Source organism: Micromys minutus (genome assembly GCF_963924665.1).
Source record: "Micromys minutus genome assembly, chromosome: 4".
NCBI classification, from domain to species: domain Eukaryota; kingdom Metazoa; phylum Chordata; class Mammalia; order Rodentia; family Muridae; genus Micromys; species Micromys minutus.
In genome coordinates, this window is record NC_137973.1 from 10,647,016 (window position 1) to 10,791,194 (window position 144,179).

The 144,179-nt window shown below is 34.8% G+C and overlaps 1 protein-coding gene across 1 annotated transcript; it reads right to left on the reverse strand.

Moving 5' to 3' along the window:
- Positions 1–16,701: 16,701 nt before the first annotated feature.
- On the reverse strand, positions 16,702–88,982 carry SI (sucrase-isomaltase; the record flags this gene model as incomplete). Its single annotated transcript, XM_080915776.1, has 47 exons — positions 16,702–16,770; positions 18,749–18,916; positions 19,135–19,184; positions 21,690–21,778; positions 23,825–23,949; positions 24,562–24,618; positions 24,701–24,785; positions 31,448–31,596; positions 33,714–33,830; positions 33,917–33,951; positions 34,877–35,010; positions 36,500–36,638; positions 37,818–37,905; positions 39,190–39,306; positions 44,303–44,365; positions 45,623–45,733; positions 46,676–46,804; positions 47,670–47,795; positions 47,879–47,991; positions 48,096–48,192; positions 50,380–50,548; positions 52,387–52,541; positions 53,027–53,233; positions 55,694–55,849; positions 56,055–56,225; positions 56,783–56,832; positions 59,506–59,594; positions 60,918–61,042; positions 62,182–62,238; positions 62,862–62,946; positions 65,026–65,180; positions 66,786–66,902; positions 68,442–68,613; positions 69,841–69,958; positions 71,270–71,354; positions 71,992–72,105; positions 73,708–73,827; positions 73,914–74,045; positions 75,765–75,890; positions 76,613–76,725; positions 77,109–77,208; positions 79,408–79,579; positions 81,197–81,348; positions 82,135–82,244; positions 82,658–82,775; positions 87,632–87,738; positions 88,865–88,982. The coding sequence occupies 47 exons, from the start codon at positions 88,980–88,982 to the stop codon at positions 16,702–16,704; spliced, it is 5,454 nt and encodes a 1,817-aa protein (XP_080771902.1).
- Positions 88,983–144,179: the final 55,197 nt, after the last annotated feature.

Consider the following 144,179-nt stretch of genomic DNA (forward strand, 5'->3'; position numbering starts at 1 on the left):
TTTATGTACAAGTAGTTGCTACCTTCCTTAAATGACATGTTGACAGATCCTGCCTCCAAAATTTTAAAATATTTTCCACCAAGTGAGAAAGGGGATTTGTCTTCTTCTGAATCTGTAAAGACAGCATGATAACCCTTAAATAATTCAGAACAACTCCTTAAAATTCAAACCAGAAGGGAAAGTATAAATATCTAAAATGAAATGCCATTTAAGCTTTCATCTGTGTTCTTGGTTTAGATAACTCAACAATGACTAGGAGAGTCTCCGTCATGATAATTCTCCATTTTGCAGTGGCATAGTTCCCAATCCTACACTAACTTTTATAGAAGTACGAGGCACTTTTATTTCAGAAGAGAGGCTAACTTGCAGAGCAGTCTCAACTTCAAGTCTCTCCTGTGTCTCCATGTGAGCTGCTCTTTTGGTGATCTCAGTGTGGGTTTGAAGAATATGTTTTTATTATAATTTGCATATATGAAAATTTCAACCCTTGGAATAGATTTCCTGAAGTTTATTCACTATTTAAGGTAAAAGCTACATAAGCTCTTTTGAGCATTATCTGTGTATTGCAGTGATAGAAAAAGAGGTGTTTTTCTTGTTGTTGTTTGTTTTTTATTTGTTTGCTTTTGTCTTTTCATTTTCTAAGGAATATTGACACTAGAGGGGAGGATCACTGTATTCTTACTGGAGAGGAAGAAAAACAATGATAGCCTTTGTTTTTTGTTTTTGTTTGTTTTGTTTTTTTTTTTTTAAGTAGGACATCTGGTCTACAATGAGATCATTGTACATATTTACAGTTTGGTGTCTATGTGCCTGACAAATATCCACTCAGGACTAGCTTCAGTACTTCTCAATTGTGGCTTTTAGTCCATGCAAATGTAGAAGTGGATTGAGTTATGATACTTATATTGGAGATACTATAACAACCAAATAATCTACATTTCTAAAGCTATTTCTCGTTCACTGATGGTTGATGGTACTCTCTACATAATGGACATCGCAATGTTCGTATGAGACAGGCATTTGTATGAAATTGCCAAGTGTCTCTTGATAGGGACACAGATAGGGACTCCTGATAAAGAACTTCTCTTTCATATTGAAGAATAAGAGACTGTTTTTGTAATCTAAGGTGGTAACTGTGGATAAGTATCTGAATAACATTATGTAACCCAAGTCTTAGCCTACATCAAGTAAGCATAATCCTACTTAACTCCCTAGACAGGAATGTTATTTATTTTTTTCCCATGAAAAATATTATGGCAGGCACTGGCAGGTTGACCATCCATAATGGATGACTGATGCCATAACCCTTCACCTGTAGGCAGCAGTGTCATTTAAAACACAAGTACTGCTTCATTCCAATTCTCAACCTCTGGCTAATACTACTTTTCTTTCCCCTGTTTCACAATGGTCTCTGAACCTTGGTAGCAATGAGAAATGCAGATATCATATTTTCAGCAGATTCCTCCACTATCTTTTCTTCTTTGTATTTTAAACAGATGTGATTTCATTCATTAACTTGTGTCTACTGCATAATGAATTTCTCTGATGAGGTCAAAGAACTCCATTAATCTATACAGATAGCAATCTAGAGGCAGTTTGCAACTATGTCCACATAGGAGACTAATGGTAGGTTCCTTTCTTTAGTCCTTTGAATTTTCCAACCATATGTTCTTGTCCAGATTTGAAATACAAGGCATCTGTTATTTTTTTTCCCTATAGAGTGAGATCTAAATGCATTAAGAAAGCAGATAATTACCCCAATGACAGTCATGTTACTATTTTATCTATGGGCCTATCATGCCATGATGGTCATTATTACAGTTAATTATTAAGACTTCATTAACAATTATTAACAGCAGCCTGAACATCCTCTTTCTGTACTATAAAAGCTAGCCTGCAGACAACAGTTCCTGGTCAGTACCAACTGAATTTCACTATGACCTATGTCACCATACGGAATATCTTCAGCAATTCTGTCTCGTTAACTAGTTCTGCTGTGAAACGAAGAGCAAAGGAAACAGTCTATACTATTTTGAGGAGTGGAGGTTCTATGGGATAAATCTGACCAACAACCCGAGGGGAATTACACTAAATCCAGAACTTGGCATTTTACTTAGCAACCTATGGCATCTAAAGTAAGCATGATTCCCTGTGTTAGCAGATAAAATCTTTCTTCTAGATGTGGCACTCAGGAACTCAACAGAAGCTGAGGTTCACCTCACTAAGGACTTATGAGCAGTGTCTTTTCTTTGGGAAGAAGATCACCTTTTAAAAGCAGTATGGTTCCTGATAGATTGACTATAAAAGCATCTTTTATTAGCAAGATGTAATTGTCATCTCAGAGGCTCACTGCTGAATAAGCTCACCCTTTCTAGTTTTTCAGAACTATGGCTAGTCAGTTTAATTCAGCTTTTCTGGCCCAAACTGCTATCCAAGATGACTGTTTCAATCTCTAACTGAACTGCTCTGATTAGACTCAAACTTAAAGTGCTTAAACTAACTCTGGCAATTTGTTCTCATCTTCTGGCTCCTTCTCATTCTCTGTCTCCTTCTGTCTTCACCTGTGTCTAGCAGGTTCTCTGTGCAACTCATCTTTGTAAAACTGTCCCTATAAAATTTGCCTTGGAACTCTAGGAACTGAACTGTTACAAACTCCGTTGCCCCACCATGCCTCTCTACTCACCATTGCAAGTGAACCGAAAGCCCCAGAGATCTGCAGGTCTCGGCTGCTGGGATGAAAGGCATGTACCACCATGCCTCTTCTGCTTGCCCCTGTCTCCTGGTATTAAAGGTGTGTCTGGATTGCAGCAGATCACACATACCTAGAGGGACTTGGGTTATGATCCCTTGCCGAGTGGATTAAAATGTGTCTACAATGGATTAGTAGACACATGAGTAGATACCACCATTCTCATGAGTTTACTGATAGCAAAAATTAGAGTTAGTAAAAAGAACAAAAAAGCAATAAGTGATTTAGGTCTTAAAAGGTGCTCCTTACTCTAAAAGAGAAGGGGCAGGAGTAGAGGGTGAATATAATTAATAAGTTACTAAAATGAATTTAAATAAAAAATCAAATGGACTTGAATCTGAAAAGTTGAGATGTGAGAGAACAGTATAGATGGAATACAGAATAGATATACTAACTTACACAAGGCGCAGATATATATTTCAAAGAATAAATTGAAATATGTATTTGGATATGTCTGTAAACTAAAATGAGCATTGTGAAAATCAGTGTAATTGTTTCTCCATAAAGTAAAATATAGAATTCCTATATAAACTAGCTATATTACTTCCAGACAAATACCCCAAAAGGTTCTATAATCTATCACAGAGACACTGGCACATCCGTGTTAACTATTATTTTATTTGACAGTAGAGAAGTAAACAAATCAGCTTTGACATTTATGAAAAGATGAATAGATAATACAAACAGAGCAATATAAATTAGATAATTTTAATCAGCCATAAAGAAAAACTAAAATGTGAAAAATTCAGATGATTATATGGAACTGGAGAATATCATACTAGGTGAACTGAACCAAGTTTCACAAAGTGCAGTAGTGTATGACCCTTCTCACATGCCAAGGTTTAGCTTCTAATTATATATGTATGTTCATATAGAAGCAAATGTGGATAGAGATGGAAGGTAATTATAAGAGAGGATAGGGCTCTCTGGAGGCATAGAGTGTATTAGATGATGTAGATCAGGTATATGGAAAGAAGAATAAATGAATGGAAGGGAAGGACAAAATAGTTTAACGAGGGAGCAGGAGACAAGAATTAGGGAGAAAAATAGAAATAAGAAATATCACCCTAAATTATGTAAAAATTACGTGAAGAAATCTCTGATCCTGTGTGCTAATATATAAAGTTATATATTGAAAGTACACAAACACATATGTATTAGACAATGAATATAATACATCATCAAAAGTGAAATAGCAGCCATGTGTCATGTCATGTTAAATCTTTCAGCACGTAAATGTGTTTTCTATTGTTACTATGAAAGTACATAAAAGTAAGGTGGCTTTTAAGTAAAGACACAAAGGTCTTTTACAAGGACCAGTACAAATGATAAATGATAATTTACATCCATGAAGGTAAATTATAGCTCAGTGTACAATAGAGTGAAAGTAGGGGTGAGAGTAGGGGCTCTGTACATAGCAATGAGGCACACTTATGTTTTAAAAATATGAAAATACATCCAAGTAGCTCCATATCAAATATTTGAAGGATTTATATGTATGCAGAGGTTCTGTGCTGCAAACTTATCAAAATATGGTACTATGTTAGCATGCTTAATGGTGAGTATTTTCAAATTTTGAAAATAAAAATGCCATGTAAAAATATTAACTATATACATATATAATCCAATCAGTAATAGTATGCATAAACAGCACATGCTTTGGCTTCAAATGACAGAATTCTGAAATGAGTGTGAATAGTAAAACTCAAGAGTGTCAGAAGAACAGCATGTTCAGGGACTGCAGCAGGAAATTTATTTTTCTGATATTTTCTGTTCAACAAATTATTTAAGTGTGTGTGTGTGTGTGTGTGTGTGTGTGTGTGTGTGTGTGTGTGCCCATGCACATGCATATGTTATTTTTGGTCTCCAAAGGACTACTTTTATATTCGTGCTTCTATGACCCTAAAAATCTCTCTGATTATCTTCAAAAATTTCATCAATTAATATCTTGAGATCTTTTGGTGGAAACTCTTCGACTATGATGAATTTTTACATGCTCACAAGTTGTAGGATTTACACATGAATATAATTACAAGAACATTTTTTCTCTTTATCAAAATTAAGCATTATGATACAGCAAAAGTTAAGTCTTCAACACATAAAATTTCTAATTTATGTGTCTTTGTTTGCTGTGTCTTGAATTTGCCTAAATTTATGAAGCTATATATCAAAGCGTTAAAAACAAACATAAAACAAAAACTAAAACAACTGTGTAGTGCATGGATGTTGAGGGAATTTCATTCTTGAATATAAAGTTAGGTATGAGATGTGTCAGATTAAAGTTTCAATTTTTCTTAGTAAATAACAGCTTGTCATTTTAAGAAAATGTCTATTTTAATAATTAGCAGCATGAAAACAATGAAGTAAAAGTATAAATCTTATTTTTAATTCTTTATATAGATTAGCATATATTGAACCATTAACAAGCCACTTTATTTCCAATGTGTAAAATGTAAATGTTTTCCCAAATTCTAATAGTACAGGACTTAGAATTCTCATGTCAGCTGAACATCATATAACTGAGTGTAAGAACTTCACCAATGACAAGATAAATAAATACTTCTTCTTCTTCAATATTTATCATTTTATTTTATTTTTAATTAAATATTTTGAACATTCTCTCTACTTACATTTCAAACATCTACTTTTTTTAATCTACTTTTCCCTAACTCACATCCCCCCTCTGATCCACTTGCTTCCATGAAGATGTTCACTATCCCAACAAGCCTCTAACCTTAGTCCCTTGGAATTCCCCTACAATGGGAAAAAACACCTTTCATGGAACAAAGGCTTCTTCTCCCATTGATGCCAGATAATACTAGCCTCTGCTACATATGCAACTGGAGCCATGGGTCTCTACATTTGTGTTTATTGTTTGGTGCTTTAGTCCCTGGGAGTTCTGGAGGGTTTGGTTGGTTGATACTGTTGTTCTTCCCATGGGGTTGCAAACCCTTACAGCTGTTTCACTCCTTTCTCTAGCTCTTTCATTGGGATCCTGTTGCAGTAATTATTAAAAAATAATAAATAGATTATCTTTTTACCAGTCCTGAGGTCTCACTCCTTAGGCCCAGTTTTAATTTGGAGCCACATGCTCCTCTGGTGCCCGGTTTGAGACATCACTACGGTCCAACTTGTCAGCGCAACTCTCTTCCCTGGTGGTTTTCTACCATCTACTCCCTGCCTCTGTCCGGGGTGTTTCTCTACTCTAAAAATCCCACAAACACTACTCTACAGTCCAATAGTTTTTCATACTGGTTTATATATTCAACTCTCAATCCACAAACCCTCTACACAATAAGATTTCGACAAATAGACAAAGATACAAACTTCCCTTCTATATGAGATATTACATCTGTAAAATCCTTGATGTTTATAGCTTTTTAACACCAGTAAATCCCACCTGGGTCCCGCTGGCCCTGGGGAAGCTCCATATTGCCACGACCTCTAACCTCCTTCCTCTCACCCCTCCAACATCTCAGGCCTCTTTACTTCCCTTGCCCCACCCAGTCACTGGCTTTTCTTTCTTTTTTTTTTTTTTATTAACTAAAATGGGAAGTTTCAGTTGGAGTTATATGACTAGCCAGCCCTTCTTGGGGAAGTGCAATTAACATTAAAATACAAACAGCTTCAGGATACTCTACAGGGTCCCATGTTCAGTCTGATGGTTAGCTGCAAATATCCTCAAATGTATCCATATGACTCTCCAGAGCCTATGAAGTGGCATCCATATCTGGCTCCTGCCAGTAAGCACTTCTTGGCGATAGTGCTTGGGTATATTGGTTACATAGGTGGTGGGTTCCAGGGTGAGACAGTCTCTGAATGATCTTTTCTTCCATCCCTGCTCCTCTATTTGTCCCTGTTTTTCCTACCAAGAGTGTTTTGTTTTCCCTTCTAGAAAGACTGAGGCATCCACATTCTGACCTTCCATTGTTTTGAGCTTCATAAGATCTATGAATTGTTTCTTGGGTATTCAGAGCTATTGGGGGCTAGTATCTGTTTATTAGTGTGTGCATACCATGTCTGTTTTCTGTGACTGTGTTACACCACACAGGATGACAGCATCTAGTTCCATCCATTTGCCTAGGAATTTTATGAAGTCAGTGCTTATAATACCTGAGTAGTACTCCATTGTGTAAATGTACCACAATTTCTGTATTCATTTCTTTGTTGAAGGACGTCTAGGTTCTTTCCAGTTTCTGGCTCTTATACTAAGGATGTAATGAATATGGTAGAGCATGTGTCCTTGTTATATGAAATAGTGTGTTTTTGGTATAAGCATAGCTGGGTCTTTGGGTAATACTATGTCCAATTTTCTGAGGAACCATCAGACTGATTTTCAGAGTGGTTGTACTAACCTGCAATCCCACCAACAATGGAGAAGTGTTCCTCTTTCTTGACATCTTATTCAGCATCTGCTGTCACCTGAGTTTTTGATCTAAGCCATTCTGACTGGTGTAAGGTGGGTTTTGATTGGCATCTCCCTGATGACTAGGGATGTTGAGCATTTCTTTAGGTGTCTAAGCCATTCAGTGTTCCTCAGTTGAAAATCCTTTGTTTAGCTCTGTACCCCATTATTAATAGGATTATTTGTTTTTCTAGAGTTGAACTTGTTAAGTTCTTGGAATATATTGGATATTAGCTCTCTAACAGATATAGCGTTGGCAAAGATCTTTTCCCTGTGTTTTGGCTACCATTTATCTTCTTCAAAGTGTCCTTAGCCTTGCAGAAAAGTTGCAGTTTCATGAGGTCCCATTTGTGGATTTTTGATCTTAGAATATAAGCCACTGTGTTCTGTTCAGAAAAATTTCCCCTGTGCCTATGTGTTCTATGCTCTACCCCACTTTCTCTTCTGTTAACTTCAGTGTACCCGATTTTATGTGGTGATCTTTGATCTGCTTGGACTTGAACTTTGTACAATGAGATAAGAGTGGATCAAACCGCATTCTTCTGCATGCTGGCTGCCAGTTGATACGGCACCATTTGTTGAAAAGTCTGGGCCCAGAAAGGCTGTGCTCCCAGATCAGATGCCCAGGCGCTTGCTCTCCCACCTAGACCAACAGGCAACCTGGGGCAAAGACCTAGTGAGGTTGTTCACTGAGTACCCAGAACACAGGGAGTACTTGGTGGTGGTGCTTGTGGCAAAGGTTCCTTTCAGGCCCACAGTAAGGGAGTACCCAGGTCTGCTGGGAAAGGCTGTGCTCCTGGACCAGACGCCCAGGCACCCTGCCACTTGGGCCAGCAGATAACCTGGGGCACAGGCCTGGGGAGGCTATGGTGTGAGCACCCAGAACACAGACAGCACTTGGAGGCATTTAATGTGGCAAAAGTTTCTTTCCTGCCCACAGTAAGGGAGTATCCGGATCTACTTGCCCAGAAAGGCTTTGCTAGCGGAACCTGACTCCAAGGACCTCTTCCACCTAGACCAGCAGGTAACCTGAGGTACAGACCTAGTGAGGTTGTGCATTGAGTACCCAGAGCACTGAGAGTGCTTGGAGGCAGTGCCTGGGCCTATGTCAGAGAAAATCCTGATCTACCTGGTTATGGCAGTTCTGGAATATCAGCTCCATGTGTGCTTTTAAACCTGGACCAGAGGTGAACCTGACACAAAGGCCGAAGGAGGGCACACCGTAAGTTCTCAGTGAGCAGAGAGTGCTGTACTCACTATAAAAGGGCCCATTTTGGCCTGGAAAAAGAGCCAGATCTCCACCACTAGTATTCAGGACCAGTGGGCAAAGGGTTGAGCTCTCAGAGAAGCCTTACAAAAGTTCCCCCATATGAGCCCACAAAGACAACTGAGTACCTGCCACCAGAACTCACTGCTTACCCACAAAACGCCAAACATACAGAAACAATTCTCTTCCTGAGCCCACAGGCCCTCAAATCCACTGAAGAGACAGGAGCCAGACACTGACAACAAGACCGTATATAACCACAGACAACAAGATGGCAAGAGGAAAATGAAAGTAAACAATGGAAACCAAGACAACCTGGCAACATCAGAACCCAGTTCTCCCATCACAGCAAGCAGTGAATTGCCAAACACTCCAGAAAAAGAAGACTCAGACCTGAAATCATACCTCAAGATGATGATGGAGATCTTCGAAAAGAGCATGAATAACTCCCTTAAACAAGTACGGGAGGACAACCATAGACAAATAGAAGCTTATAAAGAGGAAACACAAAAATCTCTCAAAGAACACAAAGAACCACAGAAAAACACAACAATAGAGATGAAGGAATTGAAAATGGAAATAGAAACAATAAAGATAACACAAAAATAGACAACTGTGTAGACAGAAACCTAAAAAATAAATCAGGAGTCACAGATGCAAGCATCTTCAACACACTACAAGAGATGGAAGAGAGAATCTCAGGGGATAAAGACAACATAAAAAACGTAGACAAAATATTCAGAGAAGATACAAAAAACAAAAAGCTCCTAACCCAAAATGTCCAGTAGATCCAGGACACAATAAGAAGATCACACCTAAGGATAATAGGAATAGAAGAGGGCAAAGAATATCAACTAAAAGGCACAGTAAATATCTTCAACAAAATTGTAGAGGAAAATTTCCCTACCTTTATGAATAAGATGACCATGAGCATAAAAGAAGCCTTCAGAACTCCAAATAGGTTTGACCAGAAAAGAAATTCTTCCTGACACATAATAGTTAAAATGCCAAGTGTTCAAAACAAAGAAAGAATACTAAAAGCAGTAAAGAAAAAAGGTCATGTAACCTTTTTATAAAGGCAGACCAATCAGAATCACACCTGACTTCTCAACCAAGAATATGAAAGCTAGAAGATCCTAAAAAGACATGATACAGACCCTAAGAGAACACAGTGTCAGCCCAACTGCTAGACCCAGGAAAACTCTCAATCACCATAGATAGAGAGACCAAGATATTCCAGGACAAAACTAAATTTACACAATATCTGACCACAAATCCAGCCCTACTAGAATAGTAGATGGAATACCCAACACAAGAGGGAAACTACCTCCTCAAAAAGAAAGAAAATAACTAAGCAATAAAACCAAAAGAAGAAGGACACACAGACATTATTCTACCATTAAAAGCAAAAATAGCAGGAAACAGCAACCACTGTTCCTTAACATCTGTAACATGTGTTCAACTCCCCAATAAAGAGACATAGACTATCAAACTGGATACATTAACAGAATCCAGCATTTTGCTGCATATAGGAAACTCATCTCAGAGACAAAGACAGACACAGTCTCAGAGTAAAAAGCTAGGAAAAAAAACTTCCAAGCAAATGACCACAAGAAAAAAGCTAGAGTAGTTACTCTAATATCGAATAAAGTAGATTTTCAATGAAAAATTATCAAAAAAGATAAGGAAGGACACTTTTTACTCATTAGAGGGAAAATTTACTACAATGAATTCTAAATCCTTAATACATATGCTACAAATACAAGAGCATTTATATTCATAAAAGAAATCCTACTAAAGCTCAAAACAGACATTGCACCACACACAATAATAGTGGGAGACTTCAACACCCCACTATCACCAATGGACAGATCATGGAAGCAAAAACTGAACAAGAATACAATGAAACTAGCAGATGTTATAAACCAATTGGAATTAACAGACATCTACATAACTTTTCACCCTAAAACAATAGACCTTCTTCTCATCACCTCACGACACCTTCTTCAAAATTGACCATATAATCGGTCACAAACCAAGCCTCAATAGATATAAAAAGATTGAAATACTCCCATGCATCCTATCAGATCTCCATGGACTAAGGCTAATCTTTAAAAATAACAAAAACATCAATAAGCCCATAGACAGATGGAAGCTGAACAATGCTCTACTCAAAAATAGCATGGTCAAAAAGAAATAAAAAAGAAATTAGTGATTTTCTAGAATTTAATGAAAATGAAAGCATAACATACCCAAACCAGTGGGATGCAATGAAAGCAGTATTAAGAGGAAAACTCATAGCTCTGAGTATCTCTAAAAGAAAACTGGAGAAAGCATACACTAGCAACGTCACAGCACAGTTGAAAGCTCTAGAACAAAAAAATAAAAAATAAAAAAGAACCTAATCCACCCAAGAGGAGTAAACAGCAAGATATAATCAATCTCAAAGCAGAAATTAACAAAATAGAAACAAAAAGAACCATTCAAAGAATCAACAAAACCACGAGCTAGTTCTTTGAGAAAATTAACAAGATTGATAAACCCTTAGCCAGATTAACTAGAGGTCAAAGATAGACCAAATTAACAAAATCAGAAATGAAAGTGGAGACATTACTGAAACTGAGGAAATTCAAGAAATCATCAGATCCTACTACAAAAGCCTATACTCAACAAAACTGGAAAATCTGGAGGAAATGGATGAGTTCCTAGACAGATACCAGATATTAAAGTTAAGCCAGGACCAGGCAAACCAACTAAATAGTTCCAATAACACCTGAAGAAATAGAAGCAGTCATCAAAAGTCTCCCAACCAGAAAAAGCCCAGGACCAGACTGGTTCAGTGCAGTGTAGTGTTGAGAAGACGGTATATTCTTTTGTTTTAGGATGAAATGTTTTATAAATGCCTGTTAAACATATATGTTTCATAGCTTCTTTTAGTTTTACTGTGTCTCTGTTCAGTTTCTGCTTCTATGATCAGTCTATTGATGATAATGGGGTATAAAAGTCCCCCAGTCTTATTGTGTGTTGGGCAATATATGCTTTGAGCTTTAGTAGAGTTTCTTTTATGAATGTGGGTGCCCTTGTATTTTGAGAATAGAGGTTCAGGATTGATAGTTCATCTCAATAGGTTATTTTTCCTGTAATGAGTAAAAAAGTGTTCTTTCTTATGTTTTGATAACTTGTGGTTGAAAATCTATTTTATTCTATATTCGATTGACTACTCCAGCTTGTTTCTTGGGACCATATGCTTAGATTTTTTTTTCCTAGCCGTTTACTCTGAAATAGTGTCTTTTTGTCTCTGATATGAGTTTCCTATAAGCAACAACATGCTGGACTGTGTCTATGTATCTAGTCTGATAGTCTATGTGTTTTATTTTGTAATTGAGTCCATTGATGTTAAGAGATATTATGGAATAGTGATTGTTATTTCCTGTTATTTTTGTTTCTAGAGATAGAGTTATGTTTGTGTGGTTTTCTTCTTTTGGTTATGTGCAAGAAGAGTATTTTGTTACTATTCCTACAGTGTAGTTTCCTTTTTCATTTTGGAATTTTCTATCTATCATCCTTTATAGGGCTGGGTTTGTGAACAGATATTGTATAAATTTATTTAGAACTTCACCATTGATTAAATAAATAAACACTTCTGTTTCTTCAATATTTATCATTTTGATTTCTTTTATTTTTAATTTTAAAATGTATTAAAAAGTTGTTTATTTTCCTATTTTACCTGTATGTATGTATGTATGTATGTGTGTGTGTTTGTTCCAACAGCAGGGGCATATCAAAAGACAAAGTCTACAGTGATAACACAATTAATGCACAGCAAAATTTATTCTCTAGTATTGGTCTCTTTATCAAAATAGAATAATTTGATTGCTATATAGTTTTGAGGCTCATGAAAAATGCTGGAAGATGCTGAGGAGGATGGTGACCCCATAGAAAGACCAGATCTCTCCATTAACTCACAGTCATAAGGTCTTTCATTCTCTGAGCTGCCAACCAGCAGCATATAGTAGCTGGGCCAAGGCCTCAGACACACATACAGTGGAGGACTGCCCGGTCCTGCCTAGGTGCGAAAAAAGGAACCTAACCCTTGGAGACTTGAGGCCCCAGGGAAAGCAGAGGCCTGTCTGGGCATGAAGAGGGTAGGGGGTGTGTCTGGGAACTACCTCTTAGAGATGGGGGGAGGAAGAATAGAATGAGGAAAGGTAGGAGGGTGGACCAGGAGGTGAGTAAAGACTGGACTGTAAAAAAAAGTAAAAAGTAATGTGTGTATCATTTTGTACAAAACACTAAAAAATGTTAATATTTATTACCGTGGCAGGAAGAACAAGAGAAATAAGGTTATCATAACCTGGTCAATGACAGGATAATACTATGAAAAATAAAAGATAATATTATGGTGAGTGGGCCAAAATTATGTGACAAAAAAGCTGGTATTCTCAAATACTGGTTGGTATGTTATATCTCAATAAGATTCCTAAAGTAATACCCAAGTGTAATAGTTGGAATGAATTGTCAACTTGACAGGTTCTAGAAGAAAACAGAAGAAAATTCTCTACACGTGTGTGAACAAGGAGTTTGCATATTGCACTTATTTAACTGTGAAGGCTAGAAACTCCACATCACCTTATTTTCCCAGAAGATACTAGCTAGAAGTGGTTGGAACCAGAAATGCTTCAGATTATCTGCACATGACTTGTGACTCATTATAATGCGTAAATCCATGACTTTCATTAGAGATTAAGATTCTACTGGAACATGCACTGGAGAAAATTATAGGCAGATCTACACTTAACTAATAGAGCATCCATGAGAGAGCTCATCTTGTGCAAACGAGACAAGGGTTTTGACAGGTTGGATGGAGATATTAGGTTCCACAGGGTGTTTGAAAAAGACAATACAGAAATTCCATTTTCAACTATACCTCAAGTATTACTTGTCTATCTTCATATCTTGAGATGAGTACCTAGAAACTTTCACAATTTTATGAGTGAAATGGACAATGGGGAATTAAATCATGTCCTTTGTACTCTTTGCCTTGTTCCCTGTATATCATGCATTTGAATCTAATAGGATTTTACTAATTAATCGTGGCACACAAACTTGTTTTAAGTGACAAGTTCAGTATCATCATAGGGAACACACGAAGATGCTTAGCTTAGATCTCATGCTTTGTTATTGTAGTCCAATATGATGTTGGTGTTGGAAAGATGCACATTTTCCATTTAATTTGAGTTCATTGACTGTAAAGTTAGAAGAAACAAATGCTGACTCCGCAGTTCCTCTAAAAGCAGTTTTGGAGAGCCTCTGAAAAGTGGGGTTGTCCTATGAAATTGGAGGTGGTTAAGAAATCAAGGTTTCTTCTGGGTGGCAGGCATGTCTTAAGACTTCAACATACTTCCATTATTGGTTTTAATAACTAATTTTTTCAAGGTACAAAGTAGAATAAAAACCTACAATTAGACAAAAGGAACACTGGGAGAGACAGTAATTAGAAAAATCACACAGAAACACGCACACACACACACACACACACAATTGTTTTTAATGGGGGACAGATGGGTTGGAAGGAGAGTTAAAGGGAGGAAAGGCTGACATTGGGGGGCATTTGAGGGATGGTGTGGAAACCAGGTGCAATGGAAACATCCTGGAGTCTATGATGTTTCAAATTCCTGTTGTTTAAAAAAACAAACCTGTAACTGAAATTATGACTTGTTTTACCTAACATCCTAATGAGATATCCCAGTAGTGGGAGATAAGGAGCCTCAGCTGACCATCCCTAATAGCATGGTAAAGTTTCCATTGGAGGCAACATGGTATATTCAGCTGAATGGTTGGTCAAAGAAATCCTATGCAAATTCCCAAACAACCCAGGCTTTTGCTATAACAAACTGAGAGTTTTTGCTGAGGACAAAAACCACATAACTAAAGGAATATAAAGAAGATACTCTATATAGAGCCTTCAACTCTCAGTTCTAGTCTCCTTCAGACAGAGGTACTCTGAAGGCTACTGACAAAGAAATGTTCACACAAAATCAGTCATAAAGCCTTTGACTTACAATCTGTCCTGCTGGCAGCATATGCTAGGGAAATGAAGGCACATAACTTGTGGGAATAACCAACCAATGTCTAATTTGGTGTAGACCCATTCTATGAGATAGCAGTTCATACAGAACACTGATTGGATAATGAAGAACCAGAGACTAAACAGCCTGGAGAATGAGGGAAAATCCAACTAATCTCAAAAAAATAAAAAATAAAAAAATAAAAAAAGCAGTACAAATTGATTCTTAATGATATTCTGCTACACTCATAAATTAAAGTTTTATCCAGTTTTCATCAGAAAGGTTTCCTCTGGCATCAGATGTGAATATATGTAGAGAACCACAACCAGACATTATGCAAAGAAAAAGTCTAAATTACAGGTCTCTATCAATTTCTTTCTCAGAGCTAGATATTTGGCAGTGGGGAGGCAGAAAGAGTGTAAGAGCAGGAGGGGATGAAATTTACCAGAACAAGGCCCTTTGAAGAAACTAAGCAAGGCACTTAGAAACTTAGAGAGATTAGAGCAGCAGGCACAGGGCCTGCATGGGTCTACACCAGGTCCTCTTTGTTCGTAACATAGCTATTAGCTTAGATTTTTAATATGGCTCCTGTCGTTGAAAATGAGTGAGTCTCTGGTTTTGGGGGCTATACCTGGGACTTTGTTTCTCCTGTTAGCTTGACATGTACAATCAAAATATAACAGTGTTTGCTTCATATTATGTTATTTTATTTCATCATGTATCATTATCTCTTACAAGACTATTTTTTCCTAATGAGACAGGAAGAGAGAGAGAGACAGACAGACAGAGAGAGAGAGAGAGAGAGAGAGAGAGAGAGAGAGAGAGAGAAGAGAGAGAGAGAGAGAGAGAGAGAGAGAGAGAGAGAGAGAGAGAGAGAGAGAGAGAGAGAGAGAGAGAGAGAGAGAATGGATTGGTAGAGGAGGGATTGGGGGAGGGAATTGAAGGAGTAGAGAAGACCGTGGGAAACTATATTCAGGATAGATTACATGAGAAAACTATATTTTAAATAAAGGAAAAGTCAACCTTAAATTATTTTCAAGTTATAAAACAGTCCATTCCTTGATTCTGTTCCTAAGAAATAATGATTATGTAGGTAACATGTTAGACAAAATGAGTCATAATTTCAGCTACAGGTTTGTGTTTTAATCAACAGAAAATTGAAACATTATCTAACTTCCCTTTCTTCTGTTTGTAGATTTCTGTGAATTTTTTTGTATTTTGTTCACTGAGTAAAGTCTCGACTTCTTAAATTCCAGTTTTGGTGCTGATTACTACAGATATATTAAAATCTTTAAACTAAAATGAAACAAAAACAGCAACAACAGCAACATGGAGTTATATTTTAAGAATTAGTCTCTGTAGCCTGAATATTTAAGAATAGAAAACACTATGTTCTTCCCTTGTATGTGAAGTAAAACCAAACAAAGAAAATAATTTTCATTAAACATAGGAGTTATGAGAAGTGTATCCTAAGCACCATTATAATTACGTTTGAAAATAAATATTTGTGGGAGGAATTAGGTCATGAGGGTGGAGTTTTTGTATAAGTATTAATGCCCAGTAAAGAGAAGATACTAAAAAGATGCACCTGTCCTCCTTTTCTCTGCCATCTGTCAACAAAACTATATTGTCCACTGAAGGATCAGCAGGCACCTTGTACTTAGACTAAAGACCTGGGAGTATTTGGTGTTATTGATTAAAACACCATGTTATATTAACTCATTTTAGCATCTCAATCTGAATGTGAGAGCTTCTTCGAGAAATAAAGGGGAAAAAAAACACATCTTAATATGTTTATACAGCTTTTATTTTCTGTTTCATAATGAAATATACATAGTACAAAATGACTAAATATTGTGATTTGTTAAATAAGTTTAGTCTACACAATTGAATATATTATTATATATAATTTATAGTTACAAAAATTTTGCTAATTTACAAATCACTCCCATTAATCATATTCTAGTTACATGCATACAAGTTTACAGGTTCAGCTGTTGCTTGAATGGTATTTTAGTGAATCAAGTTCTGTTAAACCTGCTGAGCAGTTGCACCCAGGATGCATTCGTAGAGCAAGCTAGCACTTCTTTTGATGCAGAGAGTGGAGAAATATTTAGTCAAGGAGTATGATAATTCTGTATTAAGAAAGTAGGAAGTAGAACCATGGACCTGATATCAATTCCTCCTCAGGAACTTAAACTGATGTAGATCTTCATGACCAGGTGATTTGCATTGGTTTATCAAGAGTTACTTGCAGATTTTTCAGGTCAATTGTTAGTATCTAAAAACAGAAAGGGTTGAAATGAATCGCTTACATGTAACTATATTTTTCTTGTCATTCATTTTTAACAAACACTGTCTTCATTTCAGTTTATCTGTACTTAAGCACATGTAGCATCACCTTATTTTAATGTTGGTATTCATTCATGTTCTTTGTTTTATGTGTGATTAAGTGGGGTTAATTTAGCCTACAGTTTACACCTGTCAGAATGTATAATTTAAAAACTCAGGTGATAGCAGATGCTGACCAGGATGTGGACAGAGAGAAACACTCCTCCATTGTTGGTGGGATTGCAAGCTGGTACAACCACTGTGCAAATCAGTCTGGTGGTTCTTTAGAAAATTGGATATACTACTACCCGAGCCCCCAGCTATTCCACTCTTGGACATATACCCAAAGGATGCTCTAATATATAAAAAGGGCACTTGCCACACCATGTTCATGGAAGCCTTATTTATAATAGTCAGAAGCTGGAAAGAACCCAACTGTCCTTCAACAGAGGAATAGATACAGAAAATGAGGTAAATTTACATAATGTAGTACTATTCAGTTATTAAAAACAATGACTCATGAAATTTTCAGGGAAATGGACGGAGCTAGAAAATATCATCCCGAGTGAGGAAACCTAGTCATAAAAGAACACCTAGTATGCACTCACTGATAAGTGGATATTAGCCCAAAATACTCAGAATATCCAAGATACAATTTACAGACAAGTTGAAACTCAAGAAGAAGAAAGACCAAAATGTGGATGCTTCAGTTTCTTAGGATGAGTAGAAAATAATCACTGGAAAAATATGGAAACAAAGCATTGAACAGAGACTGAAGGAAAGGCCATCCACAAACTGATCCACCTGGGGATCCATCACATATGAGGCCACCAAACCCAGTCACTATTGCTGTTGCCAAGAAGTGCTTGCAGTCAGTAACCTGATATGAATGTCTCCTGAGAAATTCAGCCAGAGCCTTACTGAAACAGATGAGGATGCTTAATACCATCCCTTCACACACGGAGACCCCAGTGGAGGAGTTAGAATAAGGACTGAAGGACCTTAATGGGATTTCAACCCCGTAGGAAGAACAATAATATCAACCAACCAGAACCTGCAGACTCCCAGTGAGTAAACTACCAACCAAAGAGCACACATGGACAGACCCATGGCTCCAGTGCATATGTAGCAGAGGATGGCATTGTCTGGCATCAATAGGAGGAGAAGACCTTGTTCTTGTGACGGCTCCTTTTCCCAGTGTATGGGAATGCCATGGTATAGATGTGGGAGTGGGAGCATCCTCATAGAAGCAGGGCGAGGGGGGTGAATAGGGAGAACCCAGAAATGATATAACATTGAAAATGTAAAAACATAAAATAACCAACAAAAAAAGAGAGAAATGAAATTCTGATATCAGTATTAGTAGAGTTGAAAAAAAAAAGAGAAGGAACTTAAAGGTTTTATATGTGTACATATTTACCAAATTTGAGGAAAGATCTATAACTAAAGTTGAGAATTAAAAGCGATTATGGGTTGGTGTTGCTGTTCTGACCCAAGAATTCTGATGCCTGGCTCAGATTCTCTATTCTTTCTCATGACAAAATTCATTCTCCTAAACAGAGATACATTAATTTAGAAACAATTCCAGAGGCTTTCTGTATATGTATATGTGATGGTCACATGTAAATCCTATTATTAAAATATTATTTGAGGAACTGTTTCAGGTGATAGCAATTTGGAATTATAATCTAAATTAATATTGCTTATTTTGTATAAGAGAAATTGTAAAATGGCTGCTATTAAATTGTTTTATGAAAATTTACTAAGGATATTAACACATAAATATATGAACATAACAAAATTCAGTAACTGGCCAACACCAGAGTTTATTTGTAATACTGTTCCTTTAGTCCTGGCAAAGGCCATGAGAAATTATCTAGATGTTGTTCAGAGGAATGCTTGAGTAAACACATTTTTAAATCACTCACCTCCTTAGCTTCATCGTGATTAAATTTTGCCTGTTGTTCATTTCCGCCATAAATGAGATTTACGTTATTGATAGTGGACTTTCCTTTACCCCATACAACGATGGTTCCAAGATTCATCTCATTTTTGTTCTCATACCCATATTTTAATACAGTACTTGTTAATGTTGTCTATAAAGACAAAAAAAAATCCCGCAGAAAGCAAAAATCAAGTCTCCATTGAAAATACAAGTCAACAGTCATTAAATACCTAGCTGTGAACTAGCATGAATCTGATTGGATAGCAAAGAAATGTTTCACGTATAGTACATAGTGTACCTTATATAGGGAACTGGAAATAAAACTCCATACATTATCTAGTAAAATTTATTATAGAAAATATTACACACCTGATTTAAGTTGAATTGTATCAAGTTGTATAGATCATTTTCATAAGTGTCTGGAGAGAGAGGAAAAAAAGATGTTAGGTGATTTTCTTATCAAGGAACAATGTTAACTTGTAGCACACTTTTCTTCTCAGGCAAAAATGATATCATAGTCTATTAATGCACTTCACCATTAAGTCAAACAAATACACAAAACAAATAAAAATGCTATCCCCATGACTTTATCTAAAGCCCATCTTATCATAATGACAATTTGGTTTGCTAGTAATTGTAAGTGTATTTTATTTAAGTACAATAACAGAAATAATAAAGGAGACATCCATTGCCATTATCATAAGAATCATTATTATGGTTATTCTCATTGTACAGCTAGAAAATTTGTCAAAAGACAAAAAATGATCAAACTTTAAAAAATTATTTTTCTTGTATCTATAGGAAAACTAAGGATTGATAGGATAGTTAAAAAAAAAAAGTAAAGTCATATACGTGATGGAAACATGAACCAGCACAGTGTAGAAACCTGTTGTCTTCGAATTCCCCTTCCCACCACACATGGAAAACTGTGCAAGTTACGTTCTTCTTTCATCATTACTCGTACAAAAATTTACTTGCTGATAATTTTGCTGATTCCAAAACTGATAATATGTTATAAACATTTCTTGCTATGTTTTCACACAGACATTTTGATTTTCATTTAGGTATGCATACATGTATGTGTGCAAGCATGTATTTATGTTCATGTGTGTGTGAAAGGTGGGCAATTCCAACTGTTTGCTTTTTTGAGACTGCTTCTTGCACTCTCTCAGAATTTGTTACATAGACCACACACTACATCACTTACACCTCATGTGAGAATTTAAATTGCCTCTAATTTCCCAGTCTAGGATTACATGGGCACACTACCATTATTTGGTAAAAGGCAAAAACAAAACAAAACAAAAAGCAAAGAAAAATCCCCAAGGGGTACATTTTGTTGCCACAGATATCAGATTCTCCTGTTCTCAAGGCAAGAACCTGACTAGTTGAGTAATTTTCCCAACTCTCAGATTATGTTCTCTTAATAACACCTTTAGCAATACAATGGGGAGAAAAACATATATGGTGAGAGGCTTATCTATTTATGTTGAGATACCATCAACAAAGTAACAATCAATTTAGCATTAAGATAGTTTTTTCATAGTAAGATAAAAATAAAACAATAGCAACACATTGAATGTTAAAAGGATAAGCAAAATCAATAGTAAATAAAGATCATGAACTAATTTCTGATTTTAGAATATGCTTCTGTATTGATGATGACACATGGAATGTAGCATGCTTGGTTCACTGGCCTATCAGGTAAACATCACTTGGCTACCTTCTGCTGAAGGTAAGCTATGTCTAAATGTCTTCATAGTAAGGGAGGGAAATTGACTTTTACTTTTGAAACTTTTATGTGCAGTGTTTCCAGGAATTATTACACTATTTGAATATTAAATGATATGACTAGCCTCATGTTCAACTTTCAAAGTACAATAGAAGACACTGTGTAATTTAAGAATATTTGCATACTGTCTATCACTCACCTGGCTCAACCTGACTTACCAGCTTCCCAATGATAACCCAGGGACTTAGTATTATTTATTTTGCATAGGCCTTTAATGGCTCTCTCTCTCTGCTAACTGGTATTGCTTAAATTACCCTATTTCATTCCACATTCTGTACTAAGGCCCATTACCACTCTGACATAATCAGTGCCAGCACAGATTCATTCCACCTTCTTGTCCAGATGGAGAAACACACATACTCACTCATACACACTCACACACATGCTCTCTCACACACACATGCTCACATACTCACACACACTAACACACATGTTCCTACACACACACACACACACCTTCTCACACACACAAACATACACAATGCTCTCACACATACATATATATATATACACATTCACAAACACAAATAATCTCACACACATGTTCTCTCTCTCTCTCTCAGAGACACACACACACACTCACACACACACTCTCACACAGACACACATACACAATGCTCTCACACATACATATATTCACACACACATTCACAAACACACATACTCTTACATACATGCTATCTCTCTGTTTCTCTGTTTCTCTCTCTCTTTCCCTCTCTCACTCTTTCCCTCTCTCTCTGTTCCCCCCCCTCTCACACACACACACACAAACACAAACACACACACACATACACACACACACACACACACACACATTCATACACACAAACATCCACACCTGATTCTTTCCCAGAGAACCCAGCTGTGCCCAAAAGTCCTGCCTTTCCCTTCATGTCATGTCTGATGCAGTCTGATCGTTATTAAACCCTTCAGAAGATGGTGGTAAAGAATGTTTGCAAACTACACAGGCAGATGATGATGCATAAAAAATAACAACAGCAAGGTGCAGCCAGTACTCAGCTCTCTTGAAGGTAGGAATCAACATTTGAGTAACACACAAACAACCTTTACACAGTGCACAAACAGTTATCTCAACAGCTGTCAGTTACACTTATCTGAATGGAAGACTTACCGATAGAGTCTCCATCATCCCAGAACAGAGTTCCTTGTGCCATCTGATTGTCATCTGCAGCAACAATGAGCTTCATGTAATTCTGTCGACTACAAAAAAATGGAATTATATGTTTTCAGAGAAGGATATTTTATAGTGTGATAGTCACGGAAGAATATGAATTGTAATGGAAGTTAAACATCCAAACAGAGAAAATGAGGTTTACTTCTGTAAAATGAATGAATGACACACAGTAAGGAAAGTCAACATATTCAATGTAAAATATCTCAAATGTCATTTAGCTTTAAGAGTTCACCTGCCACCATTATTCAGAAGAGGACTCATTCATAGTAACTGAAAACATTAGGTTTACAGATACTCTTATTTTTATGCATCACGATTTTAATCAATTTCCCTCCTATCCTCCTACACTCCCTCTCCCTTCTATTCCTCTCTCATACACCAGCACCAGACACATGTATGTCCAATTTTCCACAATTGGTCTGTAGTCTCAGCCCGAGTAATACAATTGGTAATATCGTCAGTGTAAAATTTCTTCACATTTGACATGTAAAACATTCAATGATAATTACGTATTAATAGTAATGCAAAGAATAACCATATACTTCAAAGTTCATCCTTTCAATTTATAATGGCTCACAGTTCATGGTTACAGAAGTCTACTTATTAATCAAGCACAGCTCACTCTGTAACAGTGTGTGAGAAGTAACTTGGTTTGACAGCCTCAGTTTTTTTTTTTTTAAATGTTTCTTTAACAAAATATCTGTCTTGATATGACTATCACAGGTATTGAAATGCATCCTATTCTCAAGTTTCTTAACACATCCAGTATTTTACAGGTCAATTTTTCAGTAAGTTCATATTAACATTATAGGTGGAAGAACTACATACATGTAGTATTAAATGAAGGAAAATGGCACTGAAAAGGCTACATGCCCGGTAGTTCCGAAAACATGTCACTCTATGAGCTGCCAATGCTGAATGGCAAAGGCTCCATGATTGCTATAGGCTCCGTGGCATTAGTGGGATAGAAAACAAAGCTGTTCGAAATAATGGATGTGATCGATGGGATGTTATTCACTGCTAACCACAGATTAACAAAGAACAGTCATGAGCCCTGTTATAAACTACGGTGTGTCCATACAGTTCATCAAGTACGGTGCAGCTGCTTGTGATAGACTATGACAACGGCAAAGACATTGAAACCTCTGTACCATCCTCTTGCTTTTCTACGATTCACATCTCTGTGCCAGAGAGTCTTAAAAGATACTGTGTTCAGGTCTGGGGATGTAGCTCAGTTATACAGCTTTTCCAGCATGTTCTCATGGTGTGAGCCCTAAGACTGCATGTTCGAAACCAGGCAGAGAACTCCTGAAATCCCAGCAGCACCCAGGAAGCAGAGACAGGGAGACCAAAACTCAAGGCCATCTTTTACTACTTAAGAAGTTCAAAAGCTGTTTAAACTATTTGAGACCCTGCCTCAAAAAGAATATTTTTAATAAGTACCATTACTTCCATGTGACAGTTAAAAATACAAAAGAGATGATGGCCTCACTTAAGCCTCAGGAGACAAGAAATTCATTTGTGAATCCTTACGCACGATTCATGCAGAGTTCATGAAAGTTTAGTTTGCATTTAGAAAAGATGCTTCACTGAAAGACAATTTTCCCATGCATCCTCAACATTTATCCTGATTGCACTTGGAGAGACAATAGCAGCTTCTCCCTTTTGTGATTGCATTTTAAAAGAAAAGTTTAGGTAGGTGATGTTGGAAGACAGAATTAGTTACTATCATGATTACTATGTTTACTCTTCATGATAATATAGAGGAGAAAACGGCCCCTTTCTATTTTGTCACATCTCACAACAAAATATGCAACTCCCCTAGATCAGTGGATGCTCAGCTGACTCAAATCTTTGAGTGTGAAATCTACCAGGATGGCTTTCTGTGATCCTACACTAGGGTGCAAGGTAAACAGAAGTTTATCAATATCTCATTTTCTGCCATGCCTTTTGTTTATAACTAAATAGTACAGAATGATTGTGGGGAAAAAGCTCAGACATTTCTAACTACTGAATTTTAGAGGCAGATATCTTAGAAAATGTAATCACAGTTTTAGAAACAGTTTACCTACCTGAGATGTGTGTTCAGTGCGGGTTCTTTACATGGTAGAATGTAACCTCCACGGACATGTAGATTTATTGTATCAAAAGGAGCTGCAAACTTATGATGTCTTCCTCTAACCTTTATGTCTTCACCCTGGTAATGAGAAGATGGGGGAGGGTGAGAAATGACATAATCAGTAATGGAAGGTGTAAGAAAGCACACTTTTGAATTCAAATGGCACAGTTTTCTACTGAAAATTGAATAAAACACACATTTTTTTTTTAAAAAAATCTCATTTAAAGTGTATCTCATTTAAAGTGTATCTCATTTAAGGTGTATCTCATCTAAAGTCCTGGTTACACTTTCATTCTCACATGTCATTTGTTTTCGGTTTTCCTCTACATAGGAAGTGTGGATTTTACAAGGTCATGAAGAATGAAGACCTTCATTATTCTTAATGATCACTTTTGTATAGCCAAAGAGGCAACAGAACTTCGTCCTATAGTATACATTTCTATGCTTATTTGCCAAAACAAATCAATGACTGCATAACTCAGTAGAGCATGGTCAATTAATTGTACCATGGTATGTTAGTCTAATTCAAGTATAATTAACAGCACATAAATAATTCAGAATTTTTAGGTAAAAAATAAACAGATACATAAATTATATGAATAAATAATCAATGCATATGTGCACACACAAACATATATATGTGTGTGTGTGTGTGTTTAGTTAACTTTCCAAAATTCTTCTGAAACTTACTGTGTAGTAGTCAAACCACCGAGCATTAGGAACATAGCCATTTACATCAGTCCTGAACTGGAATTAAAAAAGAAAGTCATTAAAATAATATGAAATAAAAGTATATCATCTAGAGACCACAATCCAAGATTATACTTACAGCTTCAATGACAGGAGTCACCATGAAAGCTGGACCCCACAGGAACTGCTTGTATATTTCCCATGTTTCCTTATCATCAAAGAACCTTGACAAAAGTATCACAAAGTATTCGATTAGACCACAGGATTTAATTCTTTCTGAACAACATAAAATGTTTATTGAGATCCTAGTTTGCTGTCATTTTTTGATCTTATTATTGTTTAGATTTAACTGAAAACCATGATCAAAAATATCTACTATAAAAAGCCACAGTACAAACATAATGAGTAAAACCAAACCATGTTGAAATATTCTGATGAAAAAGATTGTGAAGAAATATTTGCAATATTTAATAACAAGTCACTGTGGAGGAGGGTTTACAGAGGAGAGTTGATACAGTTACTTAAATATTCACTTTGTCTAGAAAATAACAAAATTGAAAGCAGCAATAAGGGACAGAGTGTAAAAAAAAATCTGTAAGAAGTTCACTGCCTGGACTTTTTAAAATTTTTAATAGAAATGTTTTTAAATAGAGGCTGAGCAACTGGTGAGTGGGAGACCTAGGCTGCAGGGGAGCAGAGAGATCTCTGCGGAGTGCACATGAAAAGTGTACATGCTAACTTGCCCTGCCCTGCCTTGCCCAATCCAGCGATTGGGAACAGAAAATTAGAACTTCTGTTTCCACCCGGAGGCGACTTCAGGATGCAGAGAGGAGCCTGGCCCAGCTGCCAGCAGGAACGGCGCCTGGATCATAGAGGCTGAGCAACTGCGATTGGGAACAAAAAATTAGAACTTCTGTTTCCACCCAGAGGCGACTTCAGGACGCAGAGCTGAGCCTGGCCCAGCTGCCACCCGGAACCTGGGCTGCCGGGGAGAAGAGAGATCTCTGCGGAGTGCACATGGAAAGTGTACCAGGGACACAGACCAGATACAAGGGAAAGGCAAGAACATATCACTGACAACAAAATGGCAAGAGGAAAGAGAAAGAGTATATCCCAAGGAAACTAAGATAATCTAGCAACACCAGAACCCAGCTCTCCCATAATAGCAAACATCGGAATTCCAAACACTCCAAAAAAGAAGACACAGACCTGAAATCATACTTCAAGGTGCTGATAGAAATACTTAAACAAGAAAGGGAGGAAAAGCAAAAAGATTCAGAAGCTTTTAAAGAAGAAACAAGAAAAACACTCAAAGAACTCAAAGAACTAGAGGAAAACAGAACCAAAGAAATAAAGGAATGGAAGAGGGAAATTAAAACAGAAATTGACACAATAAAGAAAACACTAAAAGAGATAACCCTAAAGTCAGAACACCAAAAAAAGAAATCAGGAGTCACAGAAGCAAGCATTTCCAACAGATTATAAGAGATCGATGAGAGAATCTCGGGGGCAGAAGACAACATTGCAAACATAGACAAAACAGCCAGAGAAGATGCAAAAAACAAAAAGCTCCTAACCCAAAATGTCCATGAAATCCAAGACACAATGAGAAGACCGAACCTAAGGATAATAGGAATAGAAGAGGGAGAAGAGTATCAACTAAGAGGCACAGCAAATATCTTCAACAAAATCATAGAAGAAAACTTCCCTACCCTCAAGAATGAGATGACCATGAGCATAAAAGAAGCCTTCAGAATTCCAAATAGGTTGGACCAGAAAAGAAATACCTCCTGACACATAAGAGTAAAAACATCAAGTGACCAAAGTAAAGAAAGAATACTAAAAGCAGTAAGGGAAAAAGGTCAGGTAACATATAAAGGCAGACCAATCAGACTCACACCCGATTTCTCAACAGAGACTATGAAAGCTAGAAGAGCCTGGACAGACATCATGCACTCCTTAAGAGAGCACAAGTGCCAGCCCAAGCTGCTATACCCAGCAAAACTATCAATCACCATAGATGGAGAGACGAAGATATTTCAAGACAAATCAAAATTCACACAATATCTGACCACAAACACAGCACTACAACGAATTATAGGTGGAAAACCCAATACAAGGAGGGAAAATACAGCCTAGTAAAAACAAGAAAACTCCTAAACAAGAAAACTAAAAGAAGAAAATAACACAGACACAACTCAACCCAAAAAAGCAATAATGGCAGGAAACAGAAACAACTATTCCTTGATATCTATTAACATAAATGGTCTCAACTCCCCAATAAAGAGACATAGACTATCAGACTGGATAGAAAAACAAAATCCAGCCTTTTGCTGCATACAGGAAACTCATCTCAGAGTCAGAGAAAGACACTATCTCAGAGTAAAAGGGTGGGAAAAAAACTTCCAAGCAAACAGCCCCAAGAAGCAAGCTGGAGTGGCTATTCTAATATCGAATAAAGTAAATTTCCAACCAAAAGTTATCAAAAAAGTTAAGGAAGGACACTTTTTACTCATTACTGGAGAAATCTGTCAGGAGGAACTCTCAATCTTTAACATATATGCTCCAAATAAAAAATCACCTACATTCATAAAAGAAACCCTACTAAAGCTCAAAAAATACATTTCACCCCACACAATATTAGTGGGAGACTTTAATACCCCACTCTCACCAATGGACAGATCAGGGAAACAGAAACTGAACAAGGACACTGCAAAACTAGCAGAAACTTTGAACCAACTAGAATTAATAGATATATACAGAACATACTATCCCAAAGTAAAAGAATACAACTTCTTCTCACCACCGCATGGCACCTTCTCAAAAATTGACCACATAATTAGACACAGAACGAGCCTCCATCGATATAAGAAGATTGAAATACTCCCATGCATCCTCTCAGATCACCATGGTCTAAGGCTGGGCTTTAACAACAACAACGACAACAAAATGCCCACATACACATGGAAACTAAACAATGCTCTGTTAAAGGATAGCAGGGTCAAAGAAGAAATAAAGAAAGAAATTAAGGACTTTCTAGAATTCAATGAAAACGAAAACACAACATACCCAAACCTATGGGATGCAATGAAAGCAGTATTGAGAGGAAAACTCATAGCCCTAAGTGCTTCCAAAAAGAACCTGGAGAGAGCTAACATCAGCAACCTGACAGCACAGTTAAAAGCCCTAGAACAAAAGGAAGCAGATATACCCAAAAAGAGTAGACGGCAAGAAATAATCAAAATTAGGGCAGAAATAGACCAAATAGAAACAAAAAGAACAATTGAAAAAATCAGCAAAACAAAGAGTTGGTTCTTTGAGAAAATCAACAAGATTGATAAACCCCTAGCCAGACTAACTAGAGGGCAAAGAGAGAGTATCCAAATTAACAAAATCAGAAAGGAAAGTGGGGACATAACAACTGAAACTGAGGAAATTCAAGAAATCATCAGATCCTACTACAAAAACTTATACTCCACAAAATTGGAAAATCTGGAGGAAATGGATGAATTCCTAGACAGATACAAGGTCCCAAAGTTAAACCAGTACCAAGTAAACTATATAAATAACCCTATAACACATAAAGAAATAGAAGAAGTCATCAAAAGCCTCCCAACCAAAAAAAGCCCAGGTCCAGACGGGTTCAGTGCAGAATTTTATCAGACTTTTATTGAGGATATAACACCAATACTTGCCAAACTATTCCAAAAGATAGAATCAGATGGAATATTACACAACTCATTTTTTGAGGCTACAATAACCCTCGTACCTAAACCACAGAAAGACCCTACAAGGAAAGAGAACTTCAGACCAATCTCACTTATGAACATTGATGCAAAAATACTCAACAAAATCCTTGCAAACCGAATCCAAGAACACATCAAAACCATAATTCATCATGACTAAGTAGGCTTCATCCCTGGGATGCAGGGATGTTTTAACATAAGGAAATCTGTCAACGTAATCCACCATATAAACAAACTCAAAGACCAAAATCACATGGTCATATCACTAGACGCTGAGATAACATTCGACAAAATCCAACACCCCTTCATGTTAAATGTCCTGGAAAGAACATGAATCCAAGGCCCATACTTAAACATAATAAAAGCAATATACAGCAAACCAACAGCCAACATCAAACTTAATGGCGAGAAACTTGAAGCAATCCCACTAAAATCAGGGACTTGACAAGGCTGCCCACTCTCAGCCTACCTATTCAACATAGTACTGGAAGTCCTGGCTGAAGCAATTAGACAGCAAAAGGAGATCAAGGGGATACAAATCGGAAAGGAAGAGATAAAAACATCACTCTTTGCCGCTGACATGATAGTGTACTTGTGTGACCCCAAAAATTCCACCAGGGAACTCCTACAGCTGATAAACAAGTTCAGCAAAGTGGCTGGATACAAAATTAACTCATACAAATCAGTAGCCTTCCTATACTCAATGGACAAACATGTGGAGAAAGAAATTAGGGAAAAGGTGCCCTTCACAATCGTCACAAAAATTATTAAATACCTTGGTGTGACTCGAACTAAGCAAGTGAAGGACCTGTATGACAAGAACTTCAAACCTCTAAAGAAAGAAATTGAGGAGGATCTCAGAAAATGGAAAGATCTCCCATGCTAATGGATTGGAAAGATCAACATCTTAAAAATGGCCATTTTACCAAAAGCAATCTACAGATTCAATGCAATCCCCATCAAAATTCCAACCCAGTTCTTCATGGAATTTGAAAGATCAATGTGCAATTTCATATGGAATAACAAAAGACCTAGAATAGCGAAATCCATCCTCAACAACAAAAAAAAACATCTGTGGGAAACACTATCCCTTTCCTCAAGCTATATTACAAGGCAATTGTGCTGAAAACTGCATGGCACTGGTACAGAAATAGGCATGTGGATCAATGGAATAGAATAGAAGATCCAGAAATGAGCCCTCATGTATATGGTCACCTGATTTTTGACAAAGGAGCAGTAAACATTCAATGGAAAAAAAACAGCCTATTCAACAAATGGTGCTGGTCCAACTGGCACTCAGCATGCAAAAGAATGAAAATAGACCCTTTCTTATCTCCTTGTACAAAGCTCAAGTGTAAGATCAAAGATCTCCACATTAAATCAGATACACTGAAACTATTAGATGAGAAAGTAGGGAAAACCTTAGAACACATAGGCACAGGAGAAAATTTCCTGAACAAAACACCAATGGCTCAAGCTCTAAGGTCAAAGATTAACAAATGGGACTTAATGAGATTGCAAAGTTTCTGTAGGGCTAAGGACATCGTCAAGAAAACAAAACGGCAACCAACAGAATGGGAAAAGATCTTTACCAACACCACATCAGATAGAGGCCTATTATCCAAGGTGTACAAGGAACTCAAAAAACTAGACACCAGAGAATCAAATAACCCCATTAAAAAATGGGGTACAGAGCTAAACAAATCATTTTCAGTTTAGGAACACCGAATGGCCGAAAAACATCTGAGGAAGTGCTCGACATCCTTAGCCATCAGGGAAATGCAAATCAAAACATCCCTGAGATTCCACCTCACACCAGTCAGATTGGCCAAGATCCAAACCTCAGATGACAGCAGATGCTGGCGAGGCTGCAGAGAAATAGGAACACTTCTCCACTGTTGGTGGGGTTGCAAGCTAATACAACCTCTCTGGAAATCAGTCTGGTGATACCTCAGAAAATTGGATATAGTACTACCTGAAGACCCAGCTATTCCACTTCTGGGCATATACCCCAGAGACACTTCAATACACAACAAAGATACATGCACCACAATGTTCATAGCGGCTCTATTTATAATAGCCAGAAGCTGGAAGGAAACCAGATGTCCTTCAGAAGATGAATGGATACAAAAATTGTGGTACATATACACAATGGAATACTACTCAGCCACCAGAAACAATGACTTAACCAAATCTTAAGAAAATGGCTACATCTAGAGAACATCATCCTGAGTGAGATAACCCAGTCACAAAAGAACAGACATAATATGAAGTCACTGATAGTGGGATCCTAACCCCAGAGGCTTGCACTCCCCCAGCAATAACCCACAGACTGTTTGAAGTCCAAGAAATAAAGAAAACAAAACAAAACAAAAAAATATTTACAAAACAAGAAAACTTTAACTATTTCCATGTTTCATTTTGTTTTACATGTACTTTCGCTCATTATAACTATTAAGTTTTCAAGGCATACACTCAAACCTTGAAAAAAATCAAGTACTGACTAAAAAATATATTCATACAGTTTTATGTAAAAATTATGTTAAAATCTGAAAAAAAAGTACTGACAAAAAATTGTATAATTTTAAGCAAAAAATGTTTAAAATCTGTACATTTATCTTTGCTTTGTAAAATAAAGTTGTAAAAAAAAAAAGAAATGTTTTTAAGACAAGATTGTAGGTTTATGCCTATAATCTGAAGCAAGGTGATTTCCACAAGATGAAGAAAAATTTCAGGGGACATAGTAAATATTGTCTATCTTAAAGCTCTTCCTATTGGCTGACATGCCATTATGTCATTAAAGATTCTTCCATGTGTAAGTTGGTTTCTAATACTGAAATTAAATGACCATAGTAAAAAATGTTACATATTAGGAAACAGTCACTGGTCAATGTTATGCTAAATGAATTAAACATTTGGGGTTAGTTTTGCTTTTGTTTCATTAGCAACAAAACTCATTGGTGTAGTGGTCTCTGGGTTTAGCCCTCACTCATCTCCCTGAGGAACAAAAGCTGTAGCACTCTCAGCTCAACAAAGAAACTGTTCAGAATCCATAATCAAAGTCTCGAAGGTAAGAAATACAAACGGGCCGGAGGGATGGCTCAGACACAAGTTGAAGATAAAGTAAAATTCACACTTACTCATGCATTAAGGGTCTGATGACAGTTCCACCATGAACATGAGCTTCATGCATCTGTGTGTAGAAATAGGGCAGCAAAGTGTATCTGATTTCTAGAACGTTCTTTGACATTTGAGCAAAAGTTTCATTCCAGGAAACAGGATCTTGCCTCTGAAACAAAGTACAAATAAACACTCATTATTTTAATCTCAACATTCAAATACATTATTAGAGAGTAAAATAGCAAATTATTAATAATGCCACATTTTATATACTATGTTTGCAAATATCCCCCATGCTGTCCTAATTATATTTCATATAAAGAATGAAGGTCAAAGAATGTTAGTATTTTAATAAGATAATATAAGTTAAGCCCTAAGCCTGGTTTATTATAAGTTAACATATACAATGTATAGTTCATATTTTACAAGATGATAAATATGCTGTCAGCTATGGTAGTACTCAGTGTGGGCTTGTGAGTTCTAAAAGAATGGATATGGTTTGTTAGACAAATGTGACCTGATATATAAAGAGATAAGAAAATCTCGCACAGCACCATCCAGTCTCATGTGAAATGAAAGGATGAATATACTATTAGTAGCGGAGGAGAAATGTGCATGCTAGCATGGAGTGGATTTCAGTCTCCTTTAGAATATGCACTTCAAGTCAGAGGAGTAATGTTAATTGTATAATGTTAGGAATCTACAAAAAATGTTGTTGCTCATGGCAGGAAAACATAAGGGACAGTGAATCTTACACTTTTGAGTTTGTATCATGAATACAGACTATACTCGCTCATAATTACAAAACACACTTCTCTTGGGTTTGCTAATAGTAATCACCAAAAGGCCTTTTAGAATTACATCATATTTATGAGGAATATGACTCTACTAGACTTTGGAAGTAAGAAAGTTGATATGACAACCTGGTGTTCTTCCTGGAAGATGCACTATTAGACTAATCAAAGATTGAAATGACACTAGCCCAACACTTACTATGATATGCATGACCTATGTATACTATGTTAGCTCATATATAGTTTATTTTAGTGGTTTATAGTCTTTTGAGTAGAAAGAGAGCTAGTTATTATTGCCATATTACTTAATCTCAATATTTGTTCGGTTGATTCATGTGTGTGTGTGTGTGTGTGTGTGTGTGTGTGTGTATAAAGAATCTTATTTTTAGTCTTATTAATTCATATTTAAACAAGTGGATTATTTTTTCTGAAATTATTTATTTAAAGTGGTTTTTTTCATCTCTTCTTACTTCTCTATCCCATCTTTCTTCCAAAATTATTAGCATCTCAGGGACTTTTGAATCTAGAAATCTGCATCTGGAATTCTTCTACTCCAAATATTTAATTTTTCCTTACTGAGACCTCTGCTCACATGTCTCCTCATCCAAGCCATTACACAATTATCACTCTGGTGAAAAACTACCATACATACCCTCAACTATATTCTACACAACTCATACTTATTTAATTTTAACATATTTAAATATAAATGCGACATAGTAAATCACATAATAATATAATGAAACATTAAACTATAATTTAAATATTTAAGCATATATATTCACTCTCCATGAATGTTTCTTAAATCACTCCCTATCCAGACTTTATAAATACCTCTTTTTTTCAGTGTAGTAATATCCTAAATTAGTAACAAGTTTCTATTAGAATGTTCATAGTCCTTGAAAATATCTCTCCATAGGTTGCTTGTCTTTAAAACTTCTTCAAAATGTAGACCTAATTTGCTCTCTATTCCTATAATATGATTATAATATGATTGCCTCTTACTGTTCACAGTTTTCATTAAATTAATCCATGTCTTACATACCACTCAAAATCGTATGCAAATAGGAAAACTCTTAGTGCACAGAAATCTGCTCCTACGAATCATGCTATATATTCTTCTTTCTCAATTTCTGGACTTGCTGTTTCAATATTTGCTTTTAGACCTTCCTGTTTCATTGATAATTTCAAATGTGTCATACTTCTAATCAACTTAGTTTCAAGCTGAAATATTTTTTGTAACTCTTTCCCAGTTTGATATAAGTGCTTCCAAAGATCTCAATGACCAGCTGTAGCAAGGGTGTTCTGTAATCAAGCCATGCTGTCGAGGTACACTACAGGCCAGACTTACTACAACTTCATAATTGTGAGATTTGAAGTATTTGTGTGTAACATTGTCAAATAAAATATAATTAAAGCAACAACAAACAACATAAGGCTGCACAGGAGAAATAAATAAAATAAAATTGACATAAACGTGGTGATTACATACTCTCGTAAATTGAATGTTGTGGTTTCTTGAATACGGGTAAAAGGCTCCAACTTGCATCCAACGAGCACAGAGGTGGTACTCAGAATTGTTAAAAAAACCACAGATATCTGCTCCAATCTAAAAGATATTTATATTTAATGCATATCAAGTACTGTTTCTTAATAGGTATAGACTACAAATATAAGTTGAACAGATCTACTTACATATGGTATCCCAAAAAGATTAAATTCCAGCATACCTAAAAGTTAGAATAAAATTTTTCATTGATGTTTCCATTTATTTTAGTATTTTGCATTTATTTATGAAGTTGTTTTCTCTGTATGTCATTTCTAATTAAATGAAATATTTTGATATTCATAATAAATTATTTTCTTATAAAACATTGTTATTGTATTTATGAGTGTTAATGATATTCTCATTAATAAGAGATTATATAGGTTAACATCATAGCACTATAACATAATTTAAATACAAATAAGATATAAACATAACATAGTGGCATAAGCCTATGTGGTAGATATTATTTTTAATAAATTTTTTTGCTAATATGTAGCCATTTATTTTATCATGTAGAACAATCACAGTTACTTTTATTAAGTACTACAACAAATGAGAACTTCAACAAAATTGAATATATAGAATTTTCATCCCTTTGGTAAAGATATGTTAAGCATGGTTTGAAGGAATCTATCATGAGTCAATATTGTTTAAGTCCAGAATCCAAAGGGTAGTTGTCTATTCACGGTTCAAATCTATAGCCTTTTGCCATGTATTTACTGTCAAGAAATATTTTAGTAGGATGTTTACTTTTATTAACATCTCTCAATGTTTCTTATTATTAAGCAGATAATATATACTAATTTATTTCTTTGCTTTTGAATACCCTCTCTGCAATCTCTTGCTTTTTCAACCTGGAAACAATCCAAAATGAATAAAGATAATTCTATCCAAATGAACTAGCTGAGTCATCCTCAGTCATTGACCGTTCTGAAGCATCCTTTATTATGTCTGCCTGACTACTGACCATTTATTAATTTCCTGGTTCATAAAACCAATATTAATATTTTAATTATTGCAATTTAGTCATGGTATCTAGCACAAAACAAGGTAAACATTTTCTTGAAAATTATAAAAAGTTCTGATAAAAGATATTCATCACATACCAATGAGTGATTTCTCCAAATTTTCCCAGTTTGCATAATTGTCTCCGAGCCAGTGTCCCCCCCATCGACCAGCTGTGGGATATGTGGACCGAGAGATGACGATCCCTCTTAGACCAGTGGTCTTCTGTAATGCACTGTACAATGAAGAAACATGTTGCGTGTTTACATCATTCATGTTTCTTACGTATTTCTTTTTGTTCCTTTACTTGTTAAGAAAGAGTTTGTGCACTCTTTACTGCACTGGAACTTGCTTTATATGCCAGTCTGGGCTCAGACTCAGATACTTGCCTTGCAGATGCTAAAATGAGAAGCTTGTGTCACAAGGCCTGTCCTAGATATTTCTTCTGACACAACCTTATGGAAACATGTTATCTACTTTATGGTACAGGTTTGCACTCACAGCAAACACTTCACTCACTGTTTACAAAAACTCTTCCAAGCATGACAAATGCTTTTCTTCTGTTCTAGTATTTACTATAGTTTCATGCACAGATAACATGAAATTTTTCTCTCCTAACATCTCAACAAATGTAAATTATCTATAAATAACATTAACAGCGGCAGAAGAAAGGAGAATGGGATAGAGGGATTCCAGAGAGGAAACCGGGAGTGGAGGGAGCATTTAAAATGTAAGTAAATATACAATAAAAAATGAGCAGTAAAATAAATAAATAAGTAAATAAGTAACATTAAGTTATTAATCAAACATAGCATGTAAGTCTAAATATATAATTCACTCTAGCTCATACTCAGTTATAACTTATCCGTACTTTTGTAAATATAACTCTGAAGACTTTATTTGCTAAAGCACCCATTCTGTAACAGCATAGAAAAAATGGGAGACTTTAATGTATATTTGTTTTCTTAAAAAAGCAATCATTGTTCTTTAGTTCTGCAATTAATTGCTAGTCGAATCTCATCAAGGAAATGTATTTTACAAATGTGTTTATAATTACTCTTTCTTTTCTTGCCTCTCCTTAGAGAGTAGTGTTAATGACTTTGAGTATTAAAATATATTTCCGTTTAAAATATAATGCAAAGATACATTAATATGCACTATCTGCATCTTTTTCCACTTTTCATTTTTCATCTTTCATCATGCAAGTTCTTCCTTACCTATCTCACTCTTTGATAAGCATATATATGTATATATGACTTATATATACATGTGACATATACATATAGTAGCACATATGTATATATAATATACACATACAAGATACACACATATATAGCCTATATATATGGTGTATGTATGTACATATATATATATAGAGAGAGAGGGGGGGGAGACAGAGAGACAGAGAGAGAGACAGAGAGAGAGACAGAGAGAGAGACAGAGAAGGCTGACACATACATGTGACACTAAAATGACCTAAAATTCTTTGGACTAACGTGAAAAAACACAGTAATAACAATATAATAATAAATAGAGTGGATCACTGCTTTCTTGAATGAGAGAAATAATTTTTCCTAAGATTTATGAATGAAGAAGGACTTTACAAAGAACAACTGAAATATAAAGAAATTGAACAAGACTCTTGAAGTGTGGAAGCTTGAAGCTGATATTGTCAATATCAATTGCACCAAAAAAGCAGAGGAGAAAATTAGAACGTAACTTACTCCAGCGTGGGTTTTACTTGTGACCAGCCATATAAATTGTGCACATCGTAATGCAAAACTGATGATCCATCACTAAGGATATGTTCAGTTTCCATGCACATGGTTCGGAAATGTAGCCCCTCTCCTCTTTTTGTGAGTTCTGTGAAAATCAAAGAAAATACATTGAAGATCTTGACTTGAAACATGTAGCTCATCACTATATATGCATTTATTTGAATTTTCAGATTTGTTTTATTAATGACGGAGAAGATGCTTATGATGTACAAAATAATGTTTTAATTCATGAATTAACTAGATACTAATGAACTCAGGATTAGACCACAATAACAGCTCAAAGCTTGCAACAATTTGTTATGTATGGTGAGTATGTAAAAACCTGTTCTAACAAATATTCTGAAATACCATACACCTTAGTTAGCTACGTTTGCTTGAGGTGCTGTAGTCAATGCATATATTTTCTACTAAATGTTCATTCCATCTACTCATATGTTGTTAGGGTGAAAAAGGTATAAGATTTAATTAATGATTTTAGCCATTTGTGTACTTTGTGTATAATAATTTTAAATATGTGTAGTGGTCTATGGAAGAGTAAATTGATTTTTATAAATATCTAAGATATGAATACACTGTCAGTAGCATATACATTTTAAGATTTACTTTTTATTTCTTATGTCTGTGCACAAGTGCATGCAGATAAGTGCTCATGGAGGCCAGAGAGTAGTGCTGGGCCCTCTGGATGGTGAGTTACATAGATGGCACTGAGCTACTGAGGTGGGTGCTACGAGTCAAACCTTTGTTCTCTGAAGGAGCAGTAGACACTCTACTATTAACCCATCTCTCCATTGCTAAAATCTCCATTGCCTTTTAGTCATCTAAATAACAAATGTTGATTCAGTAATTGCCATTCAAATAATCCACTTAGAGTACAAATCTCAGAACCAAAGCTGCTCTTGTATTCAACCAACTTTGTGTGTGCTGTGTCTTTTCAGACACTAGCTGACACCAGACCACAAGTAGCAGAGAAAAATAAACTTTCTTCCATGGATTTCCCATAAATAATTGCTAAGCAACTATTAATGGTTAAAGTAATTAAGTACTTTAATTTAGAAAATTCTTAAAAATCCATAACAAAAGTTAAATTAAGTTAGAATGATGAGTGCAGAAAAAAAGTTTACTTTTATCTTCAAAAGAGTTGTTTGATATTGGACATGAGGTTGGACATACTGAACTGTATAACCTACCATTAAAATTTTAGGATAAACAAAAGAGCAACAATAATGATATAATATCATGAAAAATTATAGTCATCAAATTATACCTGGGAAATAAGGTGGATAATTTAGTGTATCATTTCTGCATTTATTAGTAACCGTTCCATTTACGAAACTGGAAGGCTCATTCATATCCTGAAAGAGAAAATAACAAGTTGAAAAGAATATTTTGGTAACATAAGTTTATAATTCCGTAATTCAGGATTCTGAATCAGTACTGTCATTTTCTTTAGGCCATGTGGGTTATCTGTGAAGTAGAGAGTACTATACTAATTAATTTGAAGTGTTGGAGTACAAATAGGTTAAAAGGTTTTGAATGTGCTTTGTTTACTTCATATTTAAAAGTTATAAAACATTTCATAAAATGGATCATTTAGCTCAGAATTTTTAAAGGGATTTTTGTAATTTCTAGAGAAACAGAAAATACTGTATTCCTCATGTAGATTTATGCAAATAAGACTGAATTAAATATTATACCCACATGATATAATTTATGATAGTATGTGTCTTAGAACCTCCACTCCCTCAACCCTACTTCAAACTGACATCAGTTGTTTTATGCTTGAAAATACAAGTTATAGTTTACAGTGCAAACAACTTCAAGAGGCATTTTTATTCGTGATCTCAGCCACAGGGCGGAGAAGCAGCAAGTAGCACTTCTACTGAGCACATGGATTAGCGTCTCCGTAATTGAGCATACGGACAGATACATGAATAACTCCCCAAAACGACTTCCTTCATTTGAGAAAAGGTATCTTTTTTGGATCCATGCTTAATTCTCAAGGACAGATTAATGAACTATTTCTTCCACTTCAAATATTTCAGTATTCATTTCAATAAATGTTGATTTGAATCATATATTATGCATCATGGATTTTTGCATCCTATAGGTATGTTTGTTAAATTTTATTTAAACACTGAGTCAATGAAATCTTTGTTCAAGGCATTGCAGAAATCAATCCCAATTTAAAAAAATGAATAAGAATTGTATTATCTTCATGCATTAAATATATACCAATAGAAAAGTAGATGATTTTTATACTCTCTCAAAACTATACTGATAAAATTTGTAACAAAATTGTAAAGTTTCTTCTAAGATAAGGAAGGCATTTGAAAGGCATTACCTTTGTTGATACATGAGTGTAACATTTTTTGCAGTAGGTAAAATAAAGTGAGTGCTTAATGTATTTTTCACAATTAAAAGCAGAGGCTGCTTTGGCTACTTTCTCAGAGAAAAAACCCAGGAAGTAGTAGTCACATATATGTATTTAAATTTAGAAGTCTATTCTAGCAGCCTTTTGTATGACAATGTTCAGCAAAAAGAGTGAGTTAAACTTCAAGGTTCTACCTGAATTGTTATATTTGCAAAACCACAACACAAAAAAACGATACGAAAATAGATCTTAAAGTCTCACATACAATCCACAAGCCATCAAACTTCATTTTTTCATTGTAGAAATCATAAATCTCTTTTGCCCACCACTCTGATGTGGAATTTCTGAAGAAGTCTGGAAATGCTACATGTGCTCTGGAAGCCTAAACAAAAGAAAATGGAGAAGCATGCTCTTATTGATAACGTCCTCAGAGATCATGTATATGTGACCAGAACTCCAGTTATACATGAGTAATAATAAATGCAGTTTCGATAACCTCCAACGGCAATGCATACAGAGATGAAAAAGTTGGAAAGAGAAAGAAAGTGTACCTCTTTATCTTAAGTGGTAATGAGACAAGAACTCAAGGATCTTGTGGAAAACCAACCACTTGATTCTAAGGTTCACAGGAGACAAAGGACTCCAAGAACCTTTTTGACAAAATTGAGCAGTGTTATATATGAATCACAGGAGTTATGCAAGCTCAAGCCAGATGGAATCCAAACATGGAGAAAGGAAGTGCGCACAAACTCCCAACCCACCAATTGGGGAGGTTTTAACAAATGACTTTTGCTGGAAGGAGATCCAGAAAAAAGTATGTTTTTTTTGTGACAAGGTGACATAAAACTTATTTTCTAGAAGATAAGCATGATACTACTTCTCTTTTATCAGCACAGAATCTAGGAGTAGTATGCTGAGTGGTGTAAGGCAAGCCAAGGAAAGAAAAGTATCGATAACATCTCATGATAAGTGAATTTAAAAAAAAAGTCAAAAGGAAAGAATATGGATTGATCCTAGGTATGGAAGAAGAGAAAGTTTATTGTAAATTACGTGAGAGCGTAACCAGAGGCAGGAACATTTAGGAGCGTCTGAAGGGGATATGACTATGAGGTATATGAGGAGAAGGATGGGATGATGGGAGATAGGGGAGGTTCAGGGAACAGCTGCAGCAGGTTACATAAAGAAGGGATGCTGGTCTAGTTTTTAATGTGCATATATATGTTTAGGCATGTGTATGAACATATGTAGGTGGGTTTTTACATATTGTGTACATATGCACATTTGGAAGTTCAGGCGGATATCAAGAATCATTTTAGGTTGCTACATTATTCACTGAGTTGGAGTCTCTCAATCAAGTAAGAGCTTGATAATGTGGCTGCTCTTTGCCAGGAAGGAGAGGTAGAAGAGCATAAGGGAGTGGGGGGGAGCACTCTCATAGAGGCAGGGGGAGGAAGGATGGAACAAGAGGATTCCACAGGGGGGAAACCAGGAAAGTGAATAACATTTGAAACATAAGTAAAGAAAAAAACCCAATTAAAATTGTTTTTTTAAAAATTGAAGGAAATCTAGGGAAAAGGCCATCCAGTCCCTTCTCTGGATAAGTACAGGGTGTATGTGGGTTATACCAGCCACAGTCCTATGACAAGTGGTGACTGAGAGATCCCAGCTAGAGCCTGATGAGCCACTCACTCTGTGTGTTAAATAGGCATCTCATGATGTTGACCTGAGTTTGACACCTAGCATTATTAGTAGGATCTGGTGATTCTTTGGGTTTCATAGGTTCCTGGTGTTATGTCTCTTTTCATTTCTGATGTCAATATTCTTTAAACTAGACTACAAAAGAGAAACAGAAGGAACACTATCCAAGTTGTTCTATGAAACCACAATTATGCTTATACCTAAGCCACACAAAGATCCAACAAAGAATGACAACTTCAGACCAATTCCTTTTATAAATATTGAAGCAAAATTACTCAATAAAATTTCTATAAACTGAATCAAAAACATATCAAAATGATCATCTATCATGATCAAGTAGGCTGCATCTCAGGTATGCAGAGATGTTTCAATGTATAAACATTCATCAATGTAATCCACTATATAAACAAACTCAAATAAAAAAACATGTCATTTCTTTAAATGATGAGAAAGCATTTGACAATTCAACACCCCTTCATGTTGAAAGTCTTGAAAATATCAGAAATTCAAGACCCATATCTAAACCTAATAAAAACATTATACAGCAAACCAGTAGCCAACTTCACAGTAAACAGAGAGAAACTTAAAGCAATCCCACTAAAATCAGGGACTAGACAAGGCTACCCACTCTCCCTGCCTATTTAATATAGTACTTGAAGTCTTAGTCAAAGCAATTAAACAACAAAGGGCGATGAAAACGATGCATATTGGAAAGGAAGAAGTCAAAATATCATTATTTGCAAATGATATTATAGTATATTTAAGTGAACACAAAAATTCCACCAGAGAATTCCTACAGCTCTTAAACAACTTCAGCAAAAGGTCTGAATATAAAATTAACTCAGACAAATCATTATCCTTCTTTTACTCAAAGGATAAAAAGGCTAAGATAGAAATTACAGGAACTAAATCTTTCACAATAATCACACATAATTTAAACTACTTTGATGTGACTCTAACCAGGCAAGTTAAAGATCTGTATGATAAGAATCAAGACTCTGAAGAAAGAAATTGAAAAAGATCTCAGAAGATGGAAAGATCTCCCATGCTCATGGATTGTAAGGATAAATAAAGTAAAAATGGCCATCTTGCCAAAAAGCAATCTATGGATTCATTGAATTCCTCATCAAAATTCTAACACAAATCTTCACAGAGACAGAAAGTGAGATTCTCAAATTCATTTGGAATAAAAACAATCCTTATACAGTGAAAAATATCCTCAATAATAAGAGAACTACCTGAAGAATCATTATTCCAGCTCTAAAGCTGTATTACAAAGCAATGGTGATAAAAACTGCATAGTCTTGGTATAGAGACAGACAGGTAAGTTAGTGAAATAGAACTGAAGACTAGAAGAAAACCCACACACCTTTGTTAACCTGATCTTTAACAAAAAGCCAAATTAATCCAGTGGGGAAAAACCAGTATATTCAACAAATGGTGCTTGCCCAAGTGATGTTGGCATATAGAAGAATACAAATTGGTCCATTCTTATATCTTATACAAAGCTCAAGTTCAAGTGGATAAGGACCTCTACATAAAACCAGATATACTGAATCTAACAGCAGAGAAAGTGGGAAAGTGTCTCAAACATTTTCACACTGGGGAAAACATCCAGAAAAGATCACCAATGACTAAGGCTCCACAATCAACTATAAACATATAGTATTTTATATAACTGAAAAGCTCCTGTAAAGCAGAGGACACTCTCAACAGGACAAAACAGCAGCCTACAGATAGGGAAAAGATCTTGACCAACCCTCCATCTGATAGAAGGCTAATATATAAAATATACAAAGAACTCAAAAAGTTAGACTCCTGAAAAGCAAAGAAAACTATTAAAATGGGTACAGAGGTAAACAAAAAATTTTCAAGTAAGGAATCTCACACATGACCAAGAAGTACCTAAAGAAACATTCAACATTCTTAGACATCAGGAAAATGCAAACCAAAACAACCCTGATTTCCTCCTTATTTCAGTCAGAGTGGCTACTACAAAAAATCAGGTGACAAAAGATGCTGGTGAGGATTTGGGGAAAGAGGATACTCTTCCATTGTGGTGGGTGGCATACAAGCTGGTACAAACCACTCTAAAAATTATTCTGGCAATTCTACCAAAATTTTACATAATACATCCTGAGGACTCAGCTATACTACTCCTTGTCATATACCCAAAAGATGCAAAACATCTAACAAGGACACATGCTCCACTATGTTTATAGCAGCCTTATTTATAATAGTCAGAAATTGGAAACAACTTACAGGTCCTTTGATGGAGGAATGGGTACTGAATATGTGGTACATTTATACATTGGAATACTCAGTGGTTAAAAACAATGACTTCATGGAATTCACAGGCAGATGGATGGAATTAGAAAATAGCATCCTGAGTGAGGTAATCCAGTAACGAAAGAACAAACATATCGCTTATAAGTAGGTATTAGGCAGAAAGCTCAGAATACCCATAATTCAAAGACCACATGAATCTCAAGAAGAAGACTAAAGTGTAGATATTCAGTCCTACTTAGAAGGGTGACCAAAATAATCATGGGAGGTAGAAGGAGAGAATATCATGGTTGGTACAGAAGATTGGGAGGGGAAAGGAGGTCAGGATCAAGTGTGAAAAGATATGAGGGAGAAGTACAGAGGGTCAGGACGTTGAACAGAGGTGTGTAGCAATGGGGGATGGAGAACTAGGAATAGCAACTGGAAAGTCCCAGATGACAGTAAAGCAAAAGGATCCCAGGACCCAACAGGGATGAGATTAGCTGAAATATTCAATGAAGGGGAGAGAGAACCTGTAGAGATCATATCCAGAGGTTAGACATGCCCCTGCTTTAAGGGTCTGACCACCAACACATCTCAAAAATATTAATGCAGAATTACTCCTGTGAAAGGAAATGCATGGACAAAAAGTGGAGCAGAGACTAAGGAAATGCTCTTCAGAGACTGTGGCACCTAGTTATCCATCCACCCGTATACAACAAAGCCAGACACTATTGATGATGCCAAGAAGTGCTTTCTGAAAGGACCCTATCTATGGCAGGCTCAGAGCCATCCACTGGGCTGAGAACAGGAACCCAGTGGAGGAATTAGAAGGACTGCAGAAGCTGAAGGAGTTTGCAACCCCATAGGAAAAAGAACAAAAATCAAACAGACCCTTCTCCACCAAGGGTACACATGGGGGACCCATGGTTTCAGCTACACATGTACCAGAGGATGGCCTTATCTGGTACCAGTGACAGGGGATGCCTCGGTCCTGTCGATACTAGATGCTCCAGAGTAGGGGAATTTTAGGGCCGTCAGGCAGGAGTGGGTGGTTACATGGGGGCACACTCTCATAGAAGCAGCAGGTAGGGAGGATGGAATAGGGCTTTATGAAGGGGAGACTGGGCAGGGGGATAGTATTTTAAATGCAAACAAATAAAGTAACCAATAAAAAGCAATGCTATATTGGACAAAAAAACATTATTGTGATATGATAAACACCTACATGTATTTTAAAATTCATAAATCTTCATATATTGAAAAGGTTAGAAAGGGTAATGAAAAATAATCCAGCAGAAAATATTTAAAATTAATCTACCCCTTTTTAAAGGAAAAGCTTCAAATTCAGGTATATAGTTATATAATATTTAATTTCAAAATCTGGTTTGGGAATTTAGCAATGCAAGACTTACATTAACGGCTTCATCTTCTGTTATAGTTTCATCTATTGTAACATTAGGTAAATCTGGCCACACCTGTCAAAAAGTAGTAATAGAATAATAGTTCAAGTAATAGGGTATGACTGTTCTATAAATTAGGAATATATTATTAGAGGCAAAAGCTAACTTTTATATTTCTATTCCAATAAACCCTATACTTACACCTTATCCATTTCATTTTATAATATTCTTAAATCTAGAGAAAAATGTCTAAGGTAGGTCTGATATCTTCATCCACATTTCCTAAATTTTAGCATGCACTATATCCACTAAAAATGTGATAAAATCGATTAACTAGTGTTCAGACTGAACTTGGAATCAATGATCTTATTACAAATATCATAACATTGATCCAACAACAATGACAATGACTAAAAAATAGAAAAAATTAAATATATATAACTAATTATGTCATCAATATAGGAATGTGTAAAATTTATTCCATTTTAAATGTTATTATTGATTTTTTTCTTGAATAATAAAGAAAAATCTTCCCAATCAAAGCACCTAAAAGAGGCCCAAGATTCTAGGAAGTTTACTTTTCACAGAAGTAAGAGAAAATAACTAATCCTGACTCCAAGCCTTAAATCTCAGGGGTGGCAAAAATGGGCACTTTGATTTATCTTTCTTTCAGCTCACACTTTGTGTAGAAAACCAGTTTCCATGTCTGGGAAACCTTTATCTCCCTCCTTCCTACCATAATCTTCAGTCTCTGACTCTTGGCAGCACTTTAACCACGCCCAGGATTGTCCTGCTGGTTCCACCCACACCAGAGAAGGTCAATTTCAGTTCTTATTCTTTTAACTTCCCCATTCTATTTAATCTTTAAAAATACTATATGGAACTCAAATCCAGATATTTTCATAATTCACTTGCATCTCATTATCACTGCTTGTATAAAGTACTCAGTGAATGACTTTTCTTACTCACTTTAGTCAGGTAAGTTTAGTCCTCACGCAAAGGAACAAGAAAATGCAAACTATTACTCTTTCTAAAGCAAGAATACATAAACATTGCATCATGAGCTGTCAGTCCACTATGGGAAATTTTATTATAAAACACAGAACGTATTTAAACACTCAATAAAACACAATATAATGATAAAATATTTGTTTTTATGATTTATGTGAATTCCTTATTTCTGTTTAATAATTCAGATAAAGATCAGAAGTACATATAATATTTTAATTATTAAAAATATGTTTTGATCTCTCACTCTGAATGGTTTGAAGTATTTAATGAAATGAAATATCTGGACTTTTCAAAATTATCCAGCTTAACAATACTGAGTACCTTTGCCCAGCAGATGTCATTTGTGTTAGGCCATTTGACGAAAACATCTTTCTGTATTCCTCGTTCAAAGGCAGGGTAAGGCTGTGTTTCATTTCCTGAGATTGCTGGATCCTAAGATTAAAGTAACAATAAAAATTAAAACAAATTACATTGTGAGCAAACCTCTAACAAGTTGGGTGTCCAATCAGCAACACTGTAGCTTTCTCCCTTTCGATTATCCTCACCCTCTGCTCCCATTTGAAGAAATGGCCAAACACCAGTGCCACTGCTATATTCCAAAGCATTCTCAAAACAGCTGGCTAAGAACTCAAGCAAGCAAGCTTATTGGGTGTTTTCCCCCGCTTTGGTTTCATTTTTACCTGATTATTTTTTTCATTTGTCAAGCTTGCTCCATAAAATACATTGATAACCTTACCTTTTCCCTGATTACTTTTACTCATCCCAGAGGAAACCAAATTTTAAATGAGTAAAACAGCAGAAGAAGTTCAGAAGAACATCTGAAATTTATTTGGAAACAAGTATATCTACGTTCTTTGGTCTAAGTTGAAGCCATTTACCACTAGAGTGTTAAGACAGCACATTTTCCTTTAATATCTGTCATGTGACTTTTTATTTACACATAGACCTTATTCTTGGGTAACTGGGAATAGCCCAAGCAAATATAATAATAGCATCTTAATAGGAAAAAAATCAATAGGTAGGAGTAGAGTTGAAAAATTCTTTTTATTATTTAAAATTTGTATTTAAGTGTGTGTATATGTGTGAGAGAAAGAGAGAAAGAAAGAGAGAACAAGAACGTGTGTGTGTGTGTGTGTGTGTGTGTTTGTATGTGTGTGTGTGTGTGTGTGTGTGTGTGTGTGTTTGGCATTGTGTCACAGATGTTGAAAGAGACCAAAACTTCACTTTTCCTTAAAAAGAGGAAGTTCTCTTAATTACTGTGTCATCATCAGAATCCAAGTCCAAAGATGCCTTTTTTTTTTTCTTTTTTCATACTCTCATTTTCGAAAAGTAAATAGAAGGAATAATAGAATTCACTTAAAAATTGATACTGACCAGTATAACAATATATTTCATTCCTTGTTCTCTTATTCGGTCAACAAACTGAGGAAGAGTCTTGAAACGTTCACCAATCGTGAAGTCTAGTTGCCTTTCCATATAATTGATGTCTGTATACTGAACATCCTAAAATAGAAAATAATAACAATTAGGAAGTTCTCTGGAGGTTGTGTCTTACATCAGCTGTATCATAAGACCTCTACTAAATAAGTTAAAAAATGATAAAGAATAAAAAATAGACTAAGAACAATTTTATATGCATGATTGGTTTGGTCCACAATAATTTTATCTGAGAAGTAAACATTTTAAACAACAACAACAACAACAAACTTCAATATTAGATTGCAAGAAAAACAGAAACAAAGAGATTTTAATGCTATGAATTATGGTAATATGGTCACTTAAAACTGAAATTTCAATGCATATATAAGAAATGCGTTTGTACTCATGTTAACCATAAATCACATCAAGATAAATAAATTAATTCTAACAATGACAAAAGAAACAAAATATTTAAAATTTTATCAATTATTATAAATGTTTTGGTCTTACATAATTTAAATTGATTTTTGAAATAAGTTAAATAATTCATTGTTTACATTTAAATATGTGAAAATATATTTAAGTCATAAGATTTGAAATTTACCATCAGAAATTTCAAATGAGTCTTAAACAACTAATTTGCCAACCATTGTCTTTCAATGGACACTTTTCTAACTTATTCCAGTTTATGTAAACTTACTAACTGTAGTAGTAGAATAATACTAGAAAATCTCAGTTCCAAATATTGATTTGTGTATGTGTAATTTTTTTCTGATAATTAATGCATTCAACAGTATTAGATTCTGATATAGAAGAATCTATATCCAATTCATAAGATACTACCAAAATGTGAGCACTATTTCCAAATGGTTAATATAATCCCAAAGAACATAGTGTTTAAATATTTTATTCTGTCTTTACAGAATCCATATGTTATTGATATACATACATAGGGGATTTTAGCAGCCACCATGTCGTTGTATAGCTGTTCAATCTCTGAAGTATTTCTGTATCCATAACGACATAATTGGAATCCGAGAGCCCAGTAAGGTGGCATGACTGGAAAGCCGATTACCTTTAAAAATATTGTAAGTTATATGAAAGATACTTTACACTACCACTAAACTTTCACATGTTTCAGTAAATATGCATCCGTACTTCATGGTATTGTCTTGTTGCCACTTCTGGAGTCGGTCCCAAGAACATGTAAAAATCCAGGATTCCGCCAATTGTGCGGTACGTTAGAGCAGGAGTTGGTTGGAATGTAACATCTGAAAAACCAAAATAAAAGTTGAGTGCTTATCTGCAAGAGATATTTGTTATTAGATCACATTTATCTATTTCATACGAGAGATTTAACAAATAATAGCTTTACCCATTCCATTGCTGTTCAGTAACAGAACTCCGTGCGCATAGCCCTCATCCTCCAAAGCCATATAATAAGGATGAACTCCATAGGAATTCAGTTTATACTGAAATATTGAAAAAAAACATTATGTATATTTAGAAAAAATAAAATATGAGCTAAATCAATGTTACTTTATTTCAATAACTTTAAGCTTGGAAATTGATGTATTTCTGATTAGCAAATTCAACCATTCTTGAATAAAATACATGTACTTCATTTAAATATCTTCTTTTACTTGGATGCATATTTCTATAGAGCCTGCTATTAAATTGGAAAAATATGCAACATCTATAAACTTAGTGACTGTAAATGACAAGCGACCCTGATTTTAGAGTAGTTGTTCATCCTGGAAGTTAGGTAACCCAGTTTATTTTGTAAGTTAACACTATTCCTAAAATAAAATGTCCTGAAAAAAAAAAGTGATGTAAGCAATCAAACTATTAAGAAAAAAAAAGTTTACAAAAATAGACTTCCATAGTAAGAATGCAATTTCTATTTTCAAACTCAAATTTAGTAGTATATTAGCATGTTAAATGAAGATCAAATTAATCAAGTAGCAACAGCTATATTAATATTAAAGAGTTCTTTGAAATAATTTTGACGTAACACTCTTTTGAATAGATGCAGATGCATTTTAAGCATAGCAAAGACACTGATTATATCATCACAAAAATAAATGCAATAATACTTTACTGTTACTGAATATATTTTTCATTAGCAATTGCAAGTATAGCTGATGGTGAGCTTGTTCTTAAAGCATTTTTATTAATGATATGTTTGGAATGTTGACAGTTGATATTATTTAGTTTTTAATATATTTATTATTAAAGAAATGTATTCTGATATCAAAACAGAACTTTAATGATGATCAGGTCACATGAAAATATTGTTAAGGATAGAAGTAGTAGTTGGAATACATAAAATCTACAGTTTTATCTGTGGTATATAAAGGTATGGCATCAAATCACTAATAGTGAAATATATAAACACAAGCAGTTATCTTTAGGAATACTATAAGTATGTTTGTTTCATGTGGTTGGAAAAGTTAAGAAACTAGTTAGGAATCAATTTTAGATCATATTAATCAAATAATAGCCATATTAGTACTGAATAGTTCTCTTTTGACATAATTTTGATTCAGCCTTTGTATGTATTCCTTTATCTGACACATACATGATACAGGGGTGCTATGCAGGTTGCTGGGGGTAGAAAAGACATCAATGGTCTCACTTGACCCATTCTGTCACCTACATGGTATAATGACTTATCTGCGTAGATACACACACTGAGCAATAGGGGTAAGATAGTTTATAGAAGTACCCAACTGCTGTAGCCAACGGCTGTCCTGGCTGGAATTGAAATGTGCCATCAGGAAGGCTTCAGACATAATGTTAGAAACCTAGCTAAAAATCATGGCTAGAGAGGTCATAGGCTCTAGCAGAGAATCTTTTGATGTTGCTTTTCTAAAAGGTCATGTTGTTAAATTGCTTTTCAAATTTATCTCCATAGATTTGAGCTGCTTCCAACCTCGGTCATAGAAGCTTGTTGTAGCATGTAGTTGTGTTTTAGGTGCAGAAGGACCACTATTCAAAGTGGTGATTAGAATCACCTTGTGACTACACTATCAACGTTAGGATATGTATACCTCTCTATGCATTTTCTGCACTCAAACGAGGAGGCATAAGGGAAGCAAGAGTTCTGTGAAATGTTATCCTCCCAGTTTACCATGATTGCTGCACACACAAAATCACAGCAGCTGCATTTACCTGCAAATGATCTGATTTCGGATTGGAAAGGAGAACCAGAGTGCCCCGCCTGTAACTAGGGGTAAGTTGCATTCAATGACTGCTAGAAAGAGAAATGTTCTTTACAAATGACCACTGGTAGGTTTCCCAGGCTCTGCTAGACACCCTCTGCCCATGTGTATATGAGAACTTATTGGACTCACTAGGTTAAAAAATGATAAATATATTTAAACTAAATATATTTCCAAAATTTAAAATAAAATATAAGAATTAAAATTTCAAAAATTGTTCAGCATCTTTTGGAAAATACTCACAAAATGTATATTTTCTAATTTTTCTGTAACGTCTGTTTATTTTGTTCGGAAAACTACCCCATTATCACTGCAAGCCTCTATTCCTCTTTATGATAAGTGTTTTAGGTTTGAGTAATCTGCCTGCAAAGAAGGGAACTAGGTCTTCACCACTATCTTAGCTGCTTCATTGAGTAGCCACTAATTGGTACCTACTCCAGGTGGTTGATCTCTTGTGAACATCCCCCAAGTATGCCAGTTCAAGTTTCGCTTGAATGTTGTGTGTTCCACTTCCCCAAAACCATATAAATACTGTGACGGCAGACGTGTAGATATCTGAATGAACTGATCATTAAAGGCAAATCCAGGCAGGCGAGAATCCCAGCTGAAAACAGAAGGAAACAAACCAGTCTATCTCTGTAAATATGTGTAAAATTAAAAAGTAATAACTATAATTACTTTTACTATTCCAAAAGCAAATAAATATATTTTCTGTATGCATATTCCCAGTAACATTGCAAATAATGATAGTAGTTTTTCTTTGTAATCTAAGGAGTTAATTTTTCTTATGTTCCTAATTATAGCTAGGTATCAAATGAATATAGGTAATTATTGCTATATTTTTTCTTTTGACATATTTAACGACTTAATAATTTAAAAATATTTATGTACTATTATTCAAGATACAAAATGAGAATATAATAATATTTTAGTCCAATATATTACAAAATATAACTGATCAAAATTATATTAATTTTTGATTCATATCTTAAAAATAAATTATCTATTTTTATTTATCTTGAGGAATAATGATTATTTCTAATTTAAACGTATGTAACTTTAAAAATGAATATTATCATGAGCTGTAAACACAATGGTAACTTCTTCTCAGTCACTACATTCAGCTGTTATATTACTGTATTTTGTATTTATAATACTGGCATATAGGAAAAACATGTATAAAGAGAGTGGATTGTTACTGTAACTTTTCGTGAGAAAATGGAAGAAAGGAGGAAAAGAAAGTGAGGTCACCAAGGAGAGATATTAATGTTATGAAAAATCTGAAATAGGCTCAAAGCTTCTGTGTAATTTTCTAAAATATTGCAAAGCAGGTGTAATTTACATGCCTCCAAGTGTTTGTTTCACAAATTATTTCATTTCTTAACCCTTCGAACTACACAAAAACTTTGTAATAAATTCTTATTAAGCCAGGGTAGTTAGGGCTTTTTAAAATTTGCTACAAGACTGCCCATAACAACCAGCACTTTCACATCGTTTAAAAGAATACATGGTGAGCATAAATAAAAATGTATTTAACTTGGTGCATTTGGTAAACATGAAAAACTGGTATTTTAATAAATCCATACATAATAAACTTAATACAGATTTTTCTCAATTTATTTTCATCGATATGTGTCAGGTTCCAAGTTTCACAATTGTATAGCTCATTTACATAGCAGAGTCCTAACTGCCTTCTGTACATAGCATGTATTTTAAGATGAATCTGCTGAGATTCTTTACATTATTATAACATATAACCTAATACTTATTAACAAAAGTTGTTGCCTGTAGTTTACCTCTGTCTTTCTTTGCTCTAGGTTGGGGGCTGTGGTACCCACCCTCTCCCAGCTTCCTGTGGATGTATAGATAAAAGACACACACAGTTGTTCTTTTTCAACTTGCCTTTGAACATTGTTGCTGGGTATTTCTGTCTCTCACCTAGAAAAGTGTGTCCACAATAATATTTTTATCTTTGCCTTTCCCACCTGCCTTAAACTTTCGTGGCTAAACTCTCCTGACCACCTGCCTATAGGAGCGGCCTGTGTGGCTACTCTGTTTTAAGACCTCACATGGCTGTCAGTTCTTCTCCCTCCAAAGCATGGTGAATTTGCCTCTCTTTTCCTTCCTTGCATCTCTCTGCGTGCCTCCATGTACCTGGAATTCCTGCCTGTCACTTCAGTTCAGTAATTAGCCCATTCATTTCATTACTGACAGATTAAGAACCAATTAGAGAACAGGATCTTAACATCAAAAACAACCCTTACAAAGAAAAAGGGTACCAATACAGTAAAATAAATTTTGGATTTCTTTTTTGTATGGTCCTATGAGTATGTTGTTTAAAAATGTTAAAATTGGGGAAATATTCATACAACCAACTGTTAGTAGAATGCTCTTTGAAGCTGAAAATTATTCCCTTTCTCATGAAATTATTTAATCACTTACATAAGCCTTCCACTGCTTCTCCTTCGAACCTGGATGCCAAAAGGATTTTCCTTGATTTCTACATCATACAGTCTGTTTTCGTAAGTACTTGTAGGGGTTTCTGGAATATTTAGCGGTACAGGAACTTCATATCTCTTATGATGTGCATCAGAAATCTGTTTCAAGGAAACCAGTGACAGTACACACGTGTTTATGCTTACTGCTAATGGAGCACATGTTTTATAATCTTTCCAAAAGGAGCATTTACAACTATGCATTTCTACATAGCTGCTTTGGATCTAGCATTAAATATGAAAAAAGTAACAAAACAAAACCCAAAGAAACAAACAAAAATGCAAAGAAAAGAATCCGATGAAATCAAGTAGAATATGAAATTCTCTAAAACTTTCCCCTAAGAAACTTTAGATTCTTATTTTTAATTGAACAACTTTATTTTAAAAAACAATGATAGATGTACAGATTTTAAGCATTTTTGCATGAAAGTATATGAACATTTTTGTCAGTACTTGATTTTTTTAAAGGTTCGATAGTGTGTATTAATAATATCTTACTAGTTACAATGAGCATAAAGTACATGTAAGACAAGATGTAACCTGGAAATAGTCAAAGTTTTCTTGGTGTGTAAAGAGATTCAATGTACCTTAAACTGTAGCATGTCGTTTTTGTGAAACTTTACTTCCACATGGAGAGTGGAAATGGGATTAGATGGAAGCTTAATTCTAGCATTGGCAGGATTCAACTGGAGTTCTGCTGTGATGCCCGTTGGCGAACGTTTAGTTGACGTTAACAAGTAAGGATTGTGATCCATAGGAAAGTAGCACGAAGGCACATTGTAGAGCTCGCTAACCTAAAAGCAATACAAGTTCAGTATCAAAAAGTGAAAATGTCAGAACCATAAACTTAAATCATGCAGAGTAACAATTTTTGTAACACATAATAAAAAAATTTATTATTTGTATGAGATATGTTCTAAATTTTTATATCACATATTGACATAATGAATCTAATCTTAGAACAGCAGAGACAAAATGTCAAATATTGTTAGTCAATGCAAAATGACACAAATTAATTGTGTTGCTTTGACAGAGATTTATGTAAATGAATTTTTCCTGTATTTTATTTTATGCTATAAAGTTTCACTGTTTTCTCTGTCTGAAAATGACTTTAAAATACATAATCGTAGTTTATCTTTCTCTATTTGTCATAGTATTAATATAGTCTTTTTTATGGCTCATATTAAAGCTGGTAGATTGCATTCCTACCAGGACTTAGTGTAGGAAATCTTAACAAAGATAATTTTGTCTGCTCTTTGATACAGTAAAAGATAGTACCCAAAGGTAAGTTGGTAACTTTGGCATTGAGCATGAGATAGTTTACCGAAGTCTTTTTCTATCAAATGTCTATAATTATTAATTGATTACAGACTTTTGAAGAGGCAATACATATTTCAGTCTATTTTTTAGATATAGTATAAACCCTAAATCTCGTAAAAGAAGGTACAAACTAATTACACCAAGATGGTGTTTTTCTATCATCTTTCTTGGAGTGAGTAGCCTGCAAATATAAAACCAATTATTATGGCAAACTATGAAAATAAAACAGTGTGGTAAAGGTGGAAGAATACAGATGCAGATAACATTAAAATGCTGGAAACCAGCCTAATGTTTCTGTTTAAAAGAAAAAAAAATCCACTTTTGCTTAATCTACTCACATTTAGGTGCTTACAGTCTCAGTTTAAAGAAATCCATCTCTAACATGAACACTGTGTTTTTCATTCAAAGCTCAGTTGGCAAAATGGTCATCTTTAGACACTTCTACTTCATGACTCTATCAAAACTGTTTTATTTAATTTCACTATATCTCTTTTGTTAATAGTTACCATCAGGATTAACTTTTTCCTTGATTAACTCTATTCTAGTACTAATAGTTTAGGCATGGAGAGCCATCTAACCAGTTGAGACTACTAGCTTCTCCTGGAACTCTTGGGTTTGATTCCCAGTAGCAACATGGCAGCTCGTCACAATTTTAAATTCCAGGTCTTGGAATTTAGGCAGCCAATACTTATTTTGGTCTTGACAAGCACTGCATATATGTGTTTCTCAGGTATACATACAGGCAAAATGCCCATTCATATAAAATTTTTAAAAAAGAAAATAATTCGGGTAAACAGCTTAAGACCCCATTAACTATTCAGGAGAAAAATTAATAAGTTGTGTTTCCCAAGAAATTTCTAACTGCCTAAATATAAATTATGCTATTTAAAAGGTTTGTTTTTTCAAAATACTACCTATGTCTCAATACAGCTATATATTTTAGTATTTTACATAGGCTGTTTTCAAATGACTTCAAATCATGTAGGATATTTAGGGTTCAAGAAAATTGATGTCAGCATGAGTATGATTATGAAGACGGCTAACTACCTGGAAGAATTAGAAGAATCACCAATACATCTCAAGTTCTAGGAAAGATCTTAGTTTTCTAATATCGGTGGTTTTTCTTTTTGCATTGCCTTCCAAAGATATATTTTATGTTTGCTTTCTTATCAGCAGTGTGACTTACATACAGTCTTAATACAGGGGAATAACCACACCATTCAGTGCTGTCCTGGTACTTTCTTTTTAGCCTTCCTTATTAAACTTGCATCTTTCTCCATCACTACAGTTCCTCTTTCTCACTTGACATTAATGCATGAGCCCTTATTAGCAATAACATTCTCTCAGTCCTGTTAAAAACAATTTGTGCTCTCTCTCAGCAGTGAAAATGTACATGACTCTGGTAATAGAGCAACATGCTCATTCTTCCTAATTCACAACAAACCCAATGTCGCAACCATAGCGACTCTTCCCTGTGGATCCTGTCACAAAATCAGCACAAAATATGCCTTCTTTGATGCTGTCCAAGGTAACTAAAGCATCCCTTAGTTACACATGTCCAGGTTTTTATAGTTTGGAAACTTGTTTTGGAAATACTGGTTACTACAGATATAAGACTTGCCGATTTAGCCAGTCACCAGTAATAATTGTAATGTATATGTAAAACAAAATGCTATTTTGTAAGGGAAAAATTATCATCCATTATGCCTGAAAAGTGATTTATCTGGTCACCCCGTCTGTCATCTGCTACACAACGTCTTTAAAGAATTAATTCATCTAAAGTTTGGTGTTCTATGGAATATATGCTTCAAATAACAAAAGATTCATAAATGGATATAATTTCTATATTATTGAACTAAAAATTTGGGTGTAAATGCCTCACTGATATGATTATACGAGAATCACATATTTATTCACAAGAAAAACTTGATTACCGGTCGCCACAAGCAGCCTCTCTGTACACAGGTTTCCTCAGTTGCTCTGCTGACATCTGGGTAACAAGCGAATCTCTCATTGTTAGAGAAGGTTTGGGTCCATCTAACTATAAAGCTTTTGCCAAGGTTGAAGCTGAGATCCGTAATTGAGAGAACCTATAAAAAAATGATTAATTGTTTAAGTTTATGATGCTTTGAACTTGATATAAAATTCTTAAATAATCTAGCAAACAGAATTTTCCAGAGTGTTTATTTCTTTGATATATTTCTTGAAGAACAGAAAAGTAAAGAAAAAAGAAGTATTTAGAACTTCAAAATGAGTGATAGCATAAAGAAGCATATGAGACATCTTTAAGTTTACCTTATTGGAAGCATCAAAGGTGAAACCAGAATGAGGAGCCATTTGCTGATCATTTTCACCCGTTGTGACCTCTGTGACAGTGTTATTTAGCCCAAGGACTTTGATAGTTTTAAATGCAAGGGCAGTTCCCTCTGGGTATGATGAATGTGTGCAGTTAACAACCAAGATATTCTGAGAAGGAACAGGATAAAATGTCAGATGTTAAGTCTTGGTAGTAACTATGTTGATGAGAGGAATAAGGGCAAAGTCACTGGTGAACCATCAGCTCCCCAACCCACTAGCTTTCCCAGTGAAAAACAACTCCCTTTGTTTGTAAGTAAGCTTACAATTTTATTTTTAGAATTTATGATGAAATCACATAAAAGATAAGTCATATGTAATATGACCATCGACAACACAGTATTGTTTAGAACAATAAAGAATTTAAATTCTCTGAAAAAAATTCCTATTTATTATTTAAAAAATTAAAACATTGGATATATAGAAATCAACTTCCTAGGGACATTGTTACTATGATGCACAAGTTTTATCATAAATTTAATCTAATTTAGTTAATATAATATAGTTTGCTCATAATAAAATAATTTAAATTTAAAAATTAATTCAATAAGTTATTCTTCTTAATATTATTAAAACCTAGAGGGAAATTTCAGTGATTCTAATAAATAGTTCATAATGAAAATTAAACTAGATACTTAAAAAATATATACTTTTTACAAAATGCTTACATTAGAAACTGAAAACGTGTACAATATATAGATTTTCTTTTCTATGGTATCTGAAATTGAAAAATAAATAGTTAGCAAATAAAAATTAATTAACTCTTCTTATTTTACAATTATATAATACTAGTTCTTTTAAAATTATTATAATAATGAAGAGCTAAAAACAATTTATATTTTTATATTTCTAATAAGTATTAAGAAAAAAAATCTAGGTAGAAATTACTGGATTAGCTCCAGGGGGATTTGAGAACAGGCAGTGTGTGAAAGATGGTATAGAGAAATTTTAATCCTGCAACATGGCTGGTCTTGCAAGAGACCACCAATGACCACCTAGCAGTATATGATCCAGTCAGAATGCAGACACTCCTTGGATTACAGTATGATCTGGCTGGAATACAGAAATGCATGTCGTATACATATTTAAACCACAGAAAATGAATATAAATTTAGTTTATAGAAGGAAGTAGCTATGTTTAAAAGTGAGACCTAATTGAAGGGGCAGACAAAATGAAGAATCAGAGGAAGATTTGACAGAATGAGTCAGAAATAAAATATACTCAGCTCACAAGAGCAGCATAGAAAACAGAGGCTACTTGAGAACAGTTATTTTGCTTTATGGTACTTTGGTTGGGGCAGTTTAACAGAGACAGGTTTGCAAAGATGACAAGTGAGATGCAGGTAAAGACATGAGACAGAAAAGGAGGAGCCAGCAAATAGAATCTATAGTCACAGTTAGAATGAGGCCAAGCAAAGCAACTCAGTCTGAAGCCCAAAGAAGCTGGAGTGCATAGGCAAGCTTGAAAGATTAGATGGAATGGAGCCAAGAAGTGTCCGGTCATGAACATAGACATAGTGAATACAGAGAAAGAAGTGTTCGGGCTGATCCCAAGATGTGGGATGCTGGGCTTGGATAAGACGTTCATCTCATCCCTTTCTCTGAGGGAATAAAAGCAATTATTCCAAGATACAACTAAAATATAATGTATAATATATAATGTATGTGAGGAAATGTTCCTGAAGCCTCAATCCTACATAAACAACCACAGTCAGCTAAGGAATGCTGAGAGTGGGAGAAAGCCATCTCCAGGGAAGAGCACAGTAACTGGCATCTTGTATGAAGCAATCAGCTCCGAAAACACAAATACACAGGTAACATTGTACATAATGAACAGAATATATGCGCACACACAAATATGTGAATGAACAAATGTACTAAAAATCTGTGAAAACAGGGTCATGAATTAGAAAAAGAACAAGACAGGATACATGGGAAGAAGGCAAAAGGAGAAGTAATAGGATTGTGATTATATGTTATGATTATAGTTATAATATCAAGAATAATATGGCTATGTATTTTTCACATAAGAATAATTTTGATGTTTTATTCCCTTGGTAACAGAGATATTAAATATATTTTCTGGTTTAATTTTTTCATGAGTAGAAAAATGGTCTAGAAATTCAGAAATAAACTCATAACTTATTCTAGTCAGGTGTTTTTGCCCAAGCATATAATCCTAGTTTTGTGGAGGCAGAAACAGAAAGTCAGAATTTCACCCTGTCTCCACTAATAAAGCATTCACACAAAACTAATACATTGTCTTAATTTACTATTTCTTGAAATATTTAACTATGAAATTATATATTTATACTATGATGAAATGACATAGTACAGTTATTTCATGTCTCTTGATTTATTATTTTTAATCATTCTGAAAAAGAAAAGGAATATAGAGATATACTAAAACTAAATTTAACCTGTAATAAAACTAATACTTAATGACAGAAATGAAACAAAGCAAAGTCTGTAACATACATGTACTAAAACATTCCTAGGTCATCTTAATAAGATAACCAAAAATTAGCACCAAATTTTGAAGAAAAAGTTAACATAATAAAATTTAGGAAATTTGAAAAAATATTAATTCAAAATACAAACTGTATAATTCCATTTGTACACAGATATAAAACAATTATTACTTAAGTGTACCATATTAAAATAAATAAACTAAACATGTTAAGAAAAAATGAATGATTAATTCAGTCAAAAACATAAAATTAATCGACATGATTTACATTGCATAATAAAATGGCTCATGACAATTTTACTAATAAATTAATTCTAAGTTGTCAAAGTATAAAGAAAAGGATTCTGAATAATAGAAAATGAATTTTTTAAGAAATTTATTTATGAATTAGGTACATAGTGTTTGTCCTCAACTCCAGAAGAGAGCAACAGATCTTTTTATAAATGACTGTGAGACACCATGCGGGTGGTCGGAATTGAACTCAGAACCTCTGGAAGAGCAGCCAGTGCTCTCGATTTTCGAGCCATCTCTCCAGCCCTAAAAGGAATTTCTTCTACTCAAATAATTTGCCACTGACATTGACTACATCTGAGAGTATTGATTTGGATTTTTGCCTTTATAAATAAAATTTCATGTGTAAATAATTCAATGAATTATCCAATACATTTAACACGTGATTCAATTCAGACATTTAAAAATTTTGACAGATTCTATCAAATTAAAATATTAATTTAAATAAAAATCACATGCATTTGTCAAAGATATTTTCAAACACTTTTGCTCACAGAGCTGTTATGTTAACCAAATACATAGTTAATATAAAAAAGTAATATAAAAATCGTTATCAATGTAACCTTAGGAATAAAACTAAAACACCGCTATCATAATGGATGATTAAACATACACTACACTGGAACTTACCTTTACTTTCACCGTCATCCCAGAAGAGCTCTCCTTTTGCTGCCTGATTTTCATCTAATGCAACAATAAGGCCAAGGGGATTCTTTCGGCTACAAAGTAACATGTGGATTGTATAGAATTAAAAAATTCTTTCCTAATCAATTTATAACGTATAACAAATACATTCAACCTAATTTTTTAGTTCTGTACTAACATATTTTTGTATTCATAATTTTCAATATAAGTACACTTCCATAAGTAACGACAAATTTTATACACTTTAAAACATAATATAAATATATGATGTTATTTAGTTGTTGAAGAATATGGCATCTGCAAAATTTAAATTATATAATATTCTCATTAAAACTAAAGAGTTAAATGTGTCTGAAATGCTCAGCCTGGGTGCTGTATATATTGATTAGTATTAAAAAAAACTGCAATTTGTGAGGATCCATTTTTGATTACCAGTACTGATATCTCATGAATCAAATCTGTACCGTAATAACCGGAACTATACAACGCCTGCTCTCTGTGGGCACTGCATACACAGTGTGTACATACAGACAAACAGGAATGGATACACACAAATAAAATTTAAAACTAACTAATTTAATAAATACGAGTGTTCTTTTTAACCATTATAGCCGTAAACTGAAACATATTAATCTCCAAGAGATAGGAAAATACAGATGTGCTGGCTAAGTTTATGTCAACTCGGCAGAGGTTAGGGTCGGGAGAAGAGGACCACTTTTGAGAAACTTCCGCCGTAGGATCTGCCTGTAGGCAAGGTTGTAGAGCATTTTATTAATTAGTGATTGATGGGGAAGGGCCCAGCCCTTTGTGGGTTCGTTCTATAAGAACCTGGGTTCTATAAGAAACCAGGCTGAGGAAGCCATGAGGAGCCAGCGAGGAAGCAGCACCACTCCGTTGTCTCTTTCATCAGCTCCTACCTCCTGGTTGGTACCCTGCTTTAATTCTTGCTCTGACTATCTTCAGGGATGCACTACCATGTGGATGTTTCTCTCTAACTTGCTTTTTCATGGTGTTTCATCATGGAAATAGAAACTATAACTAAAACAATGCTACTTTTAGATGTTAAGAGAAAGGTAAAAATAATTTAAAAATTTAGAGTTATTATAAAAACGATTCACAAGGTTAATTACACACTTTCATGCTGTATCAACCTAAGATAACAGGGTTCTATCAACTATTCTATGCAAAATACAGTACTTGCAAAACAATAAACCAAGTTTATTCCATTGTTCAGAGGGATTCTCAGAAAATAGAGCCAGGCGCTGTTACCTTGGGTTGTAAGTTTATAAAACTCTAAGTCCGTACATCCATGGAGATTTTACTCCAAGCATCAGGGATAGTTCATAGAAGACAGACTATTGTGAATGTGTACGAATAGCCATGATCTTTCATTTTACCTGGCTGTTGTTGTCACAGCAGGCTCTTGAGTCGGGATGATATAACCTCCTCTAAGATGCAATCCTATTTTATCTTTTGGAAGGTACATGTCAATCCTTTCTTTCCTCCATGGCCTTTTTTCACCCTATTAGTTAAAGAATAAATACGATTTTTATTGTTAACATATATTTTAAGTCTACTATATCATTACTGTAATTTCTATATTTTATACACTTGTTATGCATTAATTTGTTTATATTGGAAGAAAACAATTTTATTCAGTTTTCTACACATAGGAGAATAAGTTTATTTTCCTCTAAATTATAAAATACGATATAGATAAGTATTTTCTTCCTACAATAATTAGCAATTATAGCCATGTTGTATACTCTCTTTTATAATGCTTCTAATAATCTTGTTTCTTTATTAATTATGATATCTACATTTTAGAAAGGATGTGTAGTATTCATCTTCAGTGTGGCTCTTGTTCAATAGAATGTGCTCTACTCCAACCCACTGTACTACAGAAGACAGGACTTCACTATTGTAGTATGTTAGTAATGATGCATTGTATATAAACCAAATTTTTTTTTATATTCTTCAACTGCTGTGCATTCATCTATTTAATATATTACTGTAAAGATAGTACAGCTGGAAACATAAGAATATATAATTTTGAAACATTCCCACCACTGTCATGTGTGTATTCCAAAGTAACTTAATTGAGTCATAAGCCAAGTGTATCAATAAATATTGGCAAAATTTCTGTCTTATTTTACAAAAATTAAAATTAGGAGTGCTTCTGTAGGAGATACCAAAGCACAATTTGATGAACAAAGTAATAATTTGTACTATATTTTTATACCAGAGTAGTGTAACTATTGTTCTTAATTTAGGATCAAAATTATGAATTTCCCATTTTATAGCAAGAATTATTATTAATAGGGAAAACACAAAGGACATTTTAAATTTAAAAACATGTATACCTTTCTGACAAATGTTAAATATGAGAAATGTTAAATATGAGAAAAGAATTAAATGTTTCTATTTTATCTAAGATATTCCATTAATTTCATTTAAATACAATAACATGTTTGTATGTTAAAATATAACTTCATATTATAAATTTGGCTCATGTGTAACAAAGACTAATTGTACACCAGTTTTTAGAACGCTCTCTCACTGTGCAATATTTCTTACAATAATTTCAGAAGTTTCCAGCATCCATGCATTCTACGTACAGAAACACTTAGATTTAGATATGGATATTCGTTTTTTACTTACAGTTTCATAATCATACCAGGTGGCATCAGGTATATATGCACTGACAGATTCTGTTTCCTGGATTAAAGGAAATCAATGTGAATCTACAGAGCATATATGACAATAAGCACATTTTTTAAAATCCCAATTCTTATGAAGTTTGTCATGTATTGTTTTAGATTTTCCATTTTTTTCAGAAGAAAAATAACCCTTCTACTATATAACCTATATAGTAAGGTTATACCATATAACCTTGCTATAAACCACCAACCTATCGTGAAGCAAGATGTTTACTTCTAAACAGATGCACGGACACCGGAGTTTAGAAACCAGAAACATATCTCACCTCTCTTTTCTGGCTTGGCCATTGTACATGGCTGTGTTACTACCATGTCCGCAAATTTGTAGTCTTTGTGTCTTCTTAAGTGTGAGGTAATTAATATTATTAAAAACTGTTCAGTACAAAATTGATCATACATAGTCTCCTATCTATGGTCTTTCTTATATATTTAATAATATATATGTATCAAAGAACTTTGATAGTATCAAAATCCTTTGCCATTTTAAGTTTCATTGGGAGATTGTGGACCTGAGGTAGTTCATTGAGCAATATGTGTTATCTGGTTCCTCAAAACTCTGTAGAGATTTGACTACCCAAAGTTGTCTGTAAGCAGTAAGCATAATGCTTCGGTAAAGCCTACCGGTTTCAAAACAGGAGTGATAAGAAGTGCAGGGCCCCATAGGAACTGCAGGTCCTCAATCCAGCTGTTCGGGTCTTCATAAAACCTTTGAAACAATCATAATATTTAATATAGAACATTAATCCATTCATCTACTGAAGGACATCTGGGTTCTTTCCAGCTTCTGGCTATTATTAGTAAGGTTGCTATGAGTGAGGTAACCTAGTCACAAAAGAACAGACATAATATGCAGTCACTGATAATTGGATACTAACCCCAGAAAGCTCTGAACACCCCAGAAACAACTCACAGGCCATATGAAGCTCCGAAAGAAAAAAAAAAAAAAAAGGCCAAAAGGTGGAAGCCTCAATCCTTCTAACAAACAAACAAACAGGCAAAAAAAAAAATAAAATAAAATAAAATAAAATAAAATAAAATAAAATAAAATTAAGTGTATTGCACCCTCTCGGAGTGGGGTACACCTAGACCTGAAATCATTAATAACTCAAGAGCTAAGAAGATATCCTTGTGGAAATTTTGGGTAGTTAAAAATCATTATGTTTAATCTTTACACACCAAGAAACCTTTGACTATTTCCATGTTACGTTTTGTTTTACATGTACTTTATGATCTTTGTAAATAGTAAGACTTCAATACATACTATCAAACCTTCAAAAAAATTAAGTACTGACAAAAATATATTTGTATATATTTATGCTAAAATGCTTTTAATAATCTGTACATGTATTGATGTTTTTTAAGTAAAGTTGTAAGAAAAAATAATAAGAATAAATCTTTAAAAGAAAAAATATACACATATAAAACATTAAAAATAAGTTGAAGTAACTTGTTCATTTTCTCTATCTTATCTGTTCTTTCCTGAAATCTTTATTTTAAATTTATTTTTAACATTTCAGCCTGCAGCAATTGTTCTAATGTAGTTCATATGACATACATGAAAACAGACATACATAGGGGAAGGAGGGGAGTAAAAAAGAGCAGGGCTTAGCAGGCATGAGGTATTGCCATACTTAAACCAGAAACATACCATAGACATATATGTATAATGAGCAACTTGCTGTTTATTCATTTCTTGTAAGCAAGTTTCATAAGTTCCCAGAATTTAATTCACTAACCACTTTCAATATTTTCACCAAAAATCTAGTATGTATTTAAAAGGAGTATTAGGTCCTTTGCTAAGAAATATCCTGTTGGTTCATAACAAAAACCAAGTAGACAATGTACAATTTTATATCTATACTACACTACTTATGGGTTATAACAGTATATGATTGTTACATTTTCAATTTTTCTTACTAATATAATCTCCCTAACATAGTTTATCTGTACTTTCTGATAAATCCTGTCTCTCATAGCTTAATCTTGTGTACCAGCGAATTAATTTCATTTATTACAACCATTACACATATTCTAAAACTTTATTCAATTAGAAAAATAATAATCTTAGATAAACTTTGGATCTTGAATCATTAATATTAGTGTTTTATTATATGTCTAAATATGCTTTTTATCATTATATCTCTGTGTGTGTTTGTGATGAGTATCTCTCTTCATACATATAGATATAGGTAGATATATATGTGTATGTTATGATATGTATGAGGGATGTATAATTGTGTGTATGTGATATAGCTATGTAATATGTATGATATATCTTGGGATACTATTTATATCTGGAGTGTATGTGTGTGCATACACGTGTATAATGTATTATGTGATTTATGCATTGCACATAAGTGAGCAAGTTGAGATACCCATGTGGAGACCAGAGAAAGTTGTTCTACTCTCTTTTCTCTTTGCTTCATTGCATGGATAAAGGAATCTCACTGAACTCACCATTTAGACTACGGTAACCTGACAGATTAGTTAGTTCTGGGGACTCAGGCCTCTCTGATCACCTTAATATTGCATTTACTCAAAAGTAACCATGACTGGCTTTTTGCATGGGTTCTTGATATTAGAACACAAATGCTGTTGTTTGTAGAGAGATAGAAAGAGATAGGGTGGGAGGGAGGGAGGGAGGGATGGGAGGAAGGGAAAGAGGGAGAGAAGAAGTGAGGGAGAGAGAGAGAGAGAGAGAGAGAGAGAGAGAGAGAGAGAGAGAGAGAGAGAGAGAGAGATTTCTAATCTCTTATAAATACTACTCATAATTCTCAATACTCACTCATGAAGAAATGACCTTGCCACTGTCTCACCAAACATGTGGGCTCTGTAGAACAGCGTGTAAAGGAAAGGAAGTAAGGTGTAGCGGATGTTTAGGTAGTGCTTCGATGTCTTTACCAAAAGAGAGTCTAGTCCAAAAACAGCAGGATCCTGTTCCTATGAGATATCAAAAAAATAAAAAATAAAAACAAGTAAAGAATAAGCAAATAAATATTAAAAAGTGAACCATTTAATCATGTTTGAAGCAATTTGTTTGAATGTGAACTCTTCTATGAAAAATTTTTAAATTGCCCCTATAATAACTGCTTTATATGCGAATGTTTTAGGCATTGTAGCCTCGGTTATATTAAAGGATACACTTCTCACTTAATATACAGTCTAAAACGATGGAAAAAAATCAGATAAGCTTTCAAACTCTTAGTTATCATTAAAATGGCTCCAAGTTTCATGTTCCTAAAAATGTTTCCCAAGTAATCTGTGGTCACTTCCCGTTACAACAGTATGCCCACATCTGAATCTGCGCTCAGCTACACGGCATCATGTGACCAATGACCTAGACGTAAAGCATTCATTCCCTCTTATGCAGAGCCAATTACTACAGAAGGAACAGAAATAATCAAAAGGTCCAGAAAACCAAAGGACAAAGTTGTCTGGCCAGTTAGCAAAACGCAGCTTTAAATTCCAACATTTCTAAGAACAGAAGATCTACCTAGGAGATAACTTCCTCCCAGTGGCAAGCAATGTCCACAGTTTCCCAAAGGGTTGAAGAATCACCGAGCCTCCTCCTTAAATTTACTTAAACCAAACTTTCTATTTACTAATCCCAGCCACGGAATATACACTGGGGCTGCCATGGCTCCCTCTTTTCTGGAGATTCAAGGCTTTTCTAATGGTGCTGTTCCACCTCAACATCTTTCCCAATGACCCAGCAGAGTCGGCTGGAAGCCAGCTGTGGGATGGCACGCCCTCCCAGGCCACCACGCACCTCCTGGGGTCCCAGACTTGTACAGTGGGATGACACGTCGTACTATTCTCTTGTCTCAAAGTCACTCTGGTATCTTCTACATACCTTCTGCTAACGAAGCATTACTAAATTTATCTTAGCATACCATTTACTTTTTAGAGCACTCAAACAAGGGCCGGATATTTGAGTAGGTATCTCCTATGAAATTGGATTCCTCAGAATCTCCTTTGTTTCCCTTTGGCTGTGTTCTCTGAATTTCCTCGCAGCTTGGGCTCTGCATCTGTCATGTCTCAATGGAACTGAGGTTTTGTACGAGAGTAACTTAATCACTGAACACTGTCTTGATAAGCATGTTCTTAACTGACTTTCAGGTTTAAAAGGATATTACTATACTCTTCTAAAAGCATGTCTATGATAATTCACAGCACGCTTATTTCCGGTGAGAAGAGCTGAATTGCTCACAAATTCTGTTCCTTACAAGTTCAGACGAATGCTTGAAAAGTTAGTTTTGAGTTGACCAGCCTGTTCATTGAACTCAAATTAATCATAGCAAAATGTCTTTGGACTCAAATTCTACTATCTCGAATTAGTTTTGTTTTCCTTTTATTAAAAACAACTAGGAGTCCTGCTTAGAAAATGACATTTTGTTATAAAGTGAACGGAAACTTGTTTAGTGTCCAAGATGAAAATATTGTATGGATACTTTATGCTTTGTGATTTCCTCATGTGTCTATTTCTCATATAAAATATAATCTTAGATCTTCCGTTACCGCACGGAAGGGGCGAGTGTCACTTACCATATAGCCTTCAGCGTTGTGGTTACGAGAGAACGGGTAAAAGGCTCCCAGCTGCATCCATCTTCGGCAGAGATCTTCCGTGGTGTCAGCCAAAAATCCACAGATGTCTGCCCCGACCTACACGACAGGGTTGTGCTCACTCAGTGTGAATATTGTTTCACCTCGGACATCCCCTGTTTTGCACCAAACAATCAGCATTGCCCACAGTCTACCTGGGTTTTTGCCTTTATTCAAGTCCCTTTAAATGACTTACTCTCCATTTTTCCTTCTTTTTGCCTACCCACATTATTATTCTTCTGTGCGCCTGCTTTTCTGTTCCTTCCTACCCAGAATGTCCCTACTGTCTGTTTTCACCATTCTTTTGGATGACCAGTCTTACTTTTTTAGCAAAGGTTTGCATAAAGTGTTTCTCACCAATATTTAGCTTCAATTTCTCTGGTTTCTATTTAGATTGAGATGGTCTGAAGTTCTTGAATATATGGGGGTTTCTCTTTTAGTACTGCCTGACAGACACATTTTTGCAAGAGTTTCTATTCTTGTTTCCTGTAGATTTACACTAGGCATTGTAAATTCAACAGTAATTATTTGATATTATATAAACTGAAACTATCATTTCCCAGGATGTTGGTTGTTTACTACTTTTAATATTTAAGATATCATTTAATTAGCAAAACGATTAATTTCATTTCAACTCAATTTATATACCACTGCTCTGTAAATTGTGGTCATTACACAATTGTTTGAAACAATGTTTTTCTAACATGTCATGAATTATCTTCTTACATTTTCTCATAAAATGGTTAAACATTACTTTAATCACAAGGTTTTTATCTACCTGGTACTATTTGTTTTTTATAGAATATGTAAGAAATAGCTATGTGTTATTTTGTTTTTTAACGTATAATTAAATAGCCATCTAAATGGTTGCATATCACTTTATTTCATTGAAATAACTTCTTTATACATTGTTTTACTTTTCTTTTCCCATTTTTAATTTGCACTATTGGTGTCTTTCACTTTGCCTAAATTGATTTAATTTTAATTGTGTATTTTTACTTTTTAGTACAACAGTCTTGGTGTGTATTCCATTCTGTCCTGCTGTGTAATACTCAGAAATCTTGTCTGATCACGACTACAGCTTTTGTAATGCTGAGACTGCAGACACGCCCACCACGCACACTCACGTGCTTCTTGGTAAGGTTTACCATTTATGGCTATAACGTTTCCATATGGTTGAAACCGCACAAACTTTGACTGAGAAATATAAAATTACTGGCCTTCAGTCATAAATTAATTTTCCTTCCCTCTCTGCAATTTCGCCTGCTTTTGACTAGATTTATTTATATGTATTATGCTAACATATTTTTTTTTACCTTCCAAGTTCACTATTGTACGTGCAAGCAATTTTGTTTCATTTGATTTTGGTGGTTCACTTTATAATTTGTATGAAAGAAACCTAAATAATCATTATAAACTCACCTCAAATATTTTGTGATGACATTCTGTACTTTTGATTTTGGGTTTATGATAATTGTTTTTAATTCTTCTCAGGATTTTTAATATTTCATATTTAAAATTTAGTATATATTTTTTCTATATTAAAATCTCTAAACGTTGCTCTGCCCTTATCTTTTGGCTAATAGTAAAGCATCTTACCAAAGGCATGCCAAACAGGCCAAACTCCAGCATCCCAGTGATGGACCATTCCATCTGCTGCCATGAGGCTGTGTTGTCTCCCAGCCAATGAGCAGCATGTCTTCCTGAGCCAGCAAAAGTTGACCGGGTGAGGATGAAGCTCCTTTTATTAGGAAAAACTTTTTCCACTGCTCTGAAAATATAACCAAGTTAAATGATAAGTAATTCCCAAAAGTAAAATTGAACACAGAATTCCACCTAGTCATTACTAAACTGAAATCATAATGTGTATACTGGTAATTCGCATAGCCTTGAAGCATTTGAACATGCTCTAATAGTTTCTAATAGTCTGTTATTTTTGTATTCTCTTTCCATTATAATGTGCCTATCCATTAATGTTATTTTTTATCAAAGGGAATTCATCAGAAAAACACACACACATACAAAAGACCCAGATGTACTTCAAAATATGAAACCAACTTGGCTCTCCCTGTAAAAATATGGCACAAGCTGTTTTATATTAAGCAATAAGATAGTGTGGCTTTTTTTTCCAAAAATTTACCTAATTAAAAATGTAATGTACCACACTGCATTCATTTTTTTATCTATATTTAAATGTTATCAATTAGTATAGAATTGTAATATATTTTCTCCTTTTTTTCTCCCTGCTGCCTGTAACAAGAATACTCCCTCCTTTGTTTTTCACTTTTAAATTTATAGCTTATTTTCTATTATTATTGATATTATTATTATTTATTATTATTACATGTATATTTGTTCAATTCAAAGTGACAACATTATAAAGACAATGTACTACAGTTTTGGTAAATTGTATAATTTAGCACCAACCTATCATTAACACTTGAATATATACTTAAATAGAAAGTCATAAGTACTGAGAAGATCTTTTTGTTATCAGTCACCGCTCTGTAGAAACACAGAACACTAACCAAAGAAAGGAAAATCGGTGTGTGCTGCATACCTCTTTCTTTTTTGCACCATGTTCCTTATGCTATTATGCTCTACTAATTAGAAAATAAATTTTAGTTGAAGTACTATTTTTGGAGGCTAAAGGGCAGTTGCTGAAACACCATTTTCATAAGCCAGCTGAGAATTTCATGACTGATAAAAGCAACTATGTTCCTCATTTCCATGGAAAACAGAAAAAACATTTTAGAAGAATAACCTCTATGAAATGAGCAAACCATTGCTCAATATTCATGTCATATAAATCCTGAGACATATTAATGTTGGTAGTGCCAATATTAATAACAGAGAACGCTGTTTCGATAGAAGGAGATTTTTAACTGGAGAATATTTTTCTTTCTGACTCTTGCAGCATCCTGTCTAAATTGCTAAACGTCCGGAAGCACCTGTCCGCAAACATGAAATGCTGAGTTTCAGCATGACCCGCACTCACTTCTCCGTGGCAATAGCCATACTGTATCCATACAGGCTGTGAACATCGTACTGTTTCCCCCAGTGCTGCACAGAGTCCATGCACAGTGTTTTCGAGTACATGATTTTGTCAAGAATACCTTAGAGAGAGTAATAAAACAATATTCTTGTGAGATGTTTCATGGTAACATTTGCATGTGTTACTATAGTGTGGTCTACATACTTAGTCAAAAAGATCACAATAAAATCTATATGTAGTTAAACCGTGTCCGATAAGGTTCTTGCATTTCATTTCTCTGGAGACTAGACGATGATTTTAGCTACAATAAGTATAGACCCAGTACATGTCAATTACATTACATGTAAGGTGTTGTATTTAATTAAATGATACTTCATCATTTTAAGAATACATAAATCTATAGGGAATAGTCATTGATGATCACATTGCAATTTATACATTGATATTGTGCAATGTTCGTCTAAATACTTTCTTATCATTTGTAGCACACTAGCTGATTTAAATGTGATCATATTTGGTGAGGTGGCCCAGAAAGGAAAGTGCTCAGAACACAAGCAAGAAGACTTGACTTCAGATCTCCAGAACCCACATGAAAGCCACACATGTTGGTGACCATTTGCCATTCTAGCACTGGGAGGTAGGGACATGTGAAACCCCTGAACTCTATGTCAGTATCTCTGACTATATCCCCGACCCCCTCTCTCTCATTTAGTCAATCAACACACTCTAGCTTTAAGGAATAAACCTTGTCTTGAAAAATGAGTAATGTTGCTTGTTTCAATAATTAGTAATAATTGCTGTGAGAATTTGTGTACCATAATTTTGATTCCAGCACTGATATACCATGATGGACGTACAGTACAGTTCTTTAAGTGTGTGCCTCAGAACAAGAATCTATAACGTTTGCTGAAAAAATATGAATGTTAATTTGGGGGAGAGGACCTAACTTAGTGAAATAAACAGATGGTGATAGAAAGATAAAACCAAAGATTTTCTGAGTTCTTTGAATTGGGATAAGTGTATGTGTCCATGATCATGATCATACACTCATAGAGACATGGATATAACATAAAAATAAAGCATACAAAATGATACAACGAGGAAAAATTAACATCTAGTTTTACACATGAGTTCATGTACACACATACAATTATATACATGCACAAACACACACAAAAAGTTAATAAATATTCCAGAGATAGCTCATATATGAACAAGAAAAGATGTGTACACACATAGAACTTATACCTAACCAAGTGGTACATTAATTTCACTATAATGGTATTATATTTGGCAAAGAAGAAAGAAAAATCATTAAATGTAGGATTAAAATTATAACAAAATTTGTTACTTAGAAATATGCTTTAGAATTCACTAGTCAACAAAAATTTTGCCTCAACATTGGGTATTTAGGTAAGCAAATGAAGTTTACCAGGAGTAAAAGGAGGGTAATTCAGTAGATTGTGCGCACACCCTTTCAGAGAACCTTGAATAAAGCTGGAAACTTCATTCATGTCCTAAGTAGAAAAGAATACAAAGCATCAGACATAAAGTTTAAAAAGTAATATGCAGAGGAAACATTAACATCTTATGCATATATATATATATATATATATATATATATATATATATATATATATATATCCTACATCCAGTGAAGATGCTATGACAGGGACCTTAGACTGCAGTGAAGGATTTTAAGGGTTGCACACACTTCTTGCTTTACAGAATTAAAAATACGCAAAGCAATCTATACATTTAACAAACATATTTCAGATAGTTATGTCTGCCATCTCACTGTAATTTACATGTGCCCATTTCCAGCCTATTAATTATACATGCATCTTTGATGCTGACAAGCAGTTCTCTAGTTTCTATCATGTTCTCAGAATGAGGCTTGTCCCAATATTCCCAATATTCGCTTAACCTACATAATTGTTTGTCATTTTTTCCACATGTATGGTGTGTATATGCATTATTAAGTGGTAGGAAATATGTATATTTCATCTACAATACATTACATAGTGTGTGTGTTTGTGTGTGTGTGTGTGTGTGTGTGTGTGTGTCGGTGTGCATGTCCTCATGGGTGTGTGCTTATGGGCCTACAATTTTCTGCCCACTAGATAAAATCATTTGTTTACAATGGTTACTTACAATCCACAATCCATCATATTCCACTTGCTGATGGAAAAGATCACATTCATTTGCCCACCATTCCATGGTCTGGGGATTAGTAAAATCTGGGTAGACTGTTAATCCTGGCCACACCTAGATGAATAGATCATTCACATGTACAAAGGAATGAAAGAATTTCAATTCAGCAGTATTTCAGACACATGTAGTTAACAATATTAACACTATTGAATCCCCAATATTGGGCTTCGGTGATTATGTGTGACTCATGTGCATCATGCATTCTAAATTATCTCAACATGAAGTTACACATATGGAAACAGTTAAGGTAAATACGAAGAAATATCACTGAGTATTTAGAAAAGAAAAAAGAGGGAAATAAAATTTCCAAATGAAGCAAAAGTAAATGTTTTCCTGAGTATCCTTGTACATTAGATTAACAATCGAAAGTAATATATCTCAGATTCATTAATTAAACAAGTAGGATTACATTTACAAACACATCTGCATTCAAAACTCCAAGCAAAGAAAGCTTTACTATTATGACAATACATGCTAAACATTGTCTAAGTGTTCTAAACATTTTTATAATTGGCAATGTATAATTTACTAGAACTTTAGGAGACAAATATGATTGTTTTCATTTTATAGATATTATCGATTAATTAAACCCATCCTATCAAATGATATAAATGATACACAGATAGGTTAAAGGGATGTTCAATGTCATACTCCCAGAAGCTGGTCAGCGGAAATTTCAACTCAAGGTGTCAAAGACCTGACCTTATTATATCAAAGATAAGGCTTTTATATATATTGCCTCTTTATTATGCATGCCTTTTCAAACTGTGATTTGTTATGTGTTCCTCAGATAACAGCATCCGAGTGCAGAATTAATTTGTCATTAATATGACACGTTCATATAGTTTTAAAGCCAGATAAACACTTTATTATCTTTTGATCAGGCCAGGATCGCAGTATCAATTGTGTCACGGACTTGCATTGAGCTTATTATCACAGGAGAGAATGTTGCCTTGGGAAATTTAGGTTTGTAAATTGCAGTGAAAATTGATATAATATTTACCTTTGTTATCAGTGATGCTTTGATGAATACATATTTACATTTTTTATTTCCTCAATTTTTTTAACACAGCAATGATTTACTAACTCTATGTGTCTAGTCATTATTTGCTATTGTCACGAGGTATGGCTCTTCTAGAAATATTTGTTCTGTACGAACATATATGACAAGGCCTAGGAAGGTGCTTCTACCAGTTAAGACTTTGCCCCTGAAGATTTGCTTTCAATTTCCCAGGACAGTAGCCATTCTGAAATCCCAGCACTGCTAGAGCATGACACAAGCAGACAGGAGATTCTTCTGAAGCTCCTGGAACAGCTTGAGTGATAAACACACCAGGAAATATTGGACCACGTGTCAAACAAGGTAAAAGGCAAGAACTGTTATTCTCTGACCCTACATACATGCCATAGGGTACGTATGCCTGTACTTGCATGTGTACACACACCGACTGACTGACAGGTATATGTAAAAATGTATATATGCAGAAGCTAGACACGTTTTGACTTCTGTTCATATTTAACTCTGATCTTTGAAATTTTAATCCAATTTTGAATATTTCAAGTTTTCATCCTTGCAACAATTTCACTAAGTACATATTATTTTGGGTTTTAAATGTAAGTCAGAGCCACATGAATTTAATGGATGTGAGAACTTACCTCTCCAATAAGTGGTGTGATTCCATCCGACTCATTCACCCAAACGTTTTTCTGATTCCCTCTCACGTATGTTTGATATTCAGCGCCATTGGCACGGCTCTTTATAGAGATTGCAGGGTCCTAATAAAGAAATGATACTCGGTGGGCAATACATTAAAATACAAATGCATAATAATAAAATGTTTTAGTACACAAATTATCTTTACCAAGATGATAATATATTTTTGTCCGTGATTATGTAAATCTTGAGCAAATTCAGGAAGTCCTTTAAATGCCACTTCATCATAAGTAAAGTCCTTTTTATCTTCCATGTAGTCAATATCAGTGACTTGTGCATCCTGAAAACAGGCAGAGTCAGTTTTAGTGAGCAGAAAGAGGTTTCTAGTAATCCCGGTCTTTAAACACAGGCATTTATGTTATGCAGAGAGTGACCAAATTAGCAGTAAACTCCTAGGAAAGCATGCTAGTACAATGTAATCTTACTATCGAGAGGGGAAGTATGGTGGTTTCAAAATACAAATCAGCCTGAGCTACAGAGAAAGAAATCGTTTCAAGAGAAAGGGATAAGTTAACTTCTCTTTTATGAAAAGAAAAAGTAGGATTGCTCTTCAAAAGGTTTACTTTCACCCATTTGTTTTATTTATTTATTTAGTTTTATATTCAGTGCTAGTTAGGAAAGCTGGGATCAAAGGATTACTCTATACAGAACTACTAGTACTACTAGAGTATCCCATTTTTAAATGCAAAATTCTTAAAGGAAAATCTGTTAACATGTCTTATTGGTAATGTGTATTCAAGTAGTGTGTGTGTGTGTGTGTGTCTGTGTCTGTGTGTGTGAGTGTACTACTTAAAAACAGAATGCTGTTTTATTCACACACATTTTTGTTCACTAGTACTGATATTTTCCAAATATGTCTAATTTCCTATTGCATTCATTATACCCACAGATAAGTACAGTTCTCACTCCTAATCAGGCTATAGAGCCCTGAACAGCCAGGAATGCACAACTGGTGTAAAAGGCATCTATGCATAGAAAAACTGACTCTGGTGTCCTCATCCTGGATGGAAGCATCTAAAATGCAACCCCTACAGACTCAGGAAATGTTGCACAAGGATGAGCAGGAAGATGGTGAGAGCCACAGGACCAGGACACTGGCTTTGAGATGCTGTCACTCACTCTGTGTGAAAGGAGGTGGCAACATGAATTCTTAACATGTTTGCCTAAATGTGAGCCACTCAATGACAACATTGGCTGATAAATCAGCAGAGATGGAGGACATCTCACAAATTCTCAATCCTGGAAGCACTTTTCTGGTAATGTATGTCTGTTATGAGATGGAATATTTGTTTACTCTAGGGACATGCCCTGGTATGAGTTACTCAGTGCTAAATGGTAAGCCCTAAACAAATACAGGCAGTGCTAAATGTGCTAGGTAAGTAGTGTGTGTGTGTGTGTGTGTGTGTGTGTGTGTGTGTGTGTGTTACATGTGTGTGTGCGTTTGTGTAACAATAATTAAATAAGTGGTTATGAATTTGAGAAGTTGTGATGTGAACACACAGAAGTTGGAGGACAGAGAAGAGAGAGTGAAAATTATTAAATATAGCACTCATGCATGAACCTCAAAATTTGAATAGGAATTTAATAACAAACCATGTGTATTGGTATAACTTTTGATAAGTTTTTCAAAAGTATATTTTTGACTGACTAATAAAAAAGAAGTCATCCTTTCCAAAAGTAAGGGAGTATATATGTGAGGATGTGGAATATGGAAAGAAAAGTGAAAAGTGATGTAGCAGAGTCTAAAAATAAAAAGAGAAGAGAAGTACACAAACTACCAACTTAGAGACATCAAACACGGACACAGAATAAATTTACCATTAAATCAGTTTTAAGTATACATATTCTAGACTATCGACTTAACATACTTATATATATATCCATGTATCATGGCACTTAGAATCAGTTCCTGGTGTGACCATGCTTGTCCTAAGATCCCCCATCCCTAGCCCCTCCGTTCTCCTAGATCCCCCATCCCTAGCCCCTCCAATCTCCTTACATATGGGATGCCAGCTTCCCGGTTTCTTCTCACTACTTCTTTGACTGTATCTAATGTCTTGTAATTCCAGCGACTCAGTTGAAAGCCAAGGTTCCAATATGCTGGCATTGCCGGTCGTCCAATGAGCTGGAGATGAATGGACAGTTAGTTTCAACAAAGAGAAATGTTTTTAGAATAATTAACATTAATGTGCTTTTAGTTCTACCATGCTTCTAACATGCATTTAACTGCACAGTGTAAGAACAGAATCATATCTAAGTTATATTTATTTCTGAAAAGTCTGCTAGAATATTTTTATACTTAACAAAACACTTAGGAAGTTTATGTTCTGCACCACACTTTTGTGTGTTTTCTAATAAGAAACACTCAAGAAAATGACATTTGCAAAGATATACTTGTCTCTCATGAAAATTTAAGGACAAGAATCAAAGTAAAGGAAAGAAACTTATAACGCAAAAGAAATACTTTTGTCATACCACATTTTGGTTAAATTTGTAGATTACCATATTTTCATTAGATATTTCTACTTTCTCAAATTGTATACTTCCTTTTGCTTTATTCTATCCAAAATGATCATAACTAAGTAAAGGTTTAATATGTAGTATCTCAGATAAGTGAATTCTGAGCTCAGTGATCTAGTCATAATACTAATCTAAATAAAAATAGACATTTACATATATGTAAAATTAATTATATAAAGGAATAATAAAAATTATCAACTCATGTTGTTAAATTTTGACAAGTAAAATACATGCAGATTGAAAGTCCCATATGTGAAACAAATTATTTAACAACTTCTTAAAGCAATTACTGTGGAAAATAATGTACAACTTCAGCCTGAAACAAACCTCTTGGTATTGTTGAACTACTTGTTCTGGTGTGTCTCCAAGAAATATATAAAAGTCTAGAATGCCACCAATAACTCTGTAGGTAATTATTGGAGTTGGCTGGATGAAAATCTCTACAAAATAAAAATAGAAAACAAATATTCATAATTTGTAAAATGTTCTCAATGATAAAAACAACTATGCCATATGTTTAAGGAGCATTTTGTTATCCATATGAGTGCATATAATACTCAATTATTAAAGAGAAGTTAGCTACTGGCAAAGGGAATAACTGGGTAGAAAAAGAAAGAGCTGCCAGTTGTAATATCCGTGAAGGATTGTCAAGATATTCATTTTCAAAATTGGCACATTTCACAATACGTCATTGTTTACAAATAGTTTTTTTTGTGGGAAGCCAAATATCTATGATTGAAATCAAAAGAGTGCTAATATACCAATTTTATACAACATACGTGTACATCAAATTTCACACAAGCATCAAATTAATTGTACTTGCCCATTGCATTGCTGTTCATAAGGAAAACACCATATGACTTCCCAGAGTTATCTTCAATGCCCATGAAGAATGTTTGGTGCCCATAGAGATTATGGTTATTCTGGAAAGTAATTTTCAAATTTTAAATATTTAACTGAATTTGAAGTAAAGAAATTCTGAATCAAAGTGAAGGTATTTGCCAAAATAAATTTTAAAAGTGCATTTGCTTTTGTAATTTACCTTTCTACTGCTCTAAACTGTTCCTCCTTATTTTGTGTCACATAAAAGATACCAAAAATAATATAATGTATTATGGTTAATAACTTTATATTTACAAAAATGACATTGACATGTGTAAACATCTCTCTTCTCTTTTCTTTATTAAACTTAAATTTATTTGAACAAGCTATCCTGATGTTAACACACACACACACACACACACACACACACACACAAACACATACTTATTTTTTTCCCATAGGACACAGAATGATATCTATCCTAGATTTTACAGTGATTTCTTTTTCGGAAACAGATGAGAACATTAGATAATCCAGGAAAATCCTAAACATCTCTGACAAGTAGAAACGTAAGACTTTCTAATTGGTTTTAGACAGGAGCTTTAAAAAATGTACGGATAGACAGAATGAAGAAGCTTTGAACCTTGTGTTTATTTCAGAAGGTAATGCTGTCAAGATTGAAAGAGGGCTAGAATTTATCAGTCATTTTGTACTAAGTTCCTACAAACTAACTATCCATTTTCTTGTTTGTGGAAATAATAGTACTAGCATTTGGTTTGAAAATATAAAGATAACTAAATAATGAGTAAAAATGACTTTAGTGGTTGATCTTTTAGTCTTACGAATTTCACATTAACACAAGAAGAAAATCTAAATAAAAGTAAAACATTGTGGGTGTTATCTGTTCATGAAGTGTTGTGAAAGGTAAGATTTTGTAACATATAATTTTATATGACTAATTACATGATGTACAAAATATGAAGTTATAGTAATTACAAAAACCCAAAAAATACAAAAAATCAAAACCCTTCCTTTCAAAAATTGAATGTCTTAGGGATTATGCTTTGGTTTATCAAAAAAAAAAAAAAAAAAAGGCAAACCTGCAACCGATTGTGACTAAATAAGCCAGAGAAGTTAAGCTTTTTATATCAATTCTCATTAAGATAAATTAGATCCACATAGCCTCTTCTGCACAAAAGTCATATAAATCGAGGTACTAATTCTTAAACTTTGAAATGCTAAAATTAGTAGAGAAAAGCATCAAAAAATAGTCCAAGACTTGGGCACAGAGAATAGCATTCTGAAAAAAATTTTAATAGCATAGAAGTGGCAAATTAAATTGAAATTAATATCTTTATTACAAACAAAAATACTATCAACAAAGCAATAGTTTTAGAAACTGCAGAAAATACTTCCCAGATATATTTCAGACAGGATAGTTAGTAACTAGAATCAATAAAGAGCCCATCATGGAAATCAATATAGGGGTTCCTCCAAAAAAGATGAAAAAGGAGTTATCGTATTAGTGATGTACACCACTTCTGGGCATATACCCAAGGGGTTCCAAATCCATCCAGAAATACCTTCCCTTCCAGATTCACTGCTACTCTATTCACAATAGCAAAAAAAAAAAAAAAAAAAAAAAAAAATCTGACTAGATACTCAACAACTGACCAATGAATGAAGGAAATGTGATAAATATACACAATTTTATTCAGGTTTTAAAAAAAAAGTGAGGTTTTCAAGAAAATAATTGGGACTGGAAAATACTGAAGTAAGTTAGATAATCTAGAGTCTGAAAGACAAATGTCACGTATCCTTGCATTCCCTCATAGATCTGAGTCAGGGCTTTAAACCTACATCTTTTTTTTTCTTTTTCCTTTCCTTCCATCATGTTACAGGCCATGCAATCCAAAAAATGAACATGACAGGAAGAGGAATAGTGTTGGAAAGGAAAGAACAGTACAGCACACACAACAGAAAAAGCAGAGAGGCTGTGGAAGAGCAGAAGGCACAAGTTGGAGTACTGGAAAATAAGAGGGTCTGAGAAGGTTGAGGAGGATCAAATCCAAACAAATTATATTTGAAAAAATGCTATAATACACTCGAGACTTACCTAGTCAATTGTAATTTTTAAAGCAGCTAGAAACAAGTCTAGGGTAGGTATTTTTATTGTGTAAATAATTTAACTAGCATTGTCACAAACATCAAAATGTTAAATAGAACTGACAAATCCTGTCAAATACTGTCAAATCAACTTCTCCAGTGTGATCATTCATAAAGCCAAGATAACATCTTACATCACCAGGAATTTCATCCCGAGTAAAGATTGGCCATGACTTCCAGTCTAAGGAATGACGAAATCTCTTGTGAGTGTGTTCCCCAATGCCATAGATATATTCGCTTGGAAGTCTCGTTGAAATCTGCAAATATTGGTTTGAGTACACTAGAGGACCAACACTGGTATCGAACCTGAACCAAAAAAAAAAAAAAAAAAAAAGAAAAAAGAAAGAAAGAATAAGAGGTATGTTAATTATTAAGTGAAACAGTCCCTAGTTTTACTTAATTGATGACATTATCCAGAATATTTGACACCTAAGGTGCTGTGATTACGATTGGGGGGAGGTATTAATTAGTACATGGACAGAACTTATTTATGTTCTCAATAGAACTTTGTTTTCATCAATAATGGTTTTCATAGAAATCTTATCCCCTGGTCCTTTCAGTCTAAGAATACAGCTCTCACTATCCCTTGTGTTACACAGATTGAACATAGTGAATATATATATTTATATATATATATATATATATATATATATATATATATATATATATATATATATATATATATATAAAGTTGTGCTTCCAAAGATTATAAATCACACTCTGCAGACCCAGGTTGAATCTATGCTCATTGGGCTTGGTACAATGTTTGTATGCATCACTAAACTGGTGTCCACGAATTCGAAAATTAATTTTAAAAAATCAGTGTTTCCAAACACAATAAAAGTATCATGCAAAACTATTAAAAACAGCATTATTCGTGTGTAACCCATTAGCAAAAGTCTCTTATCCTCCACCGCCCAGAGTCAAGAAAAACAGCCTTTTTTACTAATTTTATGTTTAGACTTGCCGAGACTTTACATGTAAGTGATTCAGTGAAATATTTCTTTTCCTGTGCTGGACTATTCTTTGTAGAAGTTAATACATTTTATGGCATAAAGAAAACAAATTAGAAAATTGTCCAAATATATTCAGTAAAAGTAAATTTATGAGATTTGATTTTCAACATTGTTTAATTAACATTAACTGATAACAAGCCTATATGTTGACTTTTTTCTTTTTAAAGAAATTATTTTTTAATTTCAAAAGAAGTTTCTTCTGGTTTTTGAGATTGTAATACATAATGTCCTTCCCATATCTACCAAAAACCTTCCCATATAGCCCTGCTCAACCTTTTTAAAATCCATAGCTTTATTAATTTTTAGTATATTCATAGATATTTGTATGTGTGTATAGTGCTACCTGTATGAATTCTGATTTCTGTAGAAAATTACTAAATTTTACTAAATTCTTTGTAACAATTACTCCTTGCCAGGCCTTTGGGTGACATCAACTAATATTTTCAAATTGTATCTTAGTTTCTTTCTTTTATGGGAATCAAAATAATTACTCTATCAACTTATTATTCATTTATCTACACTCTCATTTTGGGGGAATATTTGTCTATTCTTTATGAACTGGCACTGTCATTATGATGCCCTTATTGAGAAGCCTATATTGATCCAGTAACATAAGTATCTGAAGATAGCAGTGTCTGGCATCAATGTGAGAAGAGGCCTTTGGTCCAGGGAGGGCACATTTCCCCAATGTAGGGTAACGCCAAGGCAATGGGGTGGAGAGGGTGATTACGAGGCAGTGCATGAAGACAAGTGGAGGGGGAGGGGGGATGGGTGGGAGTGGGGGAGGGTAACCGAATAACACCTCAAATGTAAATACAGAGTATCTAAAAAAAATGCCCTTATTCACTGACAAGATTATAACAAGCTATTCGGACTGATACAAATGCAAGCTACAAGCAACACTTACAAGACTTTGTTGTTGCTTTTCCTGATCACTTTGATGCTGAACGGGCTTTCTGAGACCTGGACATTGTACAGCGCGTCTGCTGCTGGGATTCCAGTTCCATCTTTTACGAACTGATGCGGCACTTCGTATCTCTTGTTGTTTGGATCTGTGATCTGCACAGATTTAATACACAAACAGAAAGTGATTGTGCTATACCCTCCTCTGAATCACTGCATACGAGCTGTGGAATTATCTATGTCTGCAGTGTTATATTACGTGTATAGCATAGATAAGTCATACAAGTTGCTAAGAAATAATTATACTTAATGGGTTAAGAGTCTGAGTAAATATATTTATTGACAAAAGAGGTACTGACAGTAATTATTGAAAACTGGGCTTTTATATTTAATATTTTAACTGCTTCATATCTACTTTGTATTTTTCCCCAAAGGGCAGGTGGTCATTTAATTTTAATTTTTAAAAACACTTCATTTAAAAATTTACAAATAAAAAAAATAACAATCTGAAATTAACCAGATCCCAAATCTATACATCTCGATGAAACTTTAAACTATAAGCAACTACACATAAAATGATAACTAGTATTTTAGTTATATTTTTTGGGATAAATATTTCTCAAAGTGGACAATGTATGGGAAGGAGAAAGAATATTTTCTTCAAGTACACCTAAGACAAAATCTTTCTTAGAAGTAAGGCAGGGGCTGGAAAGATGGCTTATAATAAATATCTCTTCCTTGTTTGCAGAGGCCTGGGTGGATTCAGGTCTCAGGGTACTCATGGTTCCATAACTGATGTTCCAGGAGATCTACTGCCCTCTTCTGGACGTCATGAGTACTGCTCTCCTGTGGCGCTTTTCCTCTCCACCCATGACACACAGACAAAATTTGCACCCAAAAACATAAATACAACCAAATTTTTACAAATCATAAAATTCAAACCTTGAACCGGAAACGATTAGGGGTCTGACTCTGAGTTGTGAGCAGGACGCTTTTAATGTCTTCTCCAAAGAGAGTGGGAGAATTGATCCTGTTCAGTGTGACTTTCATTCCTTATACAAAGAGGAAAAATAGCGCATACACTTAAGATTATAGACGAACACTTGTTTAAAATGTATTTCATGTTAATAACAGTTACAAATGTCTGTTTTTTTATTTTATATGAAGCAACGCTGAAAAAAATAAATCCTCAATACATTATTTAATAGTTTTGATGTGTGAAGTGAACGTGAGAGGAAGCACCTTCGTGGAAGCAAGGGGAAGACGTGGGTGGATGAGAAGGAGGAAAAGAGATAACAATTGAAATGTCAATACAGAGAATATCCACTAAAAAACAAATGAATAAAAAGAGTTTTGATGTGTGCTTATGGGAGTGTATTGAAGAGACTATGTTCGAAAAACAGGTTAAAATACACTCTTTAACTTGGAGCATGTTTGAGACTATCATGACGGGGACTCTCCTTACCAGTGTTTTCATTCGTGGTTGCCACAGCAGTATAGCCATGGTTGTCTGCAAAGAAGCACCAGGGAATGACAGTGTTGTTCTGTGGACGCCAGCAACAGCCTCGTTCTTCACATATTCTCTGGAAAAAAAAATATTCTTAATAAAAATACAGAATTGGCAATGCAATCAGAAGTACTAGGCCTGTTTTCTTACTGTTAATGCTCTAAACACACACAGTCTAAGAGCTCTTCACCTTTCGATAATTATGTTTCTTTCTTTCATCATGATAGCAAAGAAGATTTTGAGTACGTATATTCTATTAGCTATCAAATTCAGGTAAGGTTGTGTAACTCAAAGTCTAGTTTAATTTGATCAAATACAACTTTTGTAACAATGACTAGGACTTTTTAAAAGTAAGAGCTTGTCAGTCCGAGATATCTGCTTGACCACTGACCCACAGCCTCAGCCCGAAGTTTTATAACAGGTTTTCAAAAAAAAAAAAAAAAAATGTTAGCTAAGCATTTTAGTAATTGAGTTATTTTAAATTGTCACAACAAATTACCATACTTTAATAAGTATTACAAAATACTGACAACACAGTAATTTTACTAACTGCATGAAAAAAATCTCACAAATTAGAAGAAGTCATAAATGCCTACTTAACATGTTGAATAGCATGCTGATATGCATTACAAACAGTGTAATTAAATATCTGTATAATAAAGGTTTCAATTATGACACACATTCATAATTTGAATATCAATATAATGCTCTTATTCTTATCTTTTGTGAAAATAATTTTTAAATTGCATCTGTTAATCAACCAAATATATACATTAAGCCTACAGATAAACACATTACCGACAAAAATGCTAAAGTGTCAGGTATGTGCAAGCTTTATTTGGACAGTTTTTCTCTAGTTATGCAACCTATCAAAAAGTCCCCAATAGCACAAAATCACACTGTGAGATAAAGGGCACTCTAAGAGTCTTTCTAAGAAGCCATGCTTTAGCTTAGTTCAAACACAAAGGTAGAACCAGACATAGGTTTATCAACCCAAGCACGTCTATGAGTTTGTGTAAAAAACAAAAACCATCCACAATGTAATCATATTTTGACAAACTACAAAGTTTGCTAAGTAGAGTTATAATAATGTACTCTATTGGTACTTTCCTGGGGCTGCCATTAAAAACATGAAATAAAAGAGAGCTTTAAGCAACAGAACACAATTTTTGCAGAGCACCGGGTGAACACACTGCTCAATTTGTCCAGGGAGCCACGCCGCTTCTCTGGCTCTATGGAAAAAATCCTCATTCGTTTCCATGACTTCTAGTTCTCCTTGGCAGATTTGGCATCCCTTCGTTCTAATCGTCATTTAATTTTATTCTGTCTGCCATTCGGCGTAGTGTCTCCTTATAAAGACACTCAAAACAGAGCTGCAAAAGCTCTTTACCAAATAAGATCCTATTTCAGGACTCCAAGTTAACGTAAATACTTGGCAGGCAAACTTGACTCCCTACAAACATACATTACAAAATTAGTCTAAAAATATTACCGTTAAAGGTAATCAAAATTAATTTTAGTTTTATCTTCTGGGTTTTAATGTTTCTTTGGTTTATTTAGCTGCTCTTCCTATTATTTTAAATTTTTAGAGCTTTTCAATTTCTATTTACTTCTCTAATTTCATGTTTCTTTCTGATTTTTTAAATGACAGAACATTAAGGCATACTCAATCCATTGATGGACATAAATTCAGTAAACTTCCATAAGAAAAATTGCAAAAAAATAATATCCTCACTATTTACTTTATTATGTGGCACACGAACACATGTAAATTATGATTGCAATTCTAAAGTATACTTATATGCATATTAAGTTAAATCAGCAGTGTAACTTTTTCTTTTCAAAATCAAATAATGAAGGAAGGCCTTCAAACAATCATCCTCTTCCCACAGCACTTTATTTGGTAATAAGAACCTTAAGGAAGAATAGGGGCTACAATAGTCATAGCTAAGACAGACCCTTATTGAATTCATTCAAGACTGCTGATGTCATTATAAAAGCAACTTCTTCCTTCTTGTCTACACACTGAAAGAAAATTATGTGAGTGTAGCAAGAAGTGTCATCTATACAACAGTAGAAACATTCTTGTTAGATAAAGGCCGGAAGAGGCGGAGCTCTCATTCCTGCTCAATGAAATATCATCTAGTACCACACAGAGACCATTACAGAAAGCTACAGTGTGCCAAAATGTAGAGAGCAATAAAAGTGTGGTGCCTAGCTTCATTTGATGCATCTGCATCCCAAACCCTACACCTCAGGTTCATAATGAACAAGATTTCTCTAGAATGGCACAGTGAGTTCCAAATATGACAGGGAAGAAACACCTGTGGAATCTGAACAATATGGTTACCCACACCAAAGCTAAACAATGATGTCAGCACTGGATATGAATGGAGAAATTTCAGAAGGTCCTACTTCTAGATGAAGAGTTACAGCAATTGAGTGAGTCCTGGGAGACGGACAATGAGTCTTCATCAACGATAAGCTTCCTAGTTGGTTATCCAATACCAATGGTTAGCTCTATAAATATACACAGACAATCAACAACCAATGGACTTTGGAAGTTATATTTATTCATTTATATAAGTATATGTAACAATAATAATTAAAGAAAAAGAGGCTATGGTTGTGAAGGGGGTGGGGTAATGGGAGTTGTTGGAAAATAGAAAGGGGGGAGGGTTGAAAATAATGTAAATAATCATAAATCCTTAAAAAAATTCATAGTCCTCAGTAAAAATTGGTGAAGATGCTTGTTTTTGTCTTAGACAGCTAGCCTCCAGAGCTATGGGAAATAAATGCAGAAGCCACCAAATCTAAGATATTTGTTACGGCAGCCTATGCTGACTAAAACACTTTGCAGGAGAATATGGCCATTTATTACATTGCCATTATGATTCTTCCTTATCTTGTTATTACTAAACTTTTATGTATGCATGCCTTCTATATACAATATGTAGCATATTTCAAGTTTAAATTTTTTGTCAATCATGATGAGTCTTAATTTATAAAATGCAAGAGACTTTTATAATTAAGGAAATATATAGAAATTAACAGAAAATAAATATTTTGACTAATTTATTCTTAAATGCCTTGTTTGGGCAAAATAGTATTTATTCAAAAGCTGATTTTAAATTTAGTGTTCTATGTACATTGTTAATACAATTGCTTTAGGTTATCACTGAAGATAAAGAAAGCTATTAGTTTAAGTATATTAAAATTTTTATAAGTTATTACTGAAAAATTTTATGGAGATTATATAATTAGAAACATTATAAAAGTCTGTGTAAAATAATTTGAGTAAACATTTAATTTAAAATATATATGTAGATCATTGTCCTAATTTCTGGGACATTTTAGTTTTCTTTCATTCAGCATTTATCAGTTTTCTGTAATAAAAATTACATTTGAATATTATCTAATTAAAAATTTTAAGGCACTGGTTAATGACTAAAACCTATTGAGTTTATGGAACATGAGCTAATATTAAACTTTGCACCCACTTGCAGAAATCTTCTGACCTATTCATTTTGCCTTGATAAGCTCTTTGACTTTCCAGTTAAGTCTAAAGTTCAGTGAGTGAGAGTTCATTTAATAACAGAAGCTCATTTAAGCCACTTTGACTAATGTTTTTTTTTTTTTTTTTTTTTTTTTTTTTTTTTTTTTTTTTTGTCTGAATGCCAAGAAACTTCTTTTTTGCTTCTGTCTTCTTCCAAGTTGACTCTCTGTCTTGTCCTTTGAATAAACCCAGAGTGCAACACTATCTATGCACTCTACCACGAAGATGCCTTGCAGATATGTGTATACATAGTTGAATCATTTAAAAAGGCCACCCTAAGACCTTTTCTCATCTTGCTTCAGCCTCTCTGGTAGCAAGAATTACAGGCATGCCACACAATGTTGGGCTCACTGTATCTTCTTGATTGACAAATGTAAATTTATTTACTGAATTAAAATGTGTTCACTTTATGAGCTTGGTTTATTGCTGTGCTCATGAATATTGAAAAAGAAAATATTTTCATCAACTTAATGGATTGAATTAACAATAAAGGCCTCAAGATGACAAAGCCAAATCGTTACCTGTTTATATATTGAATTCCTAGAAGAGTCATGTTATTTTTAAGGATTCAGTATTAATTTTCCATCATTTCTTGTAAAAAAAATCAGAATATCTACTTTTCTCAGTATATAGCAGTTGAGTTTTGTGGCTGCTTCATCAATAGATAAGAGACATTATCACTAAAAGCTTACCGAGTTTACTATAAGTTTATGAGTTCATTGAGTTGTATAGTTTCTGATAAATTAGTAAGAATGTTTGGTGTCATTTATGATGCATAAAAGAACTGACAAACAGGTCATTATGCCTCGATAGAAAGGGTGGAGTTGAGATTCACACACAAGTATTATAGAACTTGTCAAATATGAACATAAAACACACACAGTGACTTTTATTTTTACAAAGTTTATGAATTAAAAAGTCTAAGTCAATGTATGGTTACATGAATCCAACAGGCTTCTCCACCAATTTTCAGATAATAAAATATAAATATGTTTAGAAAAGTGAGTCATATACTTTTCTAGAAATTCCTAGAGCTCCCCAATACAGATAGTTAAATTTAAAATGTGCAAGGGGTACTTAAGGTCGTGGACATTAGGGAGTAAGAAAGAGCAGTAACATTTTCAGGAAGGCATCATAAGCTGAGTGTGTGGATTGTTGAGTACAGATGGATAAACTTTTAATGTGAAACAACCAAAGGAATTAAAAGGCGGCTCATTAACATCAATCCTGTCACACATTTGTACAGAAAAGTAATGGGAACATAAGTGAATGTTATGTTCAGATCTTTAATAATATGGAATTTTTCTAGATTGAGTACATATCTTCATATAATGCTGTTTATATTTCTAAAATCATCCCGAGCATTTTTGGCAGACCTTTGATGGATGTTGCTCTGGAATGCAGTTGATTCTCTCATTGACAGGATCACTTGGTTCAGGCGGACACTTCCCAGGACTAGGGGCTGAAGTTGGACCTTTTATTTCTGGGAAAAGAAAATATAAAAACCATTTTCACTAAGTAATGGATACTTTGCTTAACAAATGGATTCATTTCCTTTATAATTACTGCAAAATCAATGAGTGATTCGAGAAGACCCCCAAAATGCAGGCCTTGGTCAGTATAATAAAAAGGCTAAATAACAATCTAAAATAAGATGTGTACAGTGCGACTTCTAGAAGAGAATGCTGACTTATAAAGCTGCCAACAGTTGAGAAAAGGCATGTAATAACACCGATAGTATCAGCACATGGTGTTTAACCTGAGTGCAGCAGGTAACACTCCTTAGTTAGAAAGAGGAAGAGGAAGAAAGAGTTTGGAGGTCCACAGCAATATGCAGAGACTCCGATTAGGAAAGAGAACAACCACTAGGAAGCTGAAACCTTAACTTGCCTTCCTTCTACTTAACTTTTTGATGCACTCTGTATCTCTTCAGTCATTTTAAAGACAAAAAAGAATATTGTCTACACTCCATGGACTGTTTGTATTTCTGAAAACTAAACAAAAACTTTGGCATCCTCAACTGTGTCAGAGAGAGAGGAGAGGGAAGAGAGAGGGAGAAAGGGAGAGAGAAAGAGGGAAAGAGAGAGGGGGAGGGAGGGAAAGAGAGAGAGAGAAAGAGGGATAGAGGGAGGGAAGGAGGGAGAGAAGGAGAGAGAGAGAGAGAGAGAGAGAGAGAGAGAGAGAGAATTGAAAATTTATTTAAATAATTTTAACACTTCATCTCTCATATCCCTTTATTTAAAATAACATAACACTGGAAAGTCCACCAATATCAATGTGCCCAGAACCTTTAATGAAAGAAGTTTCTATTGAGAATGTGAGACGTCTCTGGACAGAGAAATATAGTAATTTTGGAACTTACACTGAATTCTTCACATTTCAAGTCATTTTGCTCATTATCTAATAAATAATTGTAATCTATTTACTCATTAGCCAGACTAAGGAACAGTTTGCTTTGGTGCTGTAGAGCAGTTGTTTAAGAGAACAACTTCAGCTTGTGAGAGTTATTACTTTCTCTCAGACACCAACACAGTTTTAGACCCACAGCTACTGAGGAAAGATTTTACCCTTACGTTACTGCACTACTTAAAGCAGCCAGTGTTACTCACCTTCCACAGCTGGTGTCTTTGTCGCCAAAACCACAACGAGAGCAATGGCGATTATCGTCACTATGATGAAGAGGACAATCAGAGAGATTTCTAATCCACTGAATTTCTTCTTTGCCATCTGAGGAAAGAAAGGAAAATGTATTTAAATGGACTTTTTTTGTAACTGAGCCACAACGAACTGTGAATTTCTATGTACTAATTTCTAAGCTGATGATACTGAGGGCATTTATATGTGCCATAGCAATTGAAGACAAAGAAGGCAAGGATTTGACAGAAACATGGACAGAGTGTTGGAGGGAAACGTGGAGGGGAATGTAATACAAATCTCAAAAGAACTTTAAGAACATCTTTTAAAAATCAAACTAATGTAACTGAGAAACTTGAAAATGCATATTGTATGATATCAACCGTCAACAATCCTTTATTTATTAAAATAAGAATAAAAGTTTTGTGCAGAACAAGGATAAAAGTTGTATATAAGAGACAAATTAGATAAACATATTCATAGTCAATAAAGGCTAGAATTAACCATTTTCTGTGGCTAAAAATTACAGCAATTATTTTGCAGATCATACTGATTTTAAGCAAAGCTTCAGGAAATTTACAATTGATAAACAATTTTGCATAAATAATATTTTATTGGATGGTATGATTGATGACATTTTAATGTTCTGCTAGCAACAATTAAATATTTAATAAATCTAAAGTTTTTTCTGCTGATGCAAATATTCTCAAATAAATACCTTCACAGTATCTAGAGTATCCCAGTATTTATCAACAAAAATTTAATTATACTCTCTGCTATTAAAATATTTAAATTAAACAAATATTAGACTTATATTTGAACAAAAAAAATTTGGAGCAAGCTAGAAAAAGAAGCTCATATTTGAGAAACTTACTATTTGACTACATTTTTAAAATAGGCAGATCTACATAACATAATTAAAGTAACACATTTTGCGTAAATATGATCATGATGCTGTGCTGGGACCTGGAGACTTACCTTAGCACATAGCCTGTCCTGTTTGCTGTGTTGTGCTGGAAATGGACCAGGCTGTTAAAGTAATGGTCAGAGAAAATTGCTAGGGTATATATTGACTACTCATAAAGTTTTATTGCACTTTCACAAGCCTATTAATGTTTAATATTCTCTGTTCAGCATTCAATCGCTGAAGCCTCAGCCTTGAAAGTAGTTTATTTAAATATACCTCTCTGACATGCCACGTTAATTAATAACCATGTTTTTAGATAGCCTTTCAGTTCTAGGTGGCAGGAAATATTCAAAGAGCCCATAATCAGTTTTCGAAATTGAGTTTCTTGCTTGAAAAATCTGTACATCCTTCAATATATATATATTTTTAAATTATCTCATTTCATGAAATTTTAGTTTATTTGGGAAAGTAGAAACATTTGAACAATATAAAATATAAAATGTTTGAAAGGATAAATACCTAACTGGAAAATTTTCACTGTTATAAATTGGAGTCTGAATCTTGTATCTTACACCTCACCTCTTGAAATGGCCCCACAGAATGCACAGAATCACCGTATATGGCACAAGACTCTCACAATTACTTCTACGGTTCCTGCATATCTGGCCACATAGGATATTTGGGCTGTTTCTTTTCTGACTACTGTGCAAAGAAATAATTAAAATCAAATTTATCTAGATAATACAATAAAAATAATAATTTATGAAAATAAGAATTACATAAGAATTAATGATGTAGATAATTATCACCAAGGCTGCAGAACTGAGAAAATTCGTTGAAAAAAATATAGGGTCCAAATAACATATATATTTCTTTTTACATATGACATTGATTTACTTTACAAAATCAATGTAAATGTTTCTCAGTTCATACTGCAAAATTTAGAGAATTGATTATGCTGCTAGTTGAAGATATTATGAATCTTTTTTTTTACACTAAAAAGATATATGTTGCCTACAAACTCCACGGGCAAATTTGTTGAAGAATATATGCCTTTATCCTAAAACAGATATATGAACTGCCTAATATATGCTCAATGAGAGACTAAAATAATTTTCCATGGGCTCTTATAATAGTTTCACCTTTACTGCTAAAGGAGAATCTATTTTTCCTCTTACCTAGTACTTGGATTTGATACAGTCTCTCACTTTGTTTTCAACAGAGTAATACTAAAATGATGTGATCACAAAGAATAGAGCCACTCCCTCTTGGGGCAATCTGAATATCAACATGAACAAGAAAAATAAAAGGCCAGCATGACTGAGTCATTACAAGATTCTAGGGAGAGATGAAAAACATTTAGTAAGAGGAAAATAGGATAAGAATTACCCTAAATTGGCCTCCATGAGCAGAAAAATAAAGTCCATATAACTGAAAATTTGAGACCATACTCCTTTCATACAGACCTTGTGAATTTACAGAAAATCCCATCAATTTTCCTCAAGTCCTCTGGAAATAATGTGTGAATGTAACCAAAGTATAGGAGGCTGGTGCACCATAGTACATTATATTCCAAGGAAACAGTAACCATTGTAACCTGAAACTAAAACAAATACGAACATAAATAAAAAAGACATTTGATCACTTTATGGGAAAAAACACATATATGAGTGGAAATATTTTCAAACTCTGAGAAGATAATCTATTCTGAAGACATCAAACTGTTGATGAAAGAAGAAACAAATAGAGGAGTGGGTAGCATTCTCATTTGTTGTCAAGCTTCTGCTTCTACAAAATAAGATATTAATTTTCAAGAATACTGAAATAAACTTTCAATTCAATTAATTGTGTAGATGTTGTATCGTAGATGAATTACTTGGGAATGTGTGCCCCATAGTAACTGATGGTCTATATTTTGACCAGCTGGGGATCTCTGTAATTGACTCCATTTGTTGTTGAGGAAAACATGAATAGGAAGTGAAATTTTCACTCATATGTTTGTATAAACATGCACCTTAGAATATAGTTAGAAACTCTATTGCTTTAGCAAAAGGGAAGTAGTAGATTATTTTCTGGACCTATGCACTCTTCAGCTATGAGTAGTTGGTGACATTTTTAGTCAAAGGTATATGTTTTCCTGTTGAATGGACCTAATGTCCCATTGGAGAGTTACTGAATACACCTTACCTGAAAGTGCCACTCTTTAACCATTGGGTGTATATTACTGGGAGAGACGTTGTCATGGTTCCTAGAATTTTCCTCTATTTTTCTGAAAATTGGCAACCTGAACAGTACCTTTCAATAACTTTACAGCTCAGAGAGGAGGCTAACAAGGCATCTCACATGTCCTTCAAACACTATTTACAAAAGGATTGCTGCTTAAGGGAGTCTTAAACTCAAATTCTCCTAGTCAACCAAAGACTACAGAAATATCCTCCATTATTTCAGAAATCGCCCAGACTATTCTAAGAATTTAAAAGTAACTTTTCATGATAGGCAGACACTAATGATTTGTTACAGAGAATATGGTTCTTGTGGGGAAAATTATTCCCTCTGAATGTTTTAAGTTCACTCAACTATGTGTGTGTGTGTGTGTGTGTGTGTGTGTGTGTGTGTGTGTGTATGTGTGTGTGTGTGTGTGTGTGTAAAATCAGTATCTTTCCTATTCCTACCTATATACTTACAGATTTAACTATTTTAATTTTGTTTACAGCTAAATAGACTTCTACTGTAAATATGACCATGTTGTCATTATCAGTTCTTTAGTTAGAAGACAGTTAGGTTATTCACATTTTCTATTATAAATAGTGTGTCAAAGAACAAAGGTGAATAAGTATTTTTGTACTAGATCGAATCTTTTGGGTTCTTGATAGTAGTATAGCTGGGTCATATAGCAAAAAGATTAGTTAGCATCAAATTTAATTCTCTGGGGATATCAAGAAAACAAGTTCATTTTCAGTTCATTGTTACATTTTTCTTATTATCCCTATATTATGATCAGTCTTTTTTACAAGTATTCAATATCCTTGAATGAAACTGTCAATTTCTGTTTATTTTTCTTTCATGTTTTCCTTTGTGTATTTAATATATCGTAACTAGTAGCATTTTTAAAAATTTTTATGGAGTTGACACAGATTTACAAACATAAAAACTGTATCCTCTTCTTCAAAAGTGGATCCTGATTTGAGTGTTTATGTGAGCTTAAATAAGGTCCTACAAGACTGAATATAAACTCTGATAATAAATACGATATCACTAAGTGGAACAGACTGCAGATATTGAGGAAGAGGGAGATCAGACAGACACAAGTGAAGTGTAGGAAACTCTTAGGTGTGTGGTGACAGAAGATGGGAAAGGCTATAAGGGAAGATGAGGAGAAAGCAGAGATTTGTTTCAGAAGTGTCATTATGTTATCTCATATTTGCATTCTAATGAAAATCTTTATAGAATGTATATGACATTACGAGGTGGCTTCAGCACGTTGTATTTTTCTTTGTCTTGATTTTTTTTCTCTTCATTTTTGTTTGTCTGTCTTCTCACTCTCCTAAAAGTGGTCTTAAATAATCGGTGTAGAAATATCTGAGATCTGTTCAGATAAAATATAATAAATATTCAATTACAAACATACAGAAATTATATGAAGCAGTGAAAAAACCATCTAATACAAAATAAATTTTTACTTAAAGCAAATGTGATTTTTTAATTTTATATTCAGATTATGCGTTGTAGGGAGCTTAGGTATGTGTAGGTTGTACCCAGAGACCTGAGGCAGCAGATCCCCTTTAGCTGGAGGCATTTTGCACTGTATAATTTTCATGCTGAGAGCTGAATTCAGTTCTTTTACAGTTTGCTCTGTGTATTTGTGATCAAAAACACTGGCCAAAAACAAACTTATAAGAAAGGGGGTTATCATGTTTAAACTTTATAGTCTATTATTGAGAAAAGCCAAGGCAGACACCTGGAAGCCAAAATTCAAGCAGAGACCCTGAGGGAATAGTCCTTAATCATTTGTTTCCCTGACTTGTTAAGTTATTTTTCTTATATAGGAGAAGGTCATCTTAACCAAGACATAGAATTGCCCACAGTGTTTTAAACACTACTGAATCAGTTGTTAAACAAGAAAATGCCCCACAAGCATGAAGAATAAATGATCAAAATGTAATATCCACTGCAACAATGGAGGGGTATTTAAACACCAAATTATTAAAAAGATAGTATGTTTCAAAGACTCATACATAAATGTATCTAGAAATCAAATGAAAATAATCAGCTTGGGACTTGATTGACAGAGTTGACCAAAAGTCATAGAAGTTGAAGAACTTGACTTTATCTACAGAATCCTTAAGAGTAGGTTGATGTATCAAAGTAAAAAGCAAGAAACACTGAACTTGTGTGACTACATGTCAGAAACATCACAAATAAAAAAGATGAAGGCAATCAAGAGTGGTAGAAAGAAAAGGGGGTAGAAGTAAAAGGGAGAGGAAGAATGTATAAAGGAGAGGAGAAGAGCAAGAAAAGAGAAAGGGTGGGGTGGGAGAAGAAGGGCAGGATGAGGAGAGAAGGAAGAAGTTAAGGTGAATCCTCCAAACAAAGGACAGAAGTATAGGTCAGGGGGAGATCAGAAAAGCAAGGCAGAGGAACACACTGACAGAATATGGACATAGAGTACGGTAGGAGGATACAGGGCAGATGAAGAGGAAAGCTGGAGGGAGAGGGATGAAGACAAGGAGAAGGAAGAAGGCCAGTGAGAAGTATTAGAAAGTGAGAACCTGGAGAAGGGGGAATACTGGAGGAAGACAACTTAGATAATAAGGAACCCAGGGTTTATCAGAGGAGTATGATAACTTGCACACAATAGAGCATTTAAAGGAGCTGGAATGTTTTTAGATTAGTATGCAGTAATACATAGAATAGATGTATTCTCCTAAGCCTCATACACATGTTTCTAGGTAACTCATTTTCAGTTGATATAACATAGAACTCTGCCAAGTTTACTTCTCTACCTCAATATGTTTTCTTCTCAAGGCTATGCAGATTCAAATTTCCGAGTTTCTATGTTGAACACTGTATGTTGATACTTCTACACACATTCTCTCTCACTCTCTAATTTGTAACCCTTTCTATTCATTTTCATAGTGCTGCTATATTTGTAAGTTAAACATGAAGGGTAATCATTAGTTAGTAATTTGAATTACTTCTCTTCCCCTAAAGTAATTCCAATTGCTTCTTGCTAAGCTAGTTGTAACAATATGATTGTATTTCATTTTTTATATTTCTTCTTTTTATTTAAATTGGGCTTTCCAGCTTATTAACCTTGTATTTCAATGTCACTGTTTATAAGCAATACAGAAACAGATGTTTTATTCCTCTTTTTAATAATTTTAATATTATTAAAAATATTTTGATACAATGCATTTTGATCATGTCTTCCTCTGCCCTAGAGCCTCCCAGATCCTTAACAAAAAATCAATACTATCCCCCCTCTGTCTGATTAGAAAACAGAGGCAATTTAAAGAGCATAATGAACCAAGTACCTTGTACAGACACAGAGTAAAACACACACACATAGAAATCCCTGAAAAACACAAAATTCAAAAACATCATATATAAGCAAAACATTCTCATACAAAGCCTCCAAAAGTACAATTTAAAAAAATCCTATACAATTGGATCATCATTCTGTAACAAATCTCATTGTCAATACAGTCTGCCACTGCTGCTCAACATACATAATCTCTCAAGTAGGTTTATTTGGTTCCATGTATTATGCATATGTATATAAAACTTTAAGACCTCATCACAGCCCAGATTTTCACAATCCCATTCTTACAAAACTCTCCCTCATTGCCCCATTCCTCATAGAAGGGAGATATCTCCTTGGATACCACCCTCCTTTCGACATCTATTCCTAGTAAAACAAGTTGCATCCTCTCCCCGTGAGGCCTAACCAGGCAGTCCAGATAATGGGAAGAAAACCAGTGGTAGAGAACAGAGAATAAAACAAATCCTGTTTCACTTTCTATGGGACCCATATGAAAACCAATTATGCATTTGCTATAAATATGTAGGGGACCAAAGTCCAGCCCGTGCATGCTTCCTGGTGGATGGCCCAGTCTTTATGAGTTCCCATGGGTCCTGGTTTGTTGACTTTGTAGTCTTCATGCAGTGACCTCAACCTCCCCAGCTTGTTCAGTTGTATCCCACACTCTTCCACAAGCCTTTCTGAAATATGTCTGATGTTTGGTTGTGGATTTCTGCATCTGCCTCTATCCTCTGCTGCATAATTCTTCTCAGGAACCAGTTTTGCTAGGTTCCTGTCTGCAAGAATAGCACAGTGTTATTAATACTGTAGGGTGTTGGCTCTTTTTCATGAGAAGGCTCTCAAGTTGGGGCAGTCACTGTTTGACTGTTTCCTTAGTCTCTAATCCATGTTTATCCCTGCACATCTTGTAGGCAAATTTGGGGTTTAAGCTTTTGTGAGTACTTCGATGTCCCCCTCAATATTCATAACAACTTTAGTCTCAATTTCCAGGAACTAAAAACAACATAGTTGTCCCTAAACTGAAGAATGAATAAAGGAAGTTTAGTATAGTACATCTAAACAGTGAAATACTATCCAGCTATTTAAAACAAACACATCATAAATTTTGCAGACAAATGGGGAGAACATGAGAAATACCATCCCGAGTGAGGTAAACCAGAGTCAGAAAGACATGTATGATATATTCTCCCTTAAAAGTGCACTCTGGTTCAGCTCATGGGACTGAACATGGGGACTCCAATGAAGGTGCTAGGAAAGAACTGAAGCAGCTGAAAGGGTGTGCAACCTCTTGGCAAGAACAACATTATCAACCAACCAAACCCTCCACAACTCCCATGGACTAAAATACCAACCATTGAACACATATGGAGAGACCCATGGCTTCAGCGGCATATGTAGCAGAAGATAGCAGTGTCTGGCATCAATGAGAGAAGAGGGCTTTGGTCCAGTGAAGGCGCACTTTCCCAATGTAGGGGAATTCCAAGGCAGTGGGGTGGAGAGGGTGATTGGGAGATGGTGCGCCTTCATGGAGACAAGTGGAGAAGAGGAGGGGGAGGGAAGATGGGACAGGGAGGGGTGGGGCAAGGGGATGACTTTTGAAAGGTGAATGCAGAGATTATCCAATTTAAAAAAATCAATTGAGCTTTTACTGTTAGCCTAAGAAGAGAAATAGGCTTGGGACAAATGTGTGATCAAGAATAAAAACATTCAGAATTTGTCAGGTCTGAAGATGAAGCCACAGGTTTGCACTAAGATGAAGGGTAGGCATGGGAAGCAGTTGCTTTGACCTTATAATAAGCTTATAGAATGAAACCCTACTTTCAATTCACTGTAGAAATTCTTCAGTAACCCTCCTTTTGTGTCACATTTTATTTATGAGGTACTTTCCCAAGTTTTGTCAAGTAAAGTATATGAAGGTCAGAGAGAAGAAATAGTGTGTAGAATTTTGGGCTCAGCCCATCCACCAAATGTATATATTTGCTATACATACATGTGTAGTTATGTGGATATATATGTAAGTATTCAGAAACAGTTGTGAAGCTGGTGAGACAGGTGGTTTGGCCCAACCAGAGTTTCTGTGTGTGTGTGGGGGGGGTCTTTAATCATTGTCTGTATAGGTTTGTTTTTCTTTCTTTTCTGTCTGATTCACAATGAGTTAACTAGTTCTCCACATTTTGCCTGGACAGTGAGAAGTCCTTGATCTGGAAAGAAAAGAAACCGGCATTTATTAGCACAGAACAGTAAGAGAGAGTTAAGTTTTCAGAGGCCATTGACTTCTGGCCCAAAGAACAGTAAGAGATTTACAAGGACATAGATCATAAGTCTTTGGCCTTCCTCCAAAGCTGTGTCCCACCTCCTACCATTCATTCTAAAGACCGGGGCAGGCTCCTGGTATCTTTGCAACAAGGAAGTATTACATCTGGGCAGAAGATCCTGAGGTTATGGGTTGTATAATAAATCAGTTTAACAAGCCCTGGGGAGCAATTTGTTAAGCTACATCCTTTCCATGTTCTATGCTTCTGTTCCTGCTACAAGGTTCATTCATTTATGAGTTTCTGCCTTGATTTCCTTTCATATAGAACTATAAGCTGAAAAATAAAATAAACCTTTCCCTCCTCTAACTTTTTTGGTCATGTTTTATCCCAGCAATAGAAAACAAAGTAAGACAAAGCCTAACTTATAAAATGTTTATGTATTAGCTCTCGGTGACCACAAAGAATTTTTCAATGATTTTCAAACTAAAATTTCAACAGTCAGAAGTAAACCTTTATAAATGACCATGTCTATAATATTTTTTAATGTTATATGTACCAACTCTCAAAAAATAGACTTTTGTATGATTAAATAATCAGTCATTTTCAAGAATAAGATACCAGAAAGAATAGATACAAAGGGTCATTTAACCCATATATTTTTTAAACCAAAGAACAACTAGTGGACCAGGAAATCTTCTCAAATATTAATAGGTGCTACATTTTGAGTTTTTTTTTTCTGACAATGGCTACATGTTATGAATAAAAGCCATTTCTGTATGAGTGCAGAGCGAGGAAAATAATACTCTCATTGCAGGCTTGTTAACTAGAGCGCATTTTGTATTTGGAACAAATACAATTCTTATTGTATTTGTTATAAAATTTTTAGAAAATAAGGAAAACTACTACTAATAATGAAGACAAAAACTGTAGAAGGCATTTTAAGATGCCAGTATTTCCCCAGAGTTTGATCAGGAATATAAAAAGTAAACCTTCTAATATTAACTTTTGTAATTATTTTTCAGAGAATATTTGAGAGTTAGCTGCAATACAAAGTCAGAATGATATTTGAGATTAAATTTAGGTTGAAACTACATTATGTATAATAAATAAGTCTTACAAATATTTAAATACATAATTTTGGTGATTGAATTTCAATATGATTTTCCAAATAGACTGTTTAAATCTAAAATTTCAAAATCTAACTTCTGTTTAAAATACAGAAAATGGGAAAAATCAAAATGTTATCTTTTTAAACAAAAATTATTGAAAATAAATAATTCTCTCATACAATACATTCTAGCCACATGCCACTTCCTCAAATCCTCTGAGGTATGTTTCACCTCCCATTTTCCCAGACGTACTCTCTTCATTTCCTCTTTAGAAAATAATAAGCCTCCATCAAAGAAGACAAAACAAGATTCAATAATCCAAGGCAAAAATTCCTTTACAACAAGGTTGCACAAAACAACCCAATAGAAGGAGTAAAGTTGAAAGAGTAGGCATGAGAAGTAGAGATATATACACTCTCACTGTGAGGAGTTCCATGATGATAGACATATCCAGAAGACCTGGAGCAGGACCGTACAAGCCCGGTGCTTGCTGCTTCAGTCTCTGTGAGCATCTTTGTGCCCTGCTGGTTTAAATGGTGGTCCATGTTCTCTTGGTGTCTTCCATCCTCTCTGAATTTTACAACATTTTTCTCTGTCTTCCACAGGATTACTTAATCTCCAGGAAGAAGGACCTGGTAGAGACCACCAATATAGACATTCTTTCTACATAATGTCTAGCTGTGGTGTCTGCACATCCCCCACCCCGCTGCTAGAGGAAGCCCCTTTTATGGGGACTGGACAAGGCATTGATCTATGAGTATAGCAGAAGGTCATATGAATCATTTCATTTATTTATTATTCCACTTGTTTTTTGTTCTACTCTAGGTCTCTGGGCTATCTGGTCTCCTCCAGGCTGTATAGTTCATGGGATCTCTCTCTTGGTGTGGGTTTAATGTAAACCTAGCATTGGCTGCTATCAAAAGCTTTCTACAGCACTGTTGCCTCAGCACATCATGCATGTGGACCTGACAAAGTATAGGTCTGAGTTTTTGTGGCTTTAACCTTAGAGTATCTTCTGACATGCCTAAAAGACTAAAACACATGGATGGAGGCTCTTTGTAGGCTCCAGCTTGACCTCTTAACATTTAATGAGCTATGTAGAAGTTGTCCTTTGGAATGTGGCTTCACTGTCAGTATTCAGGTAGTGACCATCTGTCCTAACATCAATCTGGGTGGTTTGGGGATTTTCATGGAACGCATACATACAACAACTCGACAGAATGCAATCCAGTCACACCATTTGAAGCTTTGCCTGACTACAAAAGATAGCCAGTTTAGACACAATATCCTTCATTACTAGAAACCCTCACTAGGGTTAGACTGAAAGATTCCAGGAAGTGTCTACTACGTTTCCACATTACTTCTAAATGTTCCCCAATTGCAGCTATATCTTCTTTACTCTTTTGCTGTATCCCTCCCTTGCCTGATCCCTATCACTGGGAGAAATCCACACATATTACCTAAAACCCTCATCTTTATAAAACCTCTGTAGGACTGTGGATTGAAGTTTAATTATCATTTAATAGCTAATATCTACTTATAACTTAATGCACATCATATTGGCTTTTTGAGCCTGGGAGTTCTCAATCAGTGTATTATGTTTTGTTCTCTTTTCAACTTCTATTCATTTACCTACAAATTTCACAATGTCATCACTTTAACAGGTGAGTAACACTGTTGTAACTGTACCACATTTTCTTTAGCTTCATGAATATATAGTATCCATAATTTCCACTTTCTGAATATTATAAATAAAGTATTTGCAATGAACATAGTTGAGAAAGTGTTACCTCTTAAGAAAACAATTTGGATACTCTTCCAGATTATACCATAATAGATAATTCCTTTAATCTTTTTATGCTAAAACTATATATATATATGTGTGTGTGTGTGTGTGTGTGTGTGTGTGTGTGTGTGTGTGTGTGTATGTGTGTATGTAAATATTTAATACAAGTGACTGTGAAATTAACAAAATTAGTCAAGTTTTAAATATTTTATACCATAATCAAATTTTTATAGATATGTGATGTTAATGAATATTCTAAGTTCTTCTCAGTCTATTTCTAAGTTACATGACATCCAAAATGTTATTTTTATGGATTTTGTGTGTGCTTATGGTTCTATTGCTTATTCAGTAATTACCTGGAAATTCCCAAATATCAGGTTCTATTCTAGGTATTAGAATAAAATATTATCTGTAAATGATAATAATTTGTCTAACACAGTGTATCAGGAGAGAAATACAATTAGCAATTAAATAGTAATTAGCATGAATCAATCTGAAAATTTTGTTATTACTATTCTTAAATGAAGTTCCTTTTATCCCTTTGTCTAGCTTATCTAACACATAAGTAATATTTTTGAAATAGATTTGGATATCGTAGTTCATATATAATTTGAATTTTATTTATTGTCACTACTATTCTTATCACTTGATAAATAATATAATTCAACCAATATATCACTACTGTATGTATACTTATAATTCATCAGCCAATAAATAATTATGACAAGTAACTAGTATAGTTTATCACATTCCAATGTTTTTAAATTCATCCAAATTAAGTGAATTTTCTCACATATTTTTATAAATGTTAATTTTTAACATATTACTATACTCATCAACAAGACAGACTTTTATGGGTCATGAGAGATAGAAGCAAACATGAGTGATCTATTTTGTCTAACAACATGTTAACAGTTATTTTGAGTAAGCTTACTCTACTCATTAACACAGGGAAAAACATTAATATTTGCAATATGAATATTATGTGTGACAAAACTGTCATGAAGAAACTGTAGAGGAAATTTTTAAATAAGGATCATTTATGCTTCAAATAACTTCTAGTGAAATATTAAATATTTCTGTGTGAGTATGTATGTGTCATATAGACATATGTCTAGAGGGTGCGTATACACATGTGTGAGAGAATATGGAGTTTAAAAGTTTCCACTGAGTATCATGGGCCATTGACATTATTCAGTATCTTATATAATAATCATTGTCTTTCACTTGATGCACAACTTTAAGATTGGTCTAGTCTGGCTAGACAACTTGCTTTAGGTATACTCTACCTCATTCTCCTTGGACTGAGATTGCACATAAGCTGTCAGTTCTTCCTGGCATCTGTCTGTATTCTGTCTACTGAACTCTGATCTTCATGCTTGTATATAAAAGCATTTATACACTGAGCTGTTTTACCAGCCATATCCAGTAATTATTTGGTTCTGGAAAAAATGGTAATTATGGAATTATCTAATATTTCATTTTACCATCTATGATATGAAAGTCTGAAAACTTCAATGCACATATATATCTTATCCGAAAGCTCAAATAATGGCTATAAATACGATTCTCCCTTATAATACTAGAATAAATATTAAGAACAAAGAAAACTGGACCTGAGAACTACTACAGCTGAAAAACAACTTCAGCAAAGTGGCTGGATATAAAATTAAATCAAACAAATCAGCAACCTTCCTCTACTCAAAGGACAAACATGCTGAGAAAGAAATTGGAGAATCAACACACTTCACAATAGTCACAAAGATCATAAAATACATTTGTGTGACCCTAACCAAGCAGGTAAAGGATCTATATGACAAAACCTATAAGTCTCTGTAGAAGGAAATTGAAAAAGACCTCAGAAGGGAGGAAAGGTTTCCCATGCTCATGGATTGGAAGAATCAGCATAGAAAAAATGGCCATTTTGCCAAAAGCAATCTACATATTGAATTAAATTTCCAACTCAATTCTTCATAGAGTTAGAAAGAACAATTTGCAAATTCATTTTGAATAATAAAAAACCCAGAATAGCAAAAACTATCCTCAGCAATGAAAAAAAAAATCACAAAAGAATCACCATCCTTGAACTCAAGCTGTATTACAGAAAATTGTGATTAAAAACTACATGGTATTACTACGGAGACAGGAAGGTAGATCAATGGAATAGAATTGAAGACCCAGAAATGAACCCACATACCTGTAGTAACTTGATCTTTGACTAAGGAGCTAAAAACATTCAATGGAAAAAGGACAGCCTCTTCAACAAATAGTTCTCGTTCAATTGGCAGTCAGAATGCAGAAGAATCCGAATCGACCCTTTCTTATCTCCTTGTACAAGGCTCAAGTGCAAGTGGATCAAAGACCTTCACATTAGACCAGGTACATTGAAACTAATAGAACAGATAGTGGGGAAGAGCTTAGAACACATAGGCAAAGAGGAAACTTTTCTGAACAGAACACCAGTGACTTATACTCTAAGATCAAGAATTAACAAATGTCACCTCATGAAATTACAAAGCTTCTGTAAGGCCAAGAACACTGTAAAAAGGACAAAACAACAACTAGTAGATTGGGAAAGAATCTTTAGCAATCTTACATCTTATAGAGGGCTAATATCCAAAGTATACAAAGAACTCAAAAAAAAAGAATCTAGAGAATGAAATAATCCTATTAAAATGGAGTACAGTGCTAAAAAAAATTCTAAACTGAGGAATGGCTAATGGCTGAGAAGCACCTAAATAAATGCTCAACATACCTATTCATCAGGGAAATGCAAATCAAAACATCCCTGAGATTTCACCTCACACCAGTTAGAAGGGCTGAGTTAAAAATCACCCTTCATAATCTTCACAAAAACTATGAAATACCTTGGTGTGACTAACTAAGCAAGTGAAGGACCTCTACGACAAGAACTTCAAACCTCTAAAGAAGGAAATTGAGGTGGATCTCAGAAAATGGAAAGATCTCCCATGCTCATGGATTGGAAAGATCAACATTGTAAAAATGGCCATCCTACCAAAAGCAATCTACAGATTCAATGCAATCCCCATCAAAATTCCAACCCAGTTCTTCATGGAATTTGAAAGATCAATGTGCAATTTCATATGGAACAAAAAAAGACCTAGAATAACGAAATCCATCCTCAACAACAAGAAAACATCTGCGGGAATCACTATCCCTGACCTCAAGCTATATTACAAGGTAATTGTGCTGAAAACTGCATGGTCCTGGTACAGAAATAGGCATGTGGATCTATGGAATACAATAGAAGATCCAGAAATGAGCCCTCATGTATATGGTCACCTGATTTTTGACAAAGGAGCTGTAAACAATCAATAGAAAAAGGACAGCCTATTCAACAAATGGTGCTGGTCCAACTGACACTCAGCATGCAAAAGATTGAAAATAGACCCTTTCTTATATCCTTGTACAAAGCTCAAGTGTAAGTGGATCAAAGATCTCCATATTGAACCAGATACACTGAAACTATTAGATGAGAAAGTAGGGAAAACCTTAGAACACACAGGCACAGGAGAAAATTTTCTGAACAAAACACCAATGGCTTAAGCTCTAAGGTCAAAGATTAACAAATGGGACTTAATGAGATTGCAAAGTTTCTGTAAGGTTAAGGACATTGTCAAGAAAACAAAACGGCAGCCAACAGAATGGGAAAAGATCTTTACCAACTCCACATCAGATAGAGGCCTAATATCTAAGGTATACAAAGAACTCAAAAAGCTAGACACCAGAGAATCAAATAACCCTATTAAAAATGGAGTACAGAGCTAAACAAAACGTTCTCAGTTGAGGAATATCGAATGGCTGAGAAATATCTGAGAAAGTGCTCAACATCCTTAGCCCTCAGGGAAATGGAAATCAAAACAACCCTGAGATTTCACCTCACACCAGTCAGATTGGCCAAGATCCAAAACTCAGATGACAACCGATGCTGGCGAGATTGCGGAGAAAGAGGAACACTTCTCCACTCTTGGTGGGGTTGCAAACTAATACAACCACTCTGGAAATCAGTCTGGCGATACCTCAGAAAATTGGACATAATACTACCTGAAGACCCAGCTATTCCACTTCTGGGCATATACCCCAGAGACACCTTAGTACACAACAAAGATATATGCACCACAATGTTCATAGCAGCTCTATTTATAATAGCCAGAAGCTGGAATGAACCCAGATTTCCTTCACATTTACACAATGGAATACTACTCAGCCACCAGAAACAATGACTTGACCAAATTCTTAAGAAAATGGCTGCATCTAGAGAATATCATCCTGAGTGAAATAACCCAGTTACATAAGAACAGACATAATATGCAGTTACTGATAGTGGGATGCTAACCCCAGAGGCTCGCACTGCCCCAGAAACAACTCACAGACTGTATGAAGTCCAAGAAATAAAGAAAACAAAACAAAACAAAAAAATCTTTACAGAACAAGAAAACTTTGACTATTTCCATGTTATATTTTGTTTTATATGTACTTTATGCTCATTGTAACTATTAAGTTTTCAATGCATGCTATCAAACCTTTAAAAAAATCAAGTACTGACTAAAACAATATATTCATATAGTTTTATGTAAAAATTATTTTAAAATCTGAAAAAAGTACTGACAAAAATGTATTGTATAATTTTATTCAAAAAATGCTTAAAATCTGTACATTTATCTTTGTTTTTTAAAATAAAGTTTTTTAAAAAAATCTCAGATGACAGCTGATGGTCGGGAGGATGTGGAGAAAGAGAACCCTCCTCCACTGTTGGTGGTATTGTAAGCTGGTACAAGCACTCTGAAAATCAGTCTAGCAGTTCCTCAGAAAATTGGACACAGTACTACCTGAGGACCCAGTTATACCACTCCTGGGCATATATCCAAAAGAAGCTCAACATCTAACATGAACACATATTCCACCATGTTCATTAGCAGCATTATCTATAATGGCCAGAACCATGAAAGAACACAGATGTCCATTGACAGAGGAATAGGTACAGATATTGTGGTAAATTTACACATTTATACTACTCAGCTATTAAAAACAATGACTTTATGAAATTTCTAGACAAATAGATGGAAATTGGAACTAACATCTTGAGTAAGGTAACCTAGTCACAAAAGAACATTTCTGGTATATACTCACTGATAAGCAGATTCTAGCCCAGAAAAGCTCGGAATACCCAAGAAACAATTTACAGAAATTGTAAAGCTCAAAAAGAAGGAAGGCCAGAGGTGGATGCCTCAGTCCTTCTTAGAAGGGAGAACAAATCACTCATGGTACGAAATAATGGGACAAATAAAGGAGGAAGGATTGGATAAAAGATCATCTAGAAACTGCCTCACCTAGGGATCCATCCCATATGCAGCCACTAAACCCAAGCACTATTGCTGAAGCAAAGTAGTGCTTGCTGGCAGGAATCTGATATGAATGCCTCTTCAGATGCTTTACCAGTGCTACACAAAGGAGAATGCTTGTAGCCTACATCAGAATGTACATGGGAACAATAATGAAGGAGCTAGAGAAAGGACTGAAGGAGCTGCAAAGATTTGCAGCACCATGGAAAGAACAACATTATCAACTAACCACACCCAGGACATCTCTCCAGGACTAAAATACCAACCAATGAGTTTGCATGGATAGGCCTATGGCTTCAAGTGCATGTGCATCAGAGGATAGCATTGTCTAGCATCAGTGGGAAGAGACTCCTTTGGTCTTGTGAAGGCTTGTTTTCCCAGTGTAAGGAAATGCCAAGGTGCTGAGTTCAGACACGGTGTTTGCGAGATGGAACACCTTCATTGAGGCAATGGGGGGGGGGTAGATGGGTTTGGGAGAAAGGGATAACCTCTGAAATGTAAATGCAAAGAATATGTAATAAGATATAAGGAAACCTGGATCTGGAAGATAGCTTAGTTATTGAGAGTTCACACTACTCTTGTAAAGGTCCTGAACTTGAATTAAAGCATCCGGTCTTGTAACTCAAAACCGGATTTAACTCCATTTGCAGTGCTACACCAATTCTTGTGAGAACTTCACTGATGTACATACATCACATATCTATATCTGTAATCTAATCTATATCTATCTCTAGATCTATATCTGTACTTGTAATCCATATCTATATCTATATCTATATCTATATCTATATCTATATCTATATCTATATCTATTTCTATGTCTATGTCTATGTCTATGTCTATATCTATATCTATCTATATATGTATGTATATATGTATACTCAATATAATAAAATAAATTAAACCAATTTTAAAATAACCTTTGAGAAGACAGAATTACCTAAAAATATACCTTTAAATAAGAATTGTAATAAAGAATTTGAGATTCATGATTACATCCAATATGGATCTTGAATAAAAATGTTCTCAGTATAAATTTTACCTATCCACCAATGAAAAAATAAACAGGATTTCTTTTGCTATCTCAGAGGAATAAACTGTTTGGATGATGTAAATTTTTTCATCAGAAAAGATGTGGCTTTTTTTTTATGTATAGATGTGGCTTTTGCTATATATAGATGACTATTTTTTAAAAATAGTTGGTTTAAAAGGAATTTGATATAAGCATTTGTTTTTATGAAAGGTGTTTGAGGAAGCAGTTTTTCTTTTCTGAACACGGACTCTTCATATTTTTCATGATTGTCAAAAGATTATTGAGCTAGATATCAAAAAATAGATCAACAAAAATTTTTATTGGCTTTTAAAATTACTTCAGACCCATGTTTTTTTTTTCTTACAGTCCTATTCCTCAGAGAGAAAAACACTTCAACTGTCATGTTTTGTTGAAAACAACTAAACTTGTTTTTCTACTTTTCTTTGTCATCTAAATTATAGTATGCTGAACTCTCTCCTCTGCATTATTTCTACTTTCATCTTCTCACCACAAACACAAATATATAACATTCTGCTGTATATTTTCTCTTGAATGTGTTTCCATTCCTCAAGGTCAATAGTTCTGAAATCAAATTCTCCATCATATCTCTTGGTTTTCTCCTAAAACATTCCAAGAAAATTTTGTGCTACCATTTCTAGAGAGAGTATTAATGATCTGACACTTTCAAGTTTGTGTTATTTTATTGAGATTTAATCATCCAGGCTAGGAGGATGAAAAGGACATGATGTCAAGTCTGCAATTAGTCCTTGAAGACAGGTATCAGAAAGAAGTATATAAGTCACATATGCAAGTTTGCCTCTGACAGCCATATTTATGTTATAGTACATTGTACAACCTAATGAAACAAATACAAAATTTTCAGTTCTCAAGAATTTTCTCTTCTCAAAATGTTCATTGTATCACTGTATACATCTGTGTGCACATGTGTGGGTGTTTGCAGATGTGTGTGTTTGTGTGTGTGTGTGTGTGTGTGTGTGTATGTGTGTGATTAGGTTAATGTATTACATAAAATATATTAACATTTAAAATACTATAAAACTCATTTAAAATGAGATAGATTTATTTTGTTGCCTAGTGATAGAAGTGTGTGGAATATAGCTGTAAATATTATGCATTGTCCTCCTTATACAGCCTTCAGGTCATATCAAATACTCCTCAGTATAAATTGTAATTTCTGCTATACATATTGTTAAATTGTTTATAAAGAGACTAATACACTTGTCTCAAAATCAAAGCATCAAAATTTACTTTAATTCTACTGTGATTTACACAATAAAATTTAAATATATTTGGAACAAATGCTATTAAATTGTACTTCTGGAAATAATACAGATATTAAATAAATAACTATTATTATTGATGAATGTGAGGTTTAGAAAATCAAAATTATTATACTGGACAATGAAGGACATATGAGCCTGCTTAGATAATAAAATCATTCTGTGTTCATGAGTATATTCTAGGTTATTTACAGCCACAATTAAGAATTGCTGAATCAGAAATAATATGCAGGAAGTAATAAAATCTGAAATAACCAGATAGGTTGCTAAATAACCACCTGTTAAAAATCTATAAAACATATTGAAGAGGATGCTATACATATATATTTACATGGGTTATAAGGATACTAGTATATCTGTCTCAAAAATCACAAATAAATAAACAACAATAAACAAATAAATAAGGAAAGAAAGAAAGAAAAGAAAAGAAAAAAGAAAAGAAAAGAAAACAAAAGAAAACTTTTCTGTTTCAGTCACTTCTGGATAAGCCTTATATTCACGAGTAGTTGCCCAGAATAGAATGGACTCCACAGTTTATTTCTGTGCTTTCATTTGGTTAAAGTTGAATGCATTGTTTGTTTGTTTGTTTCAATTGTTTGTTTGTTTGAGCACAATAAATTTTTTCTTTTGTATGCAAATTTTAATAATTTTAATAATTAGCCAAGTGTATACACAAGCTTGTTTGTTCAGGTCATAAGAGCTGGATGAAAGTTCAAGAAACTGAAATATTCCTTGTGTTACATAAACAACATCATTTGTAACAAATAACCCCATGCAAAGCAAAAAATTAAAAGACAGTATTAGGTTTATTTTCTTTCTTTATGTCTCTGGCTATTCAAGATGATATTTAATGAAAGTATGTGTATGTAGCACTGTGAGAGAAATAGCATAAGAAATGTCATTGTGTTTGACAATATTGTTACAAGGTAGTAAAGATAAATTAGTGTTGGAGAATTACATCAGATGAAGCTATACCCTGAATTCATAGGGACAGTTGAAAAGCAGAAGATTTGATTTAACAGTTAATACAATGAAATTTGTAAATAAATCAGGATCTTATTTTAACCTCCAGAAACTATAATACCCATGAATTTATACAAAGCGATGATTATTGAGGAGAGAGAATTATTCATTGATTTCTAGTCTCTACATGTTCACACGTGAGTAAAACTATCTGTATTCATGTGCATAAACACACACATATACCTGACACATGAAAAACAGAGAAGACTCAAATGAATTTTGATAGTGATTCTTGAGGATTATATGATGTTTAGATAGTAGGCACTCAACAAATATCAGTCAAATGAGGATTAGTGATTAATTCAGCAGTAGGACGTCTAATGATGCTGTATTCATGTTATAGCATTTAAGGAAGAGAGTTGTCATTACTGTGTTAAATTTTCTGTATTTTTTTTATTAATGATTTTATTTATTTACATTTCAAATGATACCTCTTTTTCTGGTCTCTCCTCCACAAACCCCATCCCATCCATCCTATCCATTGCCTCTATGTCGGTGTTCTTCCACCCACTTACCCACTCCTGTCTCACCCCTCACACATCTCTCTAGAGTAGTGCCTCCAAAGGAGTAAAGGCCTCCCCTCACATAGATGCCAGATAAGTCCATCCTCTGCTAGATATGCAACTGAAGCCACGGATCCCTCCATGTGTACTCTTTGGTTGGTTGTTTGGTGCCTGCAAGTCTCTGGGTGGTCCAGTTAATTGATACTGTTTTACCTATGATGTTTTAATCCCCTTCATCTCCTTCAGTCCTTTCTATAGCTCTTCCTTTTTGGTCCCCAGGCTCAGGCTGATGGTTGGCTGGCAAAACCTCTCAGGTAACACCCATTCTAGGCTCCTGTCAGCAAGAGCTTCTTGACATCAACAATAGTGTCTAAGTTTGTGTATTTATTTCTAAAGCCACAGTGAATGTGGGATTGATTTATCTGTTTTTAAATTTATGGGAATTGGCTATTTTTATCAATTAACTGAACTGGGGGCAGGTGATACTGTTCCATAACTGAACGTTTACATTTGAGACCGAGTAACTCATTTTACATAAATCTCTGTTTTTGAATTGATATGCTAAGTTCTAGTTTAAATAAAGATCGTTCAGCTTTATGCATGGGAGAGAAATACAAAACAAAACTGCTATATTATTCTCACCTTTTACTCTATCTATACCCAAGGAGGGGGATGGACAGAGATATAGGATGTGAAAAGAAGAGAAAAATAGAAGAAATCAATAACTAAAATGTGTATTAATTGAGCACTTGTTGAGCACCTCTGCAGGTCAATGTCCATAGGCAGTGGAAATGTCACAGAAATATCTCCAAAGGCAATGTTCTTTCCTTCAATTATGAGCAGTGTTGGAGTTTAACCTGTCATATATTTTAAATAATAATTGTAGATTCATGTTCACTGTTGATATTAGAAAGTTCTTGGCACTATTTGAATAACCTGGGTAAGGTTCCAAAGTTCCTTAAGTCACATTAACTGAGAAAAATTCTTTATCTTTACAAGATAACTCACATGTAGGAAGCACGTGCTAGGATTGAGTGGTTTCCAACCAAGCTGTCTTCCAGGATAAGTATGTTTCATTTCTCTTTTGTCATGGTGATTAAAATATTGAAAAGGGTGATAGTTTAGTCTTAAGTAAATATTATTTAAAAGGCATTCAAATCACTACTATGTTGGAGCAGTGATATGTTTTAGTTGGTAAAGTACTTACCTAGTATACCATTAAAACAAGGCATGGCGGTATAGTGCAATTATATTAGCACTTGGGGTAGAAGCAGGTATAGAAGAACCTCAAGGCCACTAGCAGGTACTTAGCTAGTTGGTGGTCAGACTGCGAAATAAGAATATTGCCTGGCACAAAGTTAAATTAAAGAATTTAACTTATTATATACTCAGGAGTGTCATATAGCCCAAGTTCATCTAAAGGCAGATACTTGTTATATTTGAGAAGCCTAGAATATTTCTTTTAAGCCAAGACTGCTTAACTAATTTAATTTCTTTCATTTTATTTTACTTGAGGTTTTGAGACTATGGCTCAGCTTTGGTGTTGTTGATTTGTTTTGTTCTTGTTTTTGTTTTTATGGTAGCCTGTCACTTTCTGTATGGTCCAGACTGGCTTCAAAGCCAAAATATCTTTTTTTTTTCATTGCTTTCCAGGGTAGGAAATATAAGTACACACCAATGCATTGCCTAATTTAAATGTTTGTATTTTGTAAGGAGGTGGTAACCATGAATTTTCTTTATGTTTTCCTTTAAGGCTTTTAATTATTTTGTGTTCAGAATGAAATCATTTACCATTTTAATATCTAGTAACACGCAAAATATGGAGTTTAGACTTAAATGAACTCTTACCTAACAAATTGAATTTAATGAATTAAATCCATGAATAACTTACAAAAATAATTTCCAAGGAATAGTAAAATGGTTCAGTAGATAAATGCGCTTATTGCCAAGTCTAGAGACCTGAGTTTCATTCACAGGACTCAAAAAACAAAAGAATTGACCTCTGAAAGCTGCCCTCTGACCTCTGTGGATGTACAGTGGTATGTATGACCTGAACAAAACTTAAAATAATAAATATAATATATTTTTAAAACAATCTCCCAGGTAGAAAAGGATCAAGCTTATTAAACTATAACTGGGATAGAAACGTATTGAGACACATACTTGCCCTTTTCTTTATTAAAACAAACACTTGATCAAGAATGTATCTAAATGTGCTTCAGAACTTGGATCTTACAAAGACATAGATAGATTAAAAACAGAATTATTATCATTATTTAAAATACTATAAGTGCATAAACAAATAAATAAGCTGAAAAATTCTCAGATGACAGGTTTTTTTCCCTTTAGTATTTATTACTCTCTGTATCTACATTTGAACAATGCTCTCCTATCCTTCTGCTCACATTCCCCTCCCCCTTCACTAGTCCTCAGGAAGGTGCACTCACCTGCTCCTAATCGCCCTCTCCACCTCATTGCCTTGGCATTCCCCTATATTGGGAAAACTTGCCCTCCCTGGACCAAAGGCCTCTTCTCACATTGATACCAGACACTGTAATCTTCAGCTACATATGCAACTGGAGCCATAGATCTCTCAATGGGTACTCAGTGGTTGTCGTTTTAGTCTATGGGACTTGAGGAAGGTTTGGTTTGTTGATAATGTTGTTTTTCCCATGAGGTTGAGACCCCTTTCAGCTCCTTCAGTCCTTTCTCTAGCACCTTCATTGGGGTCCCCATGTTCAGTCCAATGGTTAGCTGCAAGCATGCTCAGCTGTATCTATATGACACTGGCAGAGCCCCTGAGGAGGCATCTCTGTCTGGTTTCACCCAGTAAGTACTTCTTGGCATCAGCAATAGTGTTTGGGTTTGGCGACTGCATATGGGGTGGATCCCCAGGTGAGGTAGCCTCTGAATGATCTTTTCTTCAATCCCTGCTCCTCTATTTGATCTTGTATTTTCCCCTCCTTCTAAAAAGAACTGAGGCATGTACATTTTGACCTTCCTTCTTTTTGAGCTTCATAAGGTCTGTGAATTGTTTCTTGTGTATTCAGAGCTTTCTGCGGCTAGTATCCACTTATCAGTGTGTGCATACCATATGTGTTCTTCTGTGACTGGATTACCTCATTCAGGATGGTAGTCTTTTCCTGGTTACTTAAGCTGTTCCTCCTAAGAATTTTAAATTTCTTATGACATTAAGATACAATAGTATCAATTGCAAAGCACTTCTAAGAAAAACACAAAGATTCATAAGGTCTAAATACTGTCACAGTCAGCAAAATCTCAATCTAATTTTAATGATGTATCTGTAACATCAGAGCATACACATTCAAACACAGTATATATTCTGGTACTACAAAAATACATGCACACATGCAATTGGTTATATTACGTTTGACATAATTCATATAGTTATTACGCAATGGTTCTAAAGACTATAATGTTATTAGTATATTTACATTAGGGTTTTTTTTTATTACCAATTGATTGTGTAAAAGGGTAGAGTGAAACATCTTATTCATGTTTTTAATTAAACATTTTTCCTTAAGATAAATTTGAGTAAAGTTTGGTCTTGAGTATGCTCTGGAAAGTGGAAGGAATGAAATTTGAAGCTAAGTTATAGGACAATTGCAGTACCTCATGAGTTTAAAATTAATAGCTTGAACATTTTTATAAATGTTGGTTGAGTTTATGCTTCTCTTGTAATTTATTTAGTTGTGTCTTGAATGCATACAGTTTGGAATACTTTATGTTAATTTTCTTCAAATTAATCTGAATTACACTAGTGAGATCAATTTAGCAAGACTGATAAAATACGTGTGATAGACTAATAGAAATATTCTTTCAGAAAAACCCTAGCTGGACATCATGGACAATTTATTTAGTAGGCTAAAAACATATGCATTATACACACACATAGTTTTCTAATGAATTTATATCTGTAACTGTGTAACATGACTGGGGTCCTGTCCAAACTTATGTCTACCAAATAAATGTGTCTTTAATTTTTTTCTCTTAAAACTGGCTGTTTTGCCAATTTTCTAATTTTCCTCAAAGAATCAACTATTCATTTAAATGATTCTTTGTATAATTTGTTTCTATTTCTATATTATTGTTTTCCACGCAAAAATTGGTTGTTCCTCTCAACTCATTTTTAGTATAATCTCATTCTAATTTTTCTAGAACTCTCTACTGTTTTATAAAGTTATTAACATATTTCTCTAGTATTACCTCATAAGCACTTAGTGTTGTAAAATTGCCACAAAAACATCTTCATCGTGACCCAAATGACTGGGTATGTGGCGTTTTCATTTCATGTAAGTATAACAAGGTTTTTTTTTCTTTTACTACTTTAAATTTTTTACAATCTAATACTTACCTCATACTGGTCTACCCTGCTCTCCCACAGTTCCACATCTCAATCCTCCTCCCTCTGTCTTCAAGACGATGCTCCACCATACCCTCAACCCCACCCAAGCCCACTCTCCACTTTTCTAATGGATTAGGCACATCTTCTCTAGCTGAGACCAGACCAGGTAGTCTTCTGCCAAATATGTGTCACAGGCCCTCATACCAGCTCATGCATGTTGCCTGTTTGGTGGCTCAGTGTCTGAGAGATTATACAGGTCTGAGTTTGTTGAGACTGCTGGTCCTTCTATGAGAACTCCCTCCTCCTTAGCTTCTTTCAATCTTTCCACAGTTAAACCACAGAAGTCCCCATCTCCAGTTCATTGTTTGAGTGTAAGTATCTTTTCTGCTTCTTAGTCAACTTCTTGCTTAGCCTCTCAGAGCACAGCCATGCTAGGCTTCTGTCTCCAAATGAACCATAACATCTGTAGTAATGTCAGGCCTTGGAGCCCATCCCTCCTTGACATGGATCCCATGTTGGGTCCGTCACTGGACCTCAGACTTTTCTCTACTTTTGTTCCTGCAGTTATTTTAGACAGGAACAATTCTGGGTCAGTGTTTTTGACTGTGGGATGGCAACCACATCGTTCCACTTGATGCCCTGCCTTTCTACTGGAAGTAGACACTACAAGTTCCTTCTCTCCACTGCTGAACATTGTATCTAAGTCCCCCCTTTGAGTCCTGAGAGTCTCTCAACTCTTAAGTCTCTGGTACATTGTAGAGGGTCCCCCACATCTCACTTTCCAAGTTTGCATTATTCCATTGTTACCTCCGGATTTCTTTTCTACTTTGCCTCAATACCTGATCATATTTCCCCTAACCTCTGCCCTCCCACTTTTTTTTCCCACTCAGGTTTCTTCCTCTCTCTGCCTCATATGATGGCTTTTTTTTCCTTCCCAAATGGGATTGAAGCATCTTCATTTGGGCCCTTCTGCGTGTTAACCTTGAATTCTGTGGATTGTATCCTGGGTATTCTGTATGTAGTTGGCTAATATTCATTTATTAGTGAGCACATACCAACAATGTTCTTTCAGGTCTGAGTTACATCCCTCAGGAAGATCTCTTCTAGTTCCATCCATTTGCCTGCATAACTCATGATGTCCTCATTTGTAATAGCTAAGCAGTATCCCACTGTGTAAATGAACCACAACTACTACAATTTACATCTTGTTTTTATTACCTGGAATAACTTTTCCATCCTTTTACCTGAAGGTGATATTTATTTGATGGTAACATATGTTTCTTGGAGACCACAAAAAGATATATTCAGTTGTCTAATCCAATCTGTTATTCTCTGTTATTAGGGAACTGAGACCATTAATTTTGAGTTATTAATGGTTTGTTTTTACTAGTTCCTATTTTTTGTTGTGGTTGTGTGGGTTTTCTCTTCTAGTTATCTGTTCTTTGATTATTTGCTCTTTGTGTTCTCTCAGGTGTGTTATAACAACTGTATTTTCCATCATCATCAATTAGTATGTCTTTCGCTCAGAGTCACTAATTTTTAAAAGAATATGTAGTTTTTAAGGCCTAACTAATATTTAAAAGAATATCTACATTTCTGTGAAGATAAATATTAATAAAACATCAAAGTTAGGTTATAAAATATTATCCAATTAGAAATAAATAAAGGAACTATATATATATATATATATATATATATATATATATATATATATATATATATATCAATATCTGAAGCATATTTTTAAAAATATTTTCCAGCTTCTCTAAGAAACAATTAAGTGTAGTTTAATAACATTATTTGAGATTAGGATGGAGTTAGAGCAAAGTCTTCAAAAGAATATGTCAGGACGTATAAATAGTATTCTTTCCATTCCTATAAAAGTTGATGGAGTCTGGTAATGATGGTTCATACCATTTAGTTCTCTGGAGGCAGAGGCAAATATAATTTGTTAGTGCAAAGAAAAATCAGCTTTATACACATAGTGAGCTCCAATCCACCTAGAGCTATATAGATAACATTGGCCCTAGGAGAAAACTTATCACAATAATTCTCTTAAAGGAAGAAAGGAAGAAAATGACTTCCAATGGTATATTTCTCTTCTTGTGGATCAGAAAAGCATTTTATTTGTTCTACCTCTCATGATATCTGTGTAACTTATCAGGTAGTTGAATTATTCCCTCAAGCTTACATCAAGAAAGAATTACGTGATGTGAACAATATGTAACTACCATATTCAGAACCTGCTACCAAACTCCAGCATATGACATCTTTCAATATATATTTTTATACCCATATATTGGAATGCCTTTATCAGAAAACCATCTTCTTGCAACAGATGATAGTTAACACTTAGACCTACAACTGGACAATATGCATGAGTAAGAAACTCTGGAGCACTCAGACCTAAATGGGATTTTTTTAAATCAAATCCCTTCATTAAGTCTTTGAGGTCTAGGTTGAAGAGGAGGCAGAAAGATTGTAAGATGAAGAGTGATGGGTGACTCTAGAGAAACAGTGTCTTTCAGACATAAAAGAACTCATGCACATGTGAACTCAAAGAGGCTGCGACAACACGTGCAAAACTTTCACTGGTTCAAACTGGACAAAATTCAAGAACTGAGAAGGGGAAGTACACAAAAAATATTCATCATTTACTAAAGAGCTAGGTGCAATTGATAACAACTTGAAAGGCGATAATTGATTTTCTATAACATGCTATTGTAGATATACAGGTATTTCTACTGTTGTAGAAATGTAGCTATAACAATCATGTCCTAAAATAGGACCCATGCCTAGGAGTAGTTGACCAAAATAAAACAGATGCCATTTCATGGTAGTGGTGGTGGTAACAGTAGTGGTGATGGTGATAGTGGTAGTAGTTCTGTTTCTGTGTGTGTATGTATGTGTGCACACACGCACACTTTATACTTTCCTCTTACTATTTTTTTTAGTTTAGTTTGTGTTAAGCTTTGCATTTTTTGGTTCTTTGTTTTGGTTTTACATTTTCTAAAGGAAAATGATAGAGAAGAAGGACAGAACATGAAGCTATTTGCATAAGGAGCTTTAAGGGCTTGAAGAAACTGGAAGATGGAAAGAAATATAATAGATCAAATTGCATGAAAAATTAAAATAAAATTGTTTATAACAAAGTTAATGTTGGATAAAAGAAGGACAAGAAAGCAGAGTGACCAGGATGGATATGGTATGAAAGCCTTTTTAATCATCAGTTATTCAGTGCAGGTTTCTAAATAAAATCATCTTGCTCAAGTTTCCATTACCTTTCAAATTAGCCATCATTACAAAGACATGTCTTCTCAATTGTGCAAATAGTCTTATACATAGACCCATTGTAATCAGGAATTCAAGAAATGAATAAGGGGAGAATAAACACGAAGAAAAACTGAGGATCTCCTTGCTTTTGGTTCATTACGTTAGGTAATGAAGTGAGAGAAGAGAAAAATATGACACCAGCACTTCCAATGTCACCTTGGAAAGCTTAACAGAGCAGTCACCGTGGCCTTCCTACCTCCCAACTTAGAATTTATTTTGCCAAAAAGCAGTTAAGAAAAGACGTAAAACACTTTGAAGGTGAATTACTACTTGTACAGGAAAGTGAGAAGAATAAGCGCGGCAAGATGATGCTTTCCACTGGTCATTAGGAAATGCACAGTGAACAGGGATGGGGATCTGGCTCATTGGTAGCATGCACAAGGCACTGGGTTGGTTCTTTAGCACTACAAGTCAAAAGTGAATATTTCCAGATTCAAAAATGTAATTCAGTGGTGCCACATTGTTAACTTGTGCCTCAATTTTAGAAAATTTATGGTGGTTATAAATGATTATTGCAGTTATATATGCAAGAATATGACTATCATAAATAATGTGGCCATACAATTTTCATCAATATTTATCACTTGACAGATTCCAAATAGTTGGGAAAATTTGATGATAGGTAAGAAATATTTCTGGTCTCATTATAAAGGGTAAGAAACATTTGAAGTTTCTGGTACCTGAATCATTTGTAGACAAGCAACGTTCATGTTTATAAGCAGGAAGTTCCTTAATATTTTCTTAAACCACATATACTATATCAGAACTGCCTATAACTCTATCAAAAACAGCCTTCTGTGCTCCAAATGTAATGTCTCAAAAGCATGAAATCAGCATGTACAAAATCTGCATCTTCTGAACTATATTGCAAAATGCAAAGGGGTCTCTCTTTCTACTTAGAAAATTGTAGTGCTTTTCCAGGTCAGAGTCTGCTACTGCCACTTATTTCACAGTGACAGTGCCAGTGACTGTCATTAACAGTGAAAACTATGGAACAAAGTAGTGCATGCTGTCCTGAAAAATATCTCTCTCGGATAATAACTAACTTGTTATGAAAATTTGCCTGAGAGTTTATCTAACATTGATTTTTATATGACCTTTTTCAGGACTCACTGAAGAAACTGACAGGAGAAATGATTCCTTCCTTAAGTGTCACAATAGTATATGTTTTCTATTTGACACCTATCAAAATCTCCTTTCCTCACTGCTTCCTACTCTGAAGTTTTTACTGTTTGCTATACAAGTTTCTCAACTTTGTATTTCCTACATAGTTGCAAAATGATCAATCCAATTTCAAGTGATACAAACTTTCTGACATACCTTTCATACCTGTTTTGTAGAGTAAGATTGGAGCTAAGCCTGTTGTGTTTTTATCACAATCTACACTATAACATTTTTCCTGAGCTGGTTTTAAATTGATCTTTGACCAGCTGGCAAATTGCATGATAATCACCACCATAAAACTCTCTAGATAGTACAGATGACTATCGGGCAGGTTTTGTCCACGTGAGGCAAAACCTGCTTTCAGGTAACATAAGTGCTAAATCAAACCAAAGAATCAGAACAAAATACATAATCACATGATAAGTACAGTACCCACTACTAGGTCTACTAAGAGAAAATCAATTTAGTTCCTTATTCTATTTGTTCTTTCTGATCTTTGATAGCAAAGAAAAGCACTGAACACTGTTGTGCGCAGTGAAATTGATACCACAAGATGATACCATTTACTGAAAAACACATTAATGCCCCAAGACAACCAGTGCATTTCAGATGGAGAGTGTTCCAGGAATCAGCAAAGGGTCAGCAGGATATTTATGTGGTGCCATTTTAAAATGAACTAAATTATTGATATGACCTAATTTCTTTCAAAACATCTTGGAAACAAAATGCTTTCAAAACAGTAGAATAGCTTCAGGAAGCTGGGTCTGAGCTCTATAAGTTTAGGTTTTAATAGGTTGTGCTTTTCTTTACTAATGTCTGTTTTAAAGAGAAAGCTCCATGACTAGAAGTGAGGACTACACCTATCTATGTATATAAAGACAAATATTAATTATGGATTATGGTGATTAAAGTGGCAGATGGTTTTTGTTTATTTAGCATAGCTAATTTTCTTTTGAGCCATTATCTCATACAGCCCAGTATGATGTCCAATTCACTCTGTAGATAAGAAAAGCTCTGAGCTCCTATCCTCCAATCAAGTGCTTTGAATCAAGGATGTCCCCAACACACCTGAATTTAAACTACAAAGACATTTCCTATGTCTAGTCATTCTGAGTATTCCTTTTAATCACATGCTTTCCATTGTATACTAAACTGACTATATATCTTTTAATTCACCAAGGAATCTTTAGTCAAATTAGGTTCCTGCATTCAAATTTAGTTTACTCTGCTTCTGCTGTAATAGCCAAAGGTAACTGAAAAAAGTATATTCACTTCTCAATCTTGAAGACAATAAAAAATTTTCATGTTTTTTGGTTTTATTAGCTACAGGAACAGGAATTCTCAGTCAATGATTCAAGCCCTCAGAAAATCTGGAGACCTAAATGGTGGAAAGTAAAAAATTACAGGAACTGACTAGTTCAATTTAAGTGGTTATTCTTTTCGTACTGATGTGTCATTAGGTACAGTGAAATCAGTCTAGAAAGTGCACAGTCGAAACATGCACATAATTTAGTAATCATTGATTTTGAACAGTGGGTCATACTGAATTATTTTGTGATAATTATTGTAATCAAAACTAATATGGGTATTGCCATTGACCTGAGTTGCCTCCCAGAAATCAAAAGTTAAATTCCTCTTGCTGAAGACGCCATATATTTCAGAAACAGAATTTGTAAAAATCAAATTGAATCAGATTTGGAAGCATCTACCCTAAGAGATAACTATCATAGAATCTGAAGATGTTATGCAATATGCCAGAGAAAAAAAAGTAATCAATATATCTTGCCCAGATATAATGTTTCAAAACCACAAAACTGACCATCACAGCAAGATATTCTCAAAGATAAAAAATCATTCACAGCATTGGAATAACCTATAGACATCTAATTATTTACAGTCTGATATACTCAACAAAAGGGAATTCTTGCCTGGTACTGTGAACCTAGCCATCTCCTTATTCCAATGAATCCACTCTTCAATTTTTTTTAAACCATTGTGAATTCTAACTGTATTTTTACCCCCCAGATAAATGTAGCTCTCACATTTATGAAAAACACTTTTTTGAAGCATAACAATTGTTCAAAATATAGTCATCATGGGTGCCAAGCCCCAAATGACACTTCTAGATACAATCCTTACAACTAAGGCTCAAGTAATATCTTAGAAGACCTTGCAGAAAGATTGTAAAAGCCAGAGGAACAGGGCGTTTGCTGAAAGATGATGTCTTCTAGATGTGACAGGGAAGCTGCACCCATGATCTCCACTAAATACTTTCCTAAAGCAGAACTGGACAAACATTACTCAATAAACCAATATGAAATGGGGAGATCTCACAGAAAGCCATATCCAGATTAAGAACTTCAGGGATTAGTGGCTTATGAGAAATAAAGAGATAGTCTCTGTAACAAGAGCTCTTAATTGATCATCAAACCCCAAGTAATCATCCCTGTTTTATATATATATATATATGGACTCAGCAGTATCTAGAAATTCACACACACACACACACACACACACACACACACACACACATGCACAAAACACACACACATAAAGAATATGTAGTCAATTTGAGAAGAAATTGTTTAGAACATGGAAGAAGTTTATAAAGAAAAAAATGACATAAATGTAGCATATATTTAATTAAAATTGTATATAACAATTGTAAAAATAAACATACAAAATTTTAAAGTGGTTATACTTTTTTCAAGATCAATAAAAACTGTCAGAAAAACATTCCTATTCATTTTATTTTCCTAGTTTTACTGTTTAATTTCATGTAAAGAATAACTGAGTAGTGATAAAACATGAATTGTCTTTAAAAACAATTAGCATGTACACATTATTAAATTTATAAATTTATTACCAACAAATATAGAATGGTGAACATAATGTTAGCTGTGAGGGTTTGCATATTTCTGCATCATCATCTTTGCCAGATGAAATGTTCCACTAGATTATAAGATGTTTTTATCCTTATATTGTCTGTTTCATATCATGGGTTTCAATAATTGTTCTCCAAATATTATCATCCTTGAGTTTTTGAAAAATGTCAGTTTCCACCCTGCAACTTTGGGGCACAGAACAGGGCTCAGGCCATCTGCCACCTGGACCAGCAGTTCCTAAAGTTTTAGACTGGTGAGTAAGAGATCTGGGCAGCCAGGGAGCAGAGAGATCTCTGCCGAGTGCACATGGAAGGTGCAGCCATGCCCTGCCTGATCCAGGGACCAGGAATACAGCAATGGAACCTCTGCTTCCAACCAGTGACTTTGGGGTGCAGAACAGGGCTCAGCCCATCTGACACCTGGACCAGTGGAGATCCAAGGACACAGAGCAGATACAAGAGAAAGGCAAGAACATATCAGGACAACAAGATGGCAAGAGGAAAGCGAAAGAGTATATCACAAGGAGACCAAGACAACCTGGAAAAATTAGTACTAAACTCTCCGATAACAGCAAACATTGGAATGCCAAACACTCCAGAAAAAAAAAAGATGCAGACCTGAAATCATACCTCAGACACTGATAGAGATACTTAAACAAGAACAGGAGGAAAAGCAAAAAGAACCAGAATCTTTTAAAGAGGAAACAAGAAAAACACTCAAATTACTCAAAGAACTAGAGAAAAACAGAACCAAAGAGATGCGGGAATGGAAAAGTGAATTTAAAATGGAAATTGACACAATAAAGAAAACACTAAATGAGATAACCCTACAAATATAACATCTAAAAAAGAAATCAGGAGTCACAGAAGCAAGCATTTGCAATAGACTACAAGAGATGGAAGAAAGAATCTCGGGGAAAAAAGACAACATTGTAAACATAGAAAAAAACAGCCAGAGAAGGTGCAAAAAACAAAAAGCTCCTAACCCAAAATGTCCAGGATATCCAAGACACATTGAGAAGACCGAAACTAAGGATAATAGGAATAGAAGAGGGAGAAGAGTATCAACTAAGAGGTACAGTAAATATCTTCGACAAAATCGTAGAAGAAAACTTCCCTACCCTCAAGAATGAGATGACCACAAGCATAAAAGAAGCCTTCAGAACTCCTGGTTGGACCAGAAAAAAAATACCTCCAGACACATAATAGTAAAAACATCAAGTGCCCAAAGTAAAGAAAGAATACTAAAAGCAGTAAGGGGAAAAGGTCAGGTAACATATAAAGACAGACCAATCAGACTCACACCCGATTTCTCAAGAGAGACTATGAAAGCTAGAAGATCCTGGACAGACATCATGCACACCCTAAGAGAGCACAAGTGCCAGCCCAAGCTGCTATACCCAGCAAAACTATCAATCACCATAGATGGAGAGATGAAGATATTCAAGAAAAATCTAAATTTACACAATATCTAACAACAAACCCAGCACTACAACAAATTGTAGGTGGAAAACCCAGTACAATGAGGGGAACTACATCCTAGTAAAAACAAGAAAACTCCTAAGCAAGAAAACCAAAAGAAGAAAAAAGACACAGACACAACTCAACCTACAAAACAATAATAGCAGGAAACAGAAACCACTATTCCTTGATATCTATTAACATAAATGGACTCAACTCCCCAATAAAGAGACATAGGCTATCAGACTGGATACATAAACAAAATCCAGCATTTTGCTGCATAAAGGAAAATCATCTAAGAGCAGAGACAGATACTATCTCAGAGTAAAAGGGTGGGAAAAAAACTTCTAAGCAAACAGCTCCAAGAAGCAAGCTGGAGTGGCTATTCTAATATCGAATAAAGTAAATTTCCAACCAAAAGTTATCAAAAAAGATAAGAAAGGACACTTTTTACTCATTACCGGGGAAATTTTTCAGGAGGAACTCTCAATCCTTAACATATATGCTCCAAATAATAAAGCACCCACATTCATAAAAGAAACCCTACTAAAGCTCAAAAAATACATTTCACCCCAAACAATAATAGTGGGAGACTTTAATACCCCACTCTCACCAATGGGTAGATCATGGAAACATAAACTGAACAAGGACACTGTAAAACTAGCAGTGACTATGAATGAACTGGAATTAATAAATATCTACAGAACATATCATCCAAAAGTAAAAGAATAAACATTCTTCTCAGCACCCCATGGCACCTTCTCAAAAACTGACCACATAATTGGAAACAGAACGAGTCTCAATCGATATAAGAAGATTAAAATACTCCCATGCATCCTCTCAGATCATCATGGTCTATGGCTAGTCTTTAACAACGTCAAAGACAACAAAAAGCCCACATACACATGGAAACTCAACACGCTCTGTTAAACGATACCAGGGTCAAAGAAGTAATAAAGAAAGTAATTAAGGATTTTCAAGAATTCAATGAAAATGAAAACACAACATATCCAAACATATGGGATGCAATGAAAGCAGTAGTGAGAGGAAAACTCATAGCCCTAAGCTCTTCCAAAAAGAAACTAGAGAGAGCATACATCAGCAACTTGACAGCATAGCTAAAAGCTCTAGAACAAAAAGAAGCAGATATACCCAAGGAGAGTAGGCGGCAAGAAATAATTAAAATTAGGGCAGAAACAGACCAAATAAAAACAAAAAGAACCATTGAAAGAATGAACAAAACAAAAGCTGGCTCTTTGAGAAAATCAACAAGATCAATAAACCCCTAGCCAGACTAACTAGAGGGCAAAGAGAGATTGTACAAATTAACAAAATTAGGAAAGTGCAGACATAACAACTGAAACTGAGGAAATTCAAGAAATCATCAGATCCTACTACAAAAACCTATACTCCTCAAAGTTGGAAAATCTGGAGGAAATGGTTGAATTCCTAGACAGATACAATATCCTAAAGTTAAACTAGGACAAAGTAAACCATCTAAATAATCCCATAACACCCAAAGCAATAGAAGAAGTCATCAAAAGCCTCCGAACCAAAAAAAAGCCCAGGTCCAGACGGGTTTCGTGCATAATTTTATCAGGCATTTAATGCGGACATAACACCAATACTCTCCAAACTATTCCAAAAGATAGAATCAGATGGAATACTACCTAACTCATTTTTTGAGGCTACAGTAACCCTAGTTCCTAAATCACACAAAGACCCTACAAAAAAAAAGAACTTCAGACCAATCTCACTTATGAACATTGATGCAAAAATACTCAACAAAAACCTTTCAAACCGAATCTAAGAACACATCAAAACGATCATTCACCATGACCAAGTAGGCTTCATCCCTGGGATGCAGGGATGGATTAATGTAAGGAAACCCATCAATGTAATCCACCATATAAACAAACTCAAAAAACAAAATCACATGGTAATCTCACTGGATGCTAAGAAAGCATTTGACAAAATTCAGCACCCCTTTATGTTAAAAGTACTGGAAAGAACAGGAATCCAAGGTCCATACCTAAACATAATAAAAGCTATATACAGCAAACCAATAGCCAACATCAAACTTAAGGGTGGGAAACTTGAAGCAATCTCAATAAAATCAGGGACTCCACTAGGCTGCTGACTTTCCGCCTACCTATTCAACATACTTCTGCAAGTACTAGTTTGAGCAATTAGACAGCAAAAGGAGATCAAGGGGATACTACTCTGAAAGAAAGAGGTAAAAACATCACTCTTTGCAGATGACATGATAGTGTACTTAAGTGACCCCAAAAATTCCACCAGAGAACTCATACAGCTGCCAAACAAGTTGAGCAAAGTGGCTGGATACAAAATTAACTCAAACAAATCAGTAGCCTTTTTATACTCAAAGGACAAACAAGTGGAGAAAGAAATTAGGGAAAAGATACCCTTCACAATAGTCACAAAGACTATGAAATACCTTGGTGTAACTCTAACTAAGCAAGTGAAGGACCTGTATGACAAGAACTTCAAACCTCTATAGAAGGAAATCGAGAAAGATCTCAGAAAATGGAAAGATTTCCCATGCTCATGGATTGGAAGGACAAACATTTGCCATCCTACCAAAAGCAATCTACAGATTCAATGCAATCCCCATCAAAATTACAACCCAATTCTTCCTTGAGTTGGAAAGATCAATGTGCAATTTCATATGGAATAACAGAAGACCTAGAATAGCTAAATCCATCCTCAATAACAAGAAAACATCAGCAGGAATCACTATTCCTGACCTCAAGCTATATTACAAAGCAATTGTGCTGAAAACTGCATGGTACTGGTACAGAAATAGGCATGTGGATCAACGGAATAGAATAGAAGCTCCAGAAAAGAGCCCTCAAATATAAGGTCAACTGATTTTTGAAAAAGGAGCCGTAAACATTCAATGAAAAAAGGACAGCCTATTTAACAAATGGTGCTGGTCCAACTGGCACTCAGCATGCAAAAGAATTAAAATAGACCCTTTATCTCCTTGTACAAAGCTCAAGTGTAAGTGGATCAAAGATCTCCACATTAAACCAGATACACTGAAACTATAAGATGAGAAAGTAGGGAAAACCTTGGAACACATAGGCACAGGAGAAAATTTCTGAACAAAACAACAATGGCTCAAGTTCTAAAGTCAAAGATTAACAAATGGGACTTAATGAGATTGCAAAGTTTCTGTAAGGCTAAGGACATTTTCAAGAAAATGAAATGGCAGCCAACAGAATGTGAAAAGATCTTTACCAACTCCACATCAGATAGAGGCCTAATATCCAAGGTATACAAAGAACTCAAAAAGCTAGACACCAGAGAATCAAACAACCCTATTAAAAATGGGGTACAGAGCTAAACAAAACGTTCTCAATTGAGGAATATCGAATGGGTGAGAAACATCTGAGGAAGTGCTCAACATCCTTACCCATCAGGGAAATGCAAATCAAAACAACCCTGAGATTCCACCTCACACCAGTTAGATTGGCCAAGATCCAAAACTCAGATGACAGCAGATGCTGGCTAGGTTGCAGAGATAGAGGAACACTTCTCCACTGTTGGTGGGGTTGTAAACTGATACAACCACTCTGGAAATCAGTCTTGGAATACCTCAGAAAATTGGACATAGTACTACCTGAAGACCCAGCTATTCCACTTCTGGGCATATACCCCAGAGACACTTTAAGATACAACAAAGATACATGTACCACAATGTTCATAGCAGTCCTATTTATAATAGCCAGAAGCTGGAAAGAACCCAGAAGTCCTTCAGTAGAGGAATGGATACAAACATTGTGATACATTTACACAATGGAATACTACTTAGCCACCAGAAACAATGACTTAACCAAATTCTTAAGAAAATTGATGCATCTGGAGAATATCATCCTGAGTGAGATAACCCAGTCACAAAAGAACAGACATAATATGCAGTCACTGATAGTGGGATGCTAACCCCAGAGGCTTGGACTGCCCCAGAAACAACTCATAGACTGTTTGAAGTTCAAGAAAAATAAAGAAAAGTAAAGAAACAAAATAAAAGTTAATCCTTACACACCAAGAACACATTGACAAATTCTAGGTTACACACTGTATTACATGTACTTATTGTTCATTGTAAAAAAAAAAAAAAAAAAAAAAAAAAAAAAAAAAAAAAAAAAAAAAAAAAACAAAAAAACAAAAAATAAATAAATCAAGTTGAACATTAAAAAAAGAAAAAGAAAAATGTCACATTGTATTATGGCATTTTGTTTTATGAATTCTGCATTTTAAAGCATATTTGTATGTTAACTCAGAAGATGTGTAATTATATAAATTTTAAATTGTGCATGTTGGGCTTGGGAGTTGGCTTAATAATTAAGAGTGTTTAATCCTATTCTAGAGAACACAGGTTTGATTCCCAGCATTAACTTGTGGCTCACATTGCTATAATGACCCAATTCCCAAGATATCCAATGTCCCTTTTTTTTCTGAGTTCAGTGGGTACCAAGTATGTACTTGGTACACATTTATGTATTCATATATAACAATGAAACAAATCTATCAGAAGTTTCAAAAAATTTTATTGCCTTTAATTTTATATCTAAATTATTTTATTATTTATTACTATCTCAATAAAATTATTAAGAACTATTTTGAGGGTTTAGGAGGTGAAGTAGAAAAAACACTATTATTTATTTCCCAAAATTTAGTAAAATTCACAGGTTTAAATATGCAAGACTGAATATTTGGAAGGATTTTTGAGGCAATCTATTTCTGTCTCTGTGTCTCAGGTGTATGTGTTTGTGTGTGTGTGTGTGTGTGTGTGTGTGTGTGTGTGTATGTGTGTGTGTGTGTGTGTGTGTGTGTGTGTATGTGTGTGTGTGTGTGTGTGTGTGTGTGTAATTTGCTTAATATTATTGTTGTCACAAAATTACCTATTTTATATTTTATACCTGATGGTTAAAATTTTTTGAATAGTAGGGTTGCTTTTTTTATTTATACATATAATTTTCTCTTTTAAAATGTAATTGGCTATTTTATTTATTTATATTTCAAATGTTGTTCCCCTTGTCAGTCTCTGCTCCTCAAACTCCCATTCAAAATGTCACTATGTTATATGGACTATTTCAATATTAAGTGTCTTTTACTGATACTGTTTGATTCCTTGGAGAAGAATGGAAACTTATCCATTGGTATAATCATAGCCTAGATTGAACTTAAATTCATGGCCACTCTTCTTAACCTCCTAAGTTTATCTCAGAACTATGATACAATACACACAAAAAATGCAATTCTCCAATATAGTTTTGTCATTCTATAGAAAAGATTAAATTGGAATCATATCCCACTGAATTAATGGAACTAATTCAACAAAGAACAGTAAAATTTACCAAGAATTTGATATTAACTAAATAATGATTTGGAATACATTTTCCCTGTACATTTTCATTAAATAACCAATTCAAAATAGTGATACATTTTTTGAATTACTAAAAATATATAATACATATCATTATAATTTTATCTGCTGGAATTATTATTATCAACAAGTAAGCCATTACAAGTACATTGAGTACTGGAGAACAAAGAATTAAAAAACTCAACACAATTGAAAGGACAAAGTCCAAAGATAACTTTCACATGTCAGAAATCATCCCTTAAACATCAGTAAGATATGATTTACTCTATCACTTGAAGCCAAATACAAAGTTACTTTTGTAAATTTAGCTTTGTTACTTATGTACAATTTGACTTTAGATAACCTAAGTTGTTTCCTACTTCCGAGTTGTAAAATAATGTACTATTAACAACTCTATCTCAACTATCAACTTTGCTTTTAAAACTTTATGATTTTATGATCCAGGTCTACTTATTATAACCTACCTCTTTGTGTTAAATTCCAAGGGTCAAAAATCTACCACTCACAGAACATGTTACACTGCTTTATAACAGTCATACCTAGTTCTGTCTCCACTTGACTACTTCACCCGAATGACACTTGCAGCACATTCACTTTACAGCTCCTGAAGTACCAAACACTCACAATTCACATGCACAGTTGCCTCTTTGACCTGAAAGGGTTTTACTTCCTTAAAACCAAGCCCATAGTCCTCATCAATCTCATCCTCTCAGCATTCTCTTGGCAAACAACTACAAACTATGTAATCTCTTCTTTATTTACTTTAGTGACTAGCACGCTAAAAGTCAAAATCAACAATTCTTTAACTGGTATGTATGTGTGTGAGTGAGTGTGTGTGTGAGTGTGTGTGTGTGTGTGTGTGTGTGTGTGTGTATGTGTAGTGTGTTTCTTGTACCGCCAAATTTGTTGACCATATTAAGTCAATCGATTGCTGAACCTAATACATTCTTATGAATTTCTGTTAAGTCATTAAGTTGGAATTTTCCTGCTATCCCTATCCTAAGACAACATTTCCAGTGTGAGAAACTCAATGTTTAATAAACTAGTGAAATTAAAACAAATGTATGCATATCAAATTGGGCAAAGACCAACAAGTTTTGTCAATAATTTAATACTAACTGTGGGACAAGAATTAGGACACACTGTTATTTTTTGTCAATTGTAAGTTAACAAGTACTTCCCATAATTTGAGCTTATCAGAGATATCTACTATTCATTTGTTTTCTCTTGGGCTCTTCTCCTTCTGTTTGTTTGACTTTTCTAACTTTGAATTGGTGTTGTTTATTTTATTTTATCTTATTTTGTTTTGTTTAGTTGTTATCTCTTAGAATGTTAGAAGCCTGGTTTGATTTTTGTTTTTATGTTTTGTTTTTGCTTTGTTTTGTTCAACAGAAAGAAAGTCAACACAAATGGAAGGAGTGATGGGGGAAAACTGGTAAACATAGAAAACTGTAATCAGGATTTATTATAGGAGAAAATATTCTTTTTCCATCAAAAATTTTAAAAAAATATTTTATGCCAAGTGGAAATTTTATTATATTTGTCTTTAAAGCCATTGCCAGACAACAGAATCTTCTAGACGTACAACTTCCACTCAGTCACATAAATATACATCCTCAGAGTTCTTTTCATCTAAGGTTTATTGGTTTGAATCTTTCAGAATTTGTCATTTCAAAGGAGACATAACAAATGCTCCTTCTTCTTTACCGTGAAAACCTTGGACCATATTCTCATAATTATATACCTCAACACTTGACCTACTTCCCATCTAAATAGACAAATGATTCTTGAAATATAATGTTCCCAAATTTCTTAAATTAGATTATTTGCCACAATCCCTTATGACCATAATTTTCATGAAACTAATTCATTTATTTCCTGTTATTTAACACAAAATATTTTCTCCAATGATGCAAAGTAGATATACCTTCCTGTATGTCTACTGCTATTCAACAAAGAACAAAACAATCATAAAAGAAAGGCAAACATTAATTAAAAACTCAAGGGGAAGTGGATTTGGAGTACAGTCACAAGAGTGTAATTAGAGGAGCACACCCTGAGAAATAAGATGGAAGGAACTAAACTAAATGTGTTTTATACCTATTTTGAGAGAGAGAGAGTTTGGAGCATACGGTGACAGAGTCAGACATAAATATAATGACTGTTGACTTTCTCTGCTTAGGACACATGCATTATGTTGATAGAACTGAGCAGACAGGGAGAAAAATATGAAACTTCAGAGTACATATTTTATAATCAGTGTCAAAAAATATATCATATATCTATATAAAAAGTAGAAAACAAAAGACCTTAAAACACTGACACTAAATAATGACAGTTAGAGGCAATATTAACATAAAATTAGTTTTTACTAAGAATGATTCCTAAATGTACACTTAGAGACTTGGCATAAAAGGAAGTATACCATAAATAATATGCTTCTCAGAATATTTTGAGGATACTATAAAAATTATTGTTGACTTTTTTCTTCAGGACCAGAAGAAAGACAACAGAAAGAAGAAACTTGTTACAAAATTTAGATAACATTTTTAACTCACAAATTAATTATCAGAATTTAAAAGACAGAATTATGTCAAATTCTACCTATATTTCAGGCAAAGTTTATTTACTCTGTATCTCCAATGTACAAAATTTATTATTCTACTTTTGAATTATTATAGAAGCTAATTGATATAATATTGAAAAGCGTTGGCAAAGGTCACACTATTAGACCCATTAAAGCAATATATTATTCTTTTTTTTAAACGACTTTATTTTACAAAACAAAGATAAATGTACAGATTTTAAACATTTTTTGCATAAAATTATACATTTTTGTCAGTACTGTTTTTTTAGACATTAAAATAATTTTTACATAAAACCATGTGAATATATTTTTTAGTAAGTACTTGATTTTTTTCAAGGGCTTGACAGTATGCATTGAAAACCTAATAGTTACAATAAGCTTAAAGTACATGAAAAAGAAAACGCAAAATGGAAATAGTCAAAGTCTTCTTGTTTTGTAAATATATGTATATTATTTTTTGTTTTATTTATATCTTGGACTTCATACAGTCTGTGAGTTGTTTCTGGGGGAGTGCAAGCCTCTGGGGTTAGCATCCCAGTATCAGTGACTGCATATTATGTCTGTTCTTTTGTGACTGGGTTATCTCACTCAGGATGATATTCTCTAGATGCAGCCATTTTCTTAAGAATTTGGTTAAGTCATTGTTTCTGGTGGCTGAGTAGTATTCCATTGTGTATATGTACCACAATTTTTGTATCCATTCATCTTCTGAAGGGCATCTGGATTCCTTCCAGCTTCTTGCTATTATAAATAGAGCTGCTATGAACATTGTGGTGCAAATATCTTTGTTGTGTATTAAAGTGTCTCTGGGGTATATGCCCAGAAGTGAAATAGCTGGGAATTCAGGTAGTACTATATCCAATTTTCTGAGGTATCGCCAGACAGATTTCCAGAGTGGTTGTATTAGCTTGCAACTCCACCAAGAGTGGAGAAGTGTTCCACTTTCTCCGCAGCCTTGCCAGCATCTGCTGTCATCTGAGTTTTGGATCTTGGCCAATCTGACTGGTGTGAGGTGGAAACTCAGGGTTGTTTTGATTTGAATTTCCCTGATGGCTAAGGATGTGGAGCACTTCCTCAGATATTTCTCGGCCATTCAGTGTTCCTCAACTGAAAACTTTTGTGTAGCTCTATACCCCATTTTTAATAGGGTTATTTGATTCTCTGGTTTCTAGCTTTTTGAGTTTCTTGTACAACTTGGATATTAGGCATCTATCTGATGTGGTGTTAGTAAAGATCTTTTCCCATTCTGTTGGTGCTCATTTTGTTTTCTTGACTATGTCTTTAGCCTTACAGAAACTTTGCAATCTCATTAAGTCCCATTTGTTAATCTTTGACCTTAGAGCTTGAGCCATTGGTGTTTTGTTTAGGAAATTTTCTCCTGTACCTATGTGTTCTATGGTTTTCCCTACTTTATCATCTAATAGTTTCAGTGTATCTGGTTTAATGTGGATATCTTTGATCCACTTACACTTGAGCTTTGTACAAGGAGATAAGAAAGGGTCTATTTTCATTCTTTTGCATGCTGAGTGCCAGTTGGACTAGCACCATTTGTTGAATAGGCTGTTCTTTTTCCATTGAATGTTTACTGCTCCTTTGTCAAAAATCAGGTGACCATATACATGAGGGCTCATTTCTGGATCTTCTATTCTATTCCATTGATCCACATGCCTATTTCTGTACCAGTACCATGAAGTTTTCAGCACAATTGCCTTGTAATATAGCTTGAGGTCAGGGATAGTGATTCCCGCAGATGTTTTCTTGTTGTTGAGGATGGATTTCGCTATTCTAGGTCTTTTGTTATTCCATATGAAATTGCACATTGATCTTTCCAATTCCATGAAGAACTGGGTTGGAATTTTGATGGGGATTGCATTGAATCTGTAGATTGCTTTTGGTAGGATGGCCATTTTAAGATTTTTATTTTTCCAATCCATGAGCATGGGAGATCTTTCCATTTTCTGAGATCCTCCTCAATTTCTTTCTTTAGAGGTTTGAAGTTCTTGTCATACAGGTCCTTCACTTGCTTAGTTAGAGTCACACCAAGGTATTTCATAGTTTTTGTAACAATTGTGAAGGGTACGTTTTCCCTAATTTCTTTCTCCACATGTTTGTCCTTTGAGTACAGGAAGGCTACTGATTTGTTTGAGTTAATTTTGTATCCAGCCACTTTGCTGAACTTGTTTATCAGCTGTAGGAGTGCTCTGGTGAAATTTTTGGGGTCACTCAAGTACACTATCATAGCATCGGCAAAGAGTAATGTTTTTATCTCTTCTTTTCTGACTTGTATCCCCTTGATCTCCTTTCGCTGTCTAATTGCTCCAGCCAGGACTTCCAGTACTATGTTGAATAGGTAGGGGGAGAGTTGGCAGCCTTGTCGAGTCCCTGATGTTAGTGGGATTGCTTCAAGTTTCTCACCATTAAGTTTGATATTGGCTGTTGGTTTGCTGTATATTGCTTTTATTGTGTTTAAGTATGGGCTTTGGATTCCTTTTTTTTCCAGGACTTTTAACATGAAGGGGTGTTGGATTTTGTCAAATGCTTTCTCAGCGTCTAGTGAGATGACCATGTGATTTTGGTCTTTGAGTTTGTTTATATTGTGGATTACATTGATGGATTTACTTATGTTAAACCATCCCTGCATCCCAGGGATGAAGCCTACTTGGTCATAATGAATGATCGTTTTGATGTGTTCTTGGATTCGGTTTGCAAGGATTTTGTTGAGTATTTTTGCATCAATTTTCATAAGTGAGATTGGTCTGAAGTTCTCTTTCCTTGTAGGGTCTTTGTGTGGTTTAGGTACTAGGGTTATTGTAGCCTCAAAAAATGAGTTGGGTAATATTCCATCTGATTCTATCTTTTGGAATAGTTTGGCGAGTATTGATGTTATATCCTCAATAAATGTCTGATAAAATTCTGCACTGAACCCGTCTGGACCTGGGCTTTTTTTGGTTGGGAGGCTTTTGATGACTACTTCTAATTCTTTAGGTGTTATAGGGTTATTTAGATGGTTTACTTGGTCCTGGTTTAACTTTGAGACCTTGTATCTGTCTAGGAGTTCATCCATTTCCTCTAGATTTTCCAATTTTGTGGAGTATAAGTTTTTGTAGTACGATCTGATGATTTCTTGAATTTCCTCAGTTTCATTTGTTATATCGCCACTTTCCTTTCTGATTTTGTTAATTTGGATACTCTCTCTTTGCCCTTTAGTTAATCTGGCTAGGGGTTTATCAATCTTGTTGATTTTCTCAAAGAACCATCTCTTTGTTTTGTTTGTTTTTTCAATGGTTCTTTTTGTTTCTATTTGGTCTATTTCTGCCCTAATTTTGATTATTTCTTGCCATCTACTCTTTTTGGGTATATCTGCTTCTTTTTGTTCTAGGGCTTTTAGCTGTGCTGTCAAGTTGCTGCTGTGAGCTCTCTCCAGTTTCTTTTTGGAAGGACTTAGGGCTATGAGTTTTCCTCTCAATACTACTTTCCTTGCATCCCATAGGTTCGTGTATGTTGTGTTTTCGTTTTTGTTGAATTCTAGAAAATCCTTAATTTCTTTCTTTATTTCTTCTTTGACCTTGCTATCCTTTAACAGAGCGTTGTTTAGTTTCCATGTGTATGTGGGTTTTTGTTTTCTTTGTTGTTGTTAAAGACCAGCCTTAGACCAGCATGGGAGTATTTCAATCTTTTTGTATTGATGGAGGCTCTTTCTGTGTCCAATTATGTGGTCAATTTTCGAGAAGTTGCCATGGGGTGGTGAGAAGAAGGTATATTCTTTTACTTTGGGATAGTATGTTCTGTATATATCTATTAATTCTAGTTGGTTCAAAGTCTCTGCTAGTTTTGCAGTGTCCTTGTTTAGTTTCTGTCTCCCTGATCTGTCCATTGGTGAGAGTGGAGTATTAAAGTTTCCCACTATTATTGTGTGGTGTAAAATGTATTTTTTTGAGCTTTAGTAGGGTTTCTTTTATGAATGTGGGTGATTTTTTATTTGGAGCATATATGTTAAGGATTGCGAGTTCCTCCAGACAGATTTCCCCGGTAATGAGTAAAAAGTGTCCTTCCTTATTTTTTTTGATAACTTTTGGTTGGAAATTTACTTTATTCGATATTAGAATAGCCACTCCAGCTTGCTTCTTGGAGTTGTTTGCTTGGAAGTTTTTTCCCTTCTTTTTACTCTGAGATAGTGTCTGTATTTGTCTCTGAGATGAGTTTGCTGTATGCAGCAAAAGGCTGGGTTTTGTTTATGTATCCAGTCTGATAGTCTATGTCTCTTTATTGGGGAGTTGAGAACATTTATTTTAATTGATATCAAGGAATAGTTGTTTCTGTTTCCTGTCATTATTGCTTTTGTGGGTTGAGTTGTGTCTGTGTTTTTTTCTCCTTTTAGTTTTCTTTTTTAGGAGTTTTCTTGTTCTTACTAGGCTGTATTTTCCCTCATTGTATTGGGTTTTCCACCTTAATTCATTTTAGTGCTGGGTTTGTGGTAAGATATTGTGTGAATTTTGATTTGTCTTGAAATATCTTCATCTCTCCATCGATGGTGATTGATAGTTTTTCTGGGTATAGCAGCTTGGGCTGGCACTTGTGCTCTCTTAAGGAGTGCATGATGTCTGTCCAGACTCTTCTAGCTTTCATAGTCTCTGTTTAGAAATCGGGTGTGAGTCTGATTGGTCTGCCTTTGTCTGTTACCTGACCTTTTTCCCTTACTGCTTTTAGTATTCTTTCTTTACTTTGGGCGCTTGATGTTTTTACTATTATGTGTCGGGAGGTATTTCTTTTCTGGTCCAACCTATTTGGAGTTCTGAAGGCTTCTTTTATGCACGTGGTCATCTCATTCTTGAGGGTAGGGAAGTTTTCTTCTATGATTTTGTTGAAGATATTTACTGTGCCTCTTAGTTGATACTCTTCTCCCTTTTCTATTCCTATTATCCTTAGGTTTGGTCTTCTCATTGTGTCTTGGATTTCCTGGACATTTTGGATTAGGAGCTTTTTGTTTTTTGCATCTTCTCTGGCTGTTTTGTCTATATTTGCAATTTTGTCTTCTCCCCCCAAGATTCTCTCTTCAATCTCTTGTAATCTATTAGAAATGCTTGCTTCTTTGACTCCTGATTTTTTTTTTTTTTTTTTTTTTTTTTTTTTGGTGTTCTGACTCTAGGGTTATCTCTTTTAGTGTTTTCTTTATTGTGTCAATCTCTGTTTTAATCTCCCTCTTCCATTCCTTTATTTCTTTGGTTCTGTTTCCCTCTAGTTCTTTGAGTTCTTTGAGTGTTTTTCTTGTTTATTCTTTAAAAGCTTCTGAATCTTTTTGCTTTTCCTCCCTTTCTTGTTTAAGTAACTCTATCAGCGTCTTGAGGCATGATTTCAGGTCTGTGTCTTCTTTTTCTGGAGTGTTTGGAATTCCGATCTTTGCTGTTATGGGAGAGCTGGGCTCTGGAGTTGCTAGATTATCTTGGTTTCCTTGGGATATACTCTTTCTCTTTCCTCTTGCCATTTTGTTGTCAGTGATATGTTCTTGCCTTTCCCTTGTATCTGGTTTGTGTTACTGGTTCTCTACTGGTTGAGGTGTCAGATGGGTTGAGCCCTGTTTTATGCCTCAGAGTTGTAGGGTGTGAGCAGATGTTCCAACGTTCTGTTTCTGTTTGCTGGATCAGGCACGGCAGGGCAGGGCAAGGCAGGGGGCTCACTTTCTGTGTGTACTCCACAGAGATCTTTCTGCTCCCCTGTAGCCCAGGTCTCCCACCCACCAGTTGCTCAGCCTCTACGAGCCTCTGTTTCGGGTGGCAGATGGGCCAGGCTCTGCTCTGCGTCCTGAAGTCGCCTCCGGGCAGAAACAGAAGTTCTAATCTTCTGTTCCCAATCGCAGTTGCTCAGCCCCTATGAGCCGCCGATCCGGGTGGCAGGTAGGCCAGGCTCCGCTCTGCATCCAGAAGTCACCTCCAGGTGGAAACAGAAGTTCTAATTTTCTGTTCCCAATCGCAGTTGCTCAGCCTTCATGAGCTGCCGATCCGGGTGGCAGGTAGGACAGGCTCTGCTCTGCGTCCGGAAGTCGCCTCCGGGTGGAAACAGAAGTTCTAATTTTCTGTTCCCAATCGCAGTTGCTCAGCCTCTATGAGCCTCCGTTCTGCGTGGCAGGTAGGCCAGGCTCTGCTCTGCCACAATATATTATTCTTAAATAACATATAATAAAAATCAACAATAATAATAATATAATAATCCAGTATGTTATTATGGCGAATATGCATTGGAATGTTTTTTTTTACTTGTGAAGAATATCTTATTAATGTTTAAATAGTATCACACAATATATTTTGAACATATTCACTCCAAATTTCTCTTATCTTCTTCCAGATCTACCCCAACCTCCTGAGCAACCAACTAAATGTTATTTTTTTATTTTTAATTAACTCCACTTTGTTCCTCAGTTAGGGGTCTGGCTGTTTCACTTCCTTCTATTCTACATTAGAAAGCAGACTTAGATGATCATGGCTATGTTTTCACAGGTAGCCACAACTGTGATGAGTTCATGAATCTAATAAATGTCTCCTTGGTTGCCGAGTACTTCATGACCTCTTTAGTTTTTTACATTGATCAACTGGGAGTTTCTGTGAAAACCACTATCTGCTGCAAAAAGAGTTCTTTCCATTGAAGTCTGAAAACTTCATTAATCTGGAGATAAATACACAGTTATGGGGAAATCTCAATCTATGACAAAAATCATAGTAACAAGTTTACACCTGAGAACTGTGAGCTTGCTAACCATGAGTTCTTTGCCAGCTTTGCAGTACTATACATATTACTTCTCCTGTGAAGAAACAGAAAGTTTTCAGTTATTCCTATGACACCTGTGCCATTATTGCTATACCAATCATTATTAGAGTCCACAGATTGACAACTGAGTAATACAGTTGGTGACATACCCTGTCAACATTTTCTAATAGTATGATAGCTAACCAGCGAGAAGAGAGCTTTGTAGTCAATACCAACTTGATTTCTAAACTTTTTGTGATCAGTGTGTAAGGCCTCATCAGAAATAGATTCCAATCATGAGATTCTGATGAACAACTAAGAGGAAAATAAATAGCCTGTGTTTGGGGTGTCTTCAAACCTGTATCCTTTGCAAGAGCACCCAGTGATCTGAACTATGAAACTATCACTCCAGAGTCACCATTTTTTTTCTTTTTTCTTATTTTTATTAGATATTCTACGTATTTACATTTCATAAGTTATTCCCTTTCTGCCCCTATCCCTTTCCCCTTCCCCCCTCCCCTTGCTTCCATGGAGATTCTTCCACTCCCACCTCAGCACCTTGGCATTCTCCTACATGGGGGGTGGGGGGTGGGGGGAACAAGCCTTCACTGGACCAAAGGCCTCTCTTCCCATTATTATCAGACAATGCCATCCTCTGCTGCATAAGCAGCTGGAGCCATGGGTCTCCCATGTGTACTCAATGGTTTGTGTTTTAGTCCCTGGGTGTTCAGGGGAAAAGGGGTGTTGTTTGGTTGTTGTTCTTTTTTTTTTCTCCCATGGACTTGCAAACCCTTTCATCTCCTTCAGTCCTTTCTCTAGTTCAAATTTTAGCCATTCATAGTGGTCTAAGATGAAATTTCAAAATACTCTATACCTCCTGCCCCTGGTGACTGAAGATGGTAAAAATAGATTTTTTGATGTTTTAACTGTTAGTTAAACATTTAAATTCCTAAATATTCTTGACAGATGTCCACTATTAGATGTATAGCTGACAATTTCTTTCTCATTCTTAAAGATTCCTCTTACTATGATCAACAGCTTTCTTTGCAGTGAGAAGCTTTTTGATTTCACAAAGTTTCACTTTTTGGTTGTTGGGCTTATTGCATGAACAACCAGATGTCTATTCAGAAAATATTTACCTAACCAATCTTAAATGTGTTTCCTACTCCTTACAGAAATATCCAGGCTAACCATCTAACACTGTGTAAAATCTCTGGTCTGTTTGGACTTATTTTGCATGCAGCCTAAAAAAAAATGTTCAAGATTCACTCTTTTGCAAACAGCCAGTTTTCCCATCACTGTTAAAAATGTTGCCATTTCTCTGATGACATATATATAGTTTTTGTTAACATCACTTGACTCTAGGCATGTGGTCTTATATCTGAGATTCGGGTATTGATTTAGGTAAGTTATGGCCTCCTACCTGAATCTGAATCCATTCCTGTGTGTTGTGGTGGTCTCTATATGTTTCGCCTAGGATCAGATTTGGTACCAACATTGGTTCCTACACTAGTATAAATATGTCAAAAAGTGTGGAACTTCTAGTACTTCCATGGATATATTCTATTAAATCTAGTTCTGATTCTTAGTTCACAGCTTGTCTGAAGCAGGTGCAACATGTAAAACTCCCTAAGGTATAATAGACTGTGCCTTGGTTCAGGTATGCTCCTCCCGATAGGTTCCAAGTAAATTTCTGAAGCTGCTAGGTGATTCGAAACTTGTCTGTATCTTATTTTCATAAAGATAGATAGAAAAGTAGATAGATAGATAGATAGATAGAAGATAAAAGATATAGATTCTTTATCTATATATGTATGTACATGTGCATATGTATGCAATCTATGCACAAGTACACGCTACATGTGTTAGGTGCCAGTAAAGATAAAAAAACAAAACAAACAAAAATACCTAACCAAGCAAACAAACAAAAAAAACCCAATATATTATCAACTGAAGCTGGATATCTAGATGTTTATCAACCAACAGTCATAGGTGCTGGTAATGTCATTTCTGTCCTTTTGAAACGAAGAAGGTAGTCTTAATGACTAAACCATCTTTTCAGCCTCTTAATAAGTGATTTTAATTATCATTAAAATAATCATTTAGCTGTATTAATCAAAATAATTATGGTCTAAACAGAATTTAATTCAAGCTACATAAATACAAATCTATATGAAGATGAATAAAAATTTATTCATACCCACCTCCCTTCTTATCTGAATTGACTTCTGATCAGTCTCCCATTAGATAAGAACAGATTTTTAAGAGCTAATGACCAAACATAACACAATAAGATATAATGAGATAAAATAAAAAGTAACACAGCAAAGTTGGACAAGATAGTAAAACAAAACACATGAGAAGGCAAATTATCAGAGACTTACTACTTTACACACTCAAGGATCCCATAAAAATACTACATATGTATCTGGAGACACGATCCCTCCATACTGTTTAGTTGGTGGTTTTAGTCCCTGGGAGCTCTGGGTGGTCTGATTAGTTGATATTGTTCTTCCTATGGCTTTGCAATCCCTTCAGCTCCATGAGTCCTTCTAGCTCTTCCATTGGGGACTTGATGCCCCAGGGAAGGGAGATGCTAGAGCAGCAAGGTGGGAGTGGGTGGTGGGTAGAGGAGCATGGAGGAAAAGGGGAGGTGGCAAGGGGAGATGGGATTGGAGGGGAGTGGTGGAGAGAAATCCAGGAAGGTGGATGTCATTTGAAATATAAACCAATAAAATAATTTTAAAAAACTAATAAAAACAAAACCAAACCAACCAAACAAACAAACAAACAAAAGGCAACACTAAACTGGTAGTTGTATAATGTATGATGAGGCACTACATGCGGGCTCATTCTCCTTCTTGTACTCTGTCTTGGCAGTTTCCCCTTCCTCCTCTCCTCCCAGTTCCTCCAGATGTCCCACCTACTACTTCCCCCAGGTCTTTCCTTTTTGTTCTTTTCAGAAAAGAGCAAGCCTCCTAGGAATATTGAACTCTGCATAACAATAGCCAGGCCCTAACACTCAGTCAGCCACCTCTTTTGTGAGTGTGAATGTGTGCTGGGGGGAGGGTCCTTAGCCCTGAGAGGAGGAAGGATTTGATAAAGACAGCCCATTTAGGGCTAAACATTACAAAGTTCATAACTCTGCATATTGTAGGTTTGTGGGTCTCTGTATTTAACTTGCATTAATAAATTCACCAGTTAATGCAATATTTCTTTGTATGATTTTTCCAACTTTTGAAATAATCTTTAAGATGAAATCATTTTAACCATACATGTTTACTGAATGGTAACTATTTTCCAAATATATGTTATATGAAAATCAAAGTCAAATAACATACTTTCCGTGGGCTTCAGAACTCACTATCTAACAAAAGAAAACAATCAGATCACTTTACCTCTTCTATAGCAATATTCCTAAAATTAATTGTATGAAGTCCATTGGATTTTAAGCTGTAATACATAAATATTATCCATGCAAAAGCAAGATTATTCACTCATCCCATACCAAGATGAACAATGGTGTGTGAAAACCTGCTGAGTTATATAAAACCAAAGGTATATATTTTCCTCCTTTCTCTTATAAACTACTTTCTTCTCTTTTATTGAAATTTGTGTTTAAAATATAAATATAGCACTACCCTTCTTTGTTCTCCCTCCAGCTCCTCTCATATCTTCCCCTCTCTCCCAAACTGATGCTCTCTTTTGATTATTATTATGACATATGTGTGTATGTACATATATGCATAAATATAAAAACACAACATGCTGAGTCTGTTTAGTGTTGCTCTGTGTATATGATTTTAGGGCTGTCAGCTTGGTTTCGAGTAATCAATTAAGGGGCTCATTCATTGAAGAAGCTAATTCTCCTGCCCTCAATAGGTATTGTTTGCCAGTAGTTCTTTATCTGGACAAGCAATCCCATGAGATTTCCCCCTTCTGCATTAGGATACCTATTGACATTATCATTTTCAGGCCTAGTTTAGGCACAATGTCTAGCATGGCATGATATCTCTAAGGTTGGAGTAGTGGCACTCATGACCTGGCAGTAACAATCAGCCGTTTAGTTCAACTTATTGGAGGGAAGGACTGGTAGACAGATGGCATTAGTAACCAAGCAACTACCTTTGAGTCATGCATCTTAGAAGAGAATCTACTACCATCACTTTACTAGACCAGCATAATGAACTTTAAAACATACTCTTTTTTTTTAACTTTAGTTATCTTATTTACATTTGAAAGGTTATCCTTCTTCCTGGTTTCTCCTCCACAAAACCCTTAGCCCATCATCCCTCCACCTACTTTTATGAAGGTGTTTCCATCCCCACATACCAACTCCAGTCTCACCATCTAAGAATTCCCCTAATCTGGAGAATCTTGCCTTCACAGGTCCAAGATTATCCCCTCCCATTGATGCCACATAAGGCAATCCACTGCTTCATATGAAGCTGGAGCCATATGTCCCTTCATGTGTACTCTTTGGTTGGTGGTTTGTCCCTGGGAACTCTGGGAGTGCCGGTTGTTTGATATTATTGTTCTTCTTATGGGGTTGCAAACCCCTTCAGCTCCTTCAGTCCTTTTCCTAACTCCTCCATTGGAGTCCTGGTACTCAGTCCATGCTTGGCTGAGAGCATCCACATCTGTATTGGTCAGGTTCTGGCAGAGCCTCTCAGGAGACAGCTATATCAGGATCCTGTCAGCCAGCATTTCTTGGAATCAGCAATAGGGTCTGCCCCACCTGAAGATCCATCCCATATGCAGGCACCAAACCATTATACCCACAAAGAAGTAGAACTCATGCCCCTCTTCAAAGAATATTTTGTTTACAGTAAACTGCAACCATTACAAAAAAATCACAAGTCATAATCCACATCATTGATTGTACAGAGCCATCTCCAATTAATACCTCCTCAATACAACTCTTGTGTGCTATTTTGTAGTGGGATCAAGTGGAAGAATTTGCCTGTAAGAAGTCATATATGGTAACTTACATTCTCCTGTATTTTAATAAATTATTTCACAAAAAGGAGAGTAAAACAATGAAACTTTAGTTAATAATAATAAAACCTATCCACTAGAAATATAGTCTAAGTTTTTTATTTATATGCAGGTTTTAAGGGATGCTATTAATACTTCATAGTGTTCTATTGAGCAAAGACCTTGTTTTATATGAACATCATATTTTTTAGGCTTTCCACATCATATATTTAATTAATACTTAATTAGGTGATAAACTTAAATATAAGGGTATGTACCTGATGATGCAGAAAAATTATTTTAATTGGCCTATGGAAATTGGCTAAGAAATATGGTAGATACTTAAAATCTTCCAGAAATTATTTTCTATAGACACACAAAAATGAATTTACTTACCATATCACCACCAAAAGAGTGGAGGAAAACAGATGAGAAATACAATGATGATTTTAGGAAAATATTCCTTAGAAAGATGTTGAGGGATAGAGTATACTACATTAAACCAATCATCCATAAAAAAGAGAACTTCCATTTTGGGTAAAAGGAGTCTAACAAATTTTCAAGTTGAAATCTAGTTTGGGACATATCACTGTACAACACATTAATCTGTAATAGTCCCACAATTTCCATTTCCACGTTAATATCTACAGATTGGATCAATAGAACATGGGTAGACCAATCTGCAGAGAAAAGACTTTTGAATCCTCCCCACTGAGACACCACAATACAATATGAGACAGTGCTCTCTTGTGAATTGGCCCACAACATTGTTCTAGAGCCCAAGGTCAAGCCCTGCAATGAAGAGATGAAATATCTAAAGAAACTGATGAACCTTTAAGTGAACCAAACCTCATTGATGGGGCCTGTAAGTTTATTCTAGCATCATTCTGAGACCTGTGCCTACAGATCAGGCTGAGTTTGGCTGACACTGTTTATGGCTATTGAATGGAAATTGGAGAATATCTGCCTGAAACTTCACCCTATATAGTACAGCACAAATGGCAGAGTCAAGTAAAACCTTAAAACAAATCTTGTTGGTCAAGAACATGTTTATTCAACAATCTCTTGACCTCAGTAAAGTTCTTGAAGTAATCTAGAATAGCCCAAGAAATAGATAGAACCTACACTAGAATGGGTAAGAATCATGTTTCAACCTAGCTTGTTGCTCCCTATGGTTTGTATCATGTGGCACCACTGAGAAAACACAGGGACTTGTACAGACAAGACTCAGATAGTGCCCAGTCGAGACCCGATATCTGTGGGGACCAAAGTTAGTTCTTCTGCAAGAGCAGTCGGCATTCTTAACCAATGGACAATCTCTCCAGCCCAGCGAGATATGAAAAAATACAGTTGCACATCAGATTAGGCAGTTAGAATTTTAGAGACAGTCTCTTTCAGAACATTTATTGTTATCTAAATAAGTTGGAACAATAACATTTTATTACAAACTGCCTATACTTTTTATTTCCATGACCTTAATGCTCCCTTAATCCTGTTTACATTCAATTCTTCTTTTGAAGGTTTTTCAGAAAAACAACTATCACT